Source organism: Sycon ciliatum, chromosome 11 (assembly GCF_964019385.1).
Source record: "Sycon ciliatum chromosome 11, ocSycCili1.1, whole genome shotgun sequence".
Lineage (NCBI taxonomy): Eukaryota > Metazoa > Porifera > Calcarea > Leucosolenida > Sycettidae > Sycon > Sycon ciliatum.
Window position 1 is genome coordinate 24,532,221 of NC_088653.1, and position 123,669 is coordinate 24,655,889.

At 46.3% G+C, this 123,669-nt stretch overlaps 3 protein-coding genes across 3 annotated transcripts in view; 1 reads left to right on the top strand and 2 right to left on the bottom strand.

The window, feature by feature from the left end:
* Nucleotides 1–573, top strand: part of LOC135827209 (EGF-containing fibulin-like extracellular matrix protein 1) — a 12,343-nt gene extending 11,770 nt beyond the window's left edge. Inside the window, exons 5-6 of the mRNA XM_065339738.1 lie at nt 225–491; nt 551–573. Of these exons, the coding sequence (XP_065195810.1) occupies nt 225–491; nt 551–573 (290 nt within the window). The remainder of the gene's footprint in view (nt 1–224; nt 492–550) is intronic.
* Nucleotides 574–60,606: 60,033 nt separating this feature from the next.
* LOC135827210 (uncharacterized) lies at nt 60,607–110,757 on the bottom strand. Its single transcript, XM_065339739.1, has 25 exons — nt 110,649–110,757; nt 109,237–109,629; nt 107,801–108,127; nt 106,119–106,202; nt 103,465–103,551; nt 102,766–102,846; nt 102,088–102,174; nt 100,279–101,040; nt 98,692–99,006; nt 97,930–98,016; nt 95,231–95,311; nt 94,756–94,842; nt 91,956–92,327; nt 90,264–90,587; nt 88,777–88,860; nt 87,412–87,498; nt 86,305–86,385; nt 85,871–85,957; nt 84,544–84,921; nt 81,967–82,281; nt 70,351–70,434; nt 68,439–68,528; nt 68,024–68,113; nt 66,041–66,748; nt 60,607–61,380 (listed from the first exon to the last, which is right to left on the bottom strand). Exons 1-25 carry the CDS (start codon nt 110,755–110,757, stop codon nt 61,271–61,273), a joined length of 5,310 nt encoding a protein of 1,769 aa, XP_065195811.1. The 3' UTR covers nt 60,607–61,270.
* Nucleotides 110,758–111,602: 845 nt separating this feature from the next.
* On the bottom strand, nt 111,603–113,378 carry LOC135827211 (uncharacterized). Its single transcript, XM_065339740.1, has one exon. The coding sequence runs from the start codon at nt 113,376–113,378 to the stop codon at nt 111,603–111,605; it is 1,776 nt and encodes a 591-aa protein (XP_065195812.1).
* Between the last annotated feature and the right edge of the window lie 10,291 nt (nt 113,379–123,669).

The following is a 123,669-nucleotide window of genomic DNA, read 5'->3' on the forward strand; positions in this document are numbered from 1 at the left end:
GACTGGCTCAGGTGAATGGACTGTTGCGCCGTTGATCCCGAAAGCAGATCTTATGTACATTTCACCTGATACTTGTCCAAGTCAACGTGTGGTGCTCTTTAACCCGAGCATCACCCTTTAACCCAAGCATCACCCATCTTCAAGTTTACTCATGGATTTACCAACGATGTCATGGCTTTACCAACGGTGTGCACATTCTACTTTTGTGTACTGTCGTTCTGCAGGAGAGTACGGAGGCAATCTTCTCATACTTGATCCAGTCAATTATCCGGCAATGAGTTTTTCCAGGGCCGCTTCATTATGTTCTCAGCTAGGGTTAGCGATACCAAGTAGAACGAAGGAAAAAGATATGATTGTCCAGGCAGCCAAGAATTCGAATATCAGTGACTTTGTGTGGTTCCGGATGTTTGCCGAGCCATTCGGGCTGAGACGGGTATTCCTTGACCAAGGTACTGCGTCCCGCGAAGATTTGCATAATGTTGCCTGTGCAAGTAAGTATGGCGTGCTATGCTCCAATGCTATGTGTTATATTCTACATGTGTGCTGGCAGGTGATTTAACCATGTTCGAATAGAGCTCAGGCGTATAGCTCCTGCAGAGCCAACAGTCTGGTCAAGGCACCAGCAAATGGCAGTCATCCAGTGCTGCTCAATGAAATCCAGTCATGTCACTCAAATGTGCACCTTCTTCTGCAGCCCAGTGTTGGCAGGTCTACAGTCCATTTCAAAACTACAGACGCGTAGGGTTTTTGAAATATTTGGCTGGACCTTTTGAGAATAGTTTTCGGAATATTGCTCAGGACCGCTCCACAATTACTCTCCTATAGTTTCTAAACGATTGGATAACAGACGCCTAATTTGGAGAAATGTATGCACAAAGTGATCACAGATTTTATGTGGTATAGATGCTGGCATAACGGTTTTTGCCTAGGTACGCGTATAGTTTTGAAATGGACTGTAGGGCTGGGCAACGCCCCGGCGCGTACCTGAGTGCCACGGCTGGATTTCATTCAGCAGTGCTGTAGCACAGCAGTCAGACCTCGCCTATCCGGTCCTCTTTTATCCGGACCCCTCGCCATCAGGAAGAAAATCGTTGGTTACCGATTTACAGCATATACCATGCATGAATACATACAGCATGTGTGTTCGATTATCCTGTTCCCTCGCCTATCTGTATATTTATGTGGAAAACGGATGGCTAGGCTCATTCTATGAGTAGGCAAATATTTGGTAGCAATGTGTTAGGAAAAGTTCATGTTTCCCGGATCACACAACATCGCATACAACAAATACTTCCTCCGCGTCATCAAAATTGTCGCAGTTTGTAGTGACTAGTGACTTGTCACTTGTTACTGACAACTCCATAAGAAAAGCCATTCAAAACTTATTACACAGTATGATAGTCTGAAGACCAGAGTAACGTTCCAGGGCAGTTGGACTGAGAGTTTTCATGCAGAGATGAAAGTCCTCGTCGTCGCTGGTGTCAATGGACGCAAAAATATCGTTCCGAAATATTTCAAGGAAGGTTGAAAGTTGGTCGCGCCTCATCTCAAACACTTTGACTTTCTCCACAGGACAAGAGCTGCTATGCTTGTCGTCTGCTAGCTCTGGATGATTTCTACTTCACCACCAACGAAGCCCAGTAAGAATACACGTATGTTGCGAGGTCGGTTGATTACCGTCGGCGGAATCACCTCAATCTTGAAATGACCTTTTTTAGCAGTGGCTTGCCCATTTATTTTAGCTGTGTGGTCACAGCTCATGCAGCCTGGTAAGTGTACTATCACGTCCAGCGCGCCCTCTTTTTCAGCATCACTGGTATACCATGGTTCGGCGCCTGCGCGTGCATCACTACAGGCTACAGCACTACGTGTAGAGTCTACACGGCTCTTGCAGGTACAATCATGTACTGAGTTTCACAGCCAGAGCGACAAATTATTTTATCACTGTTGCAGGCATTTAGTTTGCTGACCCCTGGATGTTTCTCCAAGCGCTGCCACTTGTTCCACGAAGGCAATCTCACCCCAGCTAAGGTGAAACAGTGATGAGGCTTGAGTGAATGGCCATAAGCAAGAGAAATGTGCAGGCTGCAACGCCTGACTGATCTTGAAATGAACTTTTTTTAGCCGTGACATGCCCATTTATTTTAGCCGTTTGGTCACAGCTCATGCAGCTCAGGTAAGTGTTCTATCGCGTCCAGCGCGCCCTCTTTTTCAGCATCACTGGTATACCATGGTACGGCACCTGCGTGTGCATCACTAGCACTACGTGTAGAGTCTACACGGCTCTTGCAGGTACAATCATGTACTGAGTGTCTCAGCCAGAGCAACAAATTTTATCGCTGTTGCAGGCATTTAGTTTGCTGACCCCTCGATGTTTCTCCAAGCGCTGCCACTTGTTCCGCGAAGTCATTCTCACCCCAGCCAGGTAAAACAGTGATGAGGCTTGAGTGAATGGCCATAAGCAAGAGAAATGTGCAGGCTGCAACGCCTGACTGATCTCCGCAAGTCAAAATTACCATCGCAGCGACATCAACGAAGAAATTGCGTCTAGTTCAAAAATTCCAGCTTCCAATAACAGAAAATAGAATTTTACCGTCAGCTTATACTGATGACTATCGCCTATATCCCATTCCCTGCCTCTGGTATGAGTGCTGGTGAGTAAATACCCCGTTTTATATCAAAAGTCAAACTGCGACAATTTCGGTGACGCGGAGGAAGTAGATTTTAAAACAATAGGAGGACAGAAAAATGTTTTTACTCCGAGTTTCACGCACTATTAAAAAGCGATCATCAGAAAACAGTCTGGATCAGTATTGGTTTATCTACTCACAAAACAAATACTGTAAATCAACTAATTTTCGCTGGCGATTTAATTTCGCTGATTTCGCCGGTCGATGTCAATCGGCCAAAATTAATCGCCGGCCAAAATTTGTCACCAGAACCAAATCATATGCCGCCGGACTGTCTGTAAAACACTTCGTACAGAAGACAGTGGTGTACAAACTATGCAGACCTTTCTACTAGGCTCTAGTACATGTGCACACGAAACATCGATCACTTTTTCGGACTCTTTCACGCCCACGGCGAAAGTTTAGTGGCGGCGAAAATTGTTTTTTGGAGACCGGCGAAAGTTTTTCACCGGGGAAAATTTGTAGATTTACAGTAGTAAATAACTGCAGCGTGGCACAAATCTAAAAGTTGTGAATGGCGGCAGTGCAAAGCGTGATTGACTGCATCACGAGGCAAATCCAAAAAGTAAAAGTGTGAATGACAGCAGTGGTGAAAGGTGACAACCACTGGAGCCCGTTTTCTCTTACTTAATTAGGTGATGGCTGTGGATGGTTTGAAGTTCCAAAGGCCTGATGATCGTAGTAATACGTGAAACTCAGAGTTGTAACAAAGCTTCCAAACTCTCTCTTGTGTTCCGAAGATAGTACTTATTCTCGTGGCGACACTTTGACACAAGCTCACTCCTTTTGTCGAGAGAGAGAGAGAGGTGCTTGGGTGCTTGCGCGATTGCCAATCTTTCCGCCAGGCACAGGTTGCACCTTTTGCTTTTGTTGCTATAGGCCGCTGCTCTGCGGTATACCGCCCATTGAATGCTGCATGCCTTCCCTTCATCCTTGTTGGTCCAGACGTACTGCGATAGGCGGGTGTCCTTCTCGTGTTGTCTGTGGCGGAATGAGGATTGGTGGTTATAGAAGCGTTGTTTGAATGTTGTTGCTACTAATCCAGTATACTCCTTCTTCTCCATACCTGCGGTGACTCTTGCCTTATACACGATGCTCTCCGTTAGACACGCTCCATCCAGTGGACGTCTTTCGCCCGACAGTTACAAGTCCTGGTGTCGTTGTCACCTCCGTTAGCTTGTTTCTTGGGTCGTAGAATCGTGTTATTGTGTTGTTTGATGATAGTGGCCATATTCTGCATGCAACTGTAGCTAACCTTAACCGAGTTCCGGTTGAAGATTTTGTTGAGGCTTGAGCCTTTGGGGAAGTGTGTGGCCACTAACTGGAGGAAGCGATTTCCGCCGCCGGTGGCGACGTTCTTGCTAAATGGTGGATTGAACCATGTGATGTGCCGGGAGCGATTACTTTAACGTAGATTTTCTATAATAGTTCAATTTTGTTTCAGTGTCATTTAGTACAACGACGATTCCTGATGAGTGTTGTACGAAAACTTGTTTGTAACCATATTTTTCTCTACACTATTTCTTCATATTTTCATCGTTTTATTGCACATCGTCTCCAACGTTTTACATTGCATGAATAAAGTACACAAATGTCGGTTCAGCTCGTCTTAATGATTGCGGTTATCAAATCATTGTCGCCTCGCCGTTTGTTTTAAATAATCGGATTTTATGGCGTTTTGTAGTAATTCATAACATAACTTTACAGTTCCCTATAATACGCATCCTGTCCGACGGCAAAAGAGGCTGCAGATTTAGTTGTTCTGCACGTTATCGGCAATGACTGCTGGTCTTCAGCAACTTGGGTCTCCTGTAATACGCATCATCCTGTCTATGCTTTCGTAATGCTAACATAATGCTCGGGATAGCACTCGCTACTGATCTTCAGAAACTTGGCCTGACTTTCACTCACAATAAGACTGGTTTAATGGTCATCGTTCCCAAGCGGTCGCTGGTTTCTCCTACAATAATAGTAATAATGCAAGTAAGTCACCAGGAGTTTGCTGATGACATTGTCCTCGGACAGATACCTTGTGTGCAATGCTCTCTCAAGTGCTGTCTCGAAACTTGCTGATTGGCTGTGCAGTATTGGACTTGTTCTGAACTCCGCCAAAATGCAAGTGTTGTTCATCCAGCCCCGTGGCCGTTTCAATGCCATGCCTGGTATTTATTGCAATGATATCCGTCTGTCAGTCACCACAACAGCGAAGTATCTTGGAGCCCTTGTGGACGACCAACTCTTTTGGCAACCGCATGTCGAACAATTTGTACGCAAAGTGTCTGTTGCTGTGGGACAGCTCTGGCGTCATGGACGAGCACTGTCAATCACTGCACGTCGCCTATGGTATATAGCAATAATTCAGTCTAGATTCACTTATGCATCAAATTCCTTTTTTCCGTGCCTCACAAAGCAGTTAGTCACCCGCCTCCTGAAAGTCGGCAAGTCTGGTGTTCGCGCCATATTCCAATTGCATGGCGCCGTGGCCACTGGGCCACTGCGCACGCGCCTCGCACTTTATTCTGTTGAGCACCTTTTTCATCTACAAAGTCTTGCAGTTTGTCTTTCGTTGTCTGTCCTCATCAGCCAGATCATTGTTTCTACCTTACTTCAAGTTGATCTCTGCCGACCCCGTCGTGCACGTTGATTGTCCCTTCACAAGGGGTCAAGCCACTCAGCTTCTCCATATCCCCTTTCTCCCTGGACAATCTGGACGGCACACTATGCATTTTCTTGGTAGCTCCCTCTGGAATGCCCTATCTGACCACATCATAATTATCCCCAATCTTGCGTTATTCAAATCCTCTATATCAAAAATAATATTCTCTCGACCAAAGAGTGGTATATTTGATAAAAATTAACGATAGAAATATTTACGATACTTCTCCAGACGTTTCGTTGTTCTGAACAACATCGTCAGTGGATAAAGAACTCGTCGAGAAAGAATACTTTTTGATATTACAATGAGAGTGAATAATCAACGGCTTGTCCACCAACTCTTCAAATCCTCTATCTCTGATCTTGATCTGCCATCTCTTCATGCATGATTTACTCCATTCGGCAATGCAAGACTTGATCATTCGGCAAGTCTTCCTCTTCTTCCTTCTCTCTCTTGTTCATCTCTATCTATCTATCTCTCTCTCTCTCTCACACACACACTCTCTCTTTCTCCCACGCACACACACACTCTCTCTCTCCCCCCCCCCCTTTTCCCTCTCTCTCTCTCCCTATACTTTTATCATAAAACACAAGTAGCATCTTCACTATCCATAGCCCTTCAATATGGAATCCACAAACTGCCTTCTCCATATTTTTTAGTACGGAATATATAGCTGACAAAGTACCATTTTTTTTCTTTTCTTTTACTTCACATTATCATATTCATCAATTAATAGAAGCCGTGGTTGGCTCTGGCCATCCCGGCAAGAAGGCAGATATGCCTGTTCAATAAAAATAAAAATAACATACATACCATAATAATAATAATAACTTTATTAGGATGACCCAAAGGCAATTTCATCATCGGCGTACTGTTGTACGACATGCTATACGATCTCCTTATACCGTACAATACCGTATTGATGTCTGGCGCTGTCGCCTTCATCTCTGGTACGGGTGTAATCTAGTGACTTCGTACATGCGTTATAATAGACCAATCCCTTTGTCTGGGTTCGTGAAAAGGGCCATGCGTGCAAGTCAGCTCGTGTTTTTATGGGACGGAGAGACTTTTGCTCCCCGAGCTTGTGTATGTAAATAGTGTTTTACGTCGACCATGGCGGCTCGCTTTGAAGTACAGAACGGCTATACCACAACGAACTGATCGGCTACATCATTGTATTGCAAAAGGTTTTCATCTGTTCGATCAACATTCATGATGAGCTAGGCAAAAAAAGCATAGCGTAGGGCCCTGAGCGAAATAAATAAACTTTCTCTTTGCATTCGAAGGTAATACGACAAAGTTTACCACCTTGATGACCTAGGCAAAAAAGCATAGGGATGCAATAATTTTACAATTTTTCCTATTTTTTCAAGACATGAACCTAGGATTCGAACCCGCACGATCGCCCTGCATGCATTCCCGGATACATTTCGCATACATGCTCATTCTTCCAAGAGGCGTTTGTTGTCACCGTACCTGCAGAGTACAATTTTCACAGCAAGATAGTCGTAAGAGGCTTTTACGACTCCCTGGTTCAAAGGTTCAACTCGAGTGACATAAACGGGCCCAAACATGCTGTAAATAAGCACGTGACCGCTTACTCAACCGTGTTCGATTGGGTATAAGGGCCGAATGCCGCATCGCAGCCTTTTCCGACCAAAACCAGTCAACTCAGCGGCCAAAAGACTACAACATATGGACCAATCGCGGTCATCCGTGCTTTTATAAGAACGAAACGGCGTTTTTAGTGACTTTTCCATACAAATCCCTATCTAGTAGGGCACAGTCACCCAGTTTCGGTGGAAGTGCGCGAGTTCGATTGGGAATAAAGGAGGAAGGGAGCGTCTCAGCTTCCTCGGACCAAGACCATTCGACTCAGCAGCAGCCTGGTCGTAAATTTCACATGGCATTCAATTTACCGTAACTTTGGTGTCTCTCCATGGATTTGAGTTAAATTTTCACCACACACTCCTGCCACTATGCTGGCCCTCTGGAGTCTGGACATGATTTAAAAGTATTTGCGTCTCACTGACAGGCTTCCCAGGCCGGAAAAACTCAAAATTCCGGCATAGTGCCATGGCGTGCGAGTCACTCAGGAGCCAAATTACTGACCATCGCAAAAGTTCGGAGAAGCCCCCGAAACAAAGACCGTTAGTTTCGGGCCTGACCCCCCTCCCTCCCCCCTCAAACGAAACGACAGTCACAATATGGGCTTCATTTTTTCACTTCGATGCTCACACATAATAATTATTATAGTATACTACACAAGCATTGTTGTATCAGTGTGTAACAATGTACAGCACTTTATAAATGCAACGATGATATCACCTTGCAGTGGGTGATCTAAGAATGAGAACAGCTAGAGTTATGCAGTTTTATCCTTTGAGCATGCTAATCTATATCAGCTCCTACATGTCGTCAATACTTTTTTGAATTGAAGCCCGGTTTGCGATTTTCGACACCGACTCCCTCCCCCCCCCCCCCCAACGTATGCTCTTCGTTTCAGGGGCTTCTGCGAACTTTTGCGATGGTCCCTTAATGCATTTACAATTTTTCACATTTTCTTGCCCATTCTGTCCGTGCGCAGGATCCAACCCTAAAATAAGTCCACAAGCAGCCATGGATGGTGGGATAGGGCCCCTCAACTAGGCCCTGGAATCTGTCACAAGAGCACGAGTGGGTGTTCTTTCACAGACTCCCAACGACCGAAATCAATTTTTGAATTTTTTTAGGTTTAGGGCGTGTTACGAAGTCGTACCCTTGATACAACATCCAGCGCTGGGACATCCAGAGCAAGCCATTTTCACAGCGCTGCAAACCGAATCCAGGACACCCTAAAAAAGACTACCACTCACGTTCCACTACTGCCTAGTACTGAATCCTACCTGACTTCTTGACACGACTCAAACTTGCCAAAGTCACTATATCAACGTCAACTACAATAATGAAGCCACATAACTGCAACATCACGAGGGTGCTGGCAAAAGCTAGCGGTTATGCATAACGCCTCTACTGCCACCATTCTCAGATAGACTGCAAGGTTCACACTAAACGCGTTATGCATAACCGCTAGCTGTGCTGCATTCTCACGCTCCTTTTCATATTACTCTAGCTATATAACTGGTTGTTTTAGTGATTCTTACTAGGTGACGATGTTCCACTGATGATAGTCACAAGAAAACGTTCTGGAATTGTTTCATTTTAGTACTGTAAGACATGTTATTATAACGAGTCGCAAATTTAACGATTGTCCAAAATTCATAGGTTAACGAGAAGATATGTTAACGATCTTGCAGTATTCTGCCACATCCACACACAGCATATATGAAGCAGTAAGGCCTCAACGGATCTTATTATAAGGAAGAAATGTCATCCGTTAAAACGTTAGATTTGCTTCCTCGTTATATATACATGTCTTACAGTATGTGGTAATTGTTTATACATGGTTATGAGTGCACAGTTGAAATTTTTCATTGCAATAATAATAATTAAATTAACTGGTTTTGAGGGAATGAGACAAACGGGAAAAGTCTGAAGAAAACATTGCCTGTCACCTCCAGGACTCTAACCAGGGACCCATTCTTGTAGCCAGCGATGCTCTAACCACTGAGCTATGGTGTAGTCATCATCCCAGCAGAGACAGTTCAACATCTTCTTCAGACTTCGTAACTCACACTTCCTGTGAATCCACACAGGTGGGTGGGACGCAGCCCTCACTGTACCCACACACTTAACGTACAAACTAGCACGCGGGAGCCCCAAGTCATAAAATATTAACTGGTTTTGAGGGAATGAGACAAACAGGAAACAGTCTGAGGAAAAAATTGATAATAATAATAATTGTTTCCATATGTCCTTTTCCTTTCTACTTAATAATAATAATAATAATTGTGGAAGAGAAAAAGACATATGGATAAGAGTTAAGATCTCTTCCACATTTATTTATGGCTCAACATCCGAGTTTCAAATAATAATAATAATAATGTAGAAAGGAAAAGACAATATGGATATGTACGAGTTAAGAGTAACTCGTATCCATAAAGTCTTTTTCCTTTCTACATTTATTTATGGTTCAAAATCCGAGTTTCAAATAATAATATTAATAATTCAAAAAGAGAACCATAAGTTTACAAGTTATCCGTTTTGTCCAACACTTATAGGCCATTCACACGACGTGTAAACATTTGCACATGTGTGACCAAGATAACACTGGCAAACCGTGATCCAGTTCACACGGTGCTGGGCAAACTTTGCAACCGTCAATGTATCCATAGTGACCTCCTGAAAATGCCGGGAAAATGTTCAATTTTGAATGTTCCCTTGTTCAAGCACTGCATTTGCAGTCCGCACTTTCAACAACCGACACTTTTCCTGGCGTGCAAAGATAATTGCGAGCAAAAGGGCCTCGGCCAAGATAAAAAATCAGTTGCACGCGTGTGTCCAAGTTTATCGTATCCGAATAAATATCCTTGGAAACAGTACGATAAAAGTAAGTTTGCCCGTCGTGTGAATGGCCTATAACGGTTATAAGCAGAATACTGTTGAGTCAAAACGTGCAACAGTTAGCACAAAACTGACTGATGAGATCAGGACATTCAACGACCTGATGCTTAGCTGATATAACCGCTATAACCGTTAGTGTTGGACAAAACAGATAACTTGTAAACTTTTGGTCCTCTTTTTAAAAATAATAGTAATAATAACAATGTTAACTGGTTTGAGGGAAAGGGACAAACGGGAAAGGTCTGAAGAAAAAATTGACTGTCACCACCAGGACTCGAACCACGGACCTTCGCCTGTAGCCAGCGATGCTCTAACCACTGAGCTACGGTGTAGTCGTCAACCCAGCAACATTTTCTTCAGACTTCGTAACTCACACTTCCTGTGAATCCACACAGGCGGGTGGGACGCATCCCCTCACTGTAACCCACACACTTCACGTACAATCTAGCACACGGGGAGCCCCAAGTCATAACATGTTAACTGGTTTGAGGGAAAGATACATACGGGAAAATTCTGAAGAAAAAATTGACGCAAGCCAGTGATTGATCGAGGAAGGATAGATTTCCCATCACTGTGGATAAGAGTCATACTGTAGCTCAGTTGGTTAGAGCACTGCTCACGAATAGCAAGGTCCCTGGTTCGAGTCCCGGTGGTGTGACTGATGATTTTTTCGTTCTTTTATATCTGGCTTGCAAGTGTTGAGTTTCAGAGAGAAAAGAGCAGTACGTGGCATGTGGCTTCTAATTTCACAATGATAATAGCTACAAGCGAGGGTCCCTGGTTCGAGTCCTGGTGGTGACAGTCAATTTTTTCTTCAGACTTTTCCCGTTTGTCTCTTTCGATCAAACTAGTGAAGATTTTATGATTTGGGGCTCCCCGCGTGCTAGAGTGTACGTGAAGTGTGTGGGTACAGTGAGGACTGCGTCCCACCCGCCTGTGTGGATTCACAGGAAGTGTGAGTTACGAAGTCTGAAGAAAATGTTGAACAGTCTATGCTGGGATGACGACTACACCATAGCTCAGTGGTTAGAGCATCGCTAGCTACAAGCGAGAGTCCCTGGTTCGAGTCCTGGTGGTGACGGTCAATTTTTTCTTCAGACTTTTCCCGTTTGTCTCTTTCCCTCAAACTAGTGAAAATAATAATAATATTATTATTCTTATTAAGCAGGGAAGCAAGAACCGACTAACCTGAACTGAAGCTCCGTGGTCCTGAAGAGGTAATTGCAGACACGGGGCTTCCGACACAAGACAGATTAGATGTGCTTCTGGCTACTGCCGATTCACAATACAACGTTCTGCGACTCGAAACGCGATTTGCAACAGTTGCAATTAGAAAATGCCATGTAATCATGTAAAGGCCTTATAAGGGCCTGGTGAGACTGCGGCAAATCTCGATTTCCTGACGCAGCTGTCGTATCCATGCTATCAAGAGTACCAAGAGTACATAAACCCTTGAGAGTACATAACCCTGGAGTCATGTACTCTTGATGCTATTGACACGTGCCTTTTAGGCCTCTACGGGACAAGTGTGTCCAAGAGTACATAACCCCCCAGGTTTGCCTTATAATAAGGCCGCAACCACACTACGTAAAAATCACAGTACAAATTTTCATGCATATCTCAGTACAAGTCGGTAAGCAACCACATACTACACTTTTCGGTCTGCATAGATGACGTTTTCACGCAACCAGCACGTGACGTTGTCGTACCAAAGCGTGTGTCATGCGCTGGAAAAGACCGGGAAATTCAAAAACAATGCTGATGCTGATGCTATGTACGACAACCAGGAACAAAAACAAAGTTGTACACAGGAGATGGGGCGCGAAAACGACAAACGTGGCTTTCTACAGGGGTGCGCCAGTTGCTGAAAACCTACAAAGCGCATTTTGCATTTCGCACGCGTCGGCATGACGATTTCAATTCTACTGTAATGCCGTTTGTACGTGATTTTGTACCTAGTGTGGTTGCAGCCTTATTTAGGTGTCTGATAATTGTAATTATTTAGGTGTTGTGATAATTGTCTATCTCCCGTAAACGGGTTCATAATCGTCTTTATTTTATGTCTTTACACAAGGCCTGGGGCCTTCCTTATTTGGTATACGCTGTTATTTCCCCACATGGCTCCCGCTCTTTATGCAACAGTTCGTACACATATTTACTACGGTTGATACCAAGAGTCCATAACCCCCCGGGGGTTATGGACTCTTGTTGATACGCATGTGGGACCAGCAATCTCGTGCCGAGTCGTGGCCATGGACTTCCATGGCCGCAACTAGATTCTATTGCTATCACCTTCCTTTCTCGCTCTCTCTCTCTCTCTTGCTTTCCGCCTTCAGGCGGAAGCTTCGGCTTCCGTCTCTCTTGCCTTGTGCTCTCAATATCGGCTCTTGCACTATAGTCCGTTTCAAAAAGATTTACAACCCTGGCGATCGCCCGCGGAATTTGGCGTCTTACCGTATGAGCACTCGAGCGCTGCCTGGAAAAACTCACTGTGAACTCGAAGAAATATTCCGCGCGAAAGCAGGAAAAATGACAACTCACTCACGTTGACACAGTCATGGACGTACGTCTGGTTTACAACAAACGAGTTCTTCCTCGTATCGATAATGGAGTCAGAGAGGACATGTCGAAACGAAAGTGTTGACGAGCGGCATGTGTCCCAATCCGTTTTGTGACCAAAATAGTTTCTTTGAGCTGCGATGCAATTTACTCACCGTGTGACGAAAACGACATCGACACGGACTCATTCCCAAGGCCATGACTTGGCAAAGCTATCCGTGTGACTTCGACGACATTTTGAGAAAAACAGACGCTTGTGAACGCTGATAGAAGACGGCGTTGACTGCTAAATTCAAATAAATTGGCGATCAAATACTAAAAATAAATCTCAAAAAGCTACAGCGCGATGACTTCCATATTCACTCACACCATTGCAGTGTTGTGGGTGTGTTCACATGGCGTGAGCCAGTCAAGTGTCAGTCAGTTCGGCAGGAAGCGCGACCTCCAACAACAAGTCGTTTGGTGCAGCCATCTTCTTTGTCTTGTACCAGCTTGATCACCAAAACAATGAAAAAAAGTTTGACTTGAGGATAGGTTGGGATTTGAACTCACAACTTCATGGTCAGCAGACAGCATTCATAACCACAAGGCCAAAAAGGAAAGGATAAATCGTGGGTTTTGATAAAAAATCGATACTGGCTTCCTGGGCAAATTGTAAACCATGGGAAAAGGCCGGAAACCTGGCCGAAATTCTAACTCCTTAACGGTTGGTCCAATTGTTCCGAAACCTTCACAGAACAATTTGCCGTGTCCTAACAAGCCATTCTATGTACTTTGTTGTCCAATTTTCCCTTATTTTCATACTTTTTAAGACCCAAACCTGATTGTAAATCTTTTTGAAACAGACTATAAGGGGCCGTTTACATGAGAAAAATGAGCCCGGGCTTATTCAACCCTAGGCATACGATAAGCCCGCCTTGATCTGTCACCCAGTCATTTTAGAGCGCGCGTTTACATGGTCAGGCCAGTCCGTGCGCGAGGTATATTATGGCACCGCAGGCCGCGCACCTGAGGGCCTTTCTGGAAGCCTTACTCGATCGGATACTAGTAGAGCGAAACTGAGCACCCACTGACGTTATCGAACTGAAGAATGCAGCAAGGGTTCCTCGGATTCTCTTGATTTCGGAACAAATTTCCTTCACTTTCACCCTCTCAGTCTCTTCCCCATGCCCCCCATGCATGCACAATGGAGCTTGCATTTCAAATGTTGTTTTTATACTTTGGCAGTGCCTCTGCTACACTTTCATATAGAGTGAGGTCCTGTAAATAGGATCCAACATTGTTGGTGGTGGTGTGTGTGTGGGGGGGGGGGGGGGGGGGGAGGGGGAGGTATGTTTGCAGCCAGGATGTAGGAATGACACTTCTGCGCAGCAGGTGGCAATAGTCAGAACTGGTCACTCTACAAATCCCATACCTGCCCACCTTTGCAAACCTGAGATCGAATGACATACCTAGGCATGAAAATGTATACAAATATACCTCGCGGTGAGGCATGGAACTAATGCTCTTTTGGGTGCCTATTACCGCCCTCGATGTCGGGATGGTTGTCACTTGTCAGGTATGAAATCCCAACCGAGAAAACCATTTAATTAGAAGATAAACTCGGCTGGAACACCGCTTTTCTGGGAATAGAAATTTGTTGTGCCACTTTCGGCTAGTCCTTTTTGCAGAAGTGATTCAGTGCCTCCGCAATGCTGTATTAGGGCCAGGACATAGCAACTTTCTGTATGCCGAGGGGGGGGGGGGGTCATCGTCCGCAACATTGGTAGAGTTACGGTTACATTGTATATGTAGATACATACGTGATTTTTGGACTCGCCTCCAGGGATTTGTCGTAAGCTGAGGTATATTATGGCACCGCAGGCCGCGCACCTGAGGGCCTTTCTGGAAGCCTTACTCGATCGAATAGAGCGAAACTGAGCACCCTGGGATGCGAGCAGTTTTTAGTACTCCCGGGTCCAAAATCTCACCACCAGGCCGGGCTGATCAAAACGTCTGCCGGGTCTGCAGCCTACAAACGTGTATCTGCCGACACTGTGCTGTCGACGACATGTCCCGCAAGGCACCTTGCGTGAAAGCAAGGAACGCTTTTTTTAGAAAGGAAGCTTCTTCCCCAAAATTTAAAAAAAATTGAAAATAATTCCTTCTGAAAATATCATCGCGCTCTTGATCTCGAAGCTGACTGCTGAATGCGATTAGGAAAGAAGATTCCTGAAGATGCACCAGACTGATTCTGGCAAGCCGTCTGTCGTCTGGATATGCACTGTTGTTCGTTATGGTCAGCAATCTTCTTCGTTTGTCCTTTCGTTTTCCTGACCACGATGATGACAAGCAGCTCTCATGCTCAGGTTAGTGCAACTTGTATGTCTGGGCACACAACACATCTGAGATGCACCCACTGACGTTATCGAACTGAAGAATGCAGCAAGGGTTCCTCGGATTCTGTTGATTTCGGAACAAATTTCCTTCACTTTCACCCTCTCAGTCTCTTCCCCATGCCCTCCATGCATGCACAATGGAGCTTGCATTTCAAATGTTGTTTTTATACTTTGGCAGTGCCTCTGCTACACTTTCATATAGAGTGAGGTCCTGTAAATAGGATCCAACATTGTTGGTAGTGGTGTGTGTGTGGGGGGGGGGGGGGGGAGGGGGAGGTATGTTTGCAGCCAGGATGTAGGAATGACACTTCTGCGCAGCAGGTGGCAATAGTCAGAACTGGTCACTCTACAAATCCCATACCTGCCAACCTTTGCAAACCTGAGATCGAATGACATACCTAGGCATGAAAATGTATACAAATATACCTCGCGGTGAGGCATGGAACTAATGCTCTTTTGGGTGCCTATTACCGCCCTCGATGTCGGGATGGTTGTCACTTGTCAGGTATGAAATCCCAACCGAGAAAACCATTTAATTAGAAGATAAACTCGGCTGGAACACCGCTTTTCTGGGAATAGAAATTTGTTGTGCCACTTTCGGCTAGTCCTTTTTGCAGAAGTGATTCAGTGCCTCCGCAATGCTGTATTAGGGCCAGGACATAGCAACTTTCTGTATGCCGAGGGGGGGGGGGGGGTCATCGTCCGCAACATTGGTAGAGTTACGGTTACATTGTATATGTAGATACATACGTGATTTTTGGACTCGCCTCCAGGGATTTGTCGTAAGCTGGGGCACGCGTACGTGGAACGAGTGGCAAAAAAAGGCCCAGTTCGTACAAGGGAGTAGTAAAATACCGGTATTTTTCTGTTCCTGTGTTCCCACGACGAGTCCTCTGTGCACTGAGTGCAGGTCTCTTGCCGCTTCCTGGTCCCCGGTTCACGTGATCGTGACGTTTATCGAATAAGGTCTATATGCGGGCATGCATAAATCAACCCTTCCACAAGGACGGCTCAAACAGGCAGCCAAGGAGTGAAAATTTCGCTCCTGGGGCTAGGGGTGAAACGAAGGCCTCAATTTGCCAAATGAACCTTCTCCATCGAAACGAACGAAGGTGTCGAATAATTCTTTTACCAGTTCACAGTTCATGTTCACACGCACTCCCGGGGGGGGGGGGGGGGGGGCTACTATGCACTTGTAGTGACACGTACCGTAAGCCAAGTGGACCACGACTAGTTGACTGTACAGACTACAGTCCAGTATACATGCACATGTATACAGTGAAAATCAGTGCATGGATGCCTGCCGTAATCGTATGTTGACCTTCGTTCGAATTGAAAAGAGAGGGTCGTTTCGAAAAAGAAAAAAAAACCTCAATGGAAGTATGATGCTGCTAACAATTCAAGACTCACTGAAGTCGCCTTTCTGGAATGGATCATGCGCTCTAGGTTCATCCAATTGGAAATGGACTCAATCAGTGTTACACCATTCTTGTTTGGTTAGTTATTCTACATCCCATAGCATGTACAATCCAACTTGTGAATAATGTACCTCGGGTTTACAAAACAACTCGCAAATAGCAATCTTCAGATCTAGTGACCATTTGATTGCATACTTCCAACCTCACGAGTAACAACAATACACCAACAGCGACACTTTTTTCATTCACAATCGAGGGTCAGTATTCCCCAGGTTGACTGCAATTGCCAATCAAACAGGAGGGGCGAAAGTCGACCACGGCTGAAAAGGCGTAAAGAAAATGTATGTCATGGGCTAGATGGCAGAAGGAGGAAGTAGGTTTTCTGAGAAAGCAAGAAACAGAGGTGAATGAAGCACCAGGTCTGTCCATGCAGTGGATAGAATTATTGGATTGAAAGACAGGCTCTTTACGTCAGCTTGCTACTATTATACCTACATTTTTAATTTTAATTTTTATTATGACGGATAACCCAAAGGCAATGGTTTGCTTTCTGCCTTTTTCACGCAGGATTCTGAAAGCTGGAGCAGCTCTGCTTACCCCGACCACTGAACTTACAACTAACTTCCAACCAAGTTCAAGGCAGTATTATGATGAATCAAGCTCGTTTGCCATCATTTCATCATTGCAAAGTACATCGACAGTATAGATTTGGTGCTGACTATGTATGATGCAGAGTGTGCTCTATGTATCTATACTACTGATTGGCCTACATTGTACCAAGAGTACATAACCCCCCAGAGTGTGCAACTCCCACATACCCTGTTGTCCCGACAGAATTTCAAGTTGACGTCATTATTAATGACGCAATGCTCCTTGCAGCAGTGATTTACAACATGTGTACGGGTGTCAACGCATCACACGTTTTTCTTTGCAATAATTTGTACAGGATCGATCGGCTTCGGTCAACCACAGGTTCCGGATTCGTCTGATAATCCGTGTACAGTGCGCATTGCATCATCAAAATGACGTCAACTTGAAATTCTGTCGGGACAGCACCCATAGTGGAGTTGCACACTCTGGGGGGTTATGTACTCTTGTTTGTACTTATGTGGGCTGAGAGTAATCGATTGTGCTGTATGGCAGTTTACTTGCATGTCATAGATGTTCACATTGCACACAGCTACTGAATTGCTTTCTGTTGCACTGCCCTACTGCGGCCCACTGCAAATAGATTGTAGTGGCATGGGCCATGCCATCAGTATAGTGGTATACCGGTACTACACCAACAGTTTCACTGGTACACTGTACTTACTGGTGGATCTACATCATGCACAGCCTTGTCACTGCTTTTCTCACTTTTTATTAATTTACTGTACTGTACACTTTTTGGCACAGCTCTCCACAAAGAGTTACTATTATTTTCTTCTGCATACCTACTGTATACAGTGACCTGACTGGTAACATCAAGAGTACATAACCCCCCAGAGTGTGCAACGCCTGATCCAGCTCTGCATAGGGTCTTGGTCGAGCGGAATCGGATCTTTGCGTCATAATACCGTACAAATCTGAAGGGAACCCGGGGAGTCGCGGGTACTTTTGGATCAAAAACAATGGTGCCCTGCCTCGAGACCGGCCTTGCACTGGTGTGGAGTGTACGCATGACATCAGAAGATCCGATTCCGCTCGACCAAGACCCTATGCAGAGCTGGATCGGCGTTGCACACTCTGGGGGGTTATGTACTCTTGGTAACATCTATGGCTATGAAATCACAAATTTCTGGGTTGACAGCCTCAAACCTATACGATTTGTTTCTAAGAACGTGCTATAAGAAGTATTCTATTAAAGTATTCTACTGGAGCTTGCAGGACATGGAGTGAGTTTGGAACACCACTCACTCTTCTGTGATTTGGATGTCAAATTATGAAATTCAGTTTGTGAGGTAAACCCATGCATGGCATTCACTGCTATAGTATGACTCGGGGTAAAGTGTTCCAACGCATACTCATTATAGTGAATAGTTGTGTGTCAGTAAATCGGTGCCCAACGTTGTTGTTGCTGGATAAATAAATATTCTGAGATAACTGAAGCTACACAGCCATCTAATGTTCAAACATGCATGCATCGAAGGGGCCGTAACGAGATCTGCAAGGCATGATTCTATACCTATATTCGATGCTCTCTAGCAGGACATTCATCTGCCTCATTTTCTCTGTGCTGCATTGATGAGCGAAACAGCATGCTGTCCGCAGATTGAGTATTGTGTATAGACAGACGTGTATGTAGTGGTAAAGCTCAAATACATGTACAACATGACAATCAATAACAATCCCCGTGTTTTACAACAGCACAAACCCAGCACCACAATTCTTAAATTTGGGCTGTGGTGTTCTTAGTATTCCAGGCTGGATGTTCTAGGCTTCCACGCTCTTGGGCGCACGACGTTACTGTGCCGAAGAATATTTTCAGCCAATGAGCCCAGAGCTTGGTGGCATGGTGCCATGGAACAGCCTTTTGCATGTAGCTTTTACTACATGCACATGTACAACGTTCAATTGCTGCGGAAAAATCAGACAAGGACTTTTGCAGTTATGAGCAAGGTCCCCACGAATGGTCATGTCACTTCACAGAATACATGAACTGATAGAGTAGACCTCGGTCCCCTCAGAGAACGCTTGGGTGAAGTCGGTTTCAACTGAGGACATGTCCAAAACCATGCTAAGTACTTGAGCTGCTCATGAACCCCACAATTATCAGGCCCCCCGGAACCGGTCTGGTTGGTCGGGTTATCACCGGACCAACTTGTTGGCCACCAACAAATGTTTCCTGCTGTGGAGGACGTGTGTACCCGCCATATCACACACAAAGTATAAAAGGCCATGAAACTACCAGACCGATCAAAAACTGCTTCCGGCGGTACTGATTATACAGTACAGGTTTAAAAAGCGGCTCCATTTTTGTCATACATCAAACCAACTCTGTCATTGCCATGCTCTCAAAAAGAGTAGTGATGTTTATTCACAAATGAATCACAATGCTAGCAGAGAAATTCGATATTCTCCAATTTTAGGGGCGCTAAAGTACTACGCAAAAATTAATGCTGCATGGTCATTGTTATGAAGCAGTCACCTCAGTACAGCAATTAAACAGGCTGATTATGTGAACGAGATTCACGGCAAATCTTCTTCCATCAGTGCTGCTCAGTCGTGAGTGGTTCACTGAGGCAGGAAAACAACCTGTTCGGTCCTTCCATACGAGAAACAGAAATTGAACATGTTCCAGGGTGGAGGTGGCGAGCATCGGCAATGTAATGCACCTTTAGGCCAACACGACCATCATTCCGACATGGATTCTCAAACACCTTCGCTCGTGAGAGTGCCTCAGAGTGGTATTCATCAACAGATGGCAATCCTGTAAAACACATGAAAAGACATAGCAGCAACACAAAGAAACCTAATGTTATAGAAACGAATTCGAAAAACAAAGTCTACTGAACCAAGGTACAACCACACTCCAGGAGGCAAGCAAAAGTGCATATAATCCGAAGGTTGCGATGCCTGTATGTATTGTATTCATTGATTCATGGATTCTCCACAGGCCTTAGCCTAAATCGAGGGAGTCTGTGTCATGCCACACTGGATACAACATGCTACCAGAATCACTTTCCCCAGTATTGACGATCTTTTCTTAGGGTGTTACCGTATTTTACCGGTTGTTAGTCGACCCCGGTTATTAGTCGACCCCCCTATCTGGAGGTCTCAATTCTGCGTTTTAAAGTTTTCACCCAAAGAAGCACTACTAACCACCTCCTGCTACTAACACCTCAACAAATCATGTAAACATTCCTTATTGGAGGATATAACGTCCCAATCCTTGAAAAAGGACAATAAACTGGCAAAAATGTGTAAACATGGTGCACTCGTACATGCAGTGCAGGTCTTGTTTTGTAAGATACTGATAGTTCCCGGTTATAAGTCGAATCCCAGTTGTAAGTCGACCCCCACCCTTTCTCCTTCTATTTTAAGTCGTAAAAGGTCGACTTACAACCGGAAAATACGGTATATAAAACACATCTGTAGCCACTTCATCTTGCTCACGAAATCATACACCACCACACAAACGGGCCCTTCGGCTATTATAATTTGGGTGGTGATGTATGATATTGATAATCTATTGATACTAGGGCTGAAACAATTATATCGGTTATCCGTCTAATCGATCATTACAAGGAAACGATTTCGATTACGCTGTCTGTTTCGATTACGCGATTCTAAAAAAAAGAAACGTCTGCAAGAATCAAAAGATGTCATGTACAGCACTACTAGATACTGCACTTTGTCCTTTTCCTCGTTTCTTTTTGTTGTCCATATGTTTTCCAGTAGGGCTGTGAAAAAATAAAAAAATAAAAAACTGACTGTCTGCACCTGCACGTGATGTGCCACTGCATTGCGTAGAGTACGCGGTTTATCTGCACGTGTGTAAGTACATGTATATGTGTATATTTCAACACGGCATGCTTTGTGCTGGTCTGGCGCGACAATTTCTAGGACGCAGTAATCAATAATCATAATCGATAATCGAATCGATGCAAGGGTAGGTTAACCGATAGTTGAAAAGTGTAATCGTTTCACCCCTAATTGATACCATATCCAAGTCTGACTCTCACCGTGAGATCCTGGCAACAATATTACCTGGTACATGACATATTCAGACACTGACGTAAGCATCTTTTTGGAACAACACGTGTGCCTATCTGCTAGTGTAATGTGACACACATGCAGAATCAGTCATAGCTAATTTTACCCCCTCACTGTTGTATGCGCAGACTCCACTTTGCGGTGTCAAGTACTCTTCTTTCGGTGGGCTACTTCACTAAGGCGCTTGTCTAAAAGGACTCACGTTCATCCTGCAAACCTACACGACTTGCATAGTTTTCACTGTCGGCCGAAGTGCATGCATTGCACACATTGCGATTCACTCCCTCCGTACAGGCCAGTACAGAGCTGCCCACCAATTGAGTCTGTTTTGCGTACGCAGACTTCTGATTTTCCGTATCTTGCAGTGTTTTGCGTACTGCCGTGTACATTGCATGCATACTTGCACTATAAAGTTTTTTGACACGCACATGCATGTCGTAGGCTGCATTTGGTAGTGTAAAACATGTGTGACTTGCACTCACGACATTATTTTTTGTGCTACATGTACATGTTGTCGTGGTACGGCATGCACTCACTTTGGTACAAGACTATTCATCGCTCAGCTTACACTTGCAATGCTTCTACACAGCTGATTGATCCTCTTCGATTTTCTGTACCATTTGCCCAAATTCTGTAGTGCGGACAAGGAGTGATTTTCCACACAAATACAGAAAAATATTTTAATTTTTTTCAGTCATTTTCACGACATATTTTCTTTATCATGATCCCCGGGGTGTATGTGTGGCGTTCTTACGAACGCGGAAACGCAGTCTTTCTAACCGAGTCTCACGTGCACTGTGAATTTGTTCTTCTTTTATTCACAATGCCATGTATCGATTCATCGCTTCTTCGCACCTGAGATCCTGTGCAACAGCGATTTAAAAAGATTAGCTTTATCAAATAGTGATCAGAGAGAGAGAGGATAAGTTGTGGGTGCTGTGACAGCATAGAGTGTAGATTGGTGCAAACATCATTGCCCAGCAGAACCGTATTCATAATCATAGGGACCTGCGTTTAGCATTACATTTTGGAAGCTTTTTTTAGAATTTTTACAGGCCCAATAAGCCTGAAGAGAAGAACACCTAACTTAGACTGTTCTTACGTTATCGAACGCACTGCCAAAGTAAAAAAACCCATTTGAAATGCAAGCTCCATTGTGCATGCATGGAGGGCACATGGGGAAGAGACTGAGAGGTTGAAAGTGAAGGAAATTTGTTCCGAAATCAAGAGAATCCGAGGAATCCTTGCTGCATTCTTCGGTTCGATAACGTCAGTGGGTGCATCTCAGATGTGTTGTGTGCCCAGACATACAAGTAGCACTAACCTGAGCATGAGAGCTGCTTGTCATCATCGTGGTCAGGAAAACGAAAGGACGAACGAAGAAGATTGCTGACCATAACGAACAACAGTGCATATCCAGACGACAGACGGCTTGCCAGAATCAGTCTGGTGCATCTTCAGGAATCTTCTTTCCTAATCGCATTCAGCAGTCAGCTTCGAGGTCAAGAGCGCGATGATATTTTCAGAAGGAATAATTTTCAATTTTTTAAAAATTTTGGAGAAGAAGCTTCCTTTCTAAAAAAAGCGTTCAGACATGGCACGTGCTTGTTGCCAGGCCACAGCCAATGAGCGGCCAGAATAAGCGGGCAAGATCAGTAGATCTTGCCCGCTTATTCTGCACGCGATACGGTACAACTGCTGTTCTTGCCCGCATATCCGGGCAAGAACAGCAGTCATACAGCACCGCGCCGCACATGCGTACTTACCATTTTTCGAAGTCCTTGCCTTGGTCAACATCTCCGACGAGTTCTTCAAAATTTGTCTCGCTTCTCCAAAATTACTCACTACTGTCTTGAACATCTTGAACGTCTGTAGGGAGGCCAGAAACGCCATCCAACCTTGCAGCTGGGCATGTTGCTCGGCGAAACGCACGTAAGGGAAGCAGACCTCAACAAGTGTAGCTTCTCAGCACTAGCATTCGAACCTTACTCTGACAATCATCAATCTTACTCGGAGAACGGGTGTATTCAACCAATCATATTACTGGTACTACTAACGTTACTACTGCCTTCACTGTACTTGAATACTTTCATCTCAAAAGTGGAAAGTCCTGACCAAACAAATCTGTTTGTGATGGACATTGCACACAATGTGACATTGCGGCATTTTGACATTGCCAAGGCTTTTTTCTCTTTGAACATCTCCATATATGTGGGCCTTGTCTGAACCGCAATCCTACACAGTTGCATCGGGCATGACGCTCTGATCAGGCCCTCGGTCATGTGAGTGATCTTGCCCGCGGTCGCGACGCCCTCGGGGCTACGCCCCTTGAGCGTCGCCCCTCGGGCAAGATCACTCACAGACCTCGGGCCTGATCAGTAGGGTTGTCCACATTTTTCGAAATATTTTTGCCAAGTTGCGGATGCAGAATGCAGTCTTGTTGGGGCATTATGCATTCCATAAATTCAGCAGGATTTTCAGGAAAATAGGAAGAAATTAAAAAAAATCTAAAAATTGAAAAAAATCAACCCAATTCGCGAAAATTATGCGACCGTTGTCATGGGAACCAACAAAAAAATGGCCGCCTCTGTGTGTACATTGTTACCATGACTCACGTGAGAGTCGACTAGTCAACTGTAGCTAGCTGACTACTACATCTACATCTACTGACCTAGTCTAATCATGTCACATGTACAGGTACACGCACTGCATGACTCTTGTCACTCCTTTGCTGACAAGCCTGTATATCACTTCTCGCCACTTCTCTTTCCCTTGCGCTTGCTGGATTGCATACTACATATCTTTGCTAGTTTAGATCATCACACTTGCCTTTGGGTCTTAGTACATTCAGTACTGTGGTATTGGTTTATAAAGCATGTAACATTGATAGTGTGTTCAAGGACACATAACATTGTCCTGAAGTAACTTGTAGTTCCACTATCAAATCAGTGAATCTTCGGCGCCTGAACTTGGTAGTTGTGAGGTCTGGCTGTTTGACACACCCTCATGTTTTCGACTGGGGTCGTGAGGAGTGAATGCCTGCTTTGGGCATGGAAAAGGGCAAAATATACCCCAAGTTGCAATTTTTCCGCGGGATGCATTTTTACCCTCAAGTTGCGAAAAAGATGCAAAACATAATGTGGACAAGCCTACTGATCAGAGCGTCATGCCCTCGCAACTGTGTAGGATTATGTATTTCCTTGCTTTCAGTTTCACGCAAGGTGCCTTGCGGGACATGTCGTCAACAGCACAGTGTCGGCAGATCCACGTTTGTAGGCTGCAGACCCGGCAGACGTTTTGATCAGCCCGGCCTGGTGGTGAGATTTTGGACCCGGGAGTACTAAAAACTGCTCGCATCCCAGGGTGCTCAGTTTCGCTCTATCCGATCGAGTAAGGCTTCCAGAAAGGCCCTCAGGTGCGCGGCCTGCGGTGCCATAATATACCTCCTTTTCGGATGTGCATGCACGAGGAACTTCCTTCTTTGGAACTGCTTCTTATATGACCTGTTTCGGATATTTCGTCTCCTGGCCTGGCTTATTTCGTTTCGGCGCTGCTGAGACCTCCTTTCGCGGAATATTACTCAATGACAGGTGAGTTGACCAGTTCCCTTTGATTCATTTGCTTGTGTTGACTCTTTCATTTACGAAACGTGTGCTGATTTTGGGCGGAATGCACTAAATAATGGAAAAGCTGACAGGATCTCCTTTCTAAATTTAGCTTTTCCGCAGCCGAGGCCTCCTTTTACGGAATACTCAATGACAGGTGATCTCTGAGTTGACCAGTTTCCTTCGATTCATTTGCTTATGCTCTACCTTTCATTTACGGAAACGTGTGCTGATTTTATTCGGATTTAGATCCATTTTTATCTCTTTGCCCTTGTCTACAGTGTGCCAAGAACGCGAGTTCACCTTCTTGACGGTAAGGCTTATGTTAGATGTGTTGTCGTAAGACTCATATTCATTGCACATTAGTACGTTACAAGTAAGGCACTGGTCAGTGGCATACTATCGTTGGCAGTTCGCAATCTAGAGGGAAAGGTTCAAGGACTCATTGACCGAGTTTGCCAAATAAATTCCCATATCAGGGAAAATCTCCATTGTGGAGAGGTTCAGTAACTTGTTTGCTTCATACAAAACAAGGCAATGGGTGCAGTCTCGTCTCGTGAAAATCTCCTACTTGTATGTTTGGATTTGTTTACTCGAGTCTGGGCTGTTTGATTTGTGAGTACCGCCGAGATTGCACTGCCCCAAATAAAGTTTCGTGCCGCCAAAGCAAGAATTACGATCTGCAATCTGTTTGTTGTACCTGCAAGAATGTGCAGTACATGTATCGTACTTTCTCTGTTGCTGTTTCAGTTGCCGTCATGTTGCTAAAGAAAGGTTCAGTAGAGAGGTTCTGCAAAACGAAAATTCGAACGAAGTTTTGCGACAGTCCTTGCGAAAGTGTGTACGAATTTTTGCACGAACTTTGCGTTCTGCACATTTTCGTAGTTTGCGCGGGCCAAGTGCACGTACGCCAAGATGACCCGATCTCACGAAATTTCCTACGACAGTTCATTTGGCGTTCCATGTAAGTTTCGCGTCCAAAGTTGCAAAAGTTCGTGCGAAGTTTTGCACTTCATGATGTAGAGCGAAAGTTTGTACGCATTTTCGTTCTGCAGAACCTCTCTAGTGACTCATTTGTTTCATACGAGATGAGTCGGTGTGGCTTAGAATCTTTCACTGTAGAAGAAATCTATTCGTATGTCTATTGGAGAAAAAATTGTATTCATTGGTTATAAAATAGGTTAAGACAAACTCACAGAATAAAATACCATCGGTACCTTGGTGTTCGTCCTAAAGAGGTTCGACTGGATATCATTCATACTCACCAAAAGATGTGTAAGATTTTATTATCATGGAGTGCCTTGTTTATCTCTCAGTATCAGTACCTCCAACCATACTTGTCTTTGTACATACATCTACATCTACTGTTCTTTCAAGCAAATGAACCCCTCGATAGGCACGTTGTCCTTGGGTCATTTCATAATAATAATAATAGCCTTGACCCTTTTATACTCAGGATCAGTGTAGTTCTTGGAACGAGGTGTCGGACTCAGCAATGTATTTGTTTACATTTTAATACATGTTTATTGTTCCTTCTTTGCTGTGTTGTTTTAGAAAATCGTGGACTAACAGTTTGAAGTCATTGAACTACTTCCAAAAGTTGTATCGACATCAACAGGATTACGATTTCAGTGCAATATGATGCTGGATGACCTTATCACGATAACCCATGATTATAAACCATTATAAACACAGAATCAACAAAAACATCTGGGACACGCACCTGGCGCATGGCTACATTTCTCAAATAAATCTGATCGAGGGTGGGGAAATCTGAAATATCTGAAAGGCAAGACAAATTTATGACAGAGTCATGAAATTCTGCAACAGCAAGCTGCAACATGCACAGAATGACCTCCGTATAAAAAAAGTATCACCACCACTACTCACATGTTTCCCCGCAGAAGAACATGCATTATGCTAGTGCCATTTTCTGCAAGAAAAGGCTTGCACATCAATGCGTATACAGTAGATATTGGTTATAACGTGCCCTTCTGATTTTTCACATTTTATCACTATAACCGGTATATCACTACAGGCGATTTTCAACTGCGCTCATCTTACATACACATTATACACGTGTGGGTACTCGATCGCGCTAATGTAGCGTTCTTATACAGGCCGATGATTCATGCTGCTGCACCTTCCCCAGTCTAGAATGAAGAACTTCTTGGCCCAAAGGCATCATCCGGGAAACATCAGACCAGAATACACTATGAAAACACACATGTGGCTCCAAGTCGAGACATCAATGCCTCACACTCGTGTGTTGCTATCACTATAGACGATATTTTTTCCGCACAAAGAGGTGTTTTGAATGGTGATTCTGTATCCTTATAGCCGATTTATCGCTATATACGATATATTGGTTATAATGATAATTTGAGTGGCTTTTTCTGGTTTTGCTTTTGATATTTTCATTTTGTATCAATATAGCCGGTTTATCACTGTGTCCGATGACTTTATAACCGATATCCACTGTAATACGGTATTGATATGATGTGAAGGCCATCATTTACATATTGATATAGGGCATTCCATTGATTGGTGACAGAAAAAACAAAAGAAATTATAGCAATAAGAACTGCTTTATGGCAGTTTTCTAAAAAAAGTTATTGTGTTCTAGTCCATGGACCTCGTCTAAAAAGTAAGAAATTAACGAAATGTGATAGCTAAAAATTAAAATTTCACACAAAACCTCACAATAATCACACACAGAATTAAAAGCTACATGTAGACGACCTTTTCCCCTCGTGATCCTCTTTCCTATGCATGCATGTTGCCAATTGTTGGTGCAGTACAAGTTAAGTTTAAAACAGCATTTCAAGTGTTGTGATTATTTTGAGGTTTTGTGTGAAATTTTAATTTTCAGCTATCACATTTCGTTAATTTCTTACTTTTTAGACGAGGTCCATGGACTAGAACACAATAACTTTTTTTAGAAAACTGCCATAAAGCAGTTTTTATTGTACTAGTTGAGTGTGCAATGAAAAAGTTTGTCCGGAAGATAACCACCCCCAGCGCTACACTGGACCAAACCAGCGACAGTCCCAGTGCTAGTGATCGTGACAGCCAAGTAGTTGTGAGCCAGATGAAGGTAATGCTGGACAGTTTCCAGGCGCAGCTCCGGACCGAGCTGAAGTCTCTTGTAAAAGACACTTTGGCCGGTCTACTGAAGAAATTTGATGACCTTCACACGACAGTCAGCGAGCAGCGCCTTGACATCAACCGCCTGTCAGCGGAGAATCGTCGGCTCAGGACAGCTGTCGACAAATGTTCCGACGATGTAGTGAGGGTGGAGAACGGCGCCAAGACCGCCATTGCAGAGGTAAAGGAGACGTTCGCCACCATCACTGCCCGCCATCCTGTCGCCACAGCCACCTGCCAAAATCTGGTGGATACGCCCATACAAGGCACACCAGAAGCGACACTCCGTGACCTTGTGGCGGAAGCTACCGACAAGTGCAGCAGGGTTCACAATGTTGTGGTACGCGGCCTGACAGAGAGCAGCTCAGAGAACCTCCCGGCCATAATTGGAAGCCTCGCGCCAAACATAGCGCTGAGTGAGATCAAGTCTGCTACCCGCCTGGGCCAGCAACCGCGCCGTGACACTGCCAGCACAGCTAACACAAGTGCTACAGCCAGTACTACAGGCCAGCACACTGGCGTGAGACCGGCTCGCCTTGTACATGTTGTCCTGACGCCTCAAGCCAAGTCTCAGCTCATGCAACATAAAACGAAAGCTACTGTTGTAAACCACCAGTTCTCAATTGGGAAAGGCCTTCGCGCTTATGGCATTGTATTCGTTGAAATGTTGTATTTCGACTCCGCCGTACCGCTGATGTTGCTGCATGGCATACGCTATATGCGTTGTGTGCGTTTTGCTGTATACGCTGTTATGTCCAGTTTTATCTGCTTATGTTTTGCATGTACGCTGTTTTTGCATGCTATAAATAGCTGGTGTTATTAGTGTTCATTGTTAATTATCAGATGAAGTGAAATATACTGTGTAAAGGAAAAGAGTTGTCCTCGTGCCGTGTGGTCGTACGATCCTGACAATTTAGAGAATCTTAGAGGGTTCATAACATTTGGCGACCACGCCAGGATAGGAGCGAGCATGGCAGAGGAACTATGGAACAATTTGGAAGCCAGCTTTATCGACAATGGAGAGCGGTTAGGATTAGAAGGCGAGTTGTTGAAGATACATGTGGAGCAGAGGCTCCAACAGTACGCGGAGCGTGAGGAGCGCAGTGCCAGACGGCGAGAGGAGGCGCTCCGCACCGAGTTTGCCAAAACACTGAAGGAGATTAACGAGCGCATCGCCAATGCGCAGGAGGGTGAGGGTAAAGCCACGATGGGAGGTACAGAGGAATCTCCCAGTCACAGCGGTGGGCGTCAACCGGTGATGAAAATCCCCTCATATGATGGAACGCAGCCATTGGAGCGTTATCTTGACCTGTTCGAGGACATCTGTTCCAAGAACGAGTTCGAAGAAAGCGAATGGCTGCTGCGACTACGCATCGCGCTAGCGGGTAGCAAAGCGGAGAGGATATGTATTGGATGCAATAATTACGAGGAAGCAAAACGAGAGTTGCTTGCCTCGCTCGGAAAGACTCCGGATAAAGCGTGGAAGACATTGCTGACAGGCAAGCAGCGGTCAGATGAGTCGTTTCATCAATACGTTGTCCGTGTTTGCCGAGAGGTAGAGGTGTGGGCCACACTCGCTATGACAGAAGATGGCGAGGTGGACACCAAGTATAGCGCCGATATAGGAAAAATGTCCCCGGTGCTGCAAGCAATGGCAAAGCAGGTAATCTTGGAGCAATGCGGACCTGAGATGAAGACGTACCTGGTCGAACGGCAGTGCTACGGGATGTCACTGCGCCAGGTACAGGAGCACGGCGCGTCTTACCAGGTCGCGCACGGACGACAGGGTGATACTGCCAGGAAGCCAGTAGAACGATCCGTGCCAAGGCCCACGGCGTCGGCACAGTGCATGGCGATATCGGTCGCAGATGCAGAGAAGCAGCTAAAGTCGCTGCCACAGGAAGGGAGAAAGGGTTTTCTGCAGCGAGAGAGACTCTGCTGGAACTGCCTTAAGTATGGCCATATGGCCAGAGAATGTCGGTCAGGCTCGAGATGCACGAAATGCCAGAGGAAACACCACCTGCTAATACATGATGTGTTGGATAGAGCAGGTTACAGCCGGGAGAAACCGACTGAGATAGTTACGGAGAAGAATGTTGGATCGTGCTGTCTACACTCGCCAAGTGTGCGGCTGATGACCGGAGTGGCACGAGTTGAGGGAAGAACTCGAAACGCGAAGGTTCGCGTGTTCCTGGACTCGGGTGCTGAGGCGTCATTCGTGACTGCAGCGTTGGTGTCAGCAATCGATGCAGAACACGTTGGGGTTGAAAATGTAGAGGTGAAGCCGTTCGGCGCGGAACCAACCCAACAGCGCATGGATAAGTACGCCATCACGATCCAGGGTAGCTCCGCTAGCATTCGGGTACGCGCGTTCGTGAAACCAACGCTTGAGCTGGAACTGAAGTGCGCAAGTCCGCAGACCATTGCGCAGTGGCACAGTTGGGGAGTAGAGCTGAGTGACAAGCCTCAACAAGGGACATCAGACGAAATACATATGCTGATTGGTGCAGACTATATCAACGCGGTACTGCACAGCAAGAAGGAAGTTAATGGTGAGACGGTGTGGAACACAGAGATAGGGAATGTATTATCTGGTGCAGCGTCTGCACCAAGTCGAAACAGTCAGCCGGTGACCGTGTCATGTGTCACAGCCCACATCGACAAACTATGGCAGTTGGATGAACCTCCAGAACAACATCAGCACCTGCCATCTTTCCCGCTATGTCGCCAGGGCAGCGGGTACCAAGTGGGTCTCTTGTGGCGAAATGAGCGTCGCCCAACGGATAACTATGCTCAAGCTAGAGTCATCGCAACGCGGCTTCTTGAAAAGCTGAAGAGGAATGGGAAGCGTGCGCTCTATGATGATGTGCTGATCAGGGAGTACCGCGAGCTTGGAGCAATTGAGCTGGAGCCATGTGAGAGCGATGCCGGGTACTATGTACCGCATCATGGTGTGTTCCGCGAGCACGCTGCAACCACGAAGTTAAGAGTGGTGTTCAATGCCTCGGCGACGGCGCCAGATGGCAAGTCGTTGAACGACATGGTTGACCCTGGACCGTCGCTATTGCCGAGTCTCGCAGGTATGCTATTACGGTTCCGTGAATATAAGAGCGCGCTGCAAGCGGACATCCGCAAGGCTTTCTTCATGGTCGCGGTTAATCCCGAAGACCGTCCGTACCTGCGTTTCTTGTGGCCCGGTCGAAGCGACAGCGATGAACTGTTAACCTGGAGGCTAACGAAACTGCCATTTGGCGTAAACTGCTCGCCGTACATGCTTACTGCGGTGATTCAGCATCACTTGAAGGAGCTACGGGCGTTGTCTGCACCCAAAGAGCGAGATCGTATTGATCTCTTGCTCACGAGTTTCTACGTTGACGATTTGGTCTCTAGTGTGTCAAATGCCTCGGAAGCCAAGGAGATGCAAGAGTTCAGCGTGCGTGTGCTTACGGATGCTGGCATGGAGTTACGCAAGTGGCGAGGCAACGAAATCCCGTGCGATCCAGAGGCCGGAGATAAAGTCCTCGGTCTGAAATGGAAAACCAGTGATGACTTGCTCAGCATAGCAGCGCTAGGCGAGTCCGATAGGCCGTCTGTTTGGACCCGGCGAGCCCTCCTCAAGTGTGTTGCATCAGTGTTTGATCCGCTAGGTCTAGCAGCACCGGCAGTTGTGCCGGGAAAGATACTGCTACAGCAAGCCTGGAAAGTCGGAGGCGACTGGGATGATATGTTGCCTGATGGCATCGCAGCCGCATGTGCGCAATGGTGGGGAGAGTTGGCCGAAGTGGTGAGCATTGACATACCACGTTGGATTTGCTGCAATCTTGACACGCCGATTGCGCTTCATGCCTTCGCCGATGCCAGTGAGAAAGCGTTTGGATGTTGTTTGTATGCAGTCGTCAATGGACAGTCGCACTTGGTATTTGCCAAGGCCAAAGTGTCACCTGTGTCTCCGCCCACGTTAGCCCGCCTTGAGTTACAAGCAGTATGTTTAGCGGCTCGCTACACTGAGTTTGTGGTGAAGGAGCTGCGTGTTACCGTCACGCAAGTCTATGGCTGGACTGACAGTCTCACTACCGTTCATTGGATCAGTAATCCATCGTACAAATGGAAAACATTTGTGGCTAACCGCGTCAGTCAAGTCCAAGAGATATCGAAGAAGGTCGGCATTGTGTGGAACCATTGCCCGGGCCTTCACAACCCAGCAGATTTACCGTCGCGTGGGAGTAGTGCACAGCAGATCCGTAGTCCGTTCTGGAGGGGCGGACCAACCTGGATCACGGAGCCCAATGACTGGCCCACCGCATCCTCAACCGCAGCTACAGATGAGTCCAGTGTAGAAGTACGAGTGTCAGCCACCACCTGTAGTCGAGAATCTGATAAGGAATGGTGGCTCCGATTCAGTAAATGGTCGAGGGCACAGGGCATGGTGACTCGGATGTTGCAGTGGAAGCACACTGAGCCTCGTGCTGAACTCTATTTTGCAGCAGACAACGTATTGTACCGCATCGTTCAAGCCGCATGTTTCGCTGAGGATCTTGAGCTGATTAAGCAAGGTCAACCAGTGAAGCCCGGGTCGAAGGTGTATCAGCTTGCACCGTTTCTGGATGAGCATGGAGTGCTCAGAGCCGGGGGACGACTTCAGCACAGCGAGTTGGCGTATGGAGCCAAGCACCCAGTCCTGTTAGGCAAACATCATCTGACCGATTTGCTGTTGGAGAAAATGCATGTTGAAAGGATGCACCAAGGTGTAGAAGGAGTCTTGTCGTTTATCCGTCAGAAATTCTGGATTATCGGTGGTCGACGAGCGCTACGCAACATTACTCAGCGATGTGTTACATGCCGCCGCTACAAGGCTAAGGCTGCCTCAGAAGTCTGCCCGCCGCTGCCAGAAGACCGAGTTGTTCACGAGAGGCCGTTCGCAACTACCGGCATCGACTATGCTGGTCCGTTGTACGTGCGCCGTGGTGAGTCATCTCCGAAGGTATGGATAGCATTGTTTGTGTGTGCCACCACCAGAGCAGTTCACTTGGAGGTGGTCGATAGTTTAAGTACCGAGTCATTCTTGATGGCATTTCGGAAGTTTGTCGCGAGACGTAGTTTGCCGTCTCGGATCAGGTCTGACAACGCTACAACGTTCAAGGCGGCATCTGACAAACTGAGTGTGCCATGGATGTTCAATCCTCCAGCTGCACCATGGCATGGAGGCTTCTATGAGCGAATGGTTGGTACAGTGAAGAGTGCCTTGAAAAAGGTAATGGGAACAGCGTTTCTGAAGGTTCAGGAGCTTGAGACCATCTTGTATGAGGTTGAAGCAGTGGTGAATAGTCGTCCGTTAACTTATGTGTCTGATAGCCTGGATGAGCCACCAGTAACCCCTGCAATGATGATGGGTAACATTTGGATGTCGTCAGCGAAGCCAGCAGGTACCCCGGACGCTACGCATATGTCAGCGAGATTGCGTTACCTCAGTCAGACACTGAAGCATGTCAAGAATCGTTGGGAGGTGGAGTACCTAAGTCAGCTGAACAAGCACCAACAGACCAGGTCGCGCCCTTTAGCTGTGGGTGATGTTGTCTTTGTTCTCGATGATACCAAGCGCAAACAGTTCTGGCGTTTGGGACGGATCATCGAGTTATTCCCTGGTCGAGATGGCAAGCGTCGTGTTGCCAAGGTTAAGTTGAGTACCAGTACCCTGTTGAGGCCGATCCAAAGGTTAGTGCCATTAGAAGTATCGTCACAGGACGTGGCTCCTGGGCTTGCCGATACCGCTCAAACTGCTATCGTCCCTCAGCAGCCAGCGTATGAACCGCCAGCACCGTTACCACCACCACGGCAGCAGGAGATGACGCGTTCTGGGCGCGTAGTCAGAGCCCCGGATCGTTTTTGACTTGTGTGCATTGTTGTACGGCGGTGAGAAGCCCTTTGGTGGGGAGAATGTTGTAAACCACCAGTTCTCAATTGGGAAAGGCCTTCGCGCTTATGGCATTGTATTCGTTGAAATGTTGTATTTCGACTCCGCCGTACCGCTGATGTTGCTGCATGGCATACGCTATATGCGTTGTGTGCGTTTTGCTGTATACGCTGTTATGTCCAGTTTTATCTGCTTATGTTTTGCATGTACGCTGTTTTTGCATGCTATAAATAGCTGGTGTTATTAGTGTTCATTGTTAATTATCAGATGAAGTGAAATATACTGTGTAAAGGAAAAGAGTTGTCCTCGTGCCGTGTGGTCGTACGATCCTGACAATTTAGAGAATCTTAGAGGGTTCATAACAGCTACTTACCGCGGTGAGAAAGTCTACATCCAGCATGACCTGACCCGGCAAGAGCAACAACGGCGGAGAGCACTTGTCCCTAAGCTCCGAGCTCTTAGGGACAAGGGAGTTCAGTGCCACCTGCCCCGAGATGTTATCATGCACAGCGGAAAACCTCTATCCACAGAGGACATTGCCCGTATGCTCAATACTTCCCAATAGGACTCAGCCCGGGCATCCCCAGCAACGCCAATAATAACCTCAAAGCTAAGTATTGCTCATATCAATGTATGTAGTCTTTTTCACAAATTAAATGAAGTTCATTACCTAATGCATCACCATAAAGTAGATATTCTAGCCATAACGGAGACTTGGTTGACCAACACTGTGCCTAACAACTCCGTACACCTCCGTGGCTATAGCATTTATCGGCGAGACCGACAAGACAAGACTGGGGGAGGAGTATGCATCTATGTCCGTGATGGACTGCAGCACAATCGAATAGGGATCACGAACGATATAGAAGCAGTGTCGATACATGTACGTCTTCAAGAAATCCCACTAAACATTATTGCTGCATACAGATCGCCGTCCACGCCTGTCATATTCTGGCAGAAACTGACTGATACAGTGGACAACATCTCAGGATCCACAGCAGCAAAATCGCGCACGATAGTCATTGGTGATTTCAATGTCAATGTTCAGAACCACAATCACCCACACTACACCCACCTCCAAACCTTCTGCAGCGATAACAGTTTACGAAATGTGGTACTCGCCCCCACGAGGATGCCGAGCAACTCCACCATTGATCTCGCATTAGTACCTAACCTGCTTGCTCAGTTGCCAAACTCACAGCCGCGTGGAAACAATGTCAATTCCATCACATGCTCCGTTCAACCATGCGACGTATCTGACCACCAACTTGTCATTCTCGAGCTATCTACCATGCTACGAACATTCAAAGAAGAACGCATTACTATTCGTAAGCCTCCAGTTCGAGCGATAAACATTCAACAATTCCAAGACGACATTAGCTCCAGTTTGACTGCTCTCCATAATAACAACACTTCCCCATCTGAGATCACTCTAAACGAGCACATTGCCCTATTCCAAACCTCAATAGCTGACACCCTTGACAAGCATTGTCCGACCACGACCATCACCACGTCACCACGATACAAACCTTCTCCTTGGGTGGACGGTGAACTAAGGCAATTACTCTATCGCCGGAAAAGAGCACATAGGAAAATGATACAGAGACCGGATGATCAACGTCTAACTCAGGCTTTCCGTGCTCTAAGGCGCGAAAGTAAACTCCTCATGCGAAGAAAGAAAGCTGCGTATTTCCAAAATGAACTGACTCGAAACAATCGCAACCCAAGGCTACAGTGGAAAACAATCAACTCCTTGCTTGGGAGAACAACTGTGTACCATGAGCCCCATGCCTCAGTCAAAGACATTTCAGCAACGTTCACCAGGATAGTCTCACCTCGAGCCCCTGCCCCAGCAACACCTGCAGGTGCAGCTAGCACCGTGACCTTTGGACACCTCAACGTATCACCGACCGCTCCACAGCGCGCTTCGAGTGCACCCTCACGATCAGGCACAGGTATCGAACTACCGATCGGACCAATGCCAGAGCCGTCCCTCACTGAGTTTAAACCGGTGTCAGCAGCAACCATAGTGTCCCATTTGAAACGCCTTGACAGCCACAAAGCAAGTGGTCCAGATAAAATACCTCCGTCCATCTACAAACTCCTCCAGAAACAAATCGCTCCCTCTCTTGCCCAGCTCTTCACCATCTCTTTCAGATCAGGTATTTTTCCCTCTTTATACAAGATTGCCAACGTTCGTCCAATTCACAAGCGCGGGAGTTCATCTGATCCCAGTAATTATCGACCTATTTCCCTCCTCCCGATCGCTTCCAAGCTGCTGGAGAGGTGCGCGTATGAGCAGATCATGTCGCACATACAAGGTGAATCATTTCCGAACGCGTTGCCGAATGAACAGTTCGCCTACCGCAAGCAGCATTCCTGCGAAGATCTTTTAGCCACGACAACAAACGACTGGCAAGCATGTCTAGACAAGGGCCAATTTGTTGTCGCTGCTTTTCTCGATCTCAGCAAAGCATTTGACACAGTCAATCACGCCTCCCTTCTACAAGAACTCTTCTCTATTGGTGTCGGTGGTACTGCACTGCAATGGATAGCTAGTTTCCTATGTGACCGTCGCCAACGAGTAGTCACAAAGTATCAGGAAGGTGAACAGTACACACCTACAAGAGGTGTACCTCAAGGGTCAACATTGGGTCCTGCCCTCTTTAACCTATCTGTCCGAGCTCTGCCATCATGTACCATCACGAGCAAGGTTCGGCAATTTGCAGACGACGTGTCTATGTATAAGGCAGGCACGAACTTGCAGAAACTCACTGATGATCTCTCTGCTGACATATCTGTCATCAGAGAGTACCTACGTGACCGAGGTCTCAATCTTAATAACTCCAAGACTCAATTTATCATCATAAGACAAAAAACAAAATGTGTTCCTCCTAACATCTGCCTTCGGCTCGGCGATGTCCTCATATCCCCAACACCAACGGTGAAGTATCTTGGCCTCACCATTGACGAACATCTATCATTCTCCTCATATGTCACTGAAGTTGAGAAAAAGGTCGGAACAAAACTTGCCATGTTCCGGAAGATCAGGGACAATCTGACACCGGCTGCGAGAAAGACCTTCTACTGCTCATCTATTCAAGCACACCTTGAGTATGGTTCTAATGCGTTTGTACACTGCCTTCACACCACACAACATGATAGACTAACTCGTATTGCTAACCGCGCTGTTAGGATTGTTTTTGGTTTCCCTTGGCACTATGATGTTTCAGTATTACACACCAGATATGGCCTTGCTCCTATTGCACTGCGCTATCAGCTTAAACTGTATATTCTTGTCTTTCGGGCCATACGTGGCATGTGTAGCACTCTGCTCTCTGATTGCTTCTGCCTTCGTTCTGCCACAACACGCACAGCTGCCCATACACGTTCCCAGACCATAGATTCACTTGCTCTGCCTAAAGCACGCACTCGTTATGGCTTATTCGCTTTGAGCTTTCTGGCTTCTGACCGCTGGAATTCTCTTCCAGCTGACATTCGCTCTTGCTCCTCGCTTTCACTATTCCGCAAATCTATACGTGACCACATAGGGTACCCTGTAAAAAGGCCTTAGGCCTGTGGGGATTGCCCTATTCAAAATTTAAATAATAATAATAATAAAAGTAGAAAGGAAAAGGACATATGGAAACGAGTTAAGAGTAACTCTCCACCACTGTAACTAGATACTATATACAGTCAGAAAGTGCAACAACTAGGCACAAAACTGACAGAGTACTGAGACATTCGACGTCCTGACACCTAGCTTCAACACATCTCCGTAGCGCTAACCGACAGCCTTCCAACTTGGAAGGTTCAAGGTTATGGAAAGACCAAAGAGGGGAAGGCAAGCGCAACGAAAACGAGCACAAGCTACAGTCCCAACGGAACAAAGAATGTCGATTGTCACTGGACGATGACGAGACCAGTAGGCGATTTGACAAAGCGGTCTAACTACAATTCGAAGCAGCAAAGCAGCACACCACCCAACTTGGGTGGGTCAAAAATATCAGATTATCTTTGATATTTTTGACCCACCCAAGTTGGGTGGTGTGCTGCTTTGCTGCTTCGAATTGTAGTTAGACCGCTTTGTCAAATCGCCTACTGGTCTCATCATCGTACAGTGACAATCGACATTCTTTGTTCCGTTGGGACTAGCTTGTGCTCGTTTTCGTTGCGCTTGCCTTCCCCTCTTTGGTCTTTCCATAACCTTGAACCTTCCAAGTTGGAAGGCTGTCGGTTAGCGCTACGGAGATGTGTTGAAGCTAGGTGTCAGGACGTCGAATGTCTCAGTACTCTGTCAGTTTTGTGCCTAGTTGTTGCACTTTCTGACTGTATATAGTATCTAGTTACAGTGGTGGAGAGTTACTCTTAACTCGTTTCCATATGTCCTTTTCCTTTCTACTTTTATTATTGGCTCAATACCCGAGTTTCAAATTGCACACCTGATGAGCCGTCACGAACCATACGGCGAAACGTACGTCGTGTGAAACAACTTGTTTTGTAGTCAACTAGTCCATCACAATGTCATGCATGAGGAGTACTGTAGGAGTTTAGATTTCGGCTTGTACAATTCGTTCTCGCAAAGCTTCCCCCTTCTTAACTTATCTTTGATATTTTTGACCCACCCAAGTTGGGTGGTGTGCTGCTTTGCTGCTTCGAATTGTAGTTAGACCGCTTTGTCAAATCGCCTACTGGTCTCGTCATCGTCCAGTGACAATCGACATTCTTTGTTCCGTTGGGACTGTAGCTTGTGCTCGTTTTCGTTGCGCTTGCCTTCCCCTCTTTGGTCTTTCCATAACCTTGAACCTTCCAAGTTGGAAGGCTGTCGGTTAGCGCTACGGAGATGTGTTGAAGCTAGGTGTCAGGACGTCGAATGTCTCAGTACTCTGTCAGTTTTGTGCCTAGTTGTTGCACTTTCTGACTGTATATAGTATCTAGTTACAGTGGTGGAGAGTTACTCTTAACTCGTTTCCATATGTCCTTTTCCTTTCTACTTTTATTATTGGCTCAATACCCGAGTTTCAAATAATAATAATAATAATAATTGCTATAATTGAATTTGATATGATACACATAGGGGCTCCAGTAAGAAGAACATAGGTCTGTGGGAAACACCCTAGTAAAATAAATAAAATAATAATAATAACATGCAGAGGCGCTACATGTAGGCCATCATTAGGGCATTCCATTGGTTACACAATTATATCCTTTAGCCAAAAAAAAACAAAAGAAATTATAGCAATAAAACTGCTTTATGGCAGTTTTCTAAAAAACGTTATTGTGTTCTAGTCCATGGACCTCGTCTAAAAAGTAAGAAATTAACGAAATGTGATAGCCGAAAATTAAAATTTCACACAAAACCTCACAATAATCACACACAGGATGCGAGACGACCTTTTCCCCTCGTGGTCCTCTTTCATATGCAAGCATGTTGGCGCAGTACATGTACTTGTACAAGTACAAGTGTCGGAATAAACAAGTGTTGAAAGCCGTACTATTAGATCTTCAAGTGTCGTGATTATTGTGAGGTTTTGTGTGAAATTTTTATTTTCGGCTATCACATTTCGTTAATTTCTTACTTTTTAGACGAGGTCCATGGACTAGAACACAATAAATGTTTTTAGAAAACTGCCATAAAGCAGTTTTTATTGCTATAATACGCTTTGAAGTCCCCAGCGTGCCAACGCTAAACTATGTTGAACATAACTTACAGCTGGCAGATGTGTTTCCAGAATAGCAGTCGTCTTCTAAGCCTATGTCATCGATAGCAATGTCACCATAGAACCCACGTCCACGAATGCCTTCAAATGAAAGCTGAACAAAAGCGTGCAGAAAGGTTACAGTTGACATGAGACGTAAACGGTTTTCTTGGATTACCTAGCCGGGGTCGGCAGACGGTCTAGGTATTCAAATCAACTTTAACTCAACTCAATCCTAGCCCTCAAGGTCATTGTGGCCGTGTGCATCCTAATGCTCTTGCATGACGGAAGACCTACATACATTCTTCTCTTTGTCAACCAAAAGGTGTGCCTAGTGTGGAGGGGCATTAAAAACTATTGGGACTGACTAACTCCTACAGGTCTATGTTAGAATTTTCCACTGACCAGTCTGAACAGCCTACATGTATATAGCACCTTTTTTTGTCATGTGTTGCATACTTGGTAAACAGTTCAAGTAATTATTGTAATAGACGTTCAGGGACAACAGAAGTCATGAATGTACTACCTCTAGAGTATTATGCTCCCTCGTTTCTGTCTGGTTTGTGTCAAAGTTATCTGCCCTGGTACAAAGCTCGCTGTGTTTATCACAGCTGGTGCCCTCTGACCTTGATGCTTAGAGCCTGTGTGAAAATGCTTTGTTCTTCATTAGGCTTCATTTAGAAAAGCGATCCTGTCAGCTTTTCTATTATTGTGTTCACATGGCGCTACCTAACGACACCGCTATTCAGACACGTTGTCTACGTAGCTACGTAAGTTTCTACGTAAGATGCTCGGTACCTGGTCCTGGACCAGGGAGCTACTCCATGGCTCTACCGGTATACCATCGCGCGGCCGGCTGGCCGCATGCGTGTGCAGACATTTTGTTGTTGCCTTTTCGGATGTGCATGCACGAGGAACTTCCTTCTTTGGAACTGCTTCTTGCATGAGCTGTTTCGTTTCGGAGCTGCTGAGACCTCCTTTCGCGGAATATTACTCAATGACAGGTGAGTTGACCAGTGCCCTTTGATTCATTTGCTTGTGTTGACTCTTTCATTTACGAAAAGTGTGCTGATTTTGGGTGGAATGCAATAAATATGGAAAAGCTGACAGGATCTCTTTTCTAAATTTAGCTTTTCCGCTGCCGAGGCCTCCTTTTACGGAATCCTCGATGACAGGTGATCTCTGAGTTGACCGGTTTCCTTCGATTCATTTGCTTATTATGCTCACCCTTTCATTAAATTTTACGGAAACGTGTGTTGATCTTATTCGGATTTAGATCCATTTTTATCTCTTTGCCCTTGTCTACAGTCTACAGTGTGCGAAGAACGCGAGTTCACCTTCTTGACGGTAAGGCTTGTTGGATGTGTTGTCGAAATACTCATATTCATTGTACATAAGTACGTTACAAGTAATGCACTGGTCAGTGGCATACTATCGTTGCCAGTTCCCAATCTGGAGGGAAAGGTTCAAGGACCCATTGACCGAGTTTGCAAAATAAATTCGCATATCAGGGAAAATCTCCAGAGTCTGGGCTTTTTGATTTGTGAGTACCGCCGAGATTGCACTGCCCCAAATACAGTTTCGTGCCGCCAAAGCAAGAATTACGATCTGCAATCTGTTTGTAGTACCTGCAAGAATGTGGAGTACATGTATCGTACTTTCTCTGTTGCTGTTTCAGTTGCCGTCATGTTGCTAAAGAAAGGTTCAGTACAGTAGAGTCGCGCGCTGAAGAACGCGGAGCCCAAGAACATCCAGCCTGAAATTCTAAGAACACCACAGCCTAAAGCTAAGAACGGCGGTGTTGGTTTTCTGGCAGCTTGATCCAGTACGGATTGTTTCTAAGAACGTGCTATAAGAACGCAGCCAGATTGCAGAAAAAATAAGAACGTCCCAGGCTAAAGCGGGATTCACAGAAGCTTTTTTGCGATGCGACACGCGATGCGACAGGCGCGAAACCGGGAAAACCCCAAATCGCAGCCATGTCGCACCCCACGCAACTGACGCAACTGGGCCATCGCATGCCATCGCAGAAGTTGAGCTTGGCTCAACTTTTGCGATGCGATGCGATGCGACAAGCGATTTGGTGTACGATTTTGACCTTTTCTACAGCAAAGTTGTACAAAGGTGCAAGAGTTGCCTTTAATTTTTTACAAGTTGTGTCAAACCGCGCGAATATCATGGTGACGTACCCAAATCAGCAAAACTTTGTCGCATCGCTGACTTCTTCTGTGAATGGTATTTCGCGAGTTCGCATCGCACGCATCCATCGCAGATCGCGTCGCATCGCGTGTCGCATCGCAAAAAAGCTTCTGTGAATCCCGCTTAACCCCTTGGAAACAACGTTCTTGGGCGCGCGACTCTACTGTAGAGAGGTTCTGCGAAAGTGTGTATGAATTTTTGCACGAACTTTGCGTTCTGCACATTTTCGTAGTTTCTGGGGCCAAGTGCACGTACGATCTCACGAAATTTCCTACGACAGTTCATTTCGCGTTCCCTGCAAGTTTCGCGTCCAAAGTTGCGAAAGTTCGTGCGAAGTTTCGCACTTCATGACGTAGAGCGAAAGTTTGTACGCATTTTCGTTTTGCAGAACCTCTCTAGTGACTCATTTGTTTCATACGAGACGAGTCAATGAGTCGGTGTGGCTTAGAATCTTTCGCTGTAGAAAAATCTATTCGTATGTCTATTGGAGAAATAATTGTATTCACTGGTTACTCAATCTGCGGACAGCATGCTGTTTCGTTCTTTTTGAACTCATCAGCGCAGCACAGAGAAAATGAGTCCGAACCTGATAGCAATGGAAATAAAAAATTCCATTCAGGCCCGAACGTACCTTGCCAGAGTGCTCAAACTGACAAGTCAGTGAGCTCTGCATAACGCAAACAGCAAAGGCACTACCCCACGCAAGAGTGCTCAACTGCTACAAGAGCAGGAGCGAAATATTCACTGGTTATAAAATAGGTTAAGACAAACTCACAGAATAAATACCATCGGTCCCTTAGTGTTCGTCCTAAAGAAGTTCGACTGGATATCATTCATACTCACCAAAAGATGTGTAAGATTTTATTATTGTGGAGTGCCTTGTTTATCTCTCAGTACCTCCAACCATAGCCTTGCCCCTTTTATCCTCAGGATCAGTGTAGTTGTTGGAACGAGGAGTCGGACTCAGCAATGTATTTGTTTACATGTTAATACATGTTTATTGTTCCTCCTTTGCTGTGTTGTTTTAGAAAATCGTGGACTAACAGTTTGAAGTCATTGAACTACTTCCGAAGGTTGTATCAACATCTACAGGATAACCATTTCAGTGCAATATGATGCAGGATGACCTTATCACGATAACCCATGATTATAAACCATTATAAACACAGAATCAACAAAAACATCTGCGACACGCACCTGGCTACATTTCTCAAATAAATCTGATCGAGGGTGGGGAAATCTGAAATATCTGAAAGGCAAGACAATTTTCTGACAGAGTCATGAAATTCTGCAACAGCAAGCTGCAACATGCACAGAATGACCTCCGTATAAAAAAAGTATCACCACCACCAGACCACTACTCACATGTCATGTTTCCCCGCAGAAGAACATGCAATTGCATTACAGTAGAGTCGCGCGCTGAAGAACGCGGAGCCCAAGAACGTCCAGCCTGAAATTCTAAGAACACCACAGCCTAAAGCTAAGAACGGCGGTGTTGGTTTTCTGGCAGCTTGTGGAATACATATGATCCAGTACGGATTGTTTCTAAGAACGTGCTATAAGAACGCAGCCAGATTGCAGAAAAAATAAGAACGTCCCAGGCTAACCCCTTGGAAACAACGTTCTTGGGCGCGCGACTCTACTGTATGCTAGTGCCATTTTCTGCAAGAAAAGGCTTGCACATCAATGCGTATAATACGGTATTGATATGATGTGAAGGCCATCATTTACATATTGATATAGGGCATTCCATTGATTGGTGACAGAAAAAACAAAAGATATTATAGCAATAAAAACTGCTTTATGGCAGTTTTCTAAAAAACGTTATTGTGTTCTAGTCCATGGACGGACCCCGTCTAAAAAGTAAGAAATTAACGAAATGTGATAGCCGAAAATTAAAATTTCACACAAAACCTCACAATAATCACACACAGAATGAAAAGCTACATGTACATGTAGAAGACCTTTCCCCTCGTGATCCTCTTTCCTATGCATGCATGTTGCCAATTGTTGGTGCAGTACAAGTTTAGTGTTGAAAGCAGCATTTCAAGTGTTGTGATTATTGTGAGGTTTTGTGTGAAATTTTAATTTTCGGCTATCACATTTCGTTAATTTCTTCCTTTTTAGACGGGGTCCGTCCATGGACTAGAACACAATAACGTTTTTTAGAAAACTGCCATAAAGCAGTTTTTATTGCTATAATTGCTATTGATTTGGCCTGTAATTCTGAGCTCCGTTGACGAGACCTAACAAGGTCGAAACAGCTATTTGTTTGGACATTGTGATCGTGTACTGCCTTATGTATATATATATATATATTGGCTGCTCTAGTGCTGCTGCATCGCGCGATGCCCGCTACTTTTTGTAGTTTGAGCACTGTGGCGCTAGAGCGACGAGCTACCTTAATGTCTGTGGTGCCTCCTTTGCACCATGGCTGGTAACTCGGCCTATTTAGCTCGTAGCTGTACTAATTAGGCCTTTATGGCCGAAACAGCTTGCTGTCTACAGCATTGGGTATATACATATTTAAATAGAGAGGTAGGTGAACAAATTTTATATACACACAACAACAAGGTTGTCAGTTTCATAATACTAGAAGCTTTTCACCCATTTTCATCAGTAGTTACATGGGAATGAGCAATAACGAAAACAGAGCCAGAATTTATACTGGGGGTAGAGAATCAGCAAGAATATTCTTACGCGCCTCAAGTTCACACTACACTACCATAAGAATGTATGGAGCAGTGGAAAAATGCGGAAAACAACACATAAAGGGAATGCAGTACCAGAACAAACACGTGACAAAGTTGTCAGTCCGGTTGCAGCTTGAACAGCCGCAGCATCTTGATGTGCTTCTTTTGTCGACACAGGTTTGGCCTCAAACTGCGAATGTACAGCGCCTCCAGTGTGAATCGGTGCGCGCTGTTCCGGGCTGGTGTGATGACACTGAAGCTGCTGTTGCGCTCCTGCGGGATGCATTCAGGTTGCGCTTGAAAATGCTTTGTGATGGCGCTATCACTAGTCTTGTTGCCACACGTTTGTCAGGCGGCTTCTTGTACAGCTTGCCTGGGATATGCTGCTTCATCCTGTCCGAGAATCGCTGACATGTCTCACCAACGTACGTCCGCTCACAGCGACGTGCATAGTATTTCGCTCCTGCTCTTGTAGCAGTTGAGCACTCTTGCGTGGGGTAGTGCCTTTGCTGTTTGCGTTATGCAGAGCTCACTGACTTGTCAGTTTGAGCACTCTGGCAAGGTACGTTCGGGCCTGATTGGAAATTTTTATTTCCATTGCTATCAGGTTCGGCCTCATTTCCTCTGTGCTGCGCTGACGAGTCCACAAAGGACGAAACAGTTCTGTCCGCAGATTGATTATATATAATTATATATATTTAAATAGAGAGGTAGGCGAACAAAATTTATATACACACAACAACAAGGTTGTAAGTTTCATAACACTAAAAGCTTTTCACCCATTTTCATCAGTAGTTACATGGGAATGAGCAAGAACGAAAACGAAGCCAGAATTTATACTGGGGGTAGAGAATCAGCAAGAATATTCTTACGCGCCTCAAGTTCACACTACCACTTAAAGTACTCAAGCGAGTCATGACAAGCGTTCTTGAACCTAGCCCAGATACAGCTTCTGCACAACTTGAACCTGCAACGCGTTTTATCACAAAATTGCCGTGGAAAGGGCAAAATTGCATTGCCTTCCGCAAAAAGATTAAAGCTGCAATTTTGAACTGCTATCCTACAGTATCCCCCATTGTAATTTATACAACCAGGCCCGCATTCAGGTCTATCGCGAAGGATGTTTCACCAACTCTTGAAAATAGTAATTTTATTTATAAGTATGCACGTCGCTGTGAGCGGACGTACGTTGGTGAGACATGTCAGCGATTCTCGGAAAGGATCAAGCAGCATATCCCAGACAAGCTGTACAAGAAGCCGCCTGACAAACGTGTGGCAACAAGTGATAGCGCCATCACAAAGCATTTGCAGGCGCAACCTGCGTGCATCCGGCAGGAGCGCAACAGCAGCTTCAGTGTCATCACACCAGCCCGGAACAGCGCGCACAGATTCACACTGGAGGCGCTGTACATTCGCAGTTTGAGGCCAGAGCTGTGTCGACAAAAGAAGCACATCAAGGTGCTGCGGCTGTTCAAGCTGCAACCGGACTGACAACTTTATCACGTGTTTGTCCTGGTACTGCATTCCCTTCATGTGTTGTTTCCCGCATTTTTCCACTGCTCCATACATTCTTATGGTAGTGTAGTGTGAACTTCAGGCGCGTAAGAATATTCTTGCTGATTCTCTACCCCCAGTATAAATTCTGGCTTCGTTTTCGTTCTTGCTCATTCCCATGTACCTACTGATGAAAATAGGTGAAAAGCTTTTAGTGTTATGAAACTTACAACCTTGTTGTTGTGTGTATATAAATTATATATATACACACTAGTCAGAACAACAGATGGCTTGATCAGTCACAACTTAAAGTTTCATGCCATCTCAGGCACTCATCAGGTGATATGAACATCAAGAAAAATAACCCACTATTTAAAGCCCAGTATGGCGGGACAAGGATAACAGAAAGCGCTAGGGGCGCTATCAACTCATATCCGATTCAGTGTCATAGCCAGTAAGGATCGCGGTACTAAGGTGATAAAGGATAAAGGTGATAAAACTGAGCTGGCCTAGCTAGTGAGTTCCGCGGTGCAAAGATGATGATGGTGACAAGGCGGCAGAGAGCTATCAACTGGCCCTACTGCCTGGAGGCAGGGTGCCGAGAAGATCATGTTATCGGTGTTGACAGCATGAATTTATTTTGATGTCGACATTTGGATATCAACTCCGACCGCTTGTTGAGGCTCGATCTCCTGTCGGCAGTGATTATTCTCGCCTTCTCCTCGAGGCACAGGCTGCATCTTTTTGTTATGTTGCTGTAGGCCTTGGCCTTCTGGACCACTCGCCACTTGATGTCGTGCGTCTTGCCATTATCTTTTAATTCCCACACATGCTTTGAGAGGCCCGTGGATTTGCGGTATCCAGGAAGCTTGATGGATGTCTTGTGGTTCCCGTATCGAAGCTTGAATGGAGGCTCCGTACTGCCAATGTAGGTTTTGGGCCCATCGCTGTGGCCATCACTCGACACCTCCGCCGCGTAGACAATGCTGGTTGCTTGGCACGCTCCGTTGAGAGGGCACTGGTCCTTGCGACGGCAGTTGCACGGCTTGTCCGGTTCCTGGACGCACAATTGACGCTTATTGTGGTCACTGATAATGTGGGCCATATTCGGCAAACAGGAGTAGCTCACCTTCACATTGAAGCGGTTGAAGATTTTGTTCATTTTGGACCCCTTAGGAAAATGCTTGTCGATCAGCCGGAGGAAGGTGCCGGCGATGTTGGTCCGGACACTCTTGGAGTATGGCGGGTTAAACCACACCACATTCCGTTTCCTTTTTCTTTTTTGCTTGCTGCCGTTCATTGCAGCAGGTGGCGTTGGGTCAATGTACTTGATGTTGGCAGGTAATCCGCTGGCCGCTAATGCATTGCGATATGCAGGGGCAGCATCGGCGAATACGCCGCTGTCGGCAGATATGCTTGAGACACGTCGAGCGATCATATCAGGGATGTTCCGTAGTATGGATGGTGGGTGATTGGACATGGCGTTGACGTAGAGAGGTGCGTCTCCAGGTTTACGATACGGCTGGAATTTCCCGGTGTCGAGGCTGAGCGTGACGTCTAGGAAATTCACTGTCGAAAGATTAACGTCGATAGTGATTTTTAGATCACACTGCTTGAATACTTCGATAATGGACTTCCTCGTGCGGTCGGCAACTGGCCCTGGTGCATTTTTCAGCACGGCAAGGCCATCGTCTCTGTAAAGTCCAATTCCGGCCTCATCGACGTGCACAGACAACTTGCTCAATAGGAAAGCACCGACGAGCTCACATATCTCTGCTCCATCGTACGATCCCATTGCCACGTCGAAGTTGCATTGTGCGTTGTTCTTTATCCATGGACGGCCGCCCTGGAACAGGAGTGACCTACGGGAGTGCATGATGATGTCGATGTCACTTTGGGTCAGTGCGGCAAACTGCTCAGCAAATGCCAGTGCAGACCGGAGGAGAGGCTCCGTGATGCTTGGATAAAAGTCAACAACGTCAAAGCAGATGAAGGAGTGGCTCTGCTTATTGGGTATGGCCTGGAACCACTTGAGCACAGCCGCGGTGGTCTTCCAGAGGTTCAAGTTCTGACGTTCCACGATGCTCCTGATCACCTTGTCGAGGATCCCCTTGCTGAGTCGACCCATGTCAGGCTTGGCAGGATTTATCAATCTTTTATCCAAGCATCACCGAGCCTCTCCTCCGGTCTGCACTGGCATTTGCTGAGCAGTTTGCCGCACTGACCCAAAGTGACATCGACATCATCATGCACTCCCGTAGGTCACTCCTGTTCCAGGGCGGCCGTCCATGGATAAAGAACAACGCACAATGCAACTTCGACGTGGCAATGGGATCGTACGATGGAGCAGAGATATGTGAGCTCGTCGGTGCTTTCCTATTGAGCAAGTTGTCTGTGCACGTCGACGAGGCCGGAATTGGACTTTACAGAGACGACGGCCTTGCCGTGCTGAAAAATGCACCAGGGCCAGTTGCCGACCGCACGAGGAAGTCCATTATCGAAGTATTCAAGCAGTATGATCTAAAAATCACTATCGACGTTAATCTTTCGACAGTGAATTTACTAGACGTCACGCTCAGCCTCGACACCGGGAAATTCCAGCCGTATCGTAAACCTGGAGACGCACCTCTCTACGTCAACGCCATGTCCAATCACCCACCATCCATACTACGGAACATCCCTGATATGATCGCTCGACGTGTCTCAAGCATATCTGCCGACAGCGGCGTATTCGCCGATGCTGCCCCTGCATATCGCAATGCATTAGCGGCCAGCGGATTACCTGCCAAAATCAAGTACATTGACCCAACGCCACCTGCTGCAATGAACGGCAGCAAGCAAAAAAGAAAAAGGAAACGGAATGTGGTGTGGTTTAACCCGCCATACTCCAAGAGTGTCCGGACCAACATCGCCGGCACCTTCCTCCGGCTGATCGACAAGCATTTTCCTAAGGGGTCCAAAATGAACAAAATCTTCAACCGCTTCAATGTGAAGGTGAGCTACTCCCGTTTGCCGAATATGGCCCACATTATCAGTGGCCACAATAAGCGTCAATTGTGCGTCCAGGAACCGGACAAGCCGTGCAACTGCCGTCGCAAGGACCAGTGCCCTCTCAACGGAGCGTGCCAAGCAACCAGCATTGTCTACGCGGCGGAGGTGTCGAGTGATGGCCACAGCGATGGGCCCAAAACCTACATTGGCAGTACGGAGCCTCCATTCAAGCTTCGATACGGGAACCACAAGACATCCATCAAGCTTCCTGGATACCGCAAATCCACGGGCCTCTCAAAGCATGTGTGGGAATTAAAAGATAATGGCAAGACGCACGACATCAAGTGGCGAGTGGTCCAGAAGGCCAAGGCCTACAGCAACATAACAAAAAGATGCAGCCTGTGCCTCGAGGAGAAGGCGAGAATAATCACTGCCGACAGGAGATCGAGCCTCAACAAGCGGTCGGAGTTGATATCCAAATGTCGACATCAAAATAAATTCATGCTGTCAACACCGATAACATGATCTTCTCGGCACCCTGCCTCCAGGCAGTAGGGCCAGTTGATAGCTCTCTGCCGCCTTGTCACCATCATCATCTTTGCACCGCGGAACTCACTAGCTAGGCCAGCTCAGTTTTATCACCTTTATCCTTTATCACCTTAGTACCGCGATCCTTACTGGCTATGACACTGAATCGGATATGAGTTGATAGCGCCCCTAGCGCTTTCTGTTATCCTTGTCCCGCCATACTGGGCTTTAAATAGTGGGTTATTTTTCTTGATGTTCATATCACCTGATGAGTGCCTGAGATGGCATGAAACTTTAAGTTGTGACTGATCAAGCCATCTGTTGTTCTGACTAGTGTGTCACGGCTCTACCTTCCAGGTATCGAGCTCTCTTGGATTTCTGCTGGAATTCACAACAGTGTAAATTATATATATATATATATATCTCCTCATTTCCTCTGTGCTGCGCTGACGAGTCCACAAAGGACGAAACAGTTCTGTCCGCAGATTGAGTATTTCGCTCCTGCTCTTGAAGCAGTTGAGCACTCTTGCGTGGGGTAGTGCCTTTGCTGTTTGCGTTATGCAGAGCTCGCTGACTTGTCAGTTTGAGCACTCTGGCAAGGTACGTTCGGGCCTGATTGGAAATTTTTGTTTCCATTGCTATCAGGTTCGGCCTCATTTCCTCTGTGCTGCGCTGACGAGTCCACAAAGGACGAAACAGTTCTGTCCGCAGATTGAGTATTTCGCTCCTGCTCTTGAAGCAGTTGAGCACTCTTGCGTGGGGTAGTGCCTTTGCTGTTTGCGTTATGCAGAGCTCGCTGACTTGTCAGTTTGAGCACTCTGGCAAGGTACGTTCGGGCCTGATTGGAAATTTTTGTTTCCATTGCTATCAGGTTCGGCCTCATTTCCTCTGTGCTGCGCTGACGAGTCCACAAAGGACGAAACAGTTCTGTCCGCAGATTGAGTATATTATATATATATATATGCAGAGCTCACTGACTTGTCAGTTTGAGCACTCTGGCAAGGTACGTTCGGGCCTGATTGGAAATCTTGATTTCCATTGCTATCAGGTTCGGCCTCATTTCCTCTGTGCTGCGCTGATGAGTTCAAAAAGAATGAAACAGCATGCTGTCCGCAGATTGAGTATATATATGAGCACTCTTGCGTGGGGTAGTGCCTTTGCTGTTTGCTTTATGCAGAGCTCACTGACTTGTCAGTTTGAGCACTCTGGCAAGGTACGTTCGGGCCTGATTGGAAATTTTTATTTCCATTGCTATCAGGTTCGGCCTCATTTCCTCTGTGCTGCGCTGACGAGTCCACAAAGGACGAAACAGTTCTGTCCGCAGATTGAGTATTTCGCTCCTGCTCTTGTAGCAGTTGAGCACTCTTGCGTGGGGTAGTGCCTTTGCTGTTTGCTTTATGCAGAGCTCACTGACTTGTCAGTTTGAGCACTCTGGCAAGGTACGTTCGGGCCTGATTGGAAATTTTTATTTCCATTGCTATCAGGTTCGGCCTCATTTCCTCTGTGCTGCGCTGACGAGTCCACAAAGGACGAAACAGTTCTGTCCGCAGATTGAGTATTTCGCTCCTGCTCTTGTAGCAGTTGAGCACTCTTGCGTGGGGTAGTGCCTTTGCTGTTTGCGTTTTGCAGAGCTCACTGACTTGTCAGTTAGAGCACTCTGGCAAGGTACTTTCGGACCTGATTGGAAATTTTTATTTCCATTGTTATCAGGTTCGGCCTCATTTCCTCTGTGCTGCGCTGACGAGTCCACAAAGGACGAAACAGTTCTGTCCGCAGATCGAGTATATATATATATATACACACAACAACAAGGTTGTCAGTTTCATAATACCAAAAGCTTTTCACCCATTTTCATCAGTGGTTACATGGGAATGAGCAAGAACGAAAACGAAGCCAGAATTTATACTGGCTTCGTTTTCGTTCTTGCTCATTCCCATGTAACCACTGATGAAAATGGGTGAAAAGCTTTTGGTATTATGAAACTGACAACCTTGTTGTTGTGTGTATATAAATTTTGTTCGCCTACCTCTCTATTTAAATATATATATATATATACACTGCACGATCAGGTCCTGGTCCTCACCAGAGATGTATCATCGTTCTTTGCAACTCTGAGTTTCATGAAATGAATCAATCATCAGGCAATAGAAACAAACTGATACAGGGCAACTAGATCACTACAGGTTATATTATATACCCAGTCACACAGCAAGCGCGAAAGAAGGCACTAAGTTAGGGGTGAGAATATTCTGTGCTAAAAAAGCAGGCTTCAGGTGGCAATGTTTAGGGCTCTGTACTTGTCCTGTGTGCATGCGTTGGATATGGTGTTGGGTATAGTGTATGAATTGGCAGAGTGTGCAGGCTGTTCACGCGATGCTCATACGTAGGCAGGGCGTTGCATTTGGCGTATTGGTCATTCTAGGTGACTCCTTGGAAGTTCACGAGTCGGAACTTGTTTGTGTGCCCTGCACTTTGCGACGACTTTGCTCCTCTTGTTCAGTGCCAGGGTCTTATCAGCAATTAGGATTCTGGCCTTTTCAGTTGTGCAGAGTTTGCATCTTTTTGTTGCAGGGTTGTAGGAGCTGGTCCTGTCTTTTATCTGCCAGGTAAGGTGGTACTCTTCCTTGTTTTCCTTCTTCTGCCACAGGTGTTCTGACAGTGCGGTCTTTTTTCGGTGTTTCTCGTGTCGGAAAGACATAGTGTGATTGTTGTACCGGAGCTTGAATGTTGTGTCTGCCGAGCCAATGTACACCTTTTGTTCCTCCTGGCAGGCTACGGTGGCTTCATAGACGATTTGTGTGGCTTGGCAGAGGCCATCCAGCGGACATTCCGTTTTTTCTGCAGTAACATGGTTTTTCTGAGATTTTTTCCGTGAGGTGTTGTTTGTTGTGGCTGCTGATTTTGGCTACGACGTTTGGGAGGCAGGAGTAGCTAACTTTGACGTTGTTGTGATTGAATATCTTTTTTAGCTCGCTGTTTCTGAAATGCCGGTCAATGAGCCTCAGGAATCCGGCGGCGACGTTCGTTTTCACGTTTCGGCTGAAGGGAGGGTTGAACCATATGATCTTTCGTTTTCTGTTTCGCTTTTTCCTTTCTTCTTTGTTTTGCTCCGTTGGTTCAGTGTACTGGATTTTTTCTGTATATCCACTGGCTGAGAGTGCTGCATTGTACATGGGGGCTGCTTGGTTGAATGCGTCGATGTCTGATGAGTTGGTAGAGACACGTCTGCTGATAGCCGCCGGAAGCTGTTTTAGTATATTCGGTGGGTGGTTTGAGTGGGTATGGATGTATCTTGGTGTGTCGCCTGGCTTCCGGTGTGGTAGGTAAGCTCCCGTGGCTAAGTTGAACGTGACGTCAAGGAAATCTACCACCTTGAGGTTGGAGTCGATGGTGACACGGAGTCCGTTTGCCGTGAAGACTGTCCGGGAGATATATGTATAAGGTTAAATAGAGTAACAAGAGCTGATATTTGTCTGCGAAAGTGCAACGACTCTAAGTCACAAAGGGCGTTTAACTGGGATTTCTTTTCGCATCAATCTACATTGACTTTTTTACGTAGCAAATACTTCCTAGCTACTTTGGCTTGTTAAATATTTAAACGCTCCAGCTCAGCTTTGGTTATAGCACAGGTCCAGGCCGAGGTGGCGTGTTCCAGGGCGGGTCGGACAAAACCTTTATATAGAAGTAGAAAGGCTGTGGAGGCAAGATGCCGTCCCATGAAGCATAGCAGATTAACACGACGTTGGGAGGTTTTCAGGATGGTCTGAAGGTGGATGGTGTTGGACTGGTCGGGTGTTAAATACACTCCAAGATGCTTCGCAGCTTCAACGATGGCGATAGGTTGGGAAGAGAGCCGGATAGGGTGGTCGTTACTGTAGTTACGGATCTGAGTCGTTTTGGCTGGTGAGAACTCTCCACCGACGTTGCTGGCATATAGCTGGTAGGCATAAATGTCGCTCCCTACACGAGATTGAGTCCACTGCAGGGAATTCTTGTTATCATGTACATACAGGAGGGTGACATCGTCAGCAAAGAAGCATGGGGTGCAGTAGGTGATTAATGAGGGCAGGGAATTAACAAATAATAAGAAGATGATTGGCGCAAGATGCGATCCCTGCGGAACTCCACGGGTGAGGACCTTGGCTTAGGAATACCGTCCTTCCAACCTTACAGACAGCTTCCGCTAAGATAAGAAGCTTTGGAGCCAGGCGACTTCTGGCCTATCAGCAATTCCTTCAATGCATTTTGCAATGCTTGATGATCCACACGATCAAAAGGTTCCTTAAAGTCGAGGAAAAACACAGTCTAACTTCAGCTTATTGTCATTGCACTCAGCCATTTGATGTGTCAGCAAAAGCAATTGATCCTCTTGGGGATGTTTCAGAAACTGTCTTTATAGTCTATTCTGCCTTGATTTCAGCTTCTGTAGATGGGCAGTGTTCCAGGGTTTTTTGTTCTTATGCCCGGTAGTAATGAGCCGCCGTTTAATGTGGGAGCAATCCAGTTTGCTGATGACATCTCTATACGATGTAGCAGGGAGTCTGCGGAAGCTGTTTCTGCATACCTTTCAGCTGCTGTTCAGCACCTGGCCACCTGGCTGAAGGGCCGTGGTTTAATTCTTAATGAAAGAAAGACACAGATATTGCCTATTCCCCCATCCCCATCTCAAGCACTTGAGCTGCATGTCATTTGTAATGGGCAGACGCTGCCTGTTGTGAAAACGGCCAAGTATCTTGGCCTACATTTCGACTCAGACATGAGCTGGAACACCATGACAAGCCATGTTGCACGCCGCGTTGCCGCTAAGATTGGGCTACTAAATCGAAGTGCAGCATGTTTGCCTTTTTCTTGCCGTGTTCAGTTTTTCAGGTCCTTTATACTATCAGAATTTGACTATGCATCTGCTGCCTATGCCCCTTTCTTATCGTCTTATCAGGATAAGCGCCTTAATAGTTTGTTCAAACGTGCGGCTCGCTCGGTGTGCAGGGCAGCCCCTCGCACTCACACGGCTCCCTTACTTGAACGCATGAATGCCCATACCCTCAGCATATACACCCACATGCACATTCTTGTATTCATTTGGCGCTGCCTGAACAAATCTTCAAGTACTCTGTTTGCAAGCTTTTTCACCCGTAGTCCCTCTCTCCGAACACGAGGAGGGAGCAGCAGGTTACTCATCATTCCTGTCTCCCCCACTGCATCCTCAGCTAAGCGCATTAGCCATGCTGGAGCTATCCCGTGGAACCAGCTCCCAGACACAGCACGCCTCGAAAGAAAGCGCTCCACTTTCAAATCGCTAAGCCTGGCCTTTCTGTTAGGCAGTACCGTCAACTCGGATGAACTCATCTTTTTTTTCTTTTTTTTTTATTTACTTGAAAAAGCACATAACCACCAGGAAAGCTGACAAAGAAAAAAGAGTAAGAAAAGACAGATAAAAAGAGAGCTGAGAGAGAGAGAGAGAGTTGGGGTACGGTTAGTGGAGGACTAGACATTGAATGGTGGTCGCCACAGTCACAGATAGTAGCAGTGCTGGTGAGGCTACAGGCACTCCACTGACCATTAGGTCTCAGTATCGCCATGCCGGTAACGCACCAAGAGACAAAAACGGAAGAAAATCGGAAGCGCAATACATGAATGGTAATTACAATATAGGTAATAGGGAGAGTGGTGAGCAAGAGAGGACAGTATAGACCGTTAGTATGGGGTGCTTCAATGCGCATCCCCAAACCGAGAGGTGCGATCTGGAAAGAACAGTGAGACGATCAACATGATGGGCTTCAAAGCACGTCCCAAGACCATGGCTGGTCTGAAATGTGTTTGTTGACACCTTTTTTAAAAGCTGTGAGTGGAGAGTGATTGGCCAGACGGGGAAAGACGTCCTCGGGGAGGCTGTTCCACAATTCAAGGAAACAGTACGGGAAGGAACGTCGAAGGTAATCGGGACTGGTGCCGGGGGTGGTGTTTAAGAGCTGTTCCCGGTGCTGGCGCTGAGCATAATGCTGCTGGCGGGTTCGAACAGTATCGGCCCGTGGTTTTGGGGGAGGGCGCATGCGTGTCAGACGGGGTGGGCCCTTGCAGTTAAAGGGGAACTCCACGAAAAATGAAACTTTGATAACCTGTAGAGTTTCGGGCGCTGAGTCGAATGGTCTTGGTCCGAAGTCTCTACGACGAAGCGTTCTTGAGATATTTCACTTTGAAATTGCAAAAACGGGGGCCGCGCCCTGACGTCATGCGGCCATTTGGTTACATCATCACGGGCTGCCTACGTCATTGTGGCAAAGTCGTTTCTCTTCGCCAGTCTACAAGCACTAATTTTAGTTGGTATTTCAAGGGAAGATGGGCGATTCCGAACAATCCTCTGTCCCCAGCAATGAAGGCAGCGATGCTGAGGCCAGTGAGGACGACCAACAGCCCACCGCCGCGTATGGTTGGGGCAGGGAGCCCAGATACTCTGCTGAGGAGCTGCCATCGCGTGTAACAAATGTGGAGGAAGAAGATGCGTCAGCAGCTGCGTCCGACAGAAGACGAGTAGCTTGGCCACCAGAATCTCGATTCGTTTGGGACTCCGACTGGTGCGAGCGTGGACAAAAGTGTATAGCCATGCCCAGCCCGCGGGAATGATTTTGCTGGTAGGATGCTGCCGTCGCTGTCGACAAGACGGCCCAAGGTTTCTTGCGTAGCGGACCTCGCAGATTACGAGATCGTATCCTTGCATTAGGCTGTGCTCATCACTGCTCTTCGAGGTTATCTCGACATGCAGAAGCCGCCAATGCCAGTGACAGAAAAGTCTGACATTAGGTAAGCCTCAATTTAATAGTTTGCCTTGACTTGTCTTGTGAGGATCGCGTATCAGCATGATACACTTATTCTTATTTTTTGGGGGAAATTTATTGTTGTCAGGCGCACTACAGTAGGCGTCGCACAAGAAAGACATTGTACTGGTAGTTATCACAAGTTTCATGCATGACACAAACAAATTTCTCTTTGCTCCGAGTATGTCTTGACTTATCTTGTGAGGATCGATGCGCGTAATGTTTTGTGTGTAACTAATTATTGTTGTCAGGCATAGCACGAACAACGTTGTTCTGTACTATAGACCGTGCTATCACAAGTTTTCATGCATGACTCACATTTGTCTTTGTCATTTTCCCTAGGATTGGTACAAGATCTACAAAGTATGGTAGGTAGTGTTCTGTTTGTGAAGAGAGCACTGCACACAGTTTATGAGCACCATGGGTGCATTAATTTTGATCACACCCGAACCCATACTTTATCGTTTCAAGCGATACTGTAAAACATGTTATTATAACGAGTCGCAAATTTAACGATTGTCCAAAATTCATAGGTTAACGAGAAGATATGTTAACGATCTTGCAGTATTCTGCCATATCCGCACACAGCATATATGAAGCAGTACGGCCTCAACGGATCTTATTATAACGAAGAAATGTCATCCGTTAAAACGTTAGATTTGCTTCCTCGTTATATATACATGTCTTACAGTAGACTTTGTCAATAAACTCGTTTTCTAGTATACCATGGCATGCAACGTACAAGCGTGGGGTCAAGAAAGCGTACACCAAAATAATGCACAAATTCTGGCAGGAGAGTAAGAAATCTGTACTTTCTGACCAAGACATCTCTGTACTAGTAGGTAATCGAACGCGTCCTAATCAGTATTCATCCCCCAGATCATTGGAATTCAATTTGAAATCAGCAATTATGGTAAATTCTACAAGACCCTCCATCTTTGTACCAGTGGACACTAAATTAGTATGGCGCGCGCACTGAAAGTGCAGGTAGGTACCGGTAGGTGCAATACAGCGCATATGTAGAGTAAATGAGTATTTGACTATAATAATTATTACGGTACAGCAATGTGGTATGTGTACAAGCACTCATCATACACATTCCATATGACATTCTGTGTTTGTGTAGATCTCTACGCTATGCGGCACACAGGCAGTACACACTATGTACACGGCAAATTGGGCAAGCACGTTCGTTGTCGTCTTCCAGCCTGCGTTGTGAATACCATCAGGCAAAGATATCCAAATCCTGCACCACCTCAGCCTTCTCAGGAGGCTTCCACCTGGAATTTGGCAGGGAAACACGCTTCTCCAAGGCAGGAACATGGAGGTTGCCATTTGCAACCGCTACCACCTCACACATGAGCTTGTCAACATACTCATAGCTCTTTCTGTCGTATAATTTTCTATTTGGCCACAGTCTTCTTTATGCTTTGAGAACTGGACTTTATACCTTCCTATCGCGGTCTTTTTGGTTGTGCTGTGGCGACGGTTGACATTGACGTCGTCAAGAGCTGCGAGATGTGCGTGTCCAATCATCCCCAGAATTGAGAAACGAATGCGTTTGAGAATGTAGTTTGGCATGACACTGTGATATACCTGCATGGCAAAAAGAATGTGGAGAAAACACACTTGCTTAGACAATATACTGCTGTATGAGAAAATGGAAACTTCACCGTACAGGACGACTCTTGTTCTCAATTACATTGTTCGTTTCATTCCCTGTGTTGCCCATAAGAGACGGGAGCAAAAATGTTGCAGCAGATGTTTGTTGTCTTCTGGCGTGGAGTGGCGGCGTCATTAGATGTACACATAGTTATTTCACTAAGTATACCACTACTACAGCATATGTACTATCCTTAGGCTAGCGTGCGTGCGAGTGAGTTTGAGTATGTGGGTGCGTATGTGTGTGTGTTGTTGTGTTTGTGTGTGTGCACGCACACGCACGCGCGCGCATGTGGGTGATGGTGTGAGTGCATGTGTATAATATGTGTAGTTCCCACTGTATTCCTTGCACAATAGGTCTTCACTTACTTTTCTTTCGCATACAACCAGAACCCATTTCTTGTTCGAAATTAGATTTTTTTGGCCTGGTGATCCCGCAAGCGTGGAACTCGGAGTGTAATATATTTTTGTTTCAATTTACTTGCACTATTCCAAGGCTGTCCAGACTTCTAACAACTGCTCTGAGTGATATGGTATTCATGCAACCATGCCTAGAAGTAGGGTAGCTGTTATAAATAGAGACATATCCACGCAATCAACTTACACTGGTTCAGTTTGGCAGGATTGGTGAGACAGTTCGTCGTGCATGCTGCCTGCACATCGCAAGCAAACAGTTCTGTAACCTTCGTACTTGCTGGGGGTCTGTCTGTTTGCGTCCCAGTTGATGACAGATGTGCACAGTTTGAGTACTGGTATGCGCAAAGTTACTGGGGTAATATCGTTCATCAGCTAGCTGCAGTCGGAGTTGATGGGGTGATGTACTCTTCTGATCCTGATGGAACGTATCTCGCCCTGCTTTCTCAGTTGCAGCTTGTTGAGTTCGCTTTGCTGGAGGCTCACGGTTCGGAGGGCACTGGTACACTGATGAGGGCTTTCCTGGACGGCGTACTCGTCAAAACTCAGCTCTCAAGTCCCTCTGGATCATAAATGCAGCGAGCAAACATAGCTCGTGCTGCGAAAATAGGCTTGAAATTTTCACGACGCATTGCAACATCTCGGCGCTTTGCCAGGTCTCCATCCTTTGGGAATTTGAGAAAACTAACCCCAGGAGGATGATGTGATACTGGCACAATCAACAACACAACAATTTGGCATTGCAGCGGCTCAGGCGACTTGGCAAACTACTTTCTGAAGTGACTTTCGTCCTGAAGAAAGTGAGATTCAAAATCCAAGTATTTTCGCACATTGCCACAATGACGTCACACATACATTGGTATGGGGCGTGGCTAAAATTGAAATATCTCAAGAACGCTTTCTCGTAGAGACTTCGGACCAAGACCATTCGACTCAGCGCCCGAAACTCTACAGGCTATCAAATTTTCATTTTTTCGTGGAGTTCCCCTTTAACTACCTTGTAGAGATAGGACAGCCCTGCGACCGTCCGTCTGGCCCGCAGACTCTGGAGGACGGTGGTGGGTCCAATCATCTGCATGGCCTTGCGCTGTGCTTTGTCTCTGCTTCACTACCTCTCTCTCTCTCTCCCCTCTCTCTCTCTCTCTCTCTCTCTCTCTCTCTCTCTCTCTCTCTCTCTCTCTCTCTCTCTCTCTCTCTCTCTCTCTCTCTCTCTCTCTCTCTCTCTCTCTCTCTCTCTCTCTCTCTCTCTCTCTCTCTCTCTCTCTCTCTCTCTCTCTCTCTCTCTCTCTCTCTCTCTCTCTCTCTCTCTCTCTCTCTCTCTCTCTCTCTCTCTCTCTCTCTCTCTCTCTCTCTCTCTCTCTCTCTCTCTCTCTCTCTCTCTCTCTCTCTCTCTCTCTCTCTCTCTCTCTCTCTCTCTCTCTCTCTCTCTCTCTCTCTCTCTCTCTCTCTCTCTCTCTCTCTCTCTCTCTCTCTCTCTCTCTCTCTCTCTCTCTCTCTCTCTCTCTCTCTCTCTCTCTCTCTCTCTCTCTCTCTCTCTCTCTCTCTCTCTCTCTCTCTCTCTCTCTCTCTCTCTCTCTCTCTCTCTCTCTCTCTCTCTCTCTCTCTCTCTCTCTCTCTCTCTCTCTCTCTCTCTCTCTCTCTCTCTCTCTCTCTCTCTCTCTCTCTCTCTCTCTCTCTCTCTCTCTCTCTCTCTCTCTCTCTCTCTCTCTCCTCTCTCACCACTCCTCCTTTCCTCCCGGTTGCCGTGCTTGTGACTTTTTTTCCCCTGCTGCCGTGCTCATATTAGTTATCTAACTACAGCTGTATCTTCTTCTTGGTTCTGTTTGTCCGCTTATTATTATATATTTTTCTTTTCTCTTATTATCAGTGGGACCATTGTCATTAGGTTTAGGCCTGTTTTGGAACTCCACTTTAAATAAAGCCAAACAACAACATATCATGCACTTGTCGAACAGAGCCATAACATGGTTGCACCAAACAGTCCAAACGTAGTCGATATGCACATCACCCTGGATTCTTTCAAGTGGAGGATATCTCAGAAGAAGTGTGGTGAACAAGGAGTGGTTAATGCACCGCATATCCCGGATCCACTTGCTTTCCTTACTACTGGTGACAAGCTCACGTGTGATGTGGGTGCAGAGAGATGGACGTGATGACCAGACAGTGATCAGCAACAGGTGAGAGAATCTTAGATGTGGATGGGAGGTCTCGCAGATTGGTTACAGTCAGGTCAAGGAGTGAATTCGAGGTTGGTGTGGGCCTTGTACCATGTTCAGTATTTACTACACAGAGGTCGTAGGTGGTAAAGCTTTGTTACAAACAGCAATCTGTGTCGTATTTAGCGCGTGCGACACCTTCGAGTACTAATTTGTTGACCCCGCCAATCAAAGTGAATGGCATGTAGGCTGGTACGCGCCTGATACGCGCTGTAAATTCCAACATGCTGGAATTTCCATTTGGGCGCGTTTCCGTATGCATGGCGCACCAAAAGCCAGCAAAAATACGCACAAACGCGTGGTTTCACGCGTACACGCACCAGTTGTGACCAGAGCTTAAGTCCGAAGATTGAGAACTTTTCCTCAACTTAGAAACAAGAGTTAGAAATGAAAAAAGAAAAAAACTGGAGCCAAATGACTTGAGCCCAAACTGCCAGATTCTCAGTCAAAGAACTTGGGGAACACATTAAAAGACTAAGTAACAACTGAGAATATCTGTTTATAGAGAAGTAATGTAGACGACTTATGTATATACTATGTGCTAGTACAATACACAATAACAAAGCTAAACCAGTTAAGGTATGCTATGTCGAGATCAATCTATTATTGCCCTCATCATCTTGCAAATAATAGATGCATAATTACTAATTAAAATACGACATAATTACTCAGCCGTAGCGGGTTATGGGATAGCAGTCTGCCTCAGATTTTCACTGATCTGAAATTGCAGATTTGAAATTTACAATGGGAGGAAATTATCAGAACTGGAAACACACTTGGTTAGCCAGGCTCTTCACGTCCTGGAAACGTTCCGTTGGAGTAACACCGACTGCATGTGCCTGTCGAGTTTCCTGGACCGAATTGTGGATGCTATGGAAGATGGGTGGGTAAGTGGAAGGGCACCAGGTTAGTCCTGTCGGTAGTATTCCCCCCGGTTTATGAGTAACTAGTTACAATTACTGACACTTCATGCACTGCACTGTTCATCACCGTCACTCTATTAGACGACTTCGGTTGGAGTAGTTGTGGCTGGGTCGCTCGTTGGTTTGGTTATTGAGTAACTGGTCGTGGGTGTAGCAGCCTGGGTAGTGTTAGCGGACTCGTTGCTCTCTGTTGCGGAGAAACAGAGAGGACACACACAAGCATCTCAGCAAAGCAGACAACAGCATACCATCCCCTTTTCGCAAAATCTGATTTCAAAAAATAATATGGAAACCCACCAACATTTTGACTTTAGATCTTCACTTGTTTTGTTCCATATTGCTCTCCTGAACTCATAGTGCTCAGGGTGATAATTGAAAGGGGAACAATTATGGCCCGGTCCCACGTGCACTGGGGTTCGCTTCAGCGTGGAGGTTCTGCAACAGCGAGCCTGGTGTCGCTCCAGCGAAACCACGTGTGTATGGTCACGCATACAAACAGGGCAAACTCCTACTTCGGCGAAAAATGAGAGTAAAGTGGGCTGTGGTGCATACGGTACGGAAAATAGACGAGGTCAATGACCATCTTGCACGCATTTTGTTGCATGGGCATCATACGCATACAAATTACTTGTAGTAAGTCCTTATACAGCAGACCGTGGTGCTTTCCGCTGAAGCGAAACCGCAGAAGCGACAGTCTTGGTTCGAAAATTTTGGAGGAATCGGATTGGAGTTTCCACTGAGGCGGAAGTTCTGCTATTCGCCGTTGCCATGGTATTGTTCGCTCCTGCGACGTCGCTTCAGCGGATCCACTGCTTCCGAGTGCATGTGTGACCGGGCCCTAACAAGTTACGATACAGATGGCACCGAAAATTAGGAATTTCCTCAACTCTGAGGTCACCGGTGCTCCTGCCTATGCAGTCCGCTCAAAACCCGGAAGGTTGTCCCGAGCTCGGTCCGCTTGCCATCAAGAGTAGATAAACAAGTGTGTGCAACTCGCGGATGGGTAGGCCCACGGCAGATTTTTTTGTTGACGTAATCTTTTCGACGACCCTCGCGCTGCGAGTCTTTCGGAAAGTTTTCCCTCGTGCTCTTGGCCGGACTTACACTACAAGCCCAGTGCCCAGCACGTGCCCCAGACTAGGCATAGCCCGATTTTGCTAGCAATTATGCTAACAAAATATCGAAGAATTCTGAAAGGGAATTTGCTAGCAAAACGGAGCTAAATATCGGTGTGTTCGCTGGAAATTTGAAGATTTTACACTTACACGGTGCACGTGACTCAATTTCGCACAGTTTTAGCAAAACGTGACTCACTTTTTCTCATTTTTGCCAACACCTGACCCACTTTCGGTTACTTTTCCCACGTGTGACACAATTTTTTTGGGGGCAAAAAGGGAGCAAAATATCGAGTGGCCTGGCAAAATGAAAGCAAAATATTAACGATGAGAAAGCAAAGTGTTGCGGCAAAATATCGAAGCTTCACTGGTGTTGTGAACCCTCTGGTTCTCTAAAGTATCAGGAACGAACGACCCCACACGGCACGAGGACAACTATTTATTCTCAACAGTATATTTCACTTCCATCGACTAATAACAATGAACAATGAATGAACAACTGAATAACTAGCACTAAAACCACCAGGTAGTTATAGCGTGAAAATGACAGCGTATATGAGAAAAGCATACACATACAACATACAACTACAGCGCACTCAGCAAACCGCACATAGCGCATGTAGCGTATGCCACGTCGTAAACATCAGCGGTACGGCGGAGTCGGGATACAGCTGCATTGAAACGAACACAATGTCACAAGCGAGAAGGCCTTTCACTCTCGAGAACTTGTGGTTTCACAACATTCTCCCCACCAAAGGGCTTCTCACCGCCGTACAACAACTCACAAGTCAAACGATTTGGGGCTTACTACGCGTCATCTGCTGCTGCGGTGGTGGCCATGGTAGAATATCACTAATGCCTTCGACTTCGGCCAACTCGATTTCGTGAAGCTTGCCGCTGTGGGCTGTCGCACACGACATGGTTACCGGTACACTTCGACGTGGGGCGGATGCTGCACCAGACAACACACAACCGATACTCTCACCAAGCTTGCAGATCTGGGCTGTCACAGACGACACGGTCACTGGGCCACTGCCTCGTGGGGCGGACGCTGGACCAGATAACATACATCCGATCTCCGTGTTCCACGCAGTCTCGCTGTTGACCTCCTCCGTGCTAACCAGTATCGCCCTTCTCATTTCCTTAGCTTCTACGCCTTGCGCTTCTACGTCTTGCGCCTGTACGTCTTGCGCTTCTACGTCTTGCGCCTCTACGTCTTGCGCCTCTACGTCTTGCGCCTCTAACTCTTGCGCCTCTAACTCTTGCGCCTCTAACTCTTGCGCCTCTAACTCTTGCGCCTCTAACTCTTGCGCCTCTAACTCTTGCGCCTCTAACTCTTGCGCCTCTAACTCTTGCGCCTCTACGTCGTTCGGCCGAGACTCCAGCTGCTTCTGAGCGTCTCCGACCGATGTCGCCATGCTCTGTACCGACGCAGTGGGCCATGGATCCGATCCTCCCACTGGCTTCAAATACTCTTCTGACCGCTGCTTGTCTGTAAGCAAAGTCTTACACGCCTTGTCCGGCGTCCTTCCGGGCGAGGCAAGCAAATCTCGCTTTGCTTCCTCATAATATGTACTGACGGCGATGCGCTCGGCCATCTTCTTGAGCTTTTCGTTAAACTCTGCGCGGAGCGCACACTCTTGCCGTCTAGCACTGCGCTCTTCAAACTGCTCGCTCTGTCGGAGCCTCTTCTCCACGTATTCTCTCAACCTATCGCCTTCAAATCCATACCGAATTCCGTTGGCGATAAAGCTGGCTTCGGTGATCCATAGTTCCTGTGCCATGCTCGCTTCGTATCCTGGCGTGGTCGCCAAATGTTGTGAACCCTCTGGTTCTCTAAAGTATCAGGAACGAACGACCCCACACGGCACGAGGACAACTATTTATTCTCAACAGTATATTTCACTTCCATCGACTAATAACAATGAACAATGAATGAACAACTGAATAACTAGCACTAAAACCACCAGGTAGTTATAGCGTGAAAATGACAGCGTATATGAGAAAAGCATACACATACAACATACAACTACAGCGCACTCAGCAAACCGCACATAGCGCATGTAGCGTATGCCACGTCGTAAACATCAGCGGAACGGCGGAGTCGGGATACAGCTGCATTGAAACGAACACAATGTCACAAGCGAGAAGGCCTTTCACTCTCGAGAACTTGTGGTTTCACAACAACTGGCAAAATCGGGCTTTGCCTACTCTGCACTGCTCTGCGGCAAAATGCGCGTTTCTCTGAAAAAAGGTGACGCCCACAAAAATTCTGCAGTGGGCGGGGATATTTGCAGATTGTGCAGGAGAGATCCGGAGTTGCGCACTCTTGTTTATCTACTCTTGCTAGTAACTAGTAGCTACCACCATTTCTCTGGTTATTAAAGGTATGTCTTCGACAGCGTATCATTATTACTCAAACAACTCTTTTCAGGAGCTGTACTGAGGCTTTTAAAATTCTTGTGAAATTGCAAAATCTGGATTTGTGTTAGGGCTGAAAACCCCTGAATATTCGAACCTCTGTTCTTCTGCCTTCCCAGCTCGAATATCCGCGATGTGAAGAAAATTCAAACTGGAAAATGTGATCCAATCCGCACACAACTTCCGGTCCTTCTGCGCTGCACATGAACCATCCTGACAAACAGTCCTCCAGCGCAGTACCACAGGACGTGCTACGAAGTTGTTTTGCGAATTCCGTGTATCCACACGTAACCATACCCATAGCTGAGTGGTTAGTATACCTGGCAACCATACCGCTTTTGGCCGGGCCTGTTCCAATTGCGAGGACAGTAATAGCGCCAAAGAGCGAACCACAGATACGACCATTTTTTTTCCAAATTGCGTGTGAGGCGAGCACGTCTGTGAACAGCATGCCAAAGAAAGGGGACGTTCCCTGTAGCTCATGGTTGTATGGCTCGTGCAAAGTAGAGATCAGAATAGCTTGAGCCTCAGGAATCTGAGGACTTTGAATGACCATTCTACGTTGAGTACGTGAGCCGATGAAAATTTTGGTTGGAGGATACAGAGTTTTGCTCGCACGCAGTAAGGCAGCTCTCAAAAAGGCGTGACGGCTAATTTGTTGCTTGTACATTGCATGTAGCAGCAATAGTTTGAGAGCCAAGATCTGTAGCACATCGCATCCATATGCCAACTGGGGGCGCATTTGGTTGGTACGACCTAGAACAGGATTCACCAGAACAGTGCGTTTGGTTGGCACTGCACCCGTTCTGGGTCGGCCAGAACATGTTCTGCTTGCTCCGGCCTCGAGGCCGGAGCAAACCGAGCAGTTTCACTTTTTCACTGTGAAACCTGGCGGGAACATCGATTTTGGCCCCAAATGATCACGTGCACACACTTTGGGGTTGAACTCTTTGTACTGTACACAGTCACCATGGTGACACATACACATTTTAAAGTATGTACTAAGTTTGGCATATTTTTTCACAAAAATGTGCTCTGTTTCTGGAGCACCGTGTAGTTGGCATGGGGCTGCGCCATGTGCACCAGCTGTTCGATCCTGTTCTAGATCGTACCAACCAAACGCACCGTGGACGTACAGAAACTAAAAATGAATTGAAAACGCACACTATGAGGGTAACTTAGAAAAGATGATTCGGAGACCTTTGGTTGGAGGAGTTACTTTTGCCCCGCCCCCACTTCCATCCAATATGTCACCGCCCCCGCTTTGAAGCATCTGATGGTTCTGTGGTATTCAGTGAAAAAAAAACTTACCAGGTGTGGGTTGGTAAAGGCAGGTTGTTACATTTGTACAGACACCGACTCCACCACACTCTTTGCCGCTGTCAGCATCGACCGAACACTGACTGGTGACTCGAGACTGGTCCACGCAGCGTTGCTTGTGGCACACGAGGTCCTTGTTAGCGCCGCTGGCATCACAGCGTGTTCCGTCCTTCACGAGCGATGGGTCATCGTGGTTTCTTGGCGGGGACGCGTACAAACCATTGCACCTGAGTACACCGCCAACACCGCGTACGGGAATAGTTTGGGACAGAACGCCACTACTGGGTTGGTTCTTTCGAGCAACTGGAAGGCAGAACAAACTACCACATAGGGCATCTCCAGCCGCACAGGCTGCATAGGTTCCTGGGGTGGAATTGGACGATTTGAAACCACAGTTACCCGTACGTTCTCCAAAAACGTTCATGATCGCGAAGCAATCCTCAGGAGCTGACCCTTGATCCATATCGTTCCAGACACTCTGACACTGGCCAGTTCGTGATTGGCAAACTCCACTCCAGCAGGATGCTTGGCTATTGGAGCAAGGCCAGCCGTTGCGTGCGGTCAGGTCCTGTGGACATGTGGCATTCTCGCCGTCGCAGTACTCCGCCACATCACAGTCGCTGGTGGCGTCGCGGCAGACCTGATCCCGGCGTGTCACGATGCGCTTGTTCACGCAGCATGGGTCCGTGTCCGCACACCCTACATTAAACCAACACACAACAACAACATTGGTCAGTATGCAAGACATTGACATAACAGTAAGAAATCAGTCTACGAACCTCCCAAAGAAAAACGTGTGCAGCATGTAAATTATGCCCGCAGCAGACATCGAGAAAAAAAAGATGTGAGGTACTATTTAGGGACTTTCACAGTCTTTGAGGGGCACGGCATGACAGATGGAGCAGACTTTTGGCTTGTAAATCCACGGCCAATACTGTTCTTTATGTCGAGATTCTGGACGGGCTTGAGTAGGAGCTGATTATTTCAATCCATTGGACCAGAACACATCCCATCCAACATCTACAACGGCCTGGCTACCCGTTCTATGGGGTCTGGTGATGGCGAAAACTCACATCAGGCGATGTAGTGTGCCTGTAGTTCCAACCTGTTCTAGTGACCACTGGGGAAAGCTTAATTTCTTCACTCCACTCGGCCAGTGGAGTAGAAAATTTGCATTTCCCTGACATAAATCTACTCGGCTTACATCATCGACAAACCATTCACGGCGGCTGCAGGCAAGGTCAAACCATTATATCAAGAATCCATAATCCTCCAGAGTGCGCAACTTCACTGATCAGATCTGGGACGAAATCCGTGTTGAACGTCATAGTGTGACATCATGAGTAGGGAAAGTGTGAACCGTGGTTGACCGCGTCGACGCAATGACGCAAGTCCGACCCAAACATGACGTAAATCACGGATTACGCCGTCCCACACCCCCATCCTAGTTGCGCACTCTGCGGGATTATGGACTCTTGATGATATTAATGAGGCAGGGACACTCCACTTCTCAAAATCCGCTGTGATCAAGTCCCGCTTATGTTTCCCGGGTGACACAAAATGGGCATTTTGCAACAAGCCAGGAGACCAGAAGTTGCTGGGGCCGATGACCACCATTCATGCATGCAAGTTGGCTCAACTAGCCCAACCGACGACAGGCAAATCAACTACTACAGTGTACCATACTTTCTAGAGTAATCGCCGTACCTGAGTATTATCCGTGCCCAGATTGTACCCATCCACCCTTTACATCGTGGTGTATTAATTTTAACCACTGGAGTGTGAGCAGCACAGACCTTTTATTTTTTGGGGGGTGTAAATTAGGAGTGTTTAAAATGCGGACTGTAATCCGAACACATGGCATTACTTTCACTGGACATAGATTTACAAAGCGAAAGAAATGTAACTGCAACATGCAGTACGCACGCCGAAGGAATGCAGCGTATTCGCTTCATTAAGTAGACACTAACTTACGAGTCTGGCACCGGTCACCAATCCATCCTTCAGCGCAGGTGCAGGTGCCGTCTTCATTACAGCGACCCTGGTTCAGACATGTTCTGCACTCTGCACCAGTTATTGTGTGCAGTGCATGATGTACATATTGTTTCAGTGCACAAGAAAAATAGCAACAGAACAGCACAGCATGGTTAGTACATGATCCATGATCATCATCGGGTGCGACACGTCAAAGCAGTTTTTTTAAACATCCAGATTACACAACACCCCAGGTGCACTGGGGGGAGATCCACCACATTCAAACGGAATGATTATAGTAGTAGTGGGTCTGGATCTGGATCAGGGTATGAAGAAACGATCACAACCTCAGCCTTATATGCAATCAGTGAAAATAACTGTTTGCATTGACAAAAATGAATATCTTGTTACCTACCGAGTTGGCAATGTTCTCCGTAGAATCTTGTCGGGCAGATGCATTTACCCTCGTTGTCACACTGACCCTGGTTCAAGCACTTGCAGTCGTCTGTAGAGATACGATATGTTCATGCATGCGCAACAAGAGCAGGGAATGGCAAGGAAAAGCATCACGGCATGCTATGCAATGAGAAGCATGACGGGAGCAATTGAACCACAAACAAGTTACCAGTGGTTGAGCCAGACTGTCTAAGCACCAGATTTCCCAGAGTGTAAAAGCCACACATCACTAGTTCAACCCAAAAAATTAGGGGTGAGGCCTATTCTGCGTCAAATTAATTAACGGCAATAGATAGGGTAGTAAAAGTGGAGAGGCTTCCTGCATTTTCATAAACAGTTGAGAGTAGAGCCCACACGCTCTCTTCCATTAACACTGCAATAGTTCAACTCATTTCACAACAATTATTCCAACGTTTCGGCAAATTGCCTTCATCAGGTTCACAATGATGTGCAAGCTTCCAAACTATAGGGTAGGTAGCTGCATTTCGTCGCAAAAAATCTGGGTGTGGGAATACGGTCGTGATATCAGCACTTGGTTATGTACAGTATTTTCCAGAGTAAAATCCACAGTCGAGTATAAAGGCCGATTCACAATACAACTTCTAGCAACGCGACATGCGACTTGTGACACCTGCGACGAGCTGCGACAAGCCGTGACAGCGACACACAGTTCACAATCTTTTTTTCATGTATGCGAAATCCTTATGCACTAGTGTGCAGAGGCCACTTGTCAAGATGGCGGCAAATCCGAGAGTACAAAAATTTCGACTCTGGCTATGTGCGCGGCGGATGCGAATCTCGCACGTGCATGCAAAATCTAGCCTACTACAGATCTGGGTAGAGCAAGTGTGTTGGAACGACGACCTTTTCTGAGAGAGAATGTGGCTCTTTTTATCCTAACATTTTACTGGCCACGCTCTCCCTCCTAGCTTATTGATACGAGTATCTGCTACCGAGTAGAAGTCTCCATCTTCACAGCAGGCCAGGCAAAAGCGAAACATTGAAATACTTTTCTCACTTGGTTTTTTTGGTTCTTTGAGGTGTTGATGTGGTTGTTGTGTACAACTCAAAGTGACAAACTTGAGACCCCCGCGCCACAAAGTTTCGTTTGGCTGTTCAATGAAAGGACATATGGAACCAGGGATAAAAACTATCGTGGCTGCCGGCCAAACTCCTAGTAATGTAATAAACGGGGGTGTGACATTGGTAATTCCAAGGAGAATGTAGGCACGGCCATTCCACAACGAAGACGAAACTACGAGCTCAAAAACACTAAGATTTTCAAACAAAAGACGCAGGAAAGAAGACATGGCCGCAGCGTTCCCGTGTAGCCTTCAAAATGCCTAATTTTACTTCGATAGCGGCTGGTTCAGGGCAAAATCAGGCCCAATTCGACCGCGTCGTACCGCTCAGATTCGCCCAAAACACGAGGAAATGTACGGTAGATCCGAATGCGTACGCATTTCGCGTACGGGGACGACTGGCCAGAGTTCATGCACTGCAAACACCCGTGTAGTAGTACTATGCACGTGCACTGCATGAGCACCCAGGGTAGAAACTGTACTCCATTTGTGCATGTCGAACGTCACATGTCGCAAAAGTTGGACTTTCTTCAACTTCTGCGACAGGTGCCTTGCGACTGTACGCGACAGCTCGGGACAGACAGTTTCTAGTCGCAACTGTCGCAAGTCGCGTCGCAGAAAGTGGTGTTGTGTTGGCCTTAATTAAGCTGGACTTGAGTATAAGCCACACGCGGATTTTGTTGGTCCTGAAATATAGACATCAGTATACCCCGTTCACCAGCGGGTTATTTCCATTGTAGTACATGTATAATCCACACAGACTTAGACAGTTTTATCCTGCACTCTTACCCTTTTCACAGTATTCTCCATAGAAGACAGTGCGGTTGCACTTGCAACTCAGGTCCTGGGCCAGAACGCCATTAGCACAGTGCTCTGCGCAGAAAAGACAACACAAAAGGCTCCATTGCATCACTCGCTCACAGTTCGCTACACTTGAATGTTCGCAGCATCACAACACACTGAATTGAGTGGAAAGTCCGGTTAAAAAATTATATCAGGGCATGTCGGACTGTGGGTGTTGATTTGAATGGTCCATATCAGTGGAAGCTGCAGGTCCATCGCTAATCGGATATTCCTTATCCAACGTCAGCACCCAGTCAGCTCGGCAAGCGTTCGGCAAGGACACTAAAATTAATATTTTGCCACTTCTTCCACCACCAAATGTAAAGCAGTTTGTACAGTGGTCCATGCTTCATGTGCGTGACGAGTTATCTTGTCATTGTCGATTTAAGCTAACTCATTTGCTGCTAAGCCAGCGCTGTAGGTGATGGCAATGTATATGATACTCTCGGTAAGGCTCTCAGCCCCATACTATCACATAATTCTACGTCTGCAGGGTGAATAGCACAGAATTGTTTTCTCCCAGAAACAAAAACACAGCCTAAATCTCCTTTCATGAAGTAGTGCCAAAGTTTGAATATATTGCTGGGACAGTCAGACCTCGCTTATCCGGTCCTCTTTTATCCGGATCCCTTGCCATCCGGAAGAAAATCGTTGGTTACCGATTTACAGCATATGCAGTGCATACATACAGTAGGTGTGTTCGATTATCCGGTTCCCTCGCCTTGTTTGCAACTATTCTACGCACATACGAAAGTCTACATGCCTCCGGACAAGCAAGACAAAACAGGCTTCGAGGATAACCAGTTTTGAAACTGTCTTAGGGCATGTTCGTTTGGTAGGATCGGGATCCCGATCCACCGGATCCACTGGATTCGCACCCTTTCGATTGGTCGAATCCGGATCCGGATCCTTTGGATTTGGATCCGGTCAACCCACCTCGGGGAGCAGGGTTGACCGGATCCAACGGATCCTTTTTTGCCAATCAACCTTTCTTGGCACGACAACTGCACATTTGGGGGGACCCATACCGTGGGAATGCCTTTCCTCACGCCTTGCACAGCATAAGTTTGGTTGTTTCATTCCTTTGTTATTTTTGGTTTACCGTTTCAACCATTGCGTATCCTTTGCTGGCAAACAGCCCTGAGTGGCAGCGAAATTCAACATATGGAGATGCGGAACCTGTTGGATCCATGTAGCTCTTTTCCCTCGGGCCACCAACAGTCGACGGAGAAGTTTCGTTTTCTTCCATTTGTGCCTCGTTCCAATTCAACTCACTCCAATTTTGGCTGTTATTGCGGCTTCTACCACTGCGGCTCATTATGCGACAACTAGCCCACGTTTGAAGCGGAATTCAACACATATGGACATGGAGATACGAAACCTGTGGGATCGGGAGCCCTTTTCACTCGGGCCATCAACACGTGGAGGTTTCACATTATTCTGTTTATGCTTCGTTCCGATTCAACTCACTCCAATTTTGGCTGTTCGTGCTTCTACAACTGCGGCTCATTGGCCGGATAATAGCTCACATGTACAATGAAATTCAACATATGGAGATACGGAACCTGTGAGAGCCCTTTTCACTTGGGCCATCAACACGTGGAGCTTTCACTTTCTTCCATTTGTGCTTCCTTCCAATTCAACTCACTCCAATGTTTGCTGTTACTGCTTCTACAACTGCGGCTCATCGGGAGGCAAATTGCCCAGATTGGCACCGAAATTGCAAACATGGCGGGACCAGACCGGAGAGATGATCCTAGTATGGCGAGAATGACGTGAGGGACAACTTTTCCTCGCATATAAAAAGCATTCGGCACGAGTAGTATTCACTATCTCCCTCATCTTTCTCGTTCCTGACAATGGCAGCTGAAAGTCTTGCGTCAAAGCCCCCTCAGCCCAGTGGCCAAGATCGTAGGCCTGGCTTCCAGTGGACAAGACGGCTGACGCTGGAACTAATTTCGGCACGGTCTGAAAACTACGGCTTGTTTCAAGACATCAACTGGAGGAAAAAGAGTGTGTGGAACCGGATTTCCCAGCGAATTGCAGTAACATTGCCGGACGAGGAACTACATCCGTCTGCAGAACAATGTGAAAACAGATGGAAAAACCTGATGAAAGCGTACAAAGTTTATGTGGATTCGCACCAAAAAACTGGGGCTGACCGTAAACAGCCGCCTGCTTTCTATGATGAAATGAATGCTACGTTTGGTTGGAAGCCCAACATCCACCCAAAATGCTGGTTCCTGTCACCAGACCCCCAAAGCGTCCAGTTGAATTGTCGGATTCGGAGGACGATCAGGATGGTGAAGCAAGAGTATCATCCACTCCGACCACACCGCAAGCTACTCCAGTCCGTCTCAATGCTACAGCAGGTGCATCAGCAGCCGTGGCAACCCCTGCCGCTAATGATGAGGAGAAGGGAGTAAAGAAGAGGAGAAAGCGGTCTGGAGGGCAGTCCAGTGACGCCCTGGAATGGCTCAAGCAGACGAAATGTGAACATCCAACCTGGCAAGAGCATAAGCACAACGACCCGATGGCAATACTTGGCGACCTTACTGCAGCTGTCAATAGGCTTGCAAAGCAGTAGAGGCATACTTCGAATTACTATTTATTTATGTATCTATTGTGAGTTTGTGAAGCATACAGCATGTGTTTCTACATAACATCGAATGCACATACATACACACACACACACACACACACACACACACACACACACACACACACACACACACACACACACACACACCAATGAATCGGTGATGATACCTTGCATCTATAATTATTATGTATCCATCTCTCAATGATGTATCATTCAAGATACTGGAGTTTGTACTTATCTCACTGCCTATAATGAGAAAGTACTACCTACGCAATATCGAGTACCATCTTCTGGTTGCGTGTATGTGTGACGCGGTTTGCGTTAAAGCATGGGGTGGCAGGGAAGACTACCACACACACACTACTGCCTACTTGCACGACACTATTCCTTGCCATTCTCTGCAGTCAGTAGCTGGCACCCAAAAGCTTTTCACACATGCTTTGATTTGAGTTCCGGATGCATGATGACGTCTGTGTTTCAAAATGCAATGCAGGAATGATAAAATAATACGATCCCATTGCATCATGATCATCTCATGACATCATTTACATGTCCAGACTACACAGCCAAAACACAATTTGCCATGGTGGAGCATTGGCACACAACTCACATACTGAGAACAGTTGCATGAAAGGTAGAGTGTGGAAAGAAATGAGGACTCTACTCAAATACAGCAGAATTATGCGAAGTGAGTAGTAGAAAGTCAACAATTGTGAAAGTCTGCCTTCCTCTGTTGAGCAATGAGATCCACAATTCGGTTGCGCTTGTCTGCGGCACCGGTGTTTGGCTGAAAATACAACGTTGGATTAGGTACATCACCTTCAGGTAGGTCTTGAAGAAAGTCACTGACATGGTCTTCGTGCATGATGGCCATATTGTGCAACACACAGGCGGCAATGGTGATATGGGTGGCGTTCTCAACATTCACAACATTTAGATACTTGAGTTGCCTCCATCTTCCTTTCAGCAATGCGAAAGCTCTTTCAATACACATCCATGTTGACGAGTGCTTGAAGTTATAATTGGTCTGACTTGCTGTGAGGTGACCATCATCCCTGAAGGGAGTCATCAGCCACGGCAGTAATTGGTACGCAGAATCTCCAACGATAAAGGCTTCTAGACTGCTTGTAGAATAACGGAATGGATTTTTTCTGTTCAGGTATGGCTCAGGTGCCTCATTTGGTGCTGCAATCGGGATATGGCAACCATCAATCGCCCCCATGACGCCGTGGATGTGCTGAGCTGAATGAAATTCTGCTTGCGTCCTCTCTGCACCTTGCCCCTGGGGCCAACATATCAATAACGGAGCCATGTCCTGCAAGGCAAAACACACACGCCGTACGCTGTGCCATACTGTCGATTTGGATAGACCAAACTTGTCTGCCACCTCTCTGATGGTGCTCCTACTGCCAAGCCACCAAAGAGTAACCAAAAGCTGCTTGCGCATGGGTATAGGCTTCCGACCTCCATTGCCCTGCACAGCCATGTGGACAGACTGGAATAGCTTTGTGCGTACAATTTCTACTCTTGCACGGTGCAAACGGAAGTGTCCACGGAAATCTGCATCAGACTGCAGAGGCACAACAACTTCGACGTAGACCCTCTGCCGCGGAACTGATACACGTCGAGGTGTTCAAAATCCAAGGACTCCATTGAAGCCAGGTTGATGCGACAGTACACAAATCTCATCAAACAAATCAGACGGTATCTCCTCACTTTGCAGGATTCTGGCAACTACCACAGCTACAATGCCAACTACGACACAGATTTTCCGTCGGCGAATCTCATTATCTCCTTCGTCCGTGATGCTTGCTACCGAAAAATTGAACTGCACAAGACCTCACGAGAAAGGAGAACAACAGCTAACTTCACAAGCTACACGTGGAATGGAATGGAAGTGGAACAGCGGCTTTTTATGGACTTGAAATCGTCCTATTATGGAGGCGACAACATGATCGCAGAACCCTGCTTGCTCACGCTTTTAGATTTGAATTTCAAAATATATTACAAAGATTGATCGGTACCTTGACAGCCTTGGCAACTATCAATCGCCATTTTGTACGTCATCATCACAACGACCAACTGTGCTAGCCATCGTTCGATTGGAGCTGGGAGGATCCGAGTGATCCAAGATTAGAACAACAACTCTGCAAAAGACTCAGCTCGGAAGCCGAACTTCCAGGCCAGACGAGTATGCGCAATCAGCTGGTCACACTGCTCGTACATCAAAACACGTGATATAATCACGACACCCGCATCCATATATTACATGGATGCGGGTGTCGTGCCATCACACGAATAAGAGCAAGAAAAGAACCGTTTAGCACGTGTTGCACACAGCAGACACTACAGTACAGGGTAATGCAATGCAAAGAAGTGAATCATGCCATGACAATACAAATATTATAAATTCAGAGAGTTCAACATACATTCTGAATACGCCTATCCGGATATATTTTTGTGGAAAACGGGTGTGGCACAGTTCACGTTGGCACAGATATGTTCGCACAGGACATGTTGGCACAGGACATGTTGGGACAGGACGTGTTGGCACAGGACATGTTGGCAGAGGACACGTTGGGACAGGACATGTTGGGGCAGGACATGTGGGGACCGGACATGTGGGGACCGGACATGTGGGGACCGGACATGTGGGGACCGGACATGTGGGGACCGGACATGTTGACCCAGGATAATTATGTTGGTGAAGGACGTGTCGGCACAGTTGTTGTTGACTTTTATTTTACTTCACCAATTGCACAGGCATGATTGCCTTCTTACCGGCCTATAGGTCCGGTTCTCACAGAAAGATGAAGGAAATTAGATGAAACTCGGGTATTGAGCCAATAATAAAAGTAGAAAGGAAAAGGAAATATGGAAACGAGTTAAGAGTAACTCTCCACCACTGTAACTAGATACTATATACAGTCAGAAAGTGCAACAACTACATGTAGGCACAAAACTGTATATAGTATCTAGTATCTAGTATCTAGTTACAGTGGTGGAGAGTTACTCTTAACTCGTTTCCATATTTCCTTTTCCTTTCTGAAATTATATGAGGAAATGTATCGAGATAAAGACATGCATATTATTATAGAAATGTTTGTTATGACATTGTGTGTATGTTGACACTCAATTTGTGTGAAATTTTTAAATTGTGATAACAAATGAAATGTAGTGGAAGCATTTCATAAGAATATATGAGCCTGGATCAGCAAAAACCATCACATGTGCAAAATTTTCAAAAAATATTTTTTCCCTCCAAATTGATCTACCACCACTACTTTCCAGTCTCACAAGATTTTACACCAATCACACCACTCTAAGTGACTGAAGAATGAGCTATACTACATGTTTGTACAAGTGTTGAAAATGACAGTTCTGTACAAAATTGACAGATTCGTGTCTGATCTTGTTCTGCCATAACATCACTCAGCTGCCTGCCAAGGAGGACTACAGTCCTTGGTGATGAACTCGGACACTTGCTTGTCCAAGTAGCTCACCCGCTTCGCTGATATACTGGCCGGTTCAATGACGTCCGGCCGAGTGGCAGCGACTGATGTTGCAGCGACCCCAGGCTTGAGCAGGCATATTTCGGTCTCTTCTCCCATAGGCTCAGCTCGAACAAACACCTTCCCGGGATCTTCAGCGGACACCCGGAAGTGCTGAAACTTTCTGATGCCCTTGATGGGCTGGAAGAACTGAGAAAGATGGCTATCCCAATTCCGCCACTGCCATTCAAATCGGACTGCAGTGTTCGCTGTGCAGGATGTGTTGGTAACATCGACGACATGGTCCATTGTGTCCACATCATTGCTGCGGTAGTTTTGTTTCAATAGGCCAAAGTAAGCGTCAACTGAGCATCTAGTGTGACCCACGCGCATGAAGTTTAGCTCTACAGCATCAGCTAGACCACACATTACATGCCACACTAGGTAGGCAATCACCGATTTATTCTTGTTTTGTCCGACGCAGTTGTCGGCGTGGAGCGTGATGCTACGGTAGCCAGGACAGTTCACTTCTAGGTGGTGGTCAAGCATAGAGATAACACTGTTAGGCCCATGTGCTTTGCCGCCGTCTTCACCAATGCATTCGCCTTCATGGTACACGTAATAAGTCTGCCGTTTCTCGGCCTCTTCACAAATACCAAACAATTGGACCCGGAATCTTACTTTAAAGTACAATGGTCCTACTTGCCGCGTATGAAAAGGCGATTCCAATTGTTGTGCAAAGTCGAAGGTAAGATGGCATACATCATCTGTCTCTTTAGCCGCATCAATCAAGTCTCGATAATATGCCCGCTCATCCTGTGCATCTTCCAAGTGCATTGCAAGTGCTCGGCTCGCTGCAGCAAACTCCTCTTCATTCCGTGCCCGCTTGACACTCTGTCAATGTTTATCGCAGACAGCACACACATCGGAACGGGGCTTCATCACTACAATAATCATGTGCATGTTGCCGCCCAATTCTGCACAACGTACTGTACGGCATAGTGCTGTCATCGGTCCCTTGGATGTAGTCACGATAAACGTGCTTCTTGCGGTGTGTGGCTGGTAGGTATGTTGGAGCTGCTTTAGCTCTTCCTCGAGGTGCAGCAGGCTGTGGCAGCCCATGCACAGCAGCTGTGTTTTTTTATAAATGCCACGACTTGCTCTACCACTTCTGGTGCAGTGGTGTTTCTAGCTTTTCTACCAGCAGACGGATGAGTTGGTAATTCTGATGTGGCTGACTCTGCAATATCTTGTAGTTCTCTGTATTTGTGTTCTCCAAGCCCATTCACTTCCATGAACACGTACTTACACACACTGACTCCAAGTACATAGTGGCTGTGATTGTACTCGCGCACTTTAGCACGTGGGCTCGTTGGACGCATAGAAGCTGCTACCTGCCCCAACAGGAATTGTTTTTTCGATTTTTTCGAAAGCTGCTGCATGGACAAAATGAAAGTTTCTGGTCGCTCGCCGTCCAAGGCAGCGAAACAGTTCATGTGTTTGCATTTGCATCCGTCGCTCTGCCAGTCACGAATGCGCGAGTTGAGGAGGCCGCGCTCCGCATCTCCGCTGTCAATATCCGACAAGCTAATGAAGGAATCGTTCATGGGATCGACAATATCCAGTTCGTCATCATCCTCATCAGCGCTGCTCTCCTCCTCGTAGTCTGCAGCCACACGGAGTCGCTTTGTGGCTGGAGCGTCATCCTCACTTTCTTCTGACTCGCTTGATGCGTACTGGAAATCGGCGGCCAAGTCATCACCAAAGAATGTCGTGTCGTGGCTGGCGAGAGTGTCTTCTGCCTCGGCGTCAACGCCGATCGGTGCGACGCTTGCGCGCCGCGATTGCATTGATTTCGCAGCCATGCCCAGGTACGCAGAGCAAAGGCGTTCCGATCACCCGTCTAGCAGCGCCAGCTAGTAAATCGAGACAATCAAACGCGTCCTGGTAATTGAAAGTGGACACTCAAGGAAGGACTGCTGACAAGAAAGAAAGGAAGGTGACGAGAAGTTTTTAGATCCGCGACTTTTCTTTCAATCGACTTCAACGTCACTTTTTGATGAACTTGATATCAACACACAAGCGATGGTTTACGCTGATCCGGGCTCATATGTGTGAACATTGGCAGACTTTGTTGGATGGGGACAATTTTTAGCAGTCCAGGGAACATGAAGTACAGCGAGGGGTGTTGGACTGTTGGCATAGAGTTTACAAGTTAAGTACGTCAATATCAGATAGGGCTTTCTTGAATTGATCGGCAGCAGTTATCGATCTTACGTCAGCCGAGAGGGCGTTCCATGCAATACTGCTGTGAAACATCATACTCGATCAACCAGCATGCCCGCGAAGGAAAGGGACTTTGGAGCAAGTTGGAAACTTGGCCCCTAGTGATGCGCTGATCGTTTAGCACGGTGTTTGGAGCAGTCGTTGTAAAGAGTTGCTGTAGGAGTGGGCTACAATATCCATTGATACAGCGGTGTACAAAATTAGAACTTTCTGAGTGTATGTGTGTGTCAGGCTGACAATACTAAGAAGTGCCAGAAGCGGTGCGGTGGGGGTGACAAAGCGCTGTTGCAAGGTTGCACGAATGCCGGCTTTGAAACTCTTATGTAGACATCCAAGCAACTGGGCAGAAAGCCCAGGAACAAAGCTATTAGAACCATAGCATAGCTGAGAGAGAACCTTGCTAAGGAACCAAGTGCGTCTTGCACACAAACTGAGTCCTTGACCATGCATCCAGAGCTGGCCAATGGTCCTAGCAGTCTTGCTGCTCAGGTGTGCAATGTGGGGCTTCCAGGACAGCTCCTCATCGAGTATTACCCCGAGATACTTAGCCGAAGGTGTGACAGCAAGTTTGTCAGCATGGCAGAACACCTCAGGCTGTGTGTCATCTGCGCCACGGGGCTTTATGAAGAAAAGCTGAGTTTTTGCTGCATTCAGCAGCAAACCAATATCTTCTAGCCACGTGGCGAGGCTTGTGATGGCGTGGCTGAGGGTTCGGCATACTTCAGTGGGGTCGGTGTCTGAGCAGTCGAGAGTAATGTCGTCCGCAAATTCTTGGTGGTTTACCGCCGGTGGCAGGATCGTGCTCAATGTGCTAGTGTACAAGAAAAATTGCAGGGGACCAAGAACGCTGCCCTGTGGGACACCACGAGAACAAGAAACGGCAGAAGAGAGATGCCCTTGAACTCTGATCTGCTGGAAGCGGCCTGAGAGGTAATAGGCAAACCAAGTGAGTGGGGTACCAGATATGCCAAGAGAGAAGAGTTCAGTCAGAAGACGCTCGTGCTGAACTCGATCAAACACTTTCGACATATCTACTCCAGTGTACTCTCGTCGAGATTTGGCTAGAGACCATCTGTTGACTGCAAGGACAAGTGCATCCTCTGTGGAGTGTTGTTTACGATAGGCAAATTGGCTGGTGGGTAGAAGCTGGGCTGATTCGAGATAGGTGGTGAGCTGTTTCTTTACAAATGCCTCCAGAATACGGGAGATGATGGGTAGCAGGGAAACTGGGCAATAGTTTGTAGGTGAGGTTGGGTCGCCACCCTTAAACAGAGGGGTGACATCTGAGGATTTGAAGGTGGAAGGAAGTTGGCCTGTTCTGAGGGAATAGTTGATAATTTTGGTGAGATTGGGTGCCAATATTGAGGAGAACTTGTGTAGAAGTAGGCCAGGCACACCATCCCTGCCAGTCGCCTTACTTGGGTCCACAGAACTCAAACAGGACTCGACGGCAGAAACTGCGACTGGCTGGAAAGCAGAGAAATCACATTGTTGGGTTGGTCCCAAGGGAGCTTGAAGAGTGGTGGTACGCGCTGGGTCATGTACGACACTACGAGATGTTTCACTGAGATCCTGTAGGGATGCCTGTGGGACCTGGACTTTCTTTTGACGGCCAGTTACAGCATTCAACACTCTCCACAGTTTGCGCTGGTCACTCGTTCGGCATTGTTCAGTGAAGAACTGGTTGCGCAGTTTCCTGTCGAGTCGACGTGCCATGGCCCGAGCTTCTCTATGCTGATCACGCAATTGTACATTCGCTTGATCTCTCATGAGATGCCGGTGTCAATGATTACGTTTACGAACTGCACCCACAAGCTCATCAGTCAGCCAGAGGCATGGGCGGCGTGCGCGTTTACGCTGGGGTACCAATGGTGCATACTGGTCTAGTGTGATAGAAGAAGTGAAAGAATGAACCATATCATGGATATTGCTGTGGGCATCAAAGTCTTGCTGCTGTTTCCTCTGGAGGTCGATACTGAAACTGTCCCAGTTTACTCGATGGAGACGCCTGGTGGTTTTTACTGACGATGACACGTGGTGGTGTGTGTGAATGCTCAACCGGGCCAACACAGCAAAGTGATCACTTATGTCTAAGTGTATTGCTTCACAGGTACCATCCAATGGGGAGGATGAGAGGAACAAATCTAGCATCGTGGATGATGTTGCCGTGACTGGAGTTGGAGATGTAACATAATTGCAGAGATTGTAGTGGGAAAGTATGTTGTACAAAGGGGATGCAGATGGAGAAGTTGGATTGCTAAAATCAACATTGAAGTCGCCAAGTACCACAGTGGACTGCTGACATCCCTGAACAGCTTGCTCAACGTTCTGATCCAGTGTGGTCCAGTAGGCAGCAGAACTATTTGGCGGCCGATAACAGCAGCCGAGGAGCGTTCCATGTCGACCAGGGGCTAGAATCTCCAGCCACAGCATCTCTAGCTCGCACTGTAAATCCGCCCGTTGTCAAAAAGCCAGTGACTCATGACAATACACAGCAACTCCGCCACCTCGCTGATCAGGTCTTTCTCTTCTGTATAGCTCGAAGTGCGGGATGGACAACTCCTGATCGGACACATCCGGGGTCAACCATGTCTCGGCTATCGCGAGAACGTGAATGCCTCGTGTTGAGATGAACGTTTGAACTTCTGCTACCTTCCGCCGAACACTACACACATTCAGAAATCCCACACTGAGTGACTGGGTCGAGGAGGTAGGTGGTGCTGTGGGTGTTACATTATAGTTATATTTCGGCACAGCAGACATTGGCATAGCAGATGTTGGCATACGATATACTGGTACAATTACTGTTGTCCCAATCTGCATTGCCACAATGCATGTTGGTATAAGTCATGATGGCACAGATATGTTTGGACGAAACCTGTTGACACTCAAGGCATTTTCACAACGACAGATTGCATGCCTTCTCACCGGCCGGTAGTACCCAAGAAATCGCTCTGCAAAAATGATTCAGGTTGGGAATCTTCTTGAAACATTTGTTGGGATGAGGCCTTTCATTTATAAGGCAAATTAAAGGCGCAAATGAAGCAATGTTTTATTCCTCTGTGTCCGCAACCAATATGATATGCTATTTCGTTATGTTGGTTGCAGACACAGATGAATAAAATATTGCTTCCACAGGGGCAGCCATTGATAAAACCACTCTAAAATATAATTATCACTTACTGACACAGAGGATTTTGGCGTGGCGATTGATTGTGGAATTTTGAAATGGATTACTGCGATTTCTAAACGTTACAGTTATGTAATGAGAGTTGCCATTCACTCGGATTGGTTTGACGTGGTAAGGTGCGTGCCGAAGAGCCAATCTATCTAGCCAGCGCTCTCTTAATACATGGCCATGTGCTTGCAGCCAGTCATAGGTTATGAGGTGAAGTCCGTACTCCTGACATGCCTCCTCTGCAAACTGCTCAGTCACGTTGGGTTTCAGTGATGGCGTGGCTGCGGCGTATACCGAGTCGTTGTAATGGAGCCACTTGGCTGCAGAACAAGGGCACATACAGTAGTGGGCAGATAATAAGTACATTAGTAATGAAATATACTCGAAATTAATGGGTGCCCTGGACTCTATAGTCGTACTCAATGAAACCTTGTCTGATAGCAGTGTCAGAGCAATGAACTAAAAAAAGAAGGTAATCGATATCCGCTTTGCAGTGATCGTTTCAGCCCTACCCTGAGTATTTGCCGAGCACACACACACACACACACACACACACACACACACACACACACACACACACACACACACACACACACACACACACACACACACACACACACACACACACACACACACACACACACACACACACACACACACACACACACACACACGCACACACACACACACACACACAAACACACACACACACACATACACACACACACACACAAGCAGAAAGATGTCGAAAACCGGGGCGAGAGGTTAAAGTGAAAAAAAAGTCCTATGCATACGAAGAATGAAGGTTGCTGCTACTCAAACATCCCGATGAGCAGCATGCTGGCTATACCTAAAGCTGCATGTGGCTGGGCAGACCTCAGTGACCAGCAGTACGCCACTGTTGCAAACCACTCAGTGGTTCTACCCAGTACAGTTGCTCTCGGTGAGACCCGGCCCAGCGTGCAGATTTAGTGCCTTCAACTTGCGCGGCCATTGACGCCATGGAAGTGGGACAAATGCAGCTGCGTACGCATGTACAATACATGTAATCGGAACTGGTCCAGGGCAGCCAGCTTTGCACTTTGGGTCTATTTTCACCGAACGCAACTGCACTTAAAGCAGTCCCGGAGAAAGAAGTTTTAACCAAGCTATGAATAAACCGTACGATGCCGACATAATAATGTGATGAACAAATTAACTTTGTATCTTTATAGTTGTAGTCTCTTGGGGCACGTTTGATTGGTCGGATCCAGAACAGGGGCCTTTAGAACAGGGGCGTTTGATTGGTCTGCACTGGTCTGCTCTAGGTTTGGAGTGTTCAGAACATGTTCTGACCACTCCGACCCCAGAGCCTGGAGCAGCCAGAGCTTGTTGCAAAGCCCAATGAGAACCTGACAGGCCTACGCAATGAGTTTCGTTTTTTGTTTTGATTCGAATAGATTTTGGCATGTCAGTGATTACGAAAGGGCGTGGTGATGTACATGGAGGTGTAAGTGTGATTTTGCACATTACACGGCGGTCCCCACGTCCATGATTGATTTTTTGGCTGTCTTCGAAGCTTCTTCTCCGGTTGTAGTTGCCTTTCAAGTTTGTTTTGCCTTCGCATGTTGAGCAATGTAAACATCTTTGAACTCTGTCGAAATTTTCAAGTTCGCGGCATGGTGAGCTATCATGAGTTCTACAATATTTCAGGCAAAAATATTCGTTGTTCTGTTTGATTGGTAACTGGTGTTCTGACTGCTCCAGTGACTCTAATCTGAATCCGGACTCACCAATCAAACATGCCCTTAGTTTATTTCCTTCTTATCCTGTTGTGTTTTGAGAAGAAGGGAACGAAAACGTTCAATACATAGTTCACATGTCCGGACTGGCTGATGGTATGTTCCGGCGTAGATGCATACGACAACATGTTATTTTTCTAACGAACAAATGGAATAAAATATACAAAGAATAATTCATGAACGTCCCAGTTGTCACCGTTATGCCGGGTTATGACACAAGCATAGACATGAACTGTTTCTTAGCAGATGGGGTGAATTGGTAACTCGCGTCTGGGTCTGACGCCGGCTAGATCGGTAGGTTTTCCCATTGGAGAGGGAAACCTAAATGTAGGTTGTAATCACTCTTGGCATCGCCTCTCTGTGTCAGTCCTCTAGCCCTGTCAATAGACATGTATAGCATTTTACCGTTCACGTTCAATTCGACCGTACGTCGGCCTGTACCATTTTGTGTGTGTTTTCAAGACACTGGTTAGCATTTCGGTTTCTGACACAACGATCGACTTGTGACGTACCCTAGTTGGAATCTTACCGTTTCGTTCTTCCGCTAAACAGAGCTTTCTATCGTCGAAACGGTACCAAACCAACGGTATTTTGGGTGTTGGGTACGAGTATGGTTGGATTTAGAGTGAACAGTTAAATGCTAACCATGTCTACACACACAACAAACCGGTACAGGCCGACCATCGCAAATAGCGTGAACGGTAAAATGCTAACCATGCATAGTATTACTTTCTACCCTATGGTTGCTGGCTACTGAGCATCTCTCTCACGGGTTCATTTGATCACAATCCTACAGCCTACCTTCGCAGATGACATCATGATGGCTTGTTCCATCACTATCATACAATTCTTTAGTCAAACTGTTCTTGCCCTGCTGGTATATGAGATGTTGGTCATCCTTCTCGAAAGATGTCCATATTGAAGTAGGGTTGCTGTAACCGCTCGTCACCATCTCGTTGAGCAATGCTCCCATGCAGTCGCGCATGCCAAGCGTCTGATTGGTGAAGGAATCATGGTCTACCACGTTGTATCCTCTTCTTGTGCACATCTGGCGGGCATGCGTCAGGTTCGTTTTCTTCTGGCAGCTGTCACCGTCGAGGTGTGGATGACACGGCAAGCTGGCGAGAGCCATCCAGGTGTACGTTGCGTTATCTGTACCCAGGCACTTTGTCTTGAAAGCTGAACATAACACAGTACACATGCAAGGCACAGTCAGGTGAAGTAGAAAGCACACATAAACAAGATGTACACTTCCTAGGAAGCGGTACCATAGTTCAATTGAAAATTATATACTTATGCAAATACCACTCGCCCATTTAGCTCCATTTCCTCCAGCAAACTGACTTTCCAGCGCACTTTCTCTCCGGGTATCGTTTGACCCACAGTTCAGGACGAAACATTACATTTTGTCCTCTCATTTCACCTTGATAGCCTTTCATCATCTTGGCCTTGTTGGAAGGATCAGACCTTAGCATATCCATTCTAATAGCCCTCAGCTAAAAACTGAGTTCGATTTTAGCTACCTGGTAAAGTAGAGTCACTCTACCGATAGAGGAAGAAGGTAGCGGTAAGTGGACGAACGCTATTCTACCGGATTTATTAGTTTACACGATATGTACGTGAAATGTTTCTATTCTGTATGGAGGTGTACAAATCCTTGATCTTGCCGGAAATCCCGTAGCTCTACCAACTTCTACCGGTTTCCACCAACTTTTTCCTGGTAGAGCCGGTAGAGGAAAGTAGAATCCACACTTTTGACTTGAAGTTTTGAGTAGAAGAAACGAACGCCTCTACAGAGAGAAATAGTTTCTCCCAAAACTTGTAGATCAATTGCGGAACGCCCCGTTAATGTGTACAGGTATTCGCACATTTCACAGAAATATGCACAGCTAACATAGCTCTACCAACTTCTACCGGCTTCAACCAACTATTTCCTTGTAGACCTGGCAGAGGAAAGTAGAACCCACCCTTTTGAGTAAAAGAAACAAACGCCTCTACCGAAAGAAATAGTTTCTACCCAAACCTGCAGATGAAAAAACCAACGTCTCTTTAATGTGTACAGGTATTCCCACATTTCACAGAAATATGCCAGCAAACTGGAATTCACTTCATACAGCATAATACTCACTATGCTGACACTTGTCTCCATGGAAACCGTTCCGGCAGTTGCAACTGCCATCGTCAGTGCACTGACCGTCATTCAAGCAATTACATGCTGCAGCAGTGATTGGGAATATTCAAGCATTTTCCAAAAAAGCACAAAGAGAGGAACAGAAAAGCGGGTTCTTGACATGTCCTTGAACATGATAACATGGAGACGTTAAATTAACTCTTGACAACAAAATAGCTCAACTCATGAGAGTGACCAACTCCCCATAAATATGCATTATTTATTCCACATGAGTAGAATAAAGAGGTAGAATTGGTTGGAGGAACTGGCATGAGGACACGGAAGTTTTTCTTCTTCTCGACTCTGAATACAACATTCCAGCATGCATGAACCCATGGGTCATACATTATTTGACACGCAGGCATATTACAGTAGCTTTCTTTAGCCCTTACCTTCTGTGCAGTTGGGTCCATCTAGTCCCGGTTGACATTCACACACTTTGCTCTTTTTCACCCAGGGTTCCTCGCACACAACTGCATCCATCACATAGCACACACCGAAGAGGAAGAACACGAGAGAGTGAATCAGCCGGAAACGGAGTCAGGCAGACTAAAGACAATAATATATGGGCCACAACCAGCTAAAACATGTCTTAGAGTGAAACTTTCAAATTTTGTTTTCCTTCAGAAAACAGTTCTTGGGACCTTACTTTTCCTCTTGAAGGTGATACAGGGCAGAAAAGTAGTCTACAAGTGCTCGAAACACCGCTTTCAAAATATGTACTTTGAAATAGAAAATGACAGTTTTCGCGCAGTCTGACACAAAGAGACACACTATTACACTGTACTTAGTGGCTTTTGTGGCGGAGCTGAAGATGTTGACACAGACTTGAGCATGTCAACGACATCAGTTCAAAGGCATGGTCAAAGTTCTTCCTGGAAAGCACCACGATGCTCTGGGAGGCGTTGCGCTTGCATACTCTTTCGATTCTGGCAGTGACACTTTCGATCGTCGCCTGCGCTTTCGAGACTGCGTCAAATGACTCATGAGAGCTGAACGGCAAGTAACGTCGTAAGGCAGCCGCTTCGCCGCCTAATGGTTATGTACTCGCCCACAACTTGTGCCTTTTCGCTACTGGAGACGACGGGGACGATTCAGCTTCGCTGTCGGCATCAACATCACTGAGAATGAGATCCCACCAAATTGTCAGCATCGCTCTGCAGACCCACCGCCACGGACTTGGTGACACCTGACCAAACCTGGGCCATGCACAGCGATCGTCTGGCCCTGCGAGCTGCTCTAGTGTCACTAGCTAAGAACATAATTGTCAGTCTTTCGGTACGATTTAGACTATTCGTTTCACCCCAACACTCCTATTTCAAACGAGCACGCAAAAAGACCAGTATACATACCCTAGTTGTCTGTCACCCCTGTAAAAACTACCGCCAAGCCTACTCGTACACGTAAGGTAAAGGGGAGCCCACTTTTACGTGGATGTACGCTCTGAAAATCCCACGCCAGCCATATGAAATGAGTAAAACGAATTCACTTCTACTTACCGAGTTGGCAATGGTGGCCGGTGAATCCCCTAGGGCAGCTGCATTCACCTTTGTCATCACACTCACCTTGGTTCAAGCACTTGCATGCTGCAACAGGCAGGGAAAAAAGCACATGCATGGAGTGAGTGACGCAGAAATAATGCACGGGAGGTCACTGTGTAGTAAGTGGTTCCCGGAGGCAATCACGCACAAACTCAAGTCAAAGCACTCACTTTCTAGTTTTACAAATAATCGTCACAGAAGAAATATTATATACACACTTGGAACACAAAGAGAGTAAAGAAGCAACAATAAAGAAGAAAGGAAGGGAACAAAAGTTCGGCAACCTGCAGCCATGTTCTAGGTCCTTAACCAATAAGCAATCTACGAAAACCGGTTGCCGACGAAATTCTAGAACCTTCTGGAACATTAGTACAAGTAGCCAATCACATTTCACAGCTCAAGAACACAAACAAGACACAGGGGATGTAGGGATGGCTTCTTGTTAGTGTTCATCCCTTTCTCTGGAAGGTGTGTGTGCTGATAAAAACAACAAAAACCTAATGCAGGGCGGTAGCGACCACTTTTGGGCTGGTCTCAGTTGGACATTTTACCTTTTAAAACTTGCAGTTAAGATGAAATGACCTAAACTTGGAGAAAGTACTTTTTTCTCGTCCGTCTTGATGATACTGCAAAACCATCAGATGATGGAGACGGCCTTGTGACGTCTTCAGGTGGCGAAATGCACGGAATAACCTCTCTAATGTGGAGTTTGTGGCCGGAAGAATAGACAGTCGTGTGGCAAAGCACTGAATCTGCACCTTTATCATAATCCAGGAAAGCCAAGATTGTGAACCGTTAGGGCTTAGAAGCGCACATTACAGGCTTCGTTTCCTCGCACAATTGTTTTGGAAACTAAAAACATTGCTGGCTATGGGAATATAAGAAATCTCAGATGCCTTCAAGTTTTTCGCAGCCATCTCCGACTCTCGATCAACATGAAGCAAAAAAAACCCTGTGCCACCAGTCTGTCCCTGAGAGCCCTACATATAAGGCACAGTACATGCAGGTCTCCCTAGACGGTGCTGTGTACATAATGCACATGGTGCTGCGCCCAATCGATCGCTGAACTCCCATCAGCTCTCTAGAAAGAGAAAAGGAAACATCAGCCCGAAAAGTGGTCCGGTGAAAGCAGGACCAACCGGACAGGTGGCTTTGCCCCCTGTAATCGCTTACACACACATACACGCACCTACACACATATACACACACAAGCACACACAAGCACGCACATACACACACATTCAGATATGCATATGTGCACATACAGACACATACACACATATACACACACATGCACACAAACCTAATGGCTTGCTGTCTTACCCTTTTCACATTCTTCACCGTAGGACATAGTGCGGTTACATACACAACTCATGCTCGGTGCAAGAACACCGCTCCCACAGGACTCTGTGCAGAAAAAGACAATAAAAGTCAATATTGGATTACTATAATGCAGTCTATAACAGGGCTGTCACACTTGGAGGGAGAAACATCTGACGGGGGTCTGGGGTGTCCCCCGGGTGAAAATATTTAGGAAAATGGCTTGCTGTTGGGGCCCCAGAACACATTTTTAACGGTCCACGCATTTGCATTTTACAGCTACATGTACATGTACATGTACATGTACATGTACAATGACTGGACAAACGCGACCTGGAAGCGCCGAATGGCCAACTGGACTAAAAAGTGCTCAAAATAAAATCGGTCAGTTTGTCCGACAGGAGATCAAAAATCGGACGATTTCCAAAAAATCGGAGCAAGTGGCAGTCCTGCTATAACACTAGAATGGGGATAATAGCTTATCTAAAAAAACGTGTCACGCAGTATTGAAGGAACAAGACGAGTTGTTCTTGGGCTTTTACACCCACGGTACCATAGACCGGGATGCATGACAGCAAGGCACGGTACTATAGAACGGGGTGCATGACAGCAAGGCACGGTACCATAGACCGGGATGCATGACAGCAAGGCACGGTACCATAGACCGGGATGCATGACAGCAAGGCACGTTACCATAGAACGGGATGCATGGCAGCAAGGCACGGTACCATAGAACAGGATGCATGACACCATAACGCTTCCAACACGGTTTCTTAACTCTTGCTTTACGATAGATACATCCGTATTACTATGCAGTGCATACTGAAGATGCTCAAATGTTCGGAACTCGGCTTTCCCTGAATGGAATTGAGCAATCAAAGGTCTATTTGCATAGGAAAGCTCTCAGCTCCGTTGGCAAATAGTAGGGTAACAGCCCTCGCCGGGGATTTTACGTCAAGTAGTAAACTTTCACCTCCTCACGTGGTGACAGTCATGGTACTTCCCCCTGTTTCTTGACAACAACAAAAGGTTGTCTGTAAATTCTCTCAACCCTGTTGGCATGTCGAACTTCAGCTTGTCATGCATTTTGATTCCTCGCAATTGGAATCCAGGGAGTAAATTCTTCCCCGTCTCTGCCACAAACTGATATTGCGCCAAACAAAACCTTAGAACCAAAACATGCTATAATGACTTCGAAGTTACCCTGGGAAGACACCGAAGAAACACAGCCTGAATCTCAGTTCTGGGAGTGTTCTCAATGTTGTGATTCACCGTGGGTGCAAGAAATGCTGGGAGACGACATGTTTGAACATTGCAATTGGGCACATTGTTGGGACAAGCCCTGTTCATACAGTGCACGTAGCGACGGGACACATTTACACAAACGCACAACTATATTCATCACGTTAGCGGCACAAACAGGGACAAACACACAGCTTGTGCATGGAGAGCCATTGCAGAAGACAGTCACTTATTATTCTCTCACTTACTGACACAGAGAATCTTGGCATCCTCATGGCTTGTTTCGTTCTTAAACGTCACATGTTGTCTGCTAAATTTTACTGTTCTGTAAAGGGACTGACCATTGACCAGGATTGGCGCGACGTGGTAACCTAATCCGTCGGACTTATCTAAAGCCAATCTCTCTAACCAGCGTTCTCTTAGCACATGACCATGTTCTTGTAACCAGTCTTTGGTGATGAGGCGAAGTCCGTACTGCTGACATGCGTTCTCTGCATACAGCTCAGTCACGCTGGGTCCGAGTGCTGGAGTTGCTGCGGCGTATACAGAATCGTTGGCATGGAGCCATTGGGCTGCAAAACAACGGCATATACAGTTGCGGGTAGAGACAAAAATAGGCGGAAGAGAACTAAAACAAGCGGTATCATTATTGCTTTAACGCTGCGTTTCGTGCAAATAGCAAGGCTAAAGCTGTGTTCGTTTTTAGCTACCTAGTAGAGTAGAGTAGAGTCACTCTACCGATAGGCCACACCTTTTTATTTCTTTGTTTCTCGTCACCTGAAAATCTAAAAATGTATGTGAGAGGTGGAAAAATAAAAAATGACCGAAGAATAAAAAAAAGTTTATTAGACCTTTCGAACTTAGAAGAACAATCAACTTCATGTTTATTAGACCTTTGTTCACACTAAAATCCACCAATACACCATGCAAAATAGCATCCATAGTTAGCAACTAGTATGTGGTAGGCGCATCTATCACAATCTGTGCATGTGCAGCTAGACTGCGCACAACAAATGCCGACCTGGCATCATGTGTCGCACAGGCCACGCCACATCGTGTACATGTGAATGAGTGTGCTGGTCCTCACATGCACAGTCAGTGCAGCACAGTTTTTTTTCCTTTTTTTCTTCCAGACTCCTGAAACCTATGCGTGTGGGTGACGAGAAACATAGAAATAAAAAATGTGTGGCCATAGAGGTAGATGGTAGAGGCAAGTGTACGAACGCTGTTCTACCGAATTTAGTAGCTTACACTATGTGTCGGTGAAATGTTTCTTTTTGTATGGAGTTGTGTACAAATCCTTGATCTTGCTGGAAATCCCGTAGCTCTACCAACTTTTTCCTGGTAGAGCCGGTAGAAGAAAGTAGAATCTACCCTTTTGATTAGAATTTTTTTCAAAAAACGAAAAACTCTACTGAAAGAAGTAGTTTCTACCCAAACCTGTAGATCAAAAACGAACGCCCCCTAAAGCAATCCTCAGACAACTGAAATTCTCGCTGTTGTGAATTTAATATCGTGCTTGATGACACCCGATCTCTTGGATACGGAAGTGCCCAGAGCTAGTGTGTAGTTCAATGTTCACAGGCCTGGGGCTCGCCAGACTTCATAGAGCAGCGACGTGTCACATTTGCAAACCATTCAGCGGTTCTACCAAGGGAGTAGTATAACACCGGGTTATGACACAAGCATACGCATGAAATGCTTCTTCGTAGGTGAAGTCAATTGGTTACGCATGTGTGGGTCTGACCCTGGCTATAACGGTAGGTGTGCCATTGATGTGAGAAACCCAGGTGGCTGCACTCTTGTTGTCTCTTTGTTTCATACTTTCCTGTCCCGTCATTATCACTGGACATAATTTCCTGTCCATGCACTGTGTGCTACTCAGCATTTTCACCATTCGCCCGTCTAATGATATCGGTTTAAAACAAGCAATTGTTTACCTTCGCAGATGACATTGTGATGGCCGAACCCACGAACACTAAATATTGCACCACTCGATTTGTTCTTGTCCTGCTTGTAAATAATACGCCGACGATTGTACTCGGATGATGTCCATATCGTGATCGGGCTGCTGTTACTGTTCACCATCATCTCATGGAGCAATGACTTCACGCACCCACGCACACCAAGCTTTGAGCCGAGCAAGGTGAAGGTTTTAAAGTCGACCAGCTGATATCCCCTATCACTGCATGCGTCTCTGGCTTTCGTCCAACTGGTTATCTTCGGGCAGCTGCCAGAATAACACGGCAAGCCGGCGAGAGCCGTCCAGGTGTACATCACCTTGTCCGTACCCAGGCACTTTGTCCTGAAATCTGAACACAGCACAGTACACAGACATGTACAACATACTCAGGTACAGGAGAAAAATATTACGGTGGCCAAAAAACCCTTTCTGTCCGATTTGTGCTCAAATTCAAAGGTTGAAGTTGAAGCAATATAAGGACAAGCTGTTAATCCCATATTTTTTGCTAGTGGGTAACGAATCCTTCTCTATATTTGGGGCCTATGAAAGTCACACCCACACATTCTCATTTATGTGCTTTTATAAACAGGATGCAGGCTTGTACTAATTATGGTATACCGTAGTGTCTTGTATTAAAGCCTATCGCATATAGAAGCAAACGGCGAGGAGACAATAATTTGATAACCGCAATCAATAAAATTAGCCGAACCGACATTTGTGTATTTTATTCATGCACTGTAAAAAAACGGTGGAGACGATGTGCAATAAAACGATGAAAATATGAAGAAATGGTGTGGAGAAATAAATGGATTCATTTAAGTTTCGTACAATACTCATCAGGAATCGTCGTTTTACTAAAGGACACTGAAACTAGTTACAAGTGTTGGAAGCTATCTATCAGCGTCTGTATAAGCCTAATTTGTGTGTACAGAAAGATAGTATAATTGGGTTGAAATTGTTCAAGTAACGTGTCGTGTTTGGTGTGGCCAAGCTTGGCCGTTAATGTTCTAGGTGAAATCAAGAGTACATGAAAATCAGAGTGTGCAGCTTGGGGCCTTTTCTGCTATGGGTGTCTGTCACGGCGAAATTCCGTGATTACATCATATTTGGCCCAGATCTGAGGCGGGAAATGGCGTAGTGCGTACGACTGAGTTGCAGTTGTGCAGAAAGAGACCTGCTTGAATCCTGCTTGTCCGCACTACATCACTAAAATGATGTAATCACGGAATTCCGCCTTCACAGCCACCCATCCGTGCTGCACACTCTGGTTTTCATGTACTCTTGGTGAAATGCACTGCTGTTATGTGTTATCACTTTGTCCTTCCTTCTTTCTTTCTCTTGTTTGTTAATTTCTCGCTTTGATTGTTAAAATTCACACTTGTAAATTTCACTGCTGTTGTTCTTAGTGTTATTTCTCTAACCTAGATTTTCTATAATAGTTCAATTTTGTTTCAGTGTCCTTTAGTACAACGACGAAACCTGATGAGTGGTGTACGAATTTCTTCATACTTGTATTTTCATCGTTTTATTGCACATCGTCTCCACCGGGTTTTTTTACATTGCATGAATAAAATACACAAATGTTGGTTCAGCTAATTTTATTGATAGCGGTTAACATATAGAAGCCTGTTTTGAATAGAAGTCTGATTTTCAGAATAAACTGTCGGCACACAAGCCTGGTTTTAGTGTTGACGCACATAAAAATACCTGGTTTGAATAAAAGCAAGAGTACATAACCCCAAGAGTGTGCAACTGCCTGCACAACCTCTATGCTGTGCTGCGACGGCAGAACTTCACATCACGTGACATGGTTCAAAAGGTTATGCTGGCAAACAGTGCAAAGTGACCACAAGAGAGTTGTACCCAAAGCTGGGCTGCGTACAACCCAGTATCTATCATGCACTAGAGTGCACGGGTTCATCACGTGATGTGAAGTTCTGCCGTCGCAGACCCCATAGCTAGAGTTGCACACTCTTGGGGTTATGTACACTTGGGGTTATGTACTCTTGATAGAAGCCTGATGTGAATAGAAGCCTAGCCCTGAAATCGGCTTCCACAGGAATACGCTCGGCGGCAATACACGACACTACGGTGAGTACATATCAATTCTCTTTCTGGAATTCCGGACCACTATGATCAAATGCCGTGGAGACAAATGCACTGGAATCAGTTAATCCCATTTTTCTGTAAACAGTGGGTAAGTGGGTAAATGAGTCCAATAACGTCACATCATTTTAGCATAACTCTATGATACTAACTGTGTGGAATATGAAGTGCCTACAATGGAGTCTGCATGCCCTTAGGAAGGAACCTTTTGCTCCAAGCATCTACAGAGAGGTGCCAAAGCCATTCTTCTTAAGAAAAAGTAGAAAACGGCATTGACTGTGAGTTTGCTGAAAAGCAATACTTGTAGTCCAGCACTACTGCTCTGCTCGGGTAGAGTAATTGTGCATGTGCCGGTGTGTATTTGTGCGTGTATTTGTGTGTATTTGTGTGTGTGTGCGTGTGTGTGTGTGTGTGTGTGTTTTTTTAGTGAATGTGTGCAGGGGTGGTTTTACATACTCACTTCACATTGCAGATACCCTCATTGATTTGTTTCCGTCTTCTCTTTGGGCTTTGTTCATGATGGCATTTTACTCTTTCTCTTTTTCTTATCATTATCACTATCTTCATCATTTTGCGAGAACTGTGGCAACACGCCCAGTGAGAAGGCAGATTTCGCCTGTGCTTCTGGTGAAGAAAAATATAGCTAAACAAAACCAAACAGAGACACTTACTGTCCTGACATTGGTCTCCACGGAATCCGGTCGGACAGACGCAGGTGCCGTCTTCAGTACACTGACCATTATTCAGGCAATTGCATGCTGCAGCAGTGATTGGATGCACAAATTTTCCCAAAGCAAACGAATAGTGGCAGAACAACATAGCATATCGGATTCTCGAGACATTGTTCCATGTATCTAGCTCATCATGACACTGTACCCACCAGTACATAGCTACATGAACAGCCAGATTACAACACTCCCACGTATATCCAACTGATGCCCATATGACTGTATCATTTATTGCAGGTTGATAGGACAAAATTCCAGCCACTTTTAAGGTCACAGTACGTTGGGCAATCCGGCATACAAACTCGGAAGTGTATCCTTGGCTTCAAATACAATATAACGGCATGTATGTTCCCATGGGTCATACATTCTTTCACATGCTGGCACATAATATATTACAGCAGCTTTCTTCAGCCCTTACCTTCTGTGCAGTTAGGTCCATTTAGTCTGGGTTTACATTCGCATACTTTGTTCTTTTTCACCCAGGGATGTGTGCACACAACTGCATCGCATATCACAAGAAAGAGGGAGAACAGCCAGAGATTAGCCAGACACAAGAAGGACAGACAAGTGGACAGAGGGAAAAACAATTTATTATTATTTATTTTGAACAAACGGCGAGGAGACAACAATTTGATAACCGCAATCAGCAATACAAGCCTGGATCGACATTTGTGTACACTTTATTCATGTAATGTAAAACTGTGGAGACAATGTGCAATAAAACGATGAAAATGTGAAGAAATTGTGGAGAGAAAAAAAAGTAAAGGGATTCAAACAAGTTTTCGTACAACACTCATCAGGAATCTTCGTTGTACTAAAGGACACTGAAAACAAAATTGAATTTTTATAGAAAATCTAAGTTAGAGAAATAACACTAAGAAGAACAGCAGTGAAATTTACGAAAGTGAATTTTAACAATGGAAGCGAGAGCAATAACGAATGTGTGTACCAACACTAAACTTGCAGCTGAAATATGAACAAAGAAGAGAAAGAAAGAAGGAAGGACAAAATGATAACAAATAACAGCAGTACATTACACCTAGAACATTAACGGCCAAGCTTGACCGCACCAAACATGACACATCACTTGAACAATTTCTACCCAATTATACTATCTTTCTGTACACACAAATAAGGCTTATACAGACGCTGAGAGATGGCTTCCAAAACTTTTAACTGTAGTCCATAACCATGACGACCACGGTACAATACAGTGAAAGAAGAGTCGGAATACGAATTGTAACAATTAGGACTAGCCAACAGATGATTGTACACTGACGACTTGCTACCACGAAACATACGCACAACACTAACATTCTCACCGGCACGCTCACGATCACTACAATCGTTGCTCTCCGACTCTGTGCTCCCTTCACCGTCCGTCCCATCATCCGCTTCCTCTGCGCTCTCTCTGTTATCCCGCCTGACTTGGTCCATTGAACGGGACTCGGCCCTCACCCTGCTGTCACGTCCCTCCTTACGCCCTTGTCCGTTGAGTGCGTAGCTTTTGTTGTAGTTGGCTGTTGATCGTCTTGGTCTTTCAATGGTGGGCTTGGATGGTGGATTAGTTGTGGTTGCTGTAGATTGCATTGTTGGTGATGGTGTGGGAGCTGCTGATACGCAAGGTGGGATTTTTGGGGTTGGCAATTGTAGTGGTAACGCCACTGCCGGTGTTGCTCGCGGTCTGTCACTGGCAAGCTCCACCGCAGCAAGAGCCGATGGCGGAGGATCAGGAGGAGGCAGTGGGACCGGGACCGCAAGCGGCACCTCCCCAGCCAAAGCCGCCGGGTGCACCGACGAAGGAACCACCGACGGCAGTAGCAAAGGCGGCGACACAAGCCGGCCCGATGAGCCACCACGACCACCCTCCTCCACCACAGCCACCAGCGACGGCGGAGCAAGCACAGTCTGTGAGCCCGGATCCGCAAGTTGTGTAGGTAACGGTTGTTTTCTAGGTCGTCCTCGCTTCGGTCTTTGTTGTTGTTGTAAATTTCACTGCTGTTGTTCTTAGTGTTATTTCCCTAACTTAGATTTTCTATTATAAGTTCAATTTAGTTTTCAGTGTCCTTTAGTACAATGAAGATTCCTGATGAGTGTTGTACGAAAACTTGTTTGAATCCCTTTCCATTTTTTTTCTCTACACAATTTCTTCACATGTTCATCGTTTTATTGCACATTGTCTCCACAGTTTTACATTGCATGAATAAAGTGTACAGAAATGTCGATCCAGCTTGTATTACTGATTGCGGTTATCAAATTATTTATTTTACTAGTATAAGAGTAAAACATGTACAGTTTGCGTGCGACTCGGCTAGAGGCCGAGTTTTCCACATCTATTGGGATACCCCACCCCTCAAGGGTCAAGGCTCCCATTCAGCTCCAAGAGGCAAGACACTGGACAATTGACCAGGAAATTGTAACTCATTGCAGACGAATGAGCGGTTCGACCGCACAAAAATAGCAGGTTTGGTGATGCACATGTTCTTATTCCTAGCAACAGCTTGATTAAACGGAATACTTGTTCTGTCGACTTTCACTCAAAATAGAAACTAGAACAAGGCCTGCATAATCAGGGCCAACCGGAACAACTCCAAAGCCTACACACAGTCAGGGGAGGCCATGTTCACACGAAAGGTATACTTTGAGAATTGCATACAATGTAAAGGAATCACTTGAAGTAAACAAATTCAAACAAGCATTTCGGAGACGGCAACTTTAATATGCCAACCAAGAGTACTAACCATGCATTATAACAATACTGACAAACATGCGAGAGAAATGTGAATGTGAAATGTACATGTAAAAAGAAGCAGAAGTGTTCAGATCGGTAAGGAAATTCACTTCTACCAAAAGTCCATAACCCCAAGGGTGTGCAACTGGTTGTCTGGCTGCTGTAGGCCCACGGCGTGGCGAAATTCCAACATAGCGTCATGCCACTGAGGCACAGAGGACAAAACTCTGCATTCCGCGGTGCTTGGATTTTTTGTTTGGCACCAGGGAGTAGTACAAGCGCAACGAACGTGTACGTCATTTTTGACGTAATGTTGGAATTCCGCCGCGCGGACCCCATGTACAGAGTTGCAAACTCTTGGGGTATGGACGCCTGCTTCTACTTACCCTTCTGGCAATTGTCTCCGGTGAATCCCTTCGGGCAGATGCATTTGCCTTTGTCGTCACACTGACCCTGGTTCAAACACTTGCACACTGCAGCAGCCACCGCATACACGCAACATGGCGTGAAACAGAGAAATACACGGTTTGGTTTCAAGTATCAAGTTCAGCACGACACAAAACTCGAAGGACATAATAATAGCGACAAGAACATAGTGAGCAAATTAAGTTACATTGTTAACACCTCGACGAGGAGTAACACCAAACAATTGGTGTTGATACTTTTTTCACCTTGTCACGAGTGTTGTTATCTCATATCTTTACGCTATATAAGTTTTAGTCTTTTCAACTTGAGCCATTCCCTGTATAATCCTTGATGAGAAGGGACCGAAAACGTTCGGATACTTTGACAAGTGCCTTATTTTGACTGGATGTGTGTTTGCGTGGATACTTACGACCTAACACGTACCTTCGTTATTAAAATAATAAGAATAATAATAATAATAGGTCAGACTCGGATGTAAAGGCAAGAATTAAAAAAGAGAGGACCCAAGGTTTACAAGTTATGCGTTTTGTGCCAAACACTAACGACAAGTTTACATAAACCAGAGTGTGCAACTCAGGGTGGTTCCTGTGGGAGCGTAATTCGTGCCACAGGTACGGTGAAAAGTTGCGTAAACAGTCACAGTGGTGCAGGTTGCCGAGTTTGTTAGGCACATGCTATAATTTTATCGTATTGCTTTTAAAAGTTCAAGACATCTCACTTACTGACACAGAGGATTTGGGCTCGGTGATTGCTTGTGGTGTTCACAAACCTCTGTTTTCCCTCGCTAAACGTTACGGTTCTGAAAAGGGAGTTGCCGTTCACCACGATTGGTTTGACGTGGTAAGGTGCTTGCCCAATAGCCAATCTCTCTAGGAAGCTCTCTCTTAACACATGGCCATGTGCTTGCAGCCAGGCCCCGGTTATGAGGTGAAGTCCGTACTGCTCACATGCCTCCTCTGCGAATTGCTCAGTGACGTTGGGCCTCAGCGCTGGCGTTGCTGTGGTGTATACTGAGGAGTTGGCGTGAAGCCACTTGGCTGCAAAACAAGGGCACATACAGTAGGCAATAGGGAATACAGTCGTCCCTCTCTAATCCGGCACTTGTTTATCCAGCACCCTTGCAAACCAGCACACTTTCTGGCAAAACGGATTTTTTCAGTTCTTTTTCTACCCTTTAATCCGGCACTTGAACTAGGCCTACAGCAGCGATTTTCTGCAACAAATCACTCAAACTGAACATAATTTGATTTTCTAATCCAGCAGTTGTACATCGCATACTGTCAGGGACCATTGTAACATACACAACACATGTAACATACATTTGGGAATAAATATCCTATGCTAGTACATAAGATATTCCCAAGTGCATGTTATAGACATGCATTCCATGATTCCACAAAGTACTTGGTTTGACACAGAAAATCCCTACGTTTTGATATACGACACAAACATGTATGGTAACATGTGGGCCGGGTTGTAGGGCAGGATTTGATAATCCACTCGCGGCACCCTTGTTTATCCAGCAGAAAATTCCATTGCAAAAGGTGCCGGATTAGAGAGGAACGACTGTATGTATAACAAACGCAATGACAACAGTGAGCATTCCCAGATGGCTTAGAGTACTCAACACCCCCAGGATGGAGCGATCCAACAAAGGACTGCCTTAGCTCCACTTTGTGCATGAAACGAAGCATTACAACAATTATTTAACCGATTCTCTCTGGTCTCTTCTGCCTTTTTGACAAAAGTTACGAAATAAATCTAAATAACGGGTGCCCACAATCTAGTCATGCTCAATAAAACCCGGTCTAACGGAAAGGTCAATGCTACCATTTCACCCCTATTCTGAGACAGGTTCAGGTGTCGGCCTATATTTGCAGGCATGGGGCTGGGTGGACTTCATTGAGCAGTACCGTGCCATAGTTGGGAATCACCCAGTGGTTATACCAAGAGTACATAATCCCCCAGAGTGTGCAACTTCCACATACCCTGCTCTCCCGACAGACTTTCAAGTTGACGTCATTAATTATGGGGCTGGGGAGACTTCATTGAGCAGAACCATGCCATAGTTGCGGATTACTCGGTGGTCAAACGAAGGGAGTAGTGTGATGCCGGGTTACATAAGCATATGACAGAAGTGTTTTGATTGCTTCCGTGTGTGTGGGTCTGAATCTGGCTATACCGATCAGTTTCCAATTGAACTCAGAAACCTCGGTTGTAATAACTCTTGCCGTGCCTACCCTATCCATTCGTGCCTGGCTACTCAACATTCTCTCACTCGTTCATATGATCACAATGCAACAGCCTACCTTCGCAGATGACATCATGATGGCTTGCTCCATTACTATCAAGTATTTCTTCTCTTAACTCGTTCTTGCCCTGCTGGTACATGATATTTTGGTCATCCTCCTCGAGCGATGCCGATATTGAGATAGAGTTGCTGTCACCGCTGGCCATCATCTTGACATCAAGATGGCTTGCTCCACTACCATCATCATGTAACTCTTCTCTCAACTTGTTCTTAACTTGTCCTTGCCCTGACGATAGGGAGATAGGGTTGCTGTCACCGCTCGCCATCATCTTGACATCAAGATGGCTTGCTCCACTACCATCATCATGTAACTCTTCTCTCAACTTGTTCTTAACTTGTCCTTGCCCTGACGATAGGGAGATAGGGTTGCTGTCACCGCTCGCCATCATCTCGAAATCAAGATGGCTTGCTCCACTACTATCATGTAACTCTTCTCTTAAGTTGTTCTTGCCCTCCTTGTAAATGACATGCTTGCCATCCCTCAAGAAAGATGTCCATATTGTGATAGGGTTGTTGAAATTGCTTGCCATCATCTTGTTGAGCAATGCTTCCATGCAGTCCCGCACGCCCAGAGACCGGGTTGTGAAGGCATTATAGTCTACCACGTCGTATCCTCTTCTCTTGCACATCTGTCGGGCATGCGTCAAGTTCGTCTTCTTCTGGCAGCTGTCACCGTCGAGGTGTGGATGACACGGCAAGCCGGCGAGAGCCATCCAGGTGTACATTGCCTTATCTGTACCCAGGCACTTTGTCTTGAAACCTTAACATAACACAGTACACATGCAAGACACGGTCAGGTGAAGTAGAACACAACTGGACCACAGCCTAACAAGACGTACACTTGCTCAGTAGGGATACCGCAGTCCATTTCAGAATTTGTTTACTAAAATGATCCCAAATATCATCGGACCATCACAGCTATACAGTAAAACCTGGTGTAAGCGACCTCTGGGTTTAGCGACCACCTGCTCTTAACACGGACCATTTTTCCATGCACTGACAGTTCTACACAGACACTGTGGGACCTGGTTCTAAAGACCACCTGGCTTTAACGACCGCTTTTGCTTGCACCTTGGAGTGGTCGCTGAAACCAGGTTTTACGGTAGTTCTGGTGATGGCAGTCAATTTTTTAATCAGACTTTTCCGCCCTCAACTTTCCTCAAACTTCCGAACAAAACACCTACGTCAGGCGCTATTTGCTTTGTTCCTTGCCCTAAACTGTTACAGTACATATCGGTTATAGTGCGGTCGTGTACAAGAATATGCTGCCTACAAGAATGAACTCTAATATCTTCATAATCGAACTCGCATTGGTTCGTAATGCTGCAAGTGCACCTGACGTGGCCAGGTATCTTGTTGCAGAGCCACATGGACAGACCTATGGGACTATGAACAGCCGCACGTACAAACGCACTACAAATGCATGTCCAATGATCTTCCCCGCCTGCAGGTCCATGAAGCTAGCTGTCCTGTTGTATGGTGCCCGTGGGCCTTGTAAACTCGGACACTGGCGTGTACATAGTGCGGACGGAGAATGCCACAAATGTAAAGACCCACCAAGCGCAGCTCACAGCCAACAGCAGCCGCGCTTTCAACTACAGTAAATCGCCCAATATCCGCGTCACTAAATTTTCGCGATTTCTTAGAACCAACAAGTTTGCGATGGCAAAAGGTCGCGAAGCACAGTGGACACCTACATACACCCACTGTTGAAGCTTGATTTCACGATGGTTAATATTTGCGTCATTTTACAGTATTCCAGAAACATGAACAAAACAGGGGTTTACTTCATACGCCATATACTTACTGTTCTGACACTGATCTCCATGGAAACGTTTCCGGCAGATGCAGGTGCCATCTTCGGTGCACTGGCCGTCATTCAAGCATTTGCATGCTGCAGCAGTGATTGGGAATATTCACGCATTTCCAAAGCACACGAAAAGAAATAGAATAACGGACTGTCGAGAAATTGTTCACATGTCCTTGCCCATCATCATGGACGCCTCAAACCAGCTCTTTTAACCACTTACGAGGGTGTCCAACTCCCCATATCAATATTTTTGCCGAAGGGGTAGGGGCGCAGCATTGACTTCCGTGCACGCTGCTTTGCACACTTCACGCTTTACACTTCAAGTGCAGAGATGTATTAATTTGTAGCTTCTTCTTTTCTTATTTTTTAGATCAGTTTTTTTTACAAGGCAACACAATATTTTAGCTTCTTCGCCCCTTTTGGTGTATTCTAGTTGCAGTGTTCAGATTAGCCAGAATTCTTGTAGCCGACATATGCTCTCCCAATCAGTTTAAAATTATTACATCCCAGCTACAAACTGAGCATATGTTGCAGAATAGGTCGGAGAAGCTCGCATGAGGACTCGGGAGTTGTTTTCTTGTCTTCAAAATGCAACATTCAAGCATGCGTGTGAGCATAGGTCATACATTCTCTGACATGCCTACATACATTACAGCAGCTTTCTTCAGCCCTTACCTTCTGTGCAGTTAGGTCCATCTAGTCTGGCCGTACATTCGCATACTTTGTTCTTTTTCACCCAGGGATGTGAACACACAACTGCATCACACATCGCAAGGAAGGGGAAGAAGAGGAAGAGAGTAAATCAGCCAGACACGAAGTCAGACAGACCAAAGTTGCATTTGGTTGGGCAATTCCAGAATGATATTGACCACCCGTGATTCTGGATTGTTAATGATAGCTAGCATGCCGTCCTACCGGTAAGACCACAGGTCCTACCGGTAGAACCCAAGAAATCGCGCTGCAAAAGTGCTGTTGCTTGAGAATCTTGTTGAAACAATGGGTGAGATGAGGCTCTTGTAGTACAAAGTAATGGCGCAAAAGGCAAGACTACATCCAGGGCATTGCATATGTGCAATTTTATCAATTTTCAAAATGGGCGCCCATGTTCCTGTCGAAGCGCTTGCAACTGCGTCCAAAGTGAATTTCGACCATGGCATATTGATTGCCATGGCAGTGGAATGCAAAATTCCACACTCTGTTTCCATGGCTACCATGGACTGTTGACATAGAATTTCTTATTATGCCTCGTACGATCATGTCCAAAAAGCGTGGACTCCTTCATTAGCGAGTCAAAGTACTTGTCAGTGCATGATTAAAAAATCCCAAGGGAACTGAAAAAGAATACTTGAAGAAAACTAAATCTCTTCTACTTACCGAGTTGGCACTTGTCTCCGGTGAATCCTTTTGGGCAGCTGCATTCACCTTTGTTGTCACACTGACCCTGATTCAAGCACTTGCATGCTGCAACGCCCATAAATAAACGCATGCACGGAGTGGCATAGAAAAATGCATGGGGTGTTACTCTATGCTTAGTGGAAATCGAGACATTTATCATTTAGTCTTGTCTCCGCTGACCTGGTGAGAAGGCAGAAATGCCTGTTCACTTGGTGAAGTAAAATAAAAATAAACAACAACAACAACAACATCGAATTCTTCATTTCACAGAGCAAGCTGTCCGTGGCCAATGCGGATGAGCAAACTCCAGCCATCAACACCACCCCTGACATCCTCAGTCCCCTTCAAGAAATCTTGACTTCCCAAGCTGAGGTCGAAAAACTCCTCCGCGGAGTTGATACCAACAAAAGCCCCGGGCTCGACTCTATTCCAAACCGCCTACTCAAAGAAGCGGCTAAGGAACTTGCACCGTCGTTATCGTACCTCTTTAATCTATCGTTCCAAATCGGAGAAATCCCACAGGAGTGGAAAGATGCCACCATTACTCAGGTACTCAAGCCTGGTGACCCAACCCAACCAACAAATTATAGACCCATCTCTCTCTTGAGCACTACATCAAAAATCCAAGAAAAAATTGCATATCAACTCCTCTACAAGCACATCACACCCCACCTGCCCAACCAGCAGTCCGGATTCCACGAGAAAGACGGCACTGAGCAGCAGATCGCCCGTCTCATCCATACCCTCTCCATTGCGAGAGACGACGGGAAACACGTCAATGCCTGCTTTTTTGATCTAAGCAAGGCCTTCGATCGTGTGTGGCATGCCGGCCTTCCAGCAAAACTCTCCCACTATGGTGTCCAGGGCAACGCCCTGAAGTGGTTCCGACGGTACCTGTTGGGGCGTCGGCAGAGGGTCCAGGTGGATGGCGACCTATCGCCTTTCCTCGAGATCCCTGTCGGCGTCCCTCAGGGATTTATTCTTGGGCCGCTTCTATTCCTCGTCTACAACATAGACCTTCCACACGCAAGTGAGAATCCCGGCACCACCTGTAGCCAATTTGCAGATGACACCGCTCTGATTTCCAAAGCGAGAACTCTTCAAGACTGCACCCGAAACTACAGAGTGTCACAGCAGCTGGAGACTGGCTTCAAAGATGGCACCTGCTGGTTAACACAAAGAAAACAGTCATTCTCCCGTTCTACCACAATAACCGCCCCCCTGAACAGCTACCCCAGATCACCCTCAGGAATATTCCGCTTACCGTAGCACAAAAACACAAACACCTCGGAATAATCTTTAAGCATGACCTCCGTTGGACGGAGCATGTTGAATACATAGTCAAAAACTCACTCAAGTCTTTCAATATTCTTTTTAGACTAAGGTCTACACTCACCAGTGATTCTTTATCTCACATCTATCAGACATACATACTACCTATATTCTCATATGCGAGCAATGCTCTCACACCGTTGTCACACACTTCCCTTGACAGGCTAGAACGACTCCAGCGGAAAGCCGCCAGAATATGTCTCCACCTTCCCCTTTACACACACTTAGAACACTCCCACCTTTTGCATCGCATCAAATGGCTAACATTATTTTCACACTTTTAAGTTAAACATATACTCTTCGCGCATTCTCTGCGCCACAATTATGCCCCGCCACATATACTCTCGCTGCATACTGCTAGCAACGTGCAACCTTCGTATAATTTACGTCGCTCTCGTACTTGGCATTGCCAACTCCGCGGACTGACCGCTGTCTCCATTCTCCCCTGTACAAAGCCCTTCATTACTTTAATTGCTTGCCCACCCAGCTTCGCGAAATCCCTTCTCGTTTTCCCTTCAAATCCGAGATATCCCTGCTGTTGCACAACTCTGTATGCTCGTGTAGCGACCACCCCTGCCCGTACACTTAAGTACACAACTCTGTATGCTCGTGTGGCGACCACCCCTGCCCGTACACTTAAGTAGTCATTAACCCCTAGGCCTTGCCCACCCAATTCTTCCTCACTCTTTCTCCTTTCTTACACTATTATCTCTTATTGGCCACTGGCTATCGTGAGAATAAAGATTTGAAACAACAACAACATTTGACTGGGATGGGCATGATCGATAGGGCGAATCCCGAGCAAGTGCGTTCCGAGCAAGTGCGTGATCAATTGGCCTAATCTGGCCGAATCCGGAGTAGGTGTACTTGGAGTGGAATCCGACCACACCGGCCCCCAACCCGGGAGTCGCTGGAGTGGAAATGGACGTTGACGTTTTTTGGAAGCCTTCACAGAATCTTTGTACGACATTCGTGCATTTTGCGTACTACACCCTTGCTTTGTTAGATTTGGCCAGCGTTGCTCGAATGTCACTGCCTGCTCGCACTCAATCCAGTTTCGCCAATCGATGACACCCTTGAGCACGAGTTAATTAACCATTTAGCCGTGGCAATGTCAGCCATCTCCAGCAAATGCTTCATCCGAGGTACAAGGCTTTCCATGACTTTCACATTAACTAAGTGGTCTAGGTAAATTGGGCCGGTCTCTCCGCTTGCATAGAACATGATACTGGATGATCTCCAGCAGTCTTGCTGCGTGTTCTCAGATAAACCAAAAAAAAAAGAATGGCTCGGCATCTTACCCTTTTCACAATATTGACCATAGGTTGAGGTGCGGTTACACACACAACTCAGGTTTGGTCCAAGAACACCGGTCTCACATGTCTCTGTGCAAAACAGGACAACAAAAAGTCAATTGCATTACACTCTAAAGGTCGATTCACAGTACAACTTTCTGCGACGTGACACACGATTTGCGACAGTTGCGACAAGAATCTGCCTGTCGCGAGCTGTTGCAAGCTGTTGTAAGGCACCTGTCGCAGAAGTTGAAGAATGTTGTACGACATACACAAAATGGAGTGCTGTTTCGACCCTGGGTGCACGTGCAGTGCACGTGCATAGTACTACTAGCGCATAAGGATGTCGCAAACATGAAACCGATAGATGATATGCCATATAACGTGCAACTAGACTTGGGAGGGCATTGCAGAGTAAGTAGTTGCATACAAAGTTCAAAGTTGTACAGTTACCTGTGACTTGTCCTCATGCAGAGCTCAGGGCCTACCGTGTACACATTGTAGTATAATTTGTATGCAACTTGTGTGCAATGCCCCCTCAAGTCTAGTAGCACGTTATTTGGGATATCATCTATTATGAACTGTGTGTCGCTGTCGCAGCTCGTCGCAGGTGTTGTAAAGTTGCATGTCGCGTCGCAAGAATTTGTATTGTGAATCGGCCTTTACAGTCCCTAACACTTGACATTTTTGATAATCCAAAATGATGGTCCAAGAAACCTTATCATGCAGCAAAAAATTATAGGAACTGATGCGTGAGAGCAGGGATTTTTTCAGTATTTACCCTCATAGGATCTGCCAATGAGCTAAAGCATAGTGCATTTGACAGTTGCCGTTAAAATACAGCAGGGTGCCAATTGTCCGCCACCCTTCGGGGCACTGGCCATTTCCACGGTGATCAGAGGAGAAGAATGGTCGGTTATGGGACCACTCATACATCTATCACATGCATATTCCAGCAAATTTTGACCATTTTTAATTCTCTTCGGTAGTACAACAGGACCTAGGTGCACTCCAGCCTTTCTCATCGTTGTACATTTTGACTGAACAACCTGCTGTAAAACATCTTGGGCATCGCTTGAGTGGTGCTCCGAGTGGCAAAAATCAGCAAAACTTCAAAAAAAAACTGCCAATTTTGTATGTTGTCCAGCCCGACCAGGAGATCCGGATAACCGATTGTCCGGATAGTTAACGTCCGCACAATCGGTGTTTGACTGTAAAATAATATCCCATCATACCCCTCATGCGAACACCAAGATATGGCCTGCGCTCCCAAGGTTGCGAACAATCGCCACGCTACACTGCATAGACTTTCTTCCAACAAATAAAGTTGCTTGCGCCAAACAAGCAAGTCGCAATTAAAACTTTGAAATTACGGGAAAAAACACAACCTGATCCTCAGTTCAGGAAGGGCTCTCTATATTGGGATCTATTGTGCGTGCAAGGCATGCTTGGATACGACATGTTTGCACGTTGCAAGGTCACATCGTACATAGTGGCACATTATTAGCACAAGCCCTGTTCACACAGTTAACGGTGGCACAGGACACATGTTACACAAATGCACAAATGCACAACAGTATACTCATCGTGCTGAGGGCACACACAAGGGCAGAGCACTACTTGCGCATGGTAAGAGCACTACTTGCGCATGGTCAGCCTTTTAAGTTAAGGAGCCTTGTCTCACTTACTGACACAGAGAATCTGGGCTTGAGTTTTGCTTGTGGCGTTCTGAAACGTCTGCTTTTGCGCGCTAAACATTATGGTTCTGTAAAGGGAACGGCCATTGACTCGGATTGACGCGACGTGGTAAGGTGCTTGCTGGTGCTTATGCAATAAGGCCAACTTCTCTAGCCAGCGCTCTGTTAACACATGGCCATGTTCTTCTAGCCACTCCTTGGTAATGAGATGATATCCGTACTCCTGACATGCGTCCTCTGCGAACTGCTCAGTCACGCTGGGTCTGTGTGCTGGAGTTGCTGCGGCGTGTACAGAATCGTTGGCCTGGAGCCATTTGGCTGCAAAGCAAGGGAAAATACAGTTGCGGGTAGAAACACATCATGAAACAAATCAAATGCCCCACTCCATGACACCTGATCTCATGGATACGGAAGTGCCCAGAGCTAGTGAGTAGTTCAATGTTCACAGGCCTGGGGCTCGCCAGACTTCATAGAGCAGCACCGTGTCACATTTGCAAATCATTCAGCGGTTCTGCCAAAGGAGTAGTATAACACCGGGTTATGGCACAAGCATACACATGAAATGTTTCTTCGCAGATGAAACTAATTGGTTACTCATGTGTGGATATGACCCTGGCTAGAGCGGTAGGTTTCTCATTGAAGAGGGAAACCTCGGTAGCATTCACTACTCTCGCCGTCTCTGTTTCATTCCGCCTGTCCCACTACTATCACTGGACACACCCTTTAACCCACTCACCGCTATATATATATACATCATTGAAAGTGATGCCCAGGCGCTGAGGACGTATATATATGAGTGGTTGCTCCCAAGGTTCCTAACTATATTATAGAGAATTAGAAAAGTTGCCTGATGATTGAAAAAAACTCAAGAAACTCGGAGTACCAGATATGGATTGATCGAAGAAGGATAGATTGACCATCACTGTGGATAAGAAGCATATTGTAGCTCAGTTGGTTAGAGCATTGCTCGCGAATAGCAAGGTCCCTGGTTCGAGTCTCGGTGGCGTGACTGATGATTTTGTTCTTTCTTTCATATCTGGCTTGCAAGTGTTGAGTTTTTCGGAGAGAAAAGAGCAGTACGTGGCATGTGGCCTCTGGTTTCCCAATGCGCTTATAATGTGAACACTATTGGTGAAACACACGGGAGCTGAATATACTGCTAAGCATTGTGATAACACCGTTGTTTAGAACACAGACAAACCTTTATTGCACATATAAGCGTATGGGCTTCTACCCGGACATGTTCACACAGCAAAAACTCTTTTTTTGCAGCAAATTTTCACATATATCATGCCCATGGGCGTATATGTGGGGAAGTATGGTATATACCGGTATAGATTATACATCTTTTTCATTGCCAAATAAAAAGTGCAGAGCCTGGGTGCCATGGTCTATAGCCTTAAAGGGGTTAAAACGCAACAGCCTACCTTCACAGATGACATCATGATTGCCTCTTCCATCCCTGTCAAATAGTGCCTCGCTCGAGTTGTCCTTGCCTTGCTTGTAAATAACATGCTGACCAAAGTATATGTACGATGTCCATATCTTGAGAGGGGTGCTGTAGCTGCTGTTACTTCTAGTCATCATCTCGCTCAGCAATGATTTTATGCAGTCGCTAACACCCAGCTTCAAGCCAAGTACAGTGAAGGAATTATAGTCTACGAAGTTGTATCCTCTTCTCACGCACATCTCGCGGGCGTGCACGAAGTTCGTTTTCTTCTGGCAGCTGCCATAGTCGAGATGTGGATAACACGGCAAGCTGGCAAGAGCCATCCAGGTGTATATTGCATTATTTGTGCCCAGGCACTTTGTCTTGAAAGCTGAACATAACACAGTACACATGCAAGACACAGTCAGGCGAAGTAGAACACAACTGCAGCACACTCTAACACGACGTACACCGACTTTCTCAGATGGATACCGGAATCCAGTTCAAATAATAGAGAGGTTAAGATGCATGTTATTTCCGATAAAATATTGGTTGGGGATTGTCTGAAGCATATTCAAGCGAGGTACAGTCGGGCTTGATGACTGATCAAAGCCCTCGGGCTGGTCCCTTGGGCTTCGATCAGCCATCAAGCCCTCCGTATCTCGCTTGCCGATTATCTACTTTAGTAACGTTACTCTGATTAGGCGTATATGCAAGCAGGCTATTGAATAATTTCGCCCTGACCGTCTTTGCACCGGGCTTGGAGAGCTGAGCCATGGTTAATTCATAGATAGTGAGGGAAGGAGGTGCGGGGGGGGGGGGGGATACCAATAATTAAACTTCCGAGGCACTTCTTTTGGCACTTGAGACAATTTCTGTAACAATCAAGTGCTTTCGAGGTGATTTACACGACGGCAGGACTCATCCCATGCCTGATGCTACCATGGAGATCTAGTCACATGTGCTCATATTTCGGCGCGAACGTATCCCGGTACGGTCCCGGTGCCATGAGGGGGCTGGGGGAGGGAGAGAGGGGGGGGGGGCGGTGGTTAGAAATGCATATCGTGACATTCCGTGGTCTGTTTTGCAAGCTCTCGGGATCACGTGCTTCTCTTCCCAGCGGGAGGCACTGCCGTCACGTAAATCGCCTCTTAGGAAGTCAGAGAGATCTCGAGCTGGTCTCCAGAAAAGCATGCTGTCTTCAAGTACTAGCTTCCTGTGTCCGAAAGAAGGGGGGGGGGGGCGTGGTAAAACACAGGTATGAATCGGTTCGGAACCCAAATTTGGTTCCGAACCGATTCATAACTTAAGAATAATTGTTGATGTATGCATGTACATGTATGGTCACAATTCCCAGGAACATGTGAATCAAAGAAACACGAGTATTCACTTCATTTAGCAGTTACTTACCATGTTGACACTGGTCTCCATGGAAACCTTTCCGGCAGTTGCAGGTGCCGTCTTCAGTACACTGACCATCATTCAAGCAATTGCACACTGCAGTAGAGATTGGGTGCATTCACGTATTTCCCAAAACACACAAATAGGGATAGAACTTGAATAACCTATTGGATTCTCTAGTCGTTGTCGCATGAATCTTGTCCATCATGACATTGTATAGACCTCAACATCGCCACAAACACTAACACTAGCAATAACACCCATTCACCAATCCCAGGTATATCCAACTTATAATCATGCCTTGCACTTGAATAGAACACACGTTCAGCTAATAAGCTGGAGAACCTGGCATAAACGCTGGGAAGTACTTTTTCTTGTCTTCAAATACAACAGTCCAGCACGCGGGTATGCATGGGTCATATATTCTTTGACACGCGGGCTAAAATGGCAGCAGCCTTCTTTAGCCCTTACCTTCTGTGCAGATAGGTCCGTCTGGTCTCGGTTTACATTCACATGCTTTGTTCTTTTTCACCCAGGGATTTGTGCACACAACTGCATTACATATCACACACAGAGAAGACAAAATGAGAGAGCGGATCAGCCATACACAAAATGGACAGACAAAACGAGAGTGTTGTGGAATTATCCACCACCAGACCAGCGCAAGGATATAAGTTGGACTATAATTATTAATTTCAATTCCAAAATGCACAAGAAGTGTACAGAAGAAAAAAAGCACAAACTCGACCAGGCCAGAAGCAAGAAGAACTGAACACAAGATATTGAAAACCCTTCTCCTCAACAAGCTGCATCACGTACAACGCAAAACAACTGGCTGCACCAGTGTGTGCATCAGCGCGTGCACCAGCGTGTGCACCAGCGCTGCACCAACGTGTGCACCAGCGAAATCAATATCGAAAGTACGTATCAATCATTACATTACATACAACATGCACAAGAGGGTTACTCTACTTCACGACGTAGAAGAACGGCATCACCAACGGCGAACAGACAGTTATCAGCTTCAGACTCAACAAAGTCCTTGGAGGACAGCTCAGCTTCCACAAAATCACGGATCCGAGCAGCCTGGCGTTCAAGATCAGATGGAGTCCGGCCCAGCCCAGGAGTAGCCGACAAGAGCACACCGGAGGGCTCCCAGCCAAGCATCGCACGCATAGGAGAAATCTTGAGGACAGAGTGCGGATGAATACGGTCGAAATACAGTAACACGTCCAGCTCAGATCGCCAATCATCAGCCTCATCCAACACCTTCCGAATTAAGGTAAGGAGAGTGCGGTTAAATCGCTCAACCGATCCCTGTAATAGGGGATGACGCACGGCACCGTTGAGCACTGTCACACCAAACGTGTCAAACAGCGATGACATCACGGCGTTGATGAATTCCGTGCCATTATCACAGCGGACCACTCGGGGCGGGCCCCACCGCGTACACAGGCCGACAAATGCCTCGGCCACTGATGCCGCGTCATGTTGACAGAGCAGAACCACTTCCACCCACTTGGTGAAAGTGTCCATGCAGACGAGAACACAATGGTACTCTCCACTCTGATCGACGCCCAGTTCCAGAGTATCTATTACTACAACACTCCATTGGGCCATCAGCCACCACAGGGCGACTGGCATCCGCCGAAACGCAGCAGCACACGGCAAACAGTGGCGCACAAAAAAACTGCTGACATTGGCAGCCATGTTCGGGAAATAGCACTTCGAGCGAAGAAAGCGCCATGTACCCTCCCAAGACGCATGACCACAGTTCACATGAGCAGCACGAACGACATCGGGCTCGAGTGAACTAGGAATAACAGGAATGACGACTGCATCATTGGGCGGCAACTTCACACTTCGACACAGCATACCATCATGGACTACGAGCTGTGACTTGACCTTGACCAACGCAGGATCAGTAACTGGGTCACCATCGATGACTTGCTGGCGAGTCGCAACAATCTTAGGATCTGCATTCTGAGCAGCACATACTCTGTCCAATGAGAATGGACTAACGGTCACCACCGCAGCGGTGACGGACGGTGCAATCCGAGAAAGGAGCGTCTTGCCACATCGGATCCAGCTGCTGGGAACACGGGTCAATTGATCCGCCTTGTTCTGCTGACTGCTGATCCACTGGACCTTGACTGTCAAGCCCGTGACAGCGACGAGATCAGTGATAATCTGGAGACGGCGCTGTACAAGTACCTGCTGCAGGCCGCTGACGCGAACACAAGACACCTTGCCAAGCACCGATTGCAACCAAGCAGCCACAGTCTTGGAATCGGTGAATAGTGTGAGCTCCTTCACTTGCCACTGCATGGCAAGGTGCAACCCCTTGATCACGGCGTCACGCTCAGCGATGTTAATGTGTCGCCGGTCGTCCTTCTGCCGCAGCCAGCAGCCATCCTCGACAATCATACTATCGGCCTGAATGACAGCACCATGTGCGATGTCCGAAGCATCACACCACAACGACCACTGTGCGTCTTCAGGAACTGACCACACACCTTGCGCAGGGTCATCGGTCTGCAGACGGTGAATGACTTCCGCACAACAAGCGACGACTTCATGAGACACTGGATCGTCCCATCCAGGCTGAAGGCTAGACAGACGCTTCAGATAACTGCACGCCAGGCGCAGCCAGGAGCCGACAGGATAGTGGCTGGTCAGCTTGCCACACCACTTGAAAATCTCGCGTCTTGTGACGGCATCGGGCTGACAGGTCGGCATGACGTCACCACGACGCTTCCACCTCACTTGGCCATCTGCAGACTCTGACAGCAGCAGGCCGAGTACCCTAGCAGAGACGACTGGCTCCGCTGGCTTGGTGGGCAACCTGTACTGCGACAACTGATCGGTGCACGCAGACGAGGCTTCAGAGCATACAAATCGTCGACATAGTTATCCACATCAGCATACGCACGGAGGACCCACTTGACGATTATGTCCATGAATTTGGGCGCAATCGATAGACCGAAGCCCATCCTCTCCATTGCGAACAGCTGGCCCTTCCAGACGATCGTTTGGAACTTGGCGAGAGCTGGCGCGATGCGGATGTTGAGGTAAGCCTTGCTGATGTCCAGCAACACGTGGCTGTCGGCGTTGCCAATAAACCTCCACTGACGCAATTTCTCTTGGCAAACAGGCACGTCCAAACCTGGATGCGACACAATCAACTTGTTGAGTTGCCGGTAGTCCAAACGCGGGCGGACAGGGGTGGACTGCTTGTGTGTCTGGAACACCGCCAACAAGGGAAACACAGCACCAGGCTCACCATGGACTGCTTGGTCATGGGGTGCCAACCATCCATTGCGGATCAACATGTCCACTTCCTCGCAGAACTGTGACTCCTACCCTCTGTCCCCCTCTAAGTCTAACACATGAGGACTGAGACCTGTACAACAGGGTTTTTACGCCTGAAAGCAGGTGCATGATTTAACAAGCAGGTTGTCAGTCTAGATTTTATGCGCAGATGAAGAAAAAATGCGCAATTTTTTTGTAATGTGATGAAAAGCAGAAATAATAAGAAAAGATGAAATGAAAGCCTGCTCCGCACAACCCGGTCCAGCCTTGCGAACTGGGTATGGTGGATTAAGAACCCGGGTCAACGCTCGAGCAAGCGCTCTCCACTCCAGGTGTTCACTGCAACTGGTAGGGAAATTGTAGAAACGAAATAATAAGATGAAGTCAAGCTCATTTGAATTTTCGGTTTGTACGGTGTTTGCAGCAGCGCGGATTCGAATCTCCTCACGCATGTTCCTGTCGATGACCCCGAGTACGTTGTCGTGCCTCCAGGTGTATACGTGTAACGTCCTAGTCCAGCGCGACGCGACAAGCGCCAAGCACGTGGCGCGTAGTACAGGCCCAGGAGAAAGAGAGAGAGAGAGAAAGAGAGAGGGAGAGAGAGAGAGAGGAGAGAGAGCGAGATGGAGGGAGCACGAACGCACGTACCGGAATGCTAGCATAGCGCAGCTACCTTGGATCCTGATGGCGTACTTATCAATGCGCTGTTGGGTTTGTTCCTCGCCGAACTGCTTCACCTGTACATTTACAACACCAACGTGTGTTGTTGACACCAACGCTGCAGTCACAAATGACGCCTCAGCACCGGAGTCCAGGAACACGCGAACCTTCGCCTTTCGAGTTCTTCCCTCAACTCGTGCAACTCCGCTCATCAGCCGCACACTTGCTGATTGTAGGCAGCACGATCCAACCTTCTTCTCTGTTACTATCTAAGTCGGTTTCTCCCGGCTGTAACCTGCTCCATTCAACACATCATGTATTAGCAGATGGTGCTTCCCCTGGCATTTTGTGCACCTCAAGCCTGACCGATAGTCCCTTGCCACATGGCCATACTTGAGGCAGTTCCAGCAGAGTCTCTCTCACTGCAGAAAAACCTTTCTCCCTTCCTGTGGCAGCGACTTTAGCTGCTTCTCTGCATCTGCGACTAGTTGAGAAAGTACTCATTATGTACAGTAACATTGAGTGCCGAAGAACAACTCTCCTTTGCCTAGCTTGAACTTTCACCTGACGACGGACAAAAGCAAAAAATAGCCATCAATGTTTTGCCGAGAGTAGGTAACAAGCTCATCAGCTCAAACGCCTTACTCTTGAAGAACAAAAAGATTACAATTTTTGTAATGAAACAGGCTGAACACTAAACTCAGGAATAACGGGGTTTCATGTAAAGTTACTTTGTACAGTTCACATCTACTCTCGGACACTAGCGAAATACAATAAGAACAAGAAGCTGAAATCTGGAAAACAAGAACATTGCTGGTCTGAAGCCGGGACCCCATCCTAGGTACCTGAATGCTATTGCATGGTTTTAATTGGCATGAGTAGACTGTAAACATACTCTAAACACACCCTGATAGATGCAGGACTAGATGAAAAAACACAGGCTAACAGCTGGATCTTGAGAACCTAACCGGAAAATATAAAGACGCTCCGTAACGCATGACAATGGCAGGCCTCTATCAGCCACATGTAAAGTGCTGCCAACTAAAGTGGTCTCTGGAAATTGGCGCAATGAGCATAACTTTGGAGTTTCCACATCCCGAACAATTTGACTGTGCCGACACCTCTGTACTCATTACAAATTGCTGACTGACCTTGACATTGAGTTCCATTTCCGTGGTAACCGGACTTGCACAGACACATGTATCCGCCATCATTATCAATGCAGATAGCATCCACATGGCATGGGCTAGCCGGCAAACATTCATCAATGTCTGAACAACAGTAGGTGAGCAGAATGCAAGGGGTTAGTAACTGATTACATACTGCATTGTAACCATGGCCAGCGTCACATAGGCACAACAAAAACAATTCAAATTCATCAGACAGCTCTAATAGTCTCAATCTCAATTGCTGTGAAAACAATTTGATCTTTTCTCGAGATTATAAACACTTGTGTCGCTGTCGATTGATTCTACAAACTCTGCTATAATCTATACTTGTCCAAATTCTGAAACCAGCAGAACATGTGCACAGATTAATCATGCAAACTGCTGCTGCACAGATCATTTCAGCGGACAGTGGGGTGTTATGGCAGAAGCAGCAGAGAATGCGGCAAAGAACGAACAAACACAAAAAGGAACTCTGACCAGCTTTCAATACCACACAAGAAAACAGGAAATGGTTTGGTTTGCAAACACTGCACACCATCATCAAGTAGAGCATGAGACTCTTAATCTCAGGGTCGTGGGTTCGAGCCCCACGTTGGGCGCCAATGCTGTGGAATTCCCTCCCCCCCCCCCCCCCCCCGCTTCCCGCCACACAACCACTCTCTGACTCATTCAGGCAGGCAAGAGGACGACACAGTTACTTGAACAATATCTCTTGGAATAAATAACTAACTGGTGGGCGGGAGAACGGGGGAGAAAAGACAAAGGAATAATAAACAAAACAAAAAACGAAGTCTGAAGAAAATGTTGAACGGCCTCTGCTGGGATGACGACTACACCATAGCTCAGTGATAAGAGCATCGCTGGCTACAAGCGAAGGTCCCTGGTTCGAGTCCTGGTGGTGACAGTCAATTTTTTTTCCAGACTTTTCCCGTTTGTCTCTTTCCCTCAAACCAGTTAAAATAATAAACAACCAACAGTTACAAACAGAGAAAAGGCGAACACATCGAAACGACCAATCAGGGACTAATACGTACAGAACACATGACCAGGCCAAGACAACCAGACCACGGACGAATCACACATGGCTCTCATTCCCAGACCAAACTAGCACTGTGCATGTACAGCATTCACTTGACAGTCACTCTCACACAGACGGAAGTACATCCTCACACTCTGACAACGCGTACTCTTGCATGCACCACATACCATAAACGTCACACATCACACCATACTCGCGCGTACACCTACACCATATATGACATCAGACACTGGACTCCACCAGACAAGAGCCAAATACAACAACATGCGTAAATCATAGTCGAACAGAAATCCGCAACAGTATGGTTGAACTGTGTGCCATAATCATCGACTCGAGTACTATTTGAGAAAACTAGCGAGCATTCGACTGAATACGAGTATTCTATTGACCAGACATAAAACAATGGACGCCTACACTCTTGCAAAACCAAACGTAGTACACCTGGTACGCATGATTGTAGTCTTGCTTGCAGCCTAGTTCGGGAAATACTCGCAACTATTGTGTTATTCTGCTAAGTAGGGACAAGTAATATTACATGTTGGGGGTCATACTACTGACAGTAGTTTTTGCGAAACAACGACTCGCTCATTTCAAATTTTCAAGAGAGGGATTGAGTATTGGACATACTCATGTTACCCTAACAGTAAAGGGTGTGTTTGGTTGGCACAAACTAGAACAGGATCCAACAGCTGGTGCACATGGAGCAGCCTCATGCCAACCAAACGGTACTCCAGAAACAGAGCACATTTTTTTGTGAAAAATGTGCCAAACTTTGTTCATTCTTCAAAATGTTTATGAGTCACCATGGTCACTTTGTACGGTACAACGAGTTCAACCCAAAAAAAACGTATGCACGTGATCATTTGGGACCAAAATCGATGTTCCTGCCAGGTTTTACTGTGAACAAGTTTAACGGCTCGGTCTGCTCCGGCCTCGAGGCCAGAGCAAGCAGAACATGTTCTGGTCGACCCAGAACAGGTGCAGTCCCAACCAAACACGCTGTTCTTGTGAATCCTGTTCTAGGTCATACCAACCAAACGCACCCTAAGAAGCATGCGTATTCACTTCACTTACTATGCTGACACTTGTCTCCGTGGAATCCTTTCCGGCAGTTGCAGGTGCCATCTTCAGTACACTGACCGTTATTCAAGCAATTGCATACTGCAGCATTGACTGGGTGTATACACGTATTATCCAAAGCACACAAATGGAAATAGAACATAGTATATTGGATTCTCAAGAAGTTGCTGTATATATTTTGATCATCAGGAGAATGTCTAGACCTCAAAATACCTATTTAAAACACTCATTCACCAATCCCAGGTATATCCGAAACATACTCATTCGAATCTTTTCTTGTACATAAATGGAACAAATTTTCACCCACTTGAAGTCGGATTATGCTGGAAAACCTGGCATGGAAACGGGAAGTACTTTTCTTGTCTGGAATTATAACTTTCCATTGTCCATGTACCCATGAGGCTTAGTGTGTTGAACTGCTCTGGTGGTGGCACACACAAACAATGCTATCAATACCTTCGGAGATGACTCACCACGTCAAACGTACAATGAACCAGCATAGTCGATGCCGGTAGTTGCGAACGGCCTCTCGTGAACAACTCGGTCTGTTGGCAGCGGCGGGCAGACTTCTGAGGCAGCCTTAGCCTTGTAGCGGCGGCATATAACACATCACTGAGTAATGTTGCGTAGCGCTCGTCGACCGCTGATAATCCAGAATTTCTGACGGATGTACAACAAGACCCCTTCTACACCTTGGTGCATGCTTTCGACGTGCGTTTTCTCCAACAGCTACTTGGTCAGATGATGTTCACCTATTAGAACTGGGTGCTTGGCTACATACGCCAACTCGCTGTAGTGGAGTCGTCCCCCCCCCCCCCCTTCTGAGCTACCCATGCTCATCCAGAAACGGTGCAAGATGATACACCTTCGAACCAGCCTTCAATGGTTGACCTTGCTTCATCAGCTCAAGATCCTTAGCGAAACATTTGGCTTGAACGATGCAGTACAATACGTTTTCAGCAGCAAAATAGTTTAGTAAGAGGCTCAGTGTGCTTCCACTGCAACATCCGAGTTGCCATGCCCTGTGCCCACGACCACTTACTGAATCGGAGCCACCATTCATTATCAGATTCTCGACTACAGGTGGTGGGTGACAGTCGCACTTCTACACTGGACTCATCAGTACCAGCGGTTGAGGATGCGGTGGGCCAGTCATTGGGCTCCGTGATCCAGGTTGGTCCGCCCAACTACGGATCTGCTGTGCATTACTCCCACGTGACGGAAAATCTGCCGGGTTGTGAAGGCCCGGGCAATGGTTCCACACAATGCCGACCTTCTTCGATATCTCTTGGTCTTGACGGACGCGGTTCCCCACAAACGTTTTCCATCTGTACGATGGATTACCGATCCAATAAACGGTAGTGAGACTGTCAGTCCAGCCATAGATGTGCGTGAAGGTCACACGCAGCTGCTTCACCACAAACTCAGCATAGCAAGCCTCTAGACATACTGCATGTAACTCAAGGCGGGCTAACGTGGGCGGAGACACCCTTGCCACTTTGGCCTTGGCAAATACCAAGTGTGACTGTCAATTGATGACTGCATACAAAGAGCATCGAAACGCTTTCTCACTGGCGTCCGCGAAGGCATGAAGCGCAATAGGCGTGTCAAGATTTCAGCAAAACCAACGTGGTATGTCAAAGCCTACCACTTCAGCCAAGTCTCCCCGCCTTGCGCACATGCGGCTGCGATGCCATCAGGCAACTTATTATCCCAGTCGCCACCAAATTTCCAGGCTTGCTGTACCAGCATCTTTACCGGCACAACTGTAGGTGCTGCTAGACCTAGCGGATCAAACACTGACGCAACACACTTAGGAGGGATCGCCGTGTTCAAACAGGTGGTCTATCGGACTCATCACTGGATTTCCATTTCAGCCTGAGGACTTTCTCTCCAGCCTCTGGATTGCATTGGTAATTCGTTGCCTCGCCACATGCGGAACTCCATGCCAGCCTCTGTAAGCACACGCACGCTGAACTCTTGCATCTTCTTGGCTTCCGGGGCATTTGAGACACGAGAGACCAAATCGTCAACGCAGAAACTCATGTCACTTCGACCGGGCCACAGGAAACGCAGGTACGGACGGTCTTCGGGATTAACCACGACCATGAAGAAAGCCTTGCGGATGTCCACTTGCAGCGCGCTCTTATATTCACGGAACCTTAATTGCATACCCGCGAGACTTGGCAATAAGGACGTTTAGCAAAGCAAAAGTTCGAAAGAAAATTCGAGTCTGGGAATGAGTACAGAAACAAACTTCGAAACTTCCAAAACTTGGATGCGAAGCTGCAGTGGTTTGCGAAATTTACTTTCTACTTCCTCAGTACGTGATGCACTCTCATTTATGGTAGAACTCCCGTAGATCTACCCCGTATGCGCGCGCCAGAGCTCATGCTTCCTTTTGTGTTCGTACACACTTTCCTTTTGTGTTTAGAATGAAGCTTTCATCGTCTCCCTGCCCGATATGAAATAAATTCTGCCTGACACCACATGGCACAGCAGTACAGTGAACAGAAGTGATCGTGACTGGTTTACGTTAAGTTTCCTTTCCTTTTCATACTTGTTTCTTCTTCGCAATGGCTAGCCAGTGGACCCTTGTGTCTTCATCCACCGCAGCACCGGTGTCTGCTGAGCCTGCGATGACCACTACCCCACCAAGCCCCACATCGCCCTCAACATCGTCCCAAGTGAGGTTAGATCTCCAAATGGATTTGTGTATGCTACGCCAGCTCCGTGCACAGGACGCCCCAATCAAGAGTGGCTCCTCTGCGTTTGAGACTGTGGCGGCGGAGCTGCCAGCTCCCAGGAAATTTGGGTTGGTGTCGAAGAAAGCGGTTAGGGATCGCGTGCTGAAGTGCATGGAGCAGCACACGAAGAAGGAGAACTGGGCAAAACGGCAGTAAGTTTTCAGGTGCTTTCCGTACATGTACCAGTAATGTACCACTAGTGTTCGTACACACATTCATTGCAAAATAAAAAAAAACAGTGCTGTGGTTGATTTAAGTTTTGTACTTGTCTTTTACAAATTCCATTTTACTGACTTTTGACATGACTGCTGTCTGCAAATTCTGTATAACAGAATCCACGCAGCATCATAGTTCAGCATTAAACTGTGCATGTAAAACCAAATGTGTATGGCTACATCATACTTATGCCCTGACCATATGTGTACAATGTGTTATTTTCCTTTCGTGCAGGTGTGGTTCAGCTAATGAGTTTGCAGAAAAGGAGACCCTCCTGAATGAACTGGTGGAGTTGCAGCGTGAAAAGGAGCAGGTCATGGACAAGGACAAGCAAGCTGCGAAACAGCAACGAGAGCAAGCTGCTCAGCTACGTGAGGATGCCTGCGCCACACTTGGGGAAAAGTGGAGAGAGGAGCAGAAGGACAGTCGGCGGAGCCACCAGCAAAACGGAGCAGGCTGAGCCAGCCAGACTCCGTGTTGTCTTGCCTCCAAACAAAGAACGATGCCTCAGTACTGCTGGAGAGGGCGCGGCTGGCACTGGAGAAGGAAAAGCTGAAAGTGCAGAGAGAGGAGCAGCGCCTGGCTGCGGAGAATTTGGAAGTGGAGAAGGCAGAAAAGAAAGACAAGGCTAAGGATGACGGGCAGAAGAAGGAAGATGATAGAAAAGAACAACAGTTGTTTATGCAAATGATGGCTCGTGTTATTGAGAAAATGTAAATGAAATATGTCAAGTCCTTGTTTCTGTGTTGTATACGAGTGTCGCTGTGCCTATATGTGAGCTTTGCGCGCGCGGGTGCGTGTGTGTGTGTGTGTGTGTGTGTGCGTGTGCGTGTGCGTGTGCGTGTGCGTGTGTGTGATCTAGCCTATCTTTGCTATAAGAGAAAATATATGGGTGTATATCATTTAGAGTACTCTTGGCGGGGTTTGCAGCTCTTTATAAAAATGCTTTGCTTCACGGAAACATATTTCATTGCGAAGAGCTGCGCTTCGGTCCTCTGAGCTGTGCTGATGAGCTCTAACAGAGCAAAGCAGTTGCTGTCCACAGACTTGGGTGTATATCATGTACATTTGGAGATTTTCATGCTTCTCTTGTGACCTGTCTGTGTGTGTGTGTGCTTGTGTGTGTGTGTGTGTGTGTGTGTGTGTGTGTGTGTGTGTGTGTGTGTGCGCGTGCGTGCGCACGCTTATGCATTCATTCAATGGAATCACTCATGGTACCTATCCATTAGACGCCAACACCCTTTGACTGCTACAAGTTCACTTACTTGAGAATGCACTAAAACTTTATTCACAAAGGGCTAATTGCGTGAAACCATGAGAACAAAAGCAAAAAGGCAACCCATTTCGCCATGGTTTTTTATTCTCGACTAGAAACTAACAACTCAGCTGCCAACACCACGTCTTCTCCGTGAAACAAAAATATAAAAGGAAAAAAAGTACAGAGTAAATTATCGCGTGCCTTCCCGAAGGGAACTCACGACAGCCGCTATCACTTTAAAACAACTGAAATGTTAATAAGAGAGGGAACAAAAAATATCATAAAACGTGGATGGCGTGGCCATAAATAGAACACACAATTAAAGTTTAAGATGGAACAACATAGCTTGGCATGGTACAGTCACCCAAATGGACTACAGGCGAAGGCACACTCTTCGAAAGCACACTCATCTAGCAGCTGCCATAATCTCTGCTAATTCATTTTTGCACACAGCCTGCATCATAGATGTGCACCACCACACATTCCTGCAATCCATCTACTCCCAATCCAACTCATTCGCAACCTAAGAATCTTCTGAATCTTTGAGGTACCCACAAAACGCACAAGAAGGTTAAGAAACTCCCCAGCTTCCCTATATCGTAAATCAAGCACAGATATGATTTCAAAGCCTGCGTATCCTTATCTCTTCAGTATGTAACTTCTCGCATAGCTTATCGTAACTATAGCCTCATTATACCACACCGCTGCACTCCATAAACTCTTAATTGGTATCGTTGCGATTTAGAATGCAGTGTTTTTTTTACATATTTTTATTTGATTCCGTATCTGTGTGTGTTCCTTCTGCTCTCTGTGGCCACAGGTAATTGTGAAAATAAAAAATGAAAGATTCCAAAAACGATAACGACAACATCAGCAACATCAACGACAAGACTTATGATTATAGGAGCGGAAATATAAGACCATGTTGTTGGAGGAGTTACTATGTATGTACCACATACAATTGCGCTCGGTGAAACCTAACCCAAAGTGAAAACCTGGCGCCCTTTACCAGTTCTGATTGCGTCTTAGTAATTTGAACATGTGCACGTCTTGGGTCCAGCGGATAAAGCTACGAAAACTTTTGTATAATGCTAGCAAAAATGCTCCAATAATTGCCTTATTATGCTGATAATGATGCTTATGAAAGGGATGTAATGATCTTGGTTTGAGACAGAAAAGGAAGAATGGCTGTAAATTGTTAAGAGAGTATGTCTGAGAATACCAAAGTATATGTGCAAGTGGATCTCTCCGATTTCGCTCAAAATTTGCAGGTAGGTTCCCTTTGGAGTGTGGATCGATTGTGCAAAGCCCTTGAAAAAGTTTCTGAAGGGAACCTTGAAATTTGGATACCCCTCAGAAATGGCCGAAATATCACATTCAGGGCTCACAGCAACCATGCCAAAACCTCGATTACGTGGGAGGACATCTTGGATCTGATCACCATAGAAACGAACTCGCGTGACCGCTAAGCGCAGGCGTAGAACGCAGTCGCGCAAGGAGATTTTGACTTGCTTGGGCTTAGTTGCTGTGACGAGGACTGAGTCGTGAA

Coding starts and splice junctions, on each gene's coding strand:
- LOC135827210 (XM_065339739.1), bottom strand. CDS start 110,757: ATGCACCCAATCTCTACTGCAGTGTGCAATTGCTTGAATGATGGTCAG. Junction 92,328..94,755: donor TGGAGACCAATGTCAGGACA/GTAAGTGTCTCT, acceptor TGCTGTGTTCAG/ATTTCAGGACAAAGTGCCTG. Junction 86,386..87,411: donor CGGCCACCATTGCCAACTCG/GTAAGTAGAAGT, acceptor TGATGGATGCAG/TTGTGTGCGAGGAACCCTGG.
- LOC135827211 (XM_065339740.1), bottom strand. CDS start 113,378: ATGCCGACCTGTCAGCCCGATGCCGTCACAAGACGCGAGATTTTCAAG.